Source organism: Hyperolius riggenbachi, chromosome 8 (genome assembly GCF_040937935.1).
Source record: "Hyperolius riggenbachi isolate aHypRig1 chromosome 8, aHypRig1.pri, whole genome shotgun sequence".
Taxonomy (NCBI): domain Eukaryota; kingdom Metazoa; phylum Chordata; class Amphibia; order Anura; family Hyperoliidae; genus Hyperolius; species Hyperolius riggenbachi.
This window is the reverse complement of record NC_090653.1, coordinates 277,232,707-277,376,885: the sequence shown is the minus strand read 5'-3', so window position 1 is coordinate 277,376,885 and position 144,179 is coordinate 277,232,707. Positions and strand designations below refer to the sequence as shown.

The 144,179-nt window shown below is 47.1% G+C and overlaps 2 protein-coding genes across 5 annotated transcripts in view; one reads left to right on the top strand and one right to left on the bottom strand.

The window, feature by feature from the left end:
• Positions 1-66,299: 66,299 nt before the first annotated feature.
• Positions 66,300-131,722, bottom strand: NOXA1 (NADPH oxidase activator 1). Of its 4 annotated transcripts, none has more exons than XM_068248973.1 (17): positions 131,424-131,722; positions 125,029-125,466; positions 120,198-120,280; positions 117,752-117,860; positions 102,228-102,365; positions 98,558-98,665; positions 95,302-95,361; positions 93,792-93,829; positions 90,081-90,219; positions 89,862-89,921; positions 80,678-80,747; positions 79,987-80,042; positions 77,815-78,099; positions 75,476-75,660; positions 74,904-75,009; positions 70,233-70,356; positions 66,300-67,871 (listed from the first exon to the last, which is right to left on the bottom strand). In XM_068248973.1, exons 2-17 carry the CDS (start codon positions 125,200-125,202, stop codon positions 67,789-67,791), a joined length of 1,818 nt encoding a protein of 605 aa, XP_068105074.1. In that variant the 5' UTR covers positions 125,203-125,466; positions 131,424-131,722; the 3' UTR covers positions 66,300-67,788. The 4 variants fall into 4 exon arrangements, with proteins under 4 accessions (XP_068105074.1, XP_068105077.1, XP_068105078.1 ...); XM_068248976.1 differs by having other exon boundaries at positions 125,029-125,203; XM_068248977.1 differs by lacking the exon at positions 125,029-125,466.
• Positions 131,723-138,633: 6,911 nt separating this feature from the next.
• EXD3 (exonuclease 3'-5' domain containing 3) overlaps positions 138,634-144,179 on the top strand; it is a 470,687-nt gene continuing 465,141 nt past the window's right edge. The window contains exon 1 of the mRNA XM_068248968.1: positions 138,634-138,718. The gene's annotated coding sequence lies outside the window, so the exon portion shown is untranslated. The remainder of the gene's footprint in view (positions 138,719-144,179) is intronic.

Here is a 144,179-nt window from a genome sequence, read left to right as displayed (position 1 = left end):
CAAATCGGATAGTTGATTGGCCACCAAGTTGATAAATGGTATGTCCACATATAGTTGGGGAAAAAACCCTAAGTGCAGAGTAATTTTGCATGTTAATTTCCCCAAGGAAACCAAATCTGCAGAAGTGATGGTTAAGTAGATGCAAATAACTGAGTTGATGCAAACCATTATGCAAATGTATGCAGCTTGAAATTGAACCAATCAAATCCTGTTGAGGTAAAATTTGATTGGTTCATTTTCAAGCTGCATAAAAAAAATTGCATCAACTCGAAGTTATTTGCATCTACTTGACCATCACTAGCCCGCAGGCATCACAGACTTTTCTTCGCAGGCGTTTTGCAGCACCCTTTTTTGTTTCCACAGGAGCCAGTAATTGTATAGAGAAACGCAGGTGTTGTGCATAAAAGAAGTGCAAGTTGTATCTTTTAGATGCTACGTTGAATCACAGATGCCACCTTAATACTGTAGGGGGGGGGGGGGGGGGGGGTCGGGGGAAAATGAGTTGAAGTTATCCGGGGCTTCTAATGGTCCCCCGCAGACATCCTGTGCCCGCGCAGCCACTCCCCAATGCTCCGGCCCCGCCTCCTGTTCACTTCTAGAATTTCAGACTTTAAAGAGAATCTGTATTGTTAAAATCACACAAAAGTAAACATACCAGTGCGTTAGGGGACATCTCCTATTACCCTCTGTCACAATTTAGCCGCTCCTCGCCGCATTAAAAGTGGTTAAAAACAGTTTTGAAAAGTTTGTTTATAAACAAACAAAATGGCCACCAAAACAGGAAGTAGGTTGATGTACAGTATGTCCACACATAGAAAATACATCCATACACAAGCAGGCTGTATACAGCCTTCCTTTTGAATCTCAAGAGATCATTTGTGTGTTTCTTTCCCCCTGCATCTCTCATGCACTGAAGTTTCAGGCTGCTCGTTTCTTCCTGCAAACAGCTTTGCCCTTGTCTGTAACTCCTCAGTATGTGAAAGCCCAGCCAGCTCAGAGGACGATTTATCCAGCTTGTAAAAGATAAGAGAGAAGAGAGAAGCTGCTCTAATCTAAATAACACACAGGCAGTGTGCATAGAGGGGCCTGGAAGGGGAGTTCATAGCAGAACCACAACACTGAAGAACTTGGCAGCCTTCCAGACACAGGCTGACAAGTCTGACAAGAGAGAGATAAGTTGTTTTATTACAGAGACGGTGATAGTAGAACGTGCTGCAGTAAGCCAGAACACATTAGAATAGCTTTTGGAACTTGTAGGATGATAAAAAACAGGATGCAATTTTTGTTACGGAGTCTCTTTAAAGTCTGAAAACCACTGCGCCTGCATGGCTATGTCCTCACTCCAGCTGATGTCACCAGAAGCATACTGTGCAGTCGCAGACCATACTAGGCCTGCGCAGTATGTTCCTGGTGACATCAGCGGGATCGAGGACACGGCAACGCAGGCGCAGTGGTTTTCAGACTTTAAAGTCTGAAATTCCAGAAGTGAACCGGAGGCGGGGCTGGAGCATCAGTGAGTGACTGCGCCAACACAGGATGTCTGTGGGGGACCACTAGAAGCCCCAGGTAACTTCAACTCATTTCCCCTCAACCCCCCTACAGTATTCCTTTAAAACACAGCAGTACCGTAGACAATCATTGCATGCATTTCGCACGCAGTTTCTCAATGCGGCAAAACGCAGGAGTTTGTTGTTTGTTTCTTTTACAAGTGTGACACCTGCAAAAATAACAAAAAGTGCAGCCATTAAGCCTGGTACATACTTTCCATTATGATTGGCCAATTACTGACCAATTTTACCACCTCCATGTAGTGTGAGGTTTTTCCCTACACAATCTGCTCATAGTATTCGATATTTGTTGACCCTCATAGTACACGGAAGTGGTCCACATTGGTCAGCAATTGGCCAATCATGATTGAAAGTGTATACCCTGGCTTGAGAGTCTGGAGACTGAATAACGGCACCCAAGACTAACGTGATCACTCCACGTCTGCATTTTCATAGACAGGTTCTCCCCAGCGACAGAAATGACAGGGAAATGGCAGCATAAAGCGAGCCTCACCAAAATGCATTTTTATAATGTCATTGGCATGATACACAAAGCTTTTTCACCTTTTTTTATAATAAATATAACTAAGGTAAGAAAAGGGTACTTATTCGTTAGCCGGGCGCATCCACTAGGTGGCGACAAAACTCCACCAGAGTTACAACTTTCCCTACTATCCATGTCGGCCTGGAGGGGGAATAGTAATTAACGCCACCTGGTGGATACGCCCGGCTAACGGATAAGTACCAAGAAAAGTAACATTGAAATTAAGTTAATCAGGAACAACTTACTTTGAGGGCTCGATCACACTACAGGCTTTTTTGCCCTTTTTTCACGCACAGGCAATTTTTAAAATCACCCCCAAAACGCTGGTGTAATGAATGTCTATATGACGGTTCATATCAGTGCGGTTCATGCGCTCAGCAAAGCGGTACCTGGACCATTTTTTAGGTGATTTTGCCTCAACGGAAGGTATAGGCAAAACGCTCACAAAAACACTTTATGCAGCGATTGTGTTTTTAAGTCAAAGAGTTCATTTCCTGACTTGCGTCAGGGAGTGAAAAAACGCAATCGCTCTGAAAAAGCGCTTATTAAAGCGCTTTACAAAAACCACAGCGCCCACCCGAGCGCCAGGAGGTGAAAAAAAAAAACCCTCAAACACCAAACGCTAAAGCAAACAGAACGCAATGTGAACAAGCCCTTAGGGTCCATTCACACTTGAAAGCGCAAAACACATGCACTTACCGCCGGCGTTTAGCGTGAGTGTTTTTTCAGCTGAAAGAAAAAAAAAATCACTGAACACTGCGGCGATTTTTCCACGATCGCGTTTAGCGCTTCTATAGCACTGAAATGCGATCGCCAGGAAATCGCCTGAAAATGGTGCAGGCGACGCCTTTCGATTTGCGGCAATTAGCGCAAATCGCCCAAGTAAGAACGAGCCCATAGGGTTTAATTTCAAAAATATGAAATTACCAGCAAAACTTCAAGTGTGAATGGGCACTAAGGGCCCTTTTCCACTAGCAGTTGCTAGCGTTCACGCTGAACGCTAACGATTGCTGAGTAGCATAAGTGCAGGAAACCTCCGGCAATTGCGTTCACGATTTTGCTATGCACTGTACTGTATAGCAAAATTGCGGCAAAGATCGCTCCGTGGCGCGATCGCGTTTGACAAAATAAGAATCGCGGTAGTGGAAATTGCCTACCGCGATTCCCATGTTAATATGCAAACTGTAGCGATTTAAAAAAAAAAAAAAAAATCACTAGCGGTTTGTGATTTTGCAATTCAGCATCGCAAACGCCGCTAGTGCTTAGGGCCCTTTTCCACTAGCGGCGTTTGCGATGCTGAATAGCAAAATCACAAACCGCTAGTGATTTTTTCAAATATGGTTTGCATATTAACATGGGAATCGCGGTAAGCAATTTCCACTACCGCGATTCGGTTTTTTTTTTCAAACGCGATCGCGCCACGGAGCGATCTTTGCCGCAATTTTGCTATGCAGTACAGTGCATAGCAAAATCGTGAACGCAATCGCCGGAGGTTTCCTGCACTGCTAGCGACTAAAAGGGCCCTTTTCCACTAGCAGTCGCTAGAGTTCACGCTGAACGCTAGCGATTGCTGAACCGCAAAGCTAAAAAATTACTGTCGATTTCCCGACGTTTGCGGCCGCGATTTTGCTATGCTATGCAATGCATAGCAAAATCGCGGCAAATATCGCTCCGGGCCGCGATCGCGTTTCAGGCAAAAACGAATCGCTGTAGTGGAAATACCCTACCGCGATTCCTATGTTATTTAGCAAACCCTAGCGATTGCAAAATCGCTAGCAGTTTGCGATTCCGCTAGCGCAAACGCGCTAGTGGAAAAGGGCCCTTAGGGATTATTTTGCTTGTAAATGTGCTGAAAGGTTATTTCTATCAATTTATGAGAAGTTTTGTAAATAGAGCCTATTGTGCTGATACAAAATATGGGAGGACAAAAACTTATTCCTAAAGCTGACCTCAGAGAGCAAACTCTAATGCAGAGCACTGTGCCAGACTGCAATTAATTTATTACACTAAGCTACACACTGACCTGCTTACTGCTGCTGCTCTCTCCATTCATTTATTACACTAAGCTACACACTGACCTGCTTACTGCTGCTGCTCTCTCCATTCATTTATTACACTAAGCTACACACTGACCTGCTTACTGCTGCTGCTCTCTCCATTCATTTATTACACTAAGCTACACACTGACCTGCTTACTGCTGCTGCTCTCTCCATTCATTTATTACACTAAGCTACACACTGACCTGCTTGCTGCTGCTCTTTCCATTCTCTTCCATTGATCACACATCCATACAGCAGGAGAGCTCAGCACACGCGTGTCCCATTCAGCCAGCACTGACGCTGGGCGTGGCTTAGAGAAAACCACCCGCTAATCGCTTACTATTTCGCGCCACGCTGTCAGAGTTCTGTCCGGTTTCATTGCCCAGAGGCGCCGGACTGGAGCAGCCGGGGCAACAGCTCGCCGGGGATTATTCCGCCGAACCGCCCGGGGACGTTATTATCGGGGGACTCCACGTTAGAGGGACACTTCTGCGGGGGGCATAGAACGCTGTTTGAATTCCCCTCGCAAAATAGTGGGAGGGGCCAGCGCATCACGTGGTGGGACAGACTGTTCCCTATGAAAGGAGATTTGCTGTGAGTGATTACAGCACAGACAAAAATGAAACTGAAATCAATTATAAATCGAGAGACACATTTTAGTGTTGAATCAATAATTTATTGTTCCTTTTCTAGAGAATATTATTTTAAAGGGAAACTTATTATATTGATGTTTCCTTTTAAACAAGTCCAGTTGCTTGGCAGTCCTGCTGATCTCTGGCTGCAGTAGTGGCTGAATCACACACATGAAACAAGCATGCAGCTATTATCCAGCCTGACTTCAGTCAGAGCACCTGATCTGCATGTCTGTTCAGGGGCTGTGGCTAAAAGTATTAGAGACATAGGATCAGCAGGGGAGTCGGGCAACTGGTATTATTTTAAAAGGAATAATCCATATCCTTCTCCGTTTAGGTTCCCTTTTTAAATATTGCCTGCGTATTTAAAAGTTCCCATTTTGTGTTTAGGAAGGACTGTCAGTCTTTGGCAATCAGGTCCCTCTCAGGGAGAGTTCACACCATGCGTGTTCTGGTTTGCGTGGCGCACCGCTCATTGCGTATGTTATAACGCACACGTAAATTAAAAAACCTTGATAAACGTGCAGCTTCATCGCAGCAGGACTATCCACAAGGCTAATCCGTCCTTCACCACACTCCTCTGCTGCCTGCAGTCTCTACAATTCGGCTAGGTATACTCTACTAGTTGTCATGCAGTGCGCATGCACTGGTTGCACTCCCATTGCTGGTAGAGTTCTGCGCCTGCAGGTGCAGTATGTTCCCTGGGGGGAGAGCGCGCAGCCGGACTGGGCCGACTGGCCAAATTACGGAGACACAAGGGCAGCGGAGGAGGACAGCGAGGGAGTGTTCAGGCCGAAGGGGGCTGGAGGAAACCCCAGGTATGTGTATATATATATATATATATATATATATATATATATATATATTTTAAATTTCAGCCATCCCAGGTACACTTTACTTCAAAAATGTAACAACAGATTTTGATATATCTATACTGCAGCAATAAGTAGGTGCAGACACTGGTAACATTAGAACTCCAACAAAAAACAATTGTTTGTTTTTTGTCCAGGTACACTTTAACTGTCCCTCAGAGGGGCTCACAATCTAATCCCTCCCATACTCCTATGTATGTATCTTGTAAAGCAGTGTTTCTCAACATTGTATTGGTGTGTACCTCTTTTTAAAACCCTATACTCACCAAGTACCCCCTACTATAGTAAACATTACCACAAGTACCCCTTGACAAACAAATATCCATGTATATATGTATATATATATATATATATATATATACATATATATATATATATATATATATATATATATATATATATATATATATATAATCTCTTAGTACATAATAATTGGTTCTAAACCATTTCCAAGCATTTACTATTGCTTTTAATTAGCTAAAACACTGATATGGGGCTCTATTCATAAAAAAGATGTGGCGAAAAAACTCCTGGAGGGAAAATACCGCAGCGGTATTTTAGACTTCTGGGTGGTAATTCATAAAAATCTTGCCAGCTGCGATGCAAATGCGGAGATCTCCCGCTGAAGGCTGTCGGTAAGCTGTCGGAAGGCATGCGGAAACACTTCAGCCGGCAGAGTCCCTCCGTGCGCTGCTCTCTCTGGGAGGTCTGTCCCATTCACTTGTATGTAATCCGCAAAATCAAAGGAAGCGGTATTTCCCGTCCACATACCGCTTCCTCTAAACTTTATCAAGAAGTTTTGAATCAGGATGATACCATTTATTGGCTAACTTAGAGATGGATAAACAGTGAGCTTTCGACTTATAAAAAGCCTTCGTCGGACTGGTTCCTGACCAGAACTGAAAAACACAGCTTATATACACTGACATACAGAGGAGAAACATTCTTTAGCAAACCTAAATGTAATTAGATGCCTCAACTGTTACTGAGGAGGCTTTCCCAGGCATCCTATCTAAATTGATAAGATCAATAGAATCCTCAACATGACATAAAGCAGACTCTGGTGATGGGGAGACATCGTAAATTCCGAATTCAAATGGTAACAGGCCTGGTTACATGCACCATTAATTCCAAGCTTAAGAGAATTGTGGCATTTAAAGCCAGCACCTGAAAGCAAATAAAATGAATAGTGACAGTGAATTCCATCTTACACAGCATATGGCACAAAAATGAATGAAAAGATAGAAAAATTAAAAGAACTGTGGCATTTAAAACCCATCGTACCAGCACAAGAAGTTGGAGTCCTTGTTTAAACCATCTTGTACAGTTTTGAACCAATGTATAAACTTAGTTTCTTGTGTTAGTCTCATGTTTCCCGATTTGAAGCCCCCCATTAATACAGTGACGCGAAAATCGCTTAAACTGTGTCCAGGTAAACAAAAGTGTGTTGGTATTGGGAGATCAGTATAATTTGTAATATCCTTTTTCCTGCTGTTAATAGTGGATCTGTGGTGTGTCATGCGATCCCGCAGTGGTTGACTTGTTTCTCCCACATAAATTCCTTTGGGGCATTTTGCACACATGATCAGGTATACCACATTAGATGAGTCGCAGGAAAAGGTGCCTTGTACTTTGTATTCCTGTTGTGTACCTGGTATTAGTATCCTGTCAGTGGAATGGATGTATTCACAGGTCCCACATGTTTTCCCTCGGCAGGGGAATGTTCCATTCTGTTCTTGCCTATTTAAGGCACTCCTCACTATCATCTGCTTAAGATTGGGTGGCTGTCGGAACGCAAGGAGGGGAGGTTCAGGGAATATCTTTTTCAGTCTCTGATCCTTGTGTAGAACAGGATGAAGTTCTTTTGCAATCTTTCTTAAGATTTCCAAGCGTGGGTTGTAGGTTACTACCAGTGGGACACGGCTTTCTTCCTGGCTCTGCTTGTACTCCAGGAGCTGAGTCCTAGGGATGTTGTTAGCTTTCCTGATTTGGGTCTCAGCCATTAGAGGATTGTATCCCTGTTTTATGAAATTCTTCTTCAGGTAACCCAGGTGTTTGTCTTTGTCATCCTTGTCAGAACAGATCCGATTGCATCTTATTGCCTGGCTGTAAATTCTGGAATTCTTTATATGTTTGGGGTGGAAACTGTCATACCTGAGGTATGTGGTACGATCCGTCGGTTTGCGGTACATGGACGTTTGTAAGCTGTTCTCTCTGATGTATATGGTGGTGTCAAGAAAGTTAATCTCCTTGTGAGAGTAGCTCAATTTCAGTAGCTCTAAACTTTATGAATGGCCATTTTGTTACTTTTTTCTAGATAAATCTAGAAAAACACTGGAGAAGGCGGAAATTTCTCGCTCTGCTGGGGGATTGGAGATTTTCATGCGGGAACAGCTTTTATGAATGCCCACTTTGCTAAATGGACGGGAAAATCCGCTGTTTTGAGCGGAAAACTTGCGGTAACCTTTTATGAATAGAGCCCATGGTGTTGTGTCAATAAGATTTATTTTTTTAAAACTCTATATTTGTTATTCTTGGTTAACTATATCAAGCCCGAATACCCCCTGCAACCATCAGAAGTACCCCCTAGGATATGCATACCACACGTTGAGAACCTAGGTTGTAGAGCATGTATTACAGTTTAGGGCCAATTTAAAGGGAAGCCAATTCATTTATCTGTTTGTTTTTGGGATGTGGGAGGAAACCCTATCAGGGCAGATAGTGCCCTGGCTGGGATACAAACAGGGGACCTAGCGCTGCAAGGCGACAGTGCTAACCACTATGCCACCATGCTGCCCTTAGGGAACAATTGTCCAATCCACAGGCGTCCGAGCCATTAGGCAGCTATAAATTTTCGCCTAAGGCGACAGGAAGAGGCAAGGGCGCTTCTGCACTGAGTAGTGAGAGAAGAAATGCCTCTCAGCTGACTCAGGTGTCAGTTTACACAGCAGCAGCGGGGCTGACTGGACTTCAGCTCAATGATTCAAAGAACCACAGTAATGAATGAGTCAGTGAGAGAAGGCACTCATCCTAGTCAGGGATCCGAGGAGTACAGCATCATCAGCTCCTGAGTCCAACTCCTGAGAATTCAGTCCCTCTCTCTCTGCTACTGCTAAGATGTAGAGACTGTGTAGCAGCCAGGCATTGACTTCCCCCCAGGCCGCCTTTCATTCAATGATTTAGGGTTGGTCCTGTGTCTGCTGTATTCAGGTTTGTTGATGTAAGGCAATGTAAAATACTAGGCTAGCTGATAAAAGTGCAATTAGAGGGCAGGCTAGCTGGTAAATATACACAGCATGATGTAGAACTCGTCTGGAGGGTCAGTGGGAAAAAATCTGTCTGGTCTCTCTCCATTGTTATAATGACTGCATGTGCAGATAAGGTCTTAAACAGGTTGAAAAGTTTTGACAGTCCCTAGACTCCAGGAGGGCTGCTTGCTGACTTGTGTGAGAGACTGACAGGGACAGCAGTCCTATTACCAGCAACTAGTCTCTGTGTAATGTGGGACTGCAAAACAGATAAACTGCTCCATCTCAGGCTATTCTCAGTCTCACTCCACTCCTCCTATCTCTGTATGTGTATAGTGTATGTCTACTGTGTGCTGTGTACAGTGTGCTGTGTGTGTGTGTTGTGTGCAGTGTGTGTACTGTGTGTGTGTGTGTATGTTGTGTGCAGTGTGTGTACTGTGTGTGTGTGTGTGTGTGTGTGTGTGTGTGTGTGTGTGTGTGTGTGTGTGTGTGTGTGTGTGTGTGTGTGTGTGTGTGTGTGTGTACTGTGCGTGTCTAAAGTGTGTGTGTGTGTGTACTGTGTATAGTGTGTATGTTGTGTGCAGTGTGTGTACTGTGTGTGTGTGTATGTTGTGTGCAGTGTGTGTACTGTGTGTGTGTGTGTGTGTGTGTGTGTGTATAGTGTGTGTACTGTGCTGTGCATGTCTAGTGTGTGTGTGTGTGTACTGTGTATAGTGTTTATGTTGTGTGCAGTGTGTGTACTGTGTGTGTGTGTGTGTATGTTGTGTGTGTACTGTGTGTGTGTGTGTGTGTGTGTGTGTGTGTGTGTGTGTGTGTGTGTGTGTGTGTGTATAGTGTGTGTACTGTGCTGTGCATGTCTAGTGTGTGTGTGTGTGTGTGTACTGTGTATAGTGTGTATGTTGTGTGCAGTGTGTGTACTGTGTGTGTGTGTGTGTGTGTGTGTGTATAGTGTGTGTACTGTGCTGTGCATGTCTAGTGTGTGTGTGTGTGTGTACTGTGTATAGTGTGTATGTTGTGTGCAGTGTGTACACTGTGTGTGTGTGTGTATAGTGTGTGTGTGTGTACTGTGTGTGGTGTGTGTGAGTGTATGCCGCAATAAGTATATTTTATGGTGAAACGCTCTGCTGCATAACAACTATTTTCTGGTGAACCCATGCCGCAATAAGTACATTTTCTGGTGAAACGCTGCTGCATTATGATTTTCGGGGGTCTTGGGGGTGGGGTTCACCACAGGAGTGGTGTTCACCATGAGGGGTGCGGGGTATGGGACTGGGGGCAATCACGGGGGGGGGGGGGGGGGGGGGTTGCCACAGGATTTCTCGCCTGGAGTGACAAAATGGCTAGAGACGCCTCCAATCACAGCACCCTCTACAGCACAAAGCATTGTGATTGGCCAAATAGTGCAGGAATAGTTCTAATGGTCTAAATGAGTGACACTTCTCAAGTGACAGCTGACAGATAGTTTTCTGCTGTATGCTTCAATCAACACACCTGGTGTACACCTGTCTCCTCTCCTACAACAGGTGAAGTGCTCTGGAGCGCAGTGGACACACAGCACAGCAATATAAAAAGCAAGAAACCAATGAACCAGCCCTAATAATAGCTACTGGGTGATCAGTGGCAACAGCAAGAGACTGCACGGGGGACACAGAAAACCGGCCTAACTACCGCTATCCCTATCAGCAGCACAGCTCTCTCCCTACACTGCTTCACACAGCACACAGGAAGACTGTAAAATGGCTGCCGCGCTAGCGTTTTAGTAGGGGGGGATGGGTGTGGTCCAGCAGGGAGGGATAGCTGATTGACTGCCATGTGTCTGCTGACTCTGGGGTGAGGGATCAGATTTTAGCTCCATGATGATGTATGGGGGGTGAGTCGAACAAGCCATGTGTTTGCCGGCCAACGCGAATACATGTTATTCGCCAGGAATTTTCCTGCCGGCGAACAGGTTCAGCCATCTCTGCTAGTCACACTAATCTGCATTACCACAGCCCTCCCCCAGATCAGCAGCCGCAAACTAATTAGAAGCTGCTGTGCTGGAGGTGGGCCGCTCCAACGTAGGTAGAGGTTTCCAAAGAACTTTGGGAACGCAGTCACGCCCATGTTTCCAAATACAGGAGAACACCGCCACCTGAATCCCAATTATGGCGAATCAGGTAAGTATTTAACCCACCCTAATCCTGCACAATTGTCTTTCTATACTGGAGGTCGTTTTTAAAGAAACCAAAAAGCCCTATGAGGTGGTGTTCCCACTACAATGGAAAACAGACTTTTTTTTTTTGCCCGTTTTACAGCATCGAGAAAAACTCACTGTGAATGGATCATATTTTATAAACAGGATCCGTTGCCATTAGCGGATCACACTTTTTTCCGGGAGAGCACATGCGTTTATAGCCTATGGGTGGAACACAACTGCCCCGGGCTCCAACCTTCTCAGGGCTGGTGCGCACCAAGAGCGCTTCGAAAAGACCTTGGCTAATGTATTTGAATGGGATGGATCACACCAGAGCAATGTGATTTTTTTCTCCCAATTGCAGACGCGCGTCCTGCAGCATTTCTGCTGATTTCTGAGGCAATTCAGCCTCAATGTTAAAGAGAATCTGTATTGTTAAAATCGCACAAAAGTAAACATACCAGTGCGTTAGGGGACATCTCCTATTACCCTCTGTCACAATTTCGCCGCTCCCCGCCGCATTAAAAGTGGTTAAAAACAGTTTTAAAAAGTTTGTTTATAAACAAACAAAATGGCCACCAAAACAGGAAGTAGGTTGATGTACAGTATGTCCACACATAGAAAATACATTCATACACAAGCAGGCTGTATACACCCTTCCTTTTTAATCTCAAGAGATCATTTGTGTGCTTCTTTCCCCCTGCAGCTATCTTCCACTGAAGTGTCAGGCTGTTTCTTCCTGCAGAGTGCAGACAGCTCTGCCTGTATGTAATTCCTCAGTATGTGAAAGCCCAGCCAGCTCAGAGGAGGATTTATCCAGCTTGTAAAAGATAATAGAGCAGAGAGAAGCTGCACTAATCTAAATAACACACAGGCAGTGTGCAGAGAGGGGCCTGGAGGGGGGAGATGCATCACAGAACCACAACACTGAAGAACTTGGCAGCCTTCCAGACACAGGCTGACAAGTCTGACAAGAGAGAGATAAGTTGATTTATTACAGAGATGGTGATAGTAGAAAGTGCTGCAGTAAGCCAGAACACATTAGAATAGCTTTTGGAACTTGTAGGATGATAAAAAACAGGATGCAATTTTTGTTACGGAGTCTCTTTAAGTATAGGAAAGTGGAAAACCGCTCTGAAAAGCGCTAGAACAGAGCGATTTTCCAAGCGTTTTTGGTACAGAAGCTGTTCAGTTACAGTGTACAGTAACAAAATATAAAAAAGCTACACCAAAACGCTCCAAAAATCACTAGGCATATGCCTAGAATTACCTAGAAAAATCACTTCAAAAAGCGCTGAGTGTTTGCAATTACGCTAGAACTTTTTGGTGTGCACTGGCCCAAACATTGCTTGCAGCCCCTTTCCCTTCCATGCATGAGCATGGCTACACTGGCAGGTGCAAAGTACAGCCTGAAGAGTATCAAGGTGCTGCTTGTGCATGGCTTTTTCCTCTGTACACAAGCGGCTCCATGCTACTGCACAGTGCGGCTACGCTTGTACACGGACGGGAGCATGGCCACAAAGAAGAGGAGGCATACCTCCCAACATTTTGATATAAGAAGAGGAACATGTCACAGGAGCCCTAGTGGCTGACCGCACTTAGCCTTCTAAACGGTGCCAGCGCACAGATCGTGCGAACTCTGGTCGCAGTCAATGCGCAGGAACCGTTAAGAATTAGCCGCAGACAAACCAGCAGGGAGCCTGTGAGATACGGGTAATTACAACGTATACACGATTCCACGGTATCTGCCACCACCACTAGTATGGGCCAGTGGACCCGATTTACTGACTGACTGGTCCTGCGAATAAAACAGTTAAACACACGGTATTCTGTCTAGCCAACAACAAACAAACAGTAGCGGATCTTCAGAGACCCGGGATCAGTTCTGTGTGTGCTGATAAGCAGGGTAGCGGACAGTGAATGACTTGGAGAAAGTCGTTTATTCACGCAATATAAATAATTAATATATACAGACAATTATTAAAATCAACAATTATTAAAACAGTAATAGCCAGTATAAAAAATAAAAGAAGGGAGAAAAATACTTAGTTCCTGGAAAGATGTCCTTTAGTGGGAAAACTTGTAAAGTTCTTGGTTTCAATCAAAAATCAGAGTTCAGACCAGGTGGATGCCAGCATATCCTCAAGCTGGCACCGATGAGTTCAAGATGTTTTCAGGGTGGAGGACACTGAGTTTGGCTCCTCTGCCATTCTTATGCCCCTGATTCAGTAGGAGGGAGTGAGGGCGGGCCCACACACCCCCTTAGAACATGAGATGAGTCCTCCCCTTGTCCAGGGGGACCAGAAATCATGCCTTAACCATATATGGGCTCTATCTCACAGAACCGTACAGGTCAGGGCAGATTTACTAATATTTTCAGGTCTGCCTCGATTTACCCAGCTCCCTGATACCAGACATGAGGGGTGGGACCCCTGTGGTATCATCAGGGCACTTTCAAACTGCCTAACTGGCAGTCCTTACCGCAGAATGTTCTGAAACTTCCTCAGTACCAGCATCGGGACTCATGCTACACTTCCCCCACGTTTGGCGAAGCTGCCATCTCAGGAACCCCAGAAATATGACAGATCTGGGAAGTTATGGATTATGCTATGAGACTCAGGTTATCCAGGATGTGTTCTAGCTGCTAACAGCTGACTTCCCTTTGATCTTTACCAGAGAGCAAGGTGTCAAGACCTCCCGAGGATTCGTAGCCTGCCTGGCTGCACCTAGGCATCCTGATCACCCTTTGGTTAATTAACATCTACATGAGATCAGCTAGGTGTCACCTGGTTCCCAGAACAGAAAGGGGAATTGTGCCTTCCACAGAAATATGTCCAAGCTAATTAACACCTCCCCCCCCAGGCTTTCACTTCAGCTAAGACAGATCCCCCAGCTGTTCCTAGGCAGAGGGATACTACACATCAAATCTTGGTTCTATTGATCTAAAGCGCAATCGATGCAGGGAATCGAGTGCGATCGTTCTTTTCTTCACGGGCGGTTCCAGGACGCGCCTGCGGCCCCGCAACCGTCCGTGACAGCCCTCCCCCTTTTCTGCGGCTTAGCCACACATCCGCAAGATGTGTGGCGGCGCCGCTAACCTGGCTGACGGGCCTCGAGTTGCCGGTACGGCGGGAAAACCTATTGGAGCCTGTGGCTCGGTTCCCCTGGACCGGTCGCGGTCTGCTACCCTCAGGGTTGACCCGACATGGACCGTTCTGGACAGGGCGTTTGCGCCACTGCAGTCGGACGTGGTGTCTGCCGGGACTGCTGACAACGGGCAGTGGGTTGGTTAGGTCAACAGCCAGCCCACGCAGGGTTCCCCTGCTAAGTGGCTGTGGACCTAAGGGAACCCCGCGGGAATCCCTGGACCTTCCCAGCTCCTGACAGACGGCACATGCCCTGCAGTAGTTTGCTACATCCCTGTTCATCCGGGGCCAATAAAACTGGTTCCGAATACTGGCAAGTGTCTTGCGGACACCCGAGTGCCCTGTCAGAGGATTACCATGTGCGGATTTCAGCACATGTCCCCTGAACGCACTCGGGACCACAAGCCATTTGGTATTCGCGTGGGATCTACCTGTAGGGGGCTGTACAGACTCACTGTACAGTCTCCCACCTTCCCAGTACACCTTGAAAGCGGCCCCGTCTGCGAGGGGCTCAGCGGCTTGCTGCCTCAGCATCTCCAGGCTTGGGTCGCTTTGTAGTGCTGTGTGAGTACAGCGCTGTCAGTTTCAGCCAACTGGCTCATGTCACACGAGGCCAGCGGCTGAAAGGTCTCATCCCTGCGGTCAGAGGAGGGGGAGGAGGCCGGAACCCCCTCCACCTGTTCTGAGCTCGGGTTCTGAGCAGTGCAGCTGCGCGGTACTGCTAGCACAGGTACACTGTCAGAATGGCACAGACGGACATTACTCAAATCATCATTGCATGCAGTAATGACATTGACAGGTATAGACATTTTTTCATTACAGACAGATTGTACAGGAAACTCAGGTACAGTTACGGCATCATCACAACAGACAGTCTGTACCTCAAACTCAGGTGCCTTTGAAGCAGGCACTATTGAACCTGGTACCCTTGAACTGGGCACATTCAACCCACCTCCCCCTGGTGCTCCCCCAAGTGTATAAAGTACCTGGTGGGGGGTGGAGAGTCCGTCTCCTTCTGTGAGCGACAAGGCGGTCGTGGCAGGTTCATAGTAGGACACAAGCTTGCCCAAATCAGTCCCCAGCAACACAGGGACTGGGAGATCCTTCATAACCCCAACAACCCTTTCTTGGATTCCTCCTACTCCCCAATCCAGCTTCACTCTTGCGTGGGCTATGTGAAAAAGGGTGCCCTCTACTCCAGTAAGGGCAAGGGATCGGCTGGAGCTGATGCTCTCCTTTGGCACAAGGTGTGAGTGAACTAACGTGATGTCAGCTCCGGTGTCTCGAAATCCGGTGACAACTTTGCCGTTCACTCTAACAAGTTGCTGCTGGTCGGTTCGGTCGCGGATTTCCTTTCCGCGGGCAAACAGGACAAAATCTGATGATCCAGGCTGTGGTTCGCTGGCGGGTTGCCTCTGCTGTGGGTGAGGTACAGGTGATGCAGATGATCCAGGTGCTGGTGGTGTCTGTCTCCGCTCCGGACAGTCGAATTTCATGTGTCCGGGCTGGCGGCAGTAGTGACAGGTGCCCTCTCCAGGCGCTGCAGCCCTGGGTGCAGAAGCTGTGCTGGGTGGCCTCTGTGGCTGACGGCTCACAGGGGCAGGAGAGTCTGCCGAGGTATTGGGCTGACCTCCTCTCCAGCTGGATGGGACAGTTCTGCGGGTATCAGCCACCCGGGTAGTTGCAAAAGTCTCAGCAAGGTCTGCAGCGACAGTGGCTGAAGCCGGCCTGCGTTCTAACACAAACTGTCGTACATCAGCAGGGCAAATGTTCAGAAATTGTTCCAGGACTATCAAGTCCTCCAGGACATCATAAGACCCTTTGGTGAGGCCTCGAGTCCACTGGCGGAGTGTGGTGAGCAAGCTGCTGACCACATCTCGGTACGAATCAGAAGACTTTTTCTGCCAGGCCCTGAACTTTTTCCGATAGGCTTCTGGCGTCAGCTGGTACTTAGTAATGATAGCGTCTTTTATAGCAGCATAATCATTATCCTTCTCCGCAGGCAATTCTGCGAAGGCATCAAGCGCTTTGTAGCGCAGCAAAGGTGTCAGATGTCTGGCCCACTAGTCTTGGGACAGACGATACTGACGGCATGCTTTTTCAAAAGATCGCAGAAACAAGTCAATGTCTGTGTCTTTCTCAATATTAGCAAATTTAAATTTTGCACTTACGGGTGGTGCAGCTCCTTCAGCAGGGAGGCTGGGCGGTGAACTCCGGCTGGCCTGTTGCACTTTTGCCATGTTTAGCTCATGCTGTCGTTGGCGCTCCCGTTCTCGCTCAGCGGCATCCCTCTCCACGTGGCGTTCTGCAGCAGCAGCAGATTGGCGCTCCTCACGCATGTACTGCAGGTACTTGTCCAGGTCCGTCTCCATCAGCTGTCGTAATGCCTGCTGCATTATCGGATCAGTACAAACGGACAGTCCAGTACTGGCCAGTTCCGGGCGAGTACTTTCAGAAACTCGGGGATTGGGGTCCACACTGACATTCTCCTGCGTAACTGTTGATGCAGGGCCCTCAGGATGCACAACCTCTGTACGGTCAGGAGTCTCAGTCTCTGGTTCCCCTCGATTGTCAGATGGGCTGGTATCCACTTCAGCGGACACTCCCGGCTCCCGCAGTTGCTGAGTATCCCATTGAAACAATTCCGTTACCAGGTCCCCTTGTTTCTTGCGGCCGACATCAATGCCTCTCTCTTGGCAAAGATTTTGCAGGTCCGCCAGGCACATTTTCTTGTAGTTCCCGGACATTTCCACGCCAAATAAAATAAAACTTTTGGGGAGGGGTACTGGCTACACAGTCTCTCTGTATATATAAAAAATATATTGCCTTCCAGCTACACCAACGAATTAGTTTGTTTCTTGATAGCGCTAGCGCTATCTTAGATACTTTCAGCACAACACAGGTCCCAACCGCTGCCTAACACTGTCACAGGAGCCCTAGTGGCTGACCGCACTTAGCCTTCTAAACAGTGCCAGCGCACAGATCGTGCGAACTCTGGTCGCAGTCAATGCGCAGGAACCGTTAAGAATTAGCCGCAGACAACCCAGAAGGGAGCCTGTGAGACACGGGTAATTACAACGTACACACGATTCCACGGTATCTGCCACCACCACTGGTATGGGCCAGTGGACCCGATTTACTGACTGACTTGTCCTGCGAATAAAACAGTTAAACACACGGTATTCTGTCTAGCCAACAACAAACAGTAGCGTATCTTCAGAGACCCGGGATCAGTTCTGTGTGTGCTGATAAGCAGGGTAGCGGACAGTGAATGACTTGGAGAAAGTCGTTTATTCACGCAATATAAATAATTAATATATACAGACAATTATTAAAATCAACAATTATTAAAACAGTAATAGCCAGTATAAAAAATAAAAGAAGGGAGAAAAATACTTAGTTCCTGGAAAGATGTCCTTTAGTGGGAAAACTTGTAAAGTTCTTGGTTTCAATCAAAGTTCAGAGTTCAGACCAGGTGGATGCCAGCATATCCTCAAGCTGGCACCGATGAGTTCAAGATGTTTTCAGGGTGGAGGACACTGAGTTTGGCTCCTCTGCCATTCCTATGCCCCTGATTCAGTAGGAGGGAGTGAGGGCGGGCCCACACACCCCCTTAGAACATGAGATGAGTCCTCCCCTTGTCCTGGGGGACCAGAAATCATGCCTTAACCATATATGGGCTCTATCTCAACCGTACAGGTCAGGGCAGATTTACTAATATTTTCAGGTCTGCCTCGATTTACCCAGTGCCCTGATACCAGACATGAGGGGTGGGACCCCTGTGGTATCATCAGGGCACTTTCAAACTGCCTAACTGGCAGTCCTTACCGCAGAATGTTCTGAAACTTCCTCAGAACCAGCATCGGGACTCATGCTACACTTCCCCCACGTTTGGCGAAGCTGCCATCTCAGGAACCCCAGAAATATGACAGATCTGGGAAGTTATGGATTATGCTATGAGACTCAGGTTATCCAGGATGTGTTCTAGCTGCTAACAGCTGACTTCCCTTTGATCTTTACCAGAGAGCAAGGTGTCAAGACCTCCCGAGGATTCGTAGCCTGCCTGGCTGCACCTAGGCATCCTGATCACCCTTTGGTTAATTAACATCTACATGAGATCAGCTAGGTGTCACCTGGTTCCCAGAACAGAAAGGGGAATTGTGCCTTCCACAGGAATATGTCCAAGCTAATTAACACCTCCCCCCCAGGCTTTCACTTCAGCTAAGACAGATCCCCCAGCTGTTCCAAGGCAGAGGGATACTACACATCAAATCTTGGTTCTATTGATCTAAAGCGCAATCGATGCAGGGAATCGAGTGTGAACGTTCTTTTCTTCACGGGCGGTTCCAGGACGCGCCTGCGGCCCCGCAACCGTCCGTGACAGAACACTTTAAGACATGCCTCTCCCACACCTCTAATCACGCCCCCACCACACCCCCATCATGCCTATCACAAAGAATTCAGAACCAAAAGATGTAGTTTTATCATTCAAACCACGCTGGTCCTGTCTATCATCACTAGTTTTCCTACATTTTAACATATGAATACATATCATTTTAACCACTTCAGTACCAACAGTCCCTGGCCCTAAACTACTTAAAGACCGCTCCACGCCAAATGGCGTGGACGCGGCGGCAGCCCCAGGACCGCCTAACGCCTGGGGCGGAGTTTGCAGGGGATCACGTGCACCGATGCACGCGCATCCCCGCTTGAATGACTGAGCTCCACTCTGCCATCAGTCTCCCAGCGGAGATCGCTGCAAGGAGGCTTAGATCGCAGCGCCGTACAGCGCTGCGATCTGCAGCAGCGCTGTACTGTGGACAGTCTTGTGACACGGGTGTCCCCCTGACACCCACAGGAGTGATCGGCTGTCATAGGCTGAAGTCTATGACAGCCAATCACAGTGATAGGCTGGCGGGGGTAGGGAGGGCGGGGACATAGTTAAATAAATAAAAAATAGGTATTTTTATTAAAAAAATAAGACAAATATTTGTAAAACAAAAACACTGCACCACCAATCAGAGCCCACGATGAGAGAGCTCTGTTGGTGGGCAGAAGAGAGGGGGGGGGGGGGAAGGGGATCACTTGTGTACTAAGTTGTGCGACCCTACAGCGAGGCCTTAAAGCTGCAGTGCCTCAATTTGCGAAAAATGGCCTGGTCTTTAGGAGGGTTTAACACTGCGGTCCTCAAGTGGTTAAGGAACAGAGACTATTGGCACAAAAAAAACGGGGATCTCTGACATCACAGTGCAGGCATCCTCACTCTCGCCATTCGCATCGCTCACCCATCACTCAAGCCCACTTGCTCTGCCGTTGCTATAATTGCAGAGCTCTGTGAGCCAGTCAGAAGCCGCTTTGTATTGAATATTATGACCAGATTGTGTGATAAGAGGTGGTAAAACTGGTCAGTGATTGGCCAACCATAATTGAAAGTGTGTGCCAGGCTTTAGTTAGTCGCTTACCTCAATAGAAGGAAGATGATCCAGGGGCTTCTCTGATCTTCCTTCATTCCACTGGCGCTCACAAGGTTGTCCATGTACGAACGTGGCCACACTGAGCAGCTGTGAGTACGGCCCGTGCAGAAACTCAAAGCTGCTCATGCACAGAGGAAGAAGTAGTGCGCTAGAAGCTATGCGACCACGCAGGCGCGGGCTGCACTTCAATACAGATGAGAGTATCCAGAGGCTTCCCTCCCCCGAGCTATACTGTATATCTAGCTTAGAACTTTTAACTTTTATTTTCTTCCTCACAGGTATGCTTTAAAGAGACTCCGAGGAGTAGCTAAAAACAAAATCGGAAGTTACCTGGGGTTTTCTCCAGCCTGCCATAGGTAGGGAGGTCCCCCAGCGTCCGTTTGGCTCCTCTCCCGGTCCCTCCCCAGAAATCACGACCGGTGACACCGGGACCGAGTGTCGGACTGACACTTCCTGAACAATGACGCTCGTCGTCATCACGCCGGCCCCTGTGATGACGCATAGCGGCCAGCGTGATGACGACGTCAGTCATTGTTCAGGAAGTGTCAGCCCGACACTCGGCCCCAGTTTCACCAGTCGTGATTTCTGCGGAGGGACCGGGAGGAGCCAAAAGGACGTCGAAGGGCCTCCCAACCTATGGCAGGCTGGAGAAAACCCCAGTTAACTTCCGATTTTGTTTTTAGCTACTCCTCGGAGTCCTTTTAAATTGAAATGATAAAAATGGACTGCAAAGTGTGTCTAACTCTAAACCTTCATAAAAACAGACATTTGCTTCATAAACTCTAGTTCTCAGTAATGACCATCACATTTTGATCTGCAACTATCAATTGATCTCAGCACTGACAGTGGCTGGACAGTGTGCTTGTTAAGGGCTCCTCTGCCTTCGACGTGGGAGACCAGGGTTTGAAATTTGGCTAGGGTCAGTACCGATTTAGTAAAAAGTCCCCGGGCAAGACTTCCTAACACTGCAGAGTGTAACCTTGAGTGCTTTGAGTCCAACAGGAGAAAAGTGCTATACAAATGTTAGGATTGTGTTTAAAGGGATCCTTAACTGAAAGGGATATGGATGTTTCCTATTAAACAATACTAGTTGCTTGGAAGTCCTGCTGATCTCTTTGGCTGCAGTAGTGGCTGAATCACACACATGAAACAAGCATGCAGCTAATCCAGTCTGACTTCAGAGCACCTGATCTGCAGGCTTGTTGAGGGGCTGTGGATAAAAGTATTAGAAACACAGGAACAGCAGGAGAGTCAGACAACTGGTATTATTTTACAAGGAAAAATCCATATCCTTCTCAGTTTAGGTTCCCTTTAACCACTTCAGGACTGTCGTAGGCTTACACCCCTCTAGTGACCAGGCTATTCTTTACAATTTAGGCCACTGCACCTTTAAGGCCTCGATGCAGGGCTGTGCAATTCAGCACAAAAGTGATTTCCCCCCCCCCCTTTTCTGGCCACCAACAGAGCTTTCTGTTGGTGGGCTCTGATCCTTGCCAGCATGTTTTTTTTTATTATTGTCTTTTTATTTAAAATACATTTTCCTTTTTTTTTTAAATTATTTTTATATCCTTTCTCCCTCCCCCCACCAGCCAATCACAGAGATCGGCTGTCATAGGCATCAGCCCATGACAGCCAATCACTTCTGTGCCTCCGATGGGGACAGCCGTGTCACACAGCTGTCCCCAGTACAGCACTGGCGTAGATCGCAGTGCTGTACTGTGTAAATAGACAGCATCTCGCCGTCTAACAGTCTCCTAGCGCCGATCGCCACTGGGAGACCGATGACGGAGTGGAGCTCAGTCATTCAAGCGTAGATGCGTGCGCAATCTCCTGCAAAACCCCGCCCCAGGACTTCACGCCAATTGGCATTGAGCTGTCCTGGGGCTGCCACCACATTCACGCCAATAGGGGTGGAGTGATCGGCAATGACAATGTTGTGCAAACATGGCAACAACTACACAAGCTTGGTGTACAAAAATATGCCAAGTCTTCAGCATTCTTTCAGTTAGAGTAGGTTCACACTTGTAAAAACATATCTGTGGCTCCATTTTTGTCCCGGATCAAAAACACAGCCACAGATACCAATGTTAAAAATAGCAGCCATCTTCACTAAAAAAAAATGGATCTGTGGGCGTTCCAGAGGATCCGTGCTGAAAAACTGAACTGGTCCGGACTTCACGGACCCCGGATACACAGGGATAGCGGCAGGCAATTCAAAAACGGACCTCCCTCTACACAGACACAGAAACAGAGGAAGATCCGGATTGCCTACTGCCTGCTCCTCCCAGGTGTGTAGGCTGGAGGGGAAACAGCCAGGATGGGGAGTGGCAGGCACAGCGGCGGGGAGAGGGTCGCTCCCCCTCTTCCTGCTCCCCCTCCAGCTATTTGCGCAAATGTTAAATGTATGCAGCGAGCGGGGACGCTTACCTTCCTTCCTTCCTTCGCTTGCCGCATGACGTCCTACAATGCAACCCACTGAAGTATAGAGGGCGGCATTGCAGGAAGTCAAGTGGCGAGCGGTGGAACGCAAGGAAGGAAGGTAAGTGTCACAGGAGCCCTAGTGGCTGACCGCACTTAGCCTTCTAAACGGTGCCAGCGCACAGATCGTGCGAACTCTGGTCGCAGTCAATGCGCAGGAACCGTTAAGAATTAGCCGCAGACAACTCAGAAGGGAGCCTGTGAGACACGGGTGATTACAACTTCACCCACTGGTTCAGAGTAAACTGCCACCACCGCGGTTATCATGGGACCGTGGAGCCCACTAACTGACTGACTAGTCCTGCGAATAAAACGGTTAAACACACGGTATTCTGTCTAGCCAACAACAAACAAACAGTAGCGTATCTTCAGAGACCCGGGATCAGTTCTGTGTGTGCTGATAAGCAGGGTAGCGGACAGTGAATGACTTGGAGAAAGTCGTTTATTCACACAATATAAATAATTAATATATACAGACAATTATTAAAATCAACAATTATTAAAACAGTAATAGCCAGTATAAAAAATAAAAGAAGGGAGAAAAATACTTAGTTCCTGGAAAGATGTCCTTTTTGTGGGAAAAACAGAGTTCTGGGTTTCAATCAAAGTTCAGAGTTCAGACCAGGTGGATGCCAGCATATCCTCAAGCTGGCACCGATGAGTTCAAGATGTTTTCAGGGTGGAGGACACTGAGTTTGGGTCCTCTGCCATTCTTATGCCCCTGATTCAGTAGGAGGGAGTGAGGGCGGGGAGCCATACACCCCCTTAGAAGATGAGATGAGCCCTCCCCTTGTCCTGGGGACTAGAAATCATATCTACCCATATATGGGCTCTATCTCACAGAACCGTACAGGTCAGGGCAGATTTATTAACATTTTCAGGTCTGTCTCGATTTACCCAGCGCCCTGATACCAGACATGAGGGGTGGGACCCCTGTGGTATCATTAGGGCACTTTCAAACTGCCTAACTGGCAGTCCTTACCTCAGAATGTTCTGAAACTTCCTCAGAACCAGCACCGGGGCTCATGCTACACTTCCCCCACGTTTGGCGAAGCTGCCATCTCAGGAACCCCAGAAATATGACAGATCTGGGAAGTTATGGATATGCTATGAGACTCAGGTTATTCCCAGGCAAAGGCTCTTTGAAGTTTGGGGCAGCCAGCTAGGTGTCACCTCCCCTGCTGGGAGGGAGCCAGCGGGTCTGGTTTTCCCCCAACTAGATTGCTTCTGCCATGGTGCTTGTCACCTTATACCTGATGGATGGGCCATCAGCACAGCTTGAAGCCAGGGACTCTCCGGGGCAGATTAGGCTCAGGCTCATTAGCATATCAAAAGAGCCATCCAGCATTTGGGCTGGTGCTCTCTCTCTGCTGAGAAAAGACTGCAGACCTCCTACACAATCAACCCAGATTCTATCGATCTGAAGCGCAATCGATGCAGGGAATCGAGTGCGATCGCTTTTTCTTCACGGGCGGTTACAGGACGCGCCTGCGGCCCCGCAACCGTCCGTGACAGTAAGCTTCCCCGCTCACTCCATAATTCAACAATTGCGCAAATAGTTGGAGGGGGAGCGGGTACAGGGGGACCAAGGTGAGGGAGGGGGGGGGCTGACCCCACCTCCCCGCCACTGTGCTGCCTCCCTTCCTGGCAGCCCCCCACCCACGGCTAGGGATACGACTGCTCAGGGTCCCTTTAGATTTGCATTTTTGCAGTTTGTTGGGTCTTACAGAAAGATATACATTAATCCTATCTATGAATTTTTGTACTGAATACTTTTTGCATTAACAAAGAGATTGGATAACATTTTTTTGATTGCCATCTAAACAGATATCCTTTGGTCGTGCAGAAGATTGAGAACAATGTGGCAACACTACTAACATTAGAATTACTCCCAATCTTTTGCATTTACCAAGCACAAGATTGTCGGTAAGATGCAAATAATTCTGCCTCGCATGCAAGTTTCATGCAGATTGTTGTCAGCCTCGAATTGGGACAGTCAAAATAGTCGGGAGGTGCATTTGATTGGCTCAATACCAGCTGCATGCAATTTGCATTCAATGCAAACTAGAATTAGTATCTCGCTAACCACCTAGAGGCAGTGATGCTCAAATTCTATCTTGGGGATACCCGGATAGTTGCTATCTGGATATCTCCCAGTAACCCTGTCAATCTTACCTGTCTTCTTAGGTCCGTCCCTGGCGCCTCCCACAATGCGGTCCACGCGCATCACGTGACTAAACACTTCCTCCTTCAACCTGGAAGGAGGACGTGTTTGTAGTTACGTGACCGCCGCTTGGACCGCATCGTGGGAGGCACCAGGGACGGACCTAAGAAGACGTCAGACAGGTAATGTTATGATCGCTTCTGCAGCGTTTACTGCTGACTGCAGTGGTATTGCAAACCAAGCAGTTCTAATGTCATTACATGCATTTGCTTGCATAGTTTGGTTTGCACTTAAACTAGTTGCTGATTCCATCTGCAGTCGCTCTGAAGTTAATGACAGTTTAATATGCTTTTGTGTAAACAAACATTGTCTGCTGCAATGGAGGGGCAATTCCTTTCCTGCAGGCTGCATATCATTGTCTGCCTTTTCCTGCTATCAGCCTGTGATTAATTACCATTCACTTGTGTGGGAATCTGCAGGTCTGCTCCCATTGGATGACCTCAGTATAAAGAACTGCTTCCTGCAATGCCTCATGGGCTACCATAGTCTCAGATTCTGTCTGTTACTCTGCTCGTGCCCCACCTCGTTCCTAGTCCGTGTGGACTGCGCTGACTCCTGCGAAGGGGTCAGCGAGTCCTCCTAGTTCTGCTCTTGTTCTAGAAGTTGTTACTCTGCTTGTCTTGTGTCATATATTGGTTCATCGCCAATATATACGCATACTTGCACATTTTGTTATTTTCCTTGTATTCGTGTTACGTTGATACATCAGTGTCACTGATATATACGTACACGAACTGTTTATATCCTGTGTTCCGTTAGTCAGCGTTCCAGCACGTTTTGGTGGTTGCGCGTATCGTGATCACCCGTGCTGAGCTAGTTATCCTGTTCCTGGTCCTGTTTGTGGATTGCGTTCATCTCCGCGAGGAGATAACGAATCCTTCTGAGTCCTGTTCCCTGTATCGTTCCAGTCCTAAGTCAGTGTTCCTGCTTATGTCATATATCGGTTCATTGCTGATATATACATATGTTAGTCCGACGTTACAAATAGTTTCATTGATAGCTGTAATTGTAATACGCTAGGAAATCATACTTATTGTATATTTATCTGTGTTACGTTCATCTATCTTGATCCTGCTATTTCCTGACTATCCTGTCCTGTCTTGGTGAGGCACGCCATCGCTGCAAACGCATTGGCTACCTCATTCCAGTCTGTTTTATTGTGGACGCTTGCTGTCACTAAGTAGTGGCTAGTTAAGCAAGCGTTCATTCTGTCTACCTGTCCTGATCTCCTCAGTCCTGGTTTATGCGCTCAGCGCTACTTTGCGCTGAGACGTTATTACGAAAGTGTTGTTTGTGGCTGTTCGGATCTGCACCGACTCTATGCACCACAATCTCCTATTGGAGTCAGTCCTCTCCTCCACTAAACTGGGGATATCCTGATTCCTTGTGCTGGTGTGTGTACCTCCTTCACGTCAGCTTATGTATTGCATGCTGACTGTGGAGATTACACCTCCAAGCTTAACAGGTAAGATCGACACTCCCCCCCCCCCCCCCCCCCTCACAGGTTTACTGGGAGATATCCAGATAGCAACTATCCGGGTATCTCCCGGATCGGATTTGAGCATCACTACCTAGAGGCACACCAGACAGAACTGCCAACAACATTTCAGGACAGCAGCAAGCAGGCATGGGCTCACGAGTAGTTGTGTCCCTAAGGACTCAAATTCGTTATTCAAATGAGGCTTAATTGCCTCACTAGGCACACTTTCCTTCAAGCCGGTTGGAGGAAGTGCACGGTGGCTTGCAACGCGTCCAATAGGATGCGTGCAATCTGTTTGGAGCTCAGGGAGGATGACAGACTTATGGGTAACTAACCCCTTCTCATCCAGCTGCACACCTGAGGCAATTAAGCCTCATTTAAATCATGAATTCGAGCCCTTAGGGACTCATAACTATTTGTGAGCCCATGCCTGACGGTGAGGCAGCCGATTCGGCGTCACAAGGTCGATTCCAGAGAGATTTCATACGGAAATCTATCGGGAATTGGCCTGTGGTGTATCGGCAGCCAACAGACCATCCTCTTCAGATTCAATCAAAGAAAGATCTGTTTCTTGGGTCGATCTGCCCAACGAAAATACAAACAGCACCAGTAGCAAGGAAACTTAGGTCTGTGGATCAGCTTGACAAAGAGCAAAACAACCTATTCTATCCCAAGAACATAGAGTCCGATGTTTTACAAAAAATTATCAGATCTTGCTTGAAGGGGTGTTTAACAATGGAACCCCATTAGAATTACAAAGCTGGTTCTGAGGAGGAATAAATTGTTGGAATTGGGCTATTCACCAATGATATATAGTCATATGAAAATGTAGCCCACACACACAATCAGGCTATCCTGTACAATCACCACAGCATGAGAAAGGCTTGCTCAAGAACCTCTAGTAAGAGTAGAAAAATGTGTTTGGGACAAACCAGACATACATTTCATGTAGATCAACAACAGCACTTCACCACCATGAGGATACAGCAGCACAAGCGGACCACGGGCTAATTTTGCTATGGCAAACCAAAAAAGTTTGACACCTGTCATTTTGTGCAGATGAGGCACACAGCAGTGCAGGTCAGATGGTTTGTGGTCAATTTTGTCACCCCACTGAAGACAGGTGAAGATAAAGATGAGGTATTCCTGCAGTGAGAAGCTAGGAGGCTTAAGAAAAATGTAATGGTGTTCAGTGCCAGTTTAACCAGTAAACGACCGTGTCACGCCGATGGGCATGAACACGGCAGCAGCCCCAGGACCGCCTAACTCCAATTAGAGATGGCCGAAACAATTCGCCGGCGAACAGTGTTCTGCGAACATTGGCTGTCCGCTGTTTGCCTAGAACGCAATTTTTTTAAAAATAAATTTGCATTCGCATTTTTACCATAGACTTTAATGGAAGGCGAACGCACGCCGACTTTAACGGTTAATAAGCTAAGCCCCCTTACATGCTAGAAACACCAAATTTGCAGGTTATGTTAAGAAGAAAAGTGGAAGCAGGGGGGAAGGGGGGAATGTTTTTCTAAAAGACCTTATACTTATTGAGAAAATTGATTTTAAATTTAAGGAAAAAAGTATACTTTTAAATACGGTACATGACAGTTCGTTAATGAAACAAAACCCGCCGACTTTAGAGGTTAATAGCAAAGCCCCCTTACACGGTAGAAACACCAGTGTGGGAAATAAGAGGTGGGGCCCCCTACCCAGCATATTTAACCCCTTGTCACCTATGCAGGCTGGGATAGCCAGAATGGAGCCATGACCAACTAGGGCTTTGCACCCCGAGTTATACCAGCCCGCATGGTCCGTGGTATGGGGGGGGGGGGCTCCGGGGAAGAGGGGCAGCCAAGCTTCCCCCAACCGCCCCTCCCCCCCCCCCCCCCCCCGAGCCTTTAAGAAGGGGGCCCCCAGATGCCCACTCCCCTTCCAGGAGAAATTAGCCATTTCCATAAAGGGTTAAATGAATTAAAAACAACAAAAAAAGGTCCTTTATACATCTTAATTAACCAGAAATACTTACCTGTACGTTTAAGAAAATGTTCCCATGCCAATATCCTCTAACTTGAGACATTGATTGAAAATCACCGATGACCCTCCGCCACACACCGCTGGTCCCCCACGCAGCTCTAGCTATACTTAGTATAGCTAGAGCCAAAAGCATCTTTGAATTGAGGCTCCAAATTGATCCATTAATTGACCAATGGGCATCATAAGGACCTTGCCTCTTGTTCACACTGTTCTTCTTAACATTTACTGCAAATTTGGTACTTCTAGCACCTAAGGGAGCTTTGCTATTAACCACTTAAGTCGGCAGGCATTTAATTTTCCCACGGTCAGAAGGAGAACTTTAAAATTGATTTCTCAAAAACTATAAGGTCTTTTTGAAAAAAAAAAAAATCTCTTGTAGTCACTGTCCCCCTCCACATACCCTGCAAATTTGGTGTTTCTAGCACATAAGGGGGCTTTGCTATTAACCGCTAAAGTCCACAGCCATTTGCCTGCCATTAAAATCTATGGAACTTGCTGTGAATAGTCTTTTACGAAAATTCACGTTTAATGTTTGCGAACCCCCCCCCCCTCCCGGGAAGCAGGAGACAGAAAAGGGAGGGGGGGAATCACTTATGTGCTGATTAGTACGGCCCTGCAGCAAGGTCTTAAAGCTGTGCGCCGCGGCAAAAAGTGTGGAGGACTGAGGAGCGCGCAGCGACGAAGACTGGGGGGGGGGTGCGAAAAATGGGAGTGGCCATGACATTGTATGGGCGGAGCTAACGTAATGATGTAACAGCGAGGCATAAGAAAGCAGTGTTTACGCCATGATGTGGACAAACGAGACTTTGCATCATGGGTGTGCAGAAACTGTGTGATGCTAATAGTATACCGTAACCACAAAGCAGCAAACATAGCCATCTATGACCATTAAATAATAAATGCAGTAACGGTTACCCTGGACACCAGAAAATAAACGCAATAGGCAACATGTCAGCACAAAATAACCGCAATGCGGGCAACATGTCAGTATAAAATAAACGCAATGCGGGTAACATGTCAGTACAAAATAAACGCATTGCGGGCAAACATTTCACCAGAAAATTAATGCAATGCGAGCAAACATTTCCCCAGAAAAGAAACGCAATGCGGGCAAACATTTCACCGAAAAGAAACGCAATGCGGGCAAACATTTCACCAGAAAATTAACGCAATGCGGGCAAACATTTCCCCAGAAAAGAAACGCAATGCGGGCAAACATCTCCCCAGAAAATAAACGCAATGCGGGCAAACACTTCACCAGAAAAGAAACGCAATGCGGGCAAACACTTCACCAGAAAAGAAACGCAATGCAGGCAAACATTTCCCCAGAAAAGAAACGCAATGCAGGCAAACATTTCACTAGAAAGTAAACGCAATGCGGGCAAACATTTCACCAGAAAAGAAACGCAATGCAGGCAAACATTTCCCCAGAAAAGAAACGCAATGCGGGCAAACATCTCCCCAGAAAATAAACGCAATGCGGGCAAACATTTCACCAGAAAAGAAACGCAATGCGGGCAAACATTTCACCAGAAAAGAAACGCAATGCGGGCAAACATTTCACCAGAAAAGAAACGTAATGGTAGCACATTTCACCTGGAAAAGAAAGCATTTACTCACCTGGCAGAAGTCTCCGGCCTCTGGCGCGCTGCTCCCGGGACAACCTTCCACCTCCTGCAGTCTCCCGCGCTGACAGGCCTACGGCAAGATGGCGCCCGAAGCCCTGTACTGGAGACACAAATAGTCTCCAGTACAGGGCTTCGGCAGCCATCTTGCCGTAGCCCTGCTCGCCTGCCGGTGTCGGAACAGACACCGGAAGAAGGAGGCTGGAGCGGGGCTGCGGGCAATGAACTGGCACGGCGTCTATAGACGCCGCTGCCAGTTCATGAGGATAGAGTGGCCAGAGTCCCGAGGCTGGGACGTCCCGCTGCTGAAAGCGGGATGTTTCCCGGGACTTCATGCTGCCTGGGACAGCAGACCCCGAATCCGGGACGTGTCCTGGGCAATCCGGGACGTCTGGTCACTCTATGGTATGGGATCTGGCACAAAACGAATGGGGAGAGCTACAGGATGACAAGCAGACGATCTCACACTGCAGGAGGCATAGTTAGAGAAAAAATAATAATACTTTATCAAGGCATGTGCCAGTACAGTGCAGGGCAGCAGCAGAAGCCACAGCAGTCACTTTCCTGTAACAGGGCGACTGATGATGACCTCATGACACTGGGCTGCAAATCTCATTCTGTGGGCGTGAATGGGCATGTCTAACTCCAACTGTAACACCGCCCACAGAATCAGACTCTGCACCTCCCATGTAGTGAGAGCTGCAAAATGAAGGGAGAGATCTCTAAGATGGAGCCTGCCATTCTCTTTTATTCATAGTTGTATTGGACAAATATATCTACTTTTATATTGCCCTTCACAAGTGTTTTGTGTCTAACCATTCATTTCAAAGGGATAAGGAGGCTCAATTTAATGACTTTTTTTTGGTTCAGTTCCTCTTTAACCACTTTACCCCCGCGCGTACGGATTTCTCCACCCCTTTTTCCATCCTTTCACCCCCAGGGACGGAGAAATCCGTACTCTGCGCACTCCCGCTGCTGTCCGCGCTCCCGCTCGTAAACACGCCGCCCGCCGCTAGTAAACACGCCGCCGCCCGCTCGCCCAGAGATCAACGAATGGGAAAATCCATTCCCGTTCGTTGATCTAAGCCCCGCAATGATCCGCTGCCGCTCGGCTGAGCAGCGCGATCATTGTGAAAAAATAACAAAGTCCCAGCCTCTTTCTACTTCCTGCAAGCGTCCGGAAGGACGCTTGCAGGTCGCATGAAACAAATTGGTAATGTTGCCATCTTGTGGCCAAATAGTAAAACTACACCCTAACCATTTTTTACACACAAATAAACTTGTTTTACACAAAAAATTAACTCCTTACCTCCCACACTCCCCAATTTTTTTGTTTTGTAATTAAAAAAAAAAAAAATTTACAATTTAAAAAAAATACATAAATAGTTACCTTAGGGACTGAACTTTTTAAATATTTATGTCAAGAGGGTATAACACTGTTACTTTATAAACTATGGGCTTGTAATTAGGGATGGACGCAAAACTGAAAAAAATGCACCTTTATTTCCAAATAAAATATTGGCGCCAAACATTGTGATAAAGGCCGAAAACTGAAAAATAATAATTTTTTCCCCACATTTTTTCCTATTTTCCCATTAAAACACATTTAGAATAAAATTATTCTTGGCATAATGTCTCACCTAAAGAAAGCCTAATTGGTGGCGAAAAAAACAAGATATAGTTCATTTCATTGCGATAAGTAATGATAAAATTATAGACGAATGAATGGAAGGAGCGCTGAAAGGTGAAAATTGCTCTGGTGGTCAGGGGGTAAAACCCCTCAGTTGGGAAGTGGTTAACTGCGTTTTAAGCAAGTGCTTCTGTCTGGCATTCGCTTTTACAGTTTGGTTTACAAGTTATCAAATAACAGGGATATTTTATCTACATCACATGCAAATCATGCCAGTTTCGTGTGTTTTTTCTGTCCTCGCACATCTGCAGAGATTTGATATAGCATCTTTTTCATAATACCTGACTTGCAAATCAAGCACTGACGTTCTAGGAACTTTAGTTAAAGGTAAGCTGAGCAGTGTACATTATGGAAGCCGCCATCTTGATCTCCTTGAAATATCTGACCTGTCCCAGGGGTTGGGTCTGTCACTGGTATGTCCCTGCCCTGGGGACTAGGTTGTCACTTAAAGAGGAAAGAGGAACTGTAAGGAAAATAACATAATGAATAAAACTGCTTTTTTTCTTACAGTATTTGTAGATTATTTAGTAAGTGTTTGTCCGTTTAGATTCTGAAATTTCTCACTGGTGGGGACATCTTTAGCTCTGGCAGGAGATCTGTACGGAATGTTCACTTACTGAGAGTTCTATGCACAGAGGAAGATAATGCTCGCTTGGCAGTTGGAAAAAACATAATTTCCCACAATGCCACGAGGTTCACTGACAACAAACTGTCAGGGCCATGGTCATGACATCACACTGTTTTTGGGGTTTCACCACAATATCTGCCACACAGACCCCCCCTGGTGATCTATTTGAGAAAAGGTGTCGAGTTCTCATGGGAAAGCTGGTATCAGCTACTGATTGGGATGAATTTAAATCCTTGGTTAAAGTTCCTCTTGAAGGTCTGTCATTGTGAACCTGTGAATGGGGTTCAGTGGTCTTTCGCTGGTATCTGATCTGTCAGTGGAAAGCTATGAACGTACATCTCTTGTTGCCATGTCAGTTTCCACATCAGGGAAACTGCCTCTTTAAGAAAGTCTAAGGCTAGGTTCCCATTACACTGGATGCACAATGGAGAGTTCACACTATATCCTGAGTGGATATACTTTGCACCATTGTGTGTCGTCAACATGTTCCCATTACTTTTGTTTCTGTAATGCTGTTGACTATGGCTTTCAGGTCCTGTGCTGCTGCTGCCACCATTCCAGTGCATGTGACGGTCAGTATATGGGACGGTCCGTATATAGATCGGTCGGTATATAAATCGGAGTCTCGACAGAAGTAGGATCCCATTGTAATGCAATGAGAATCCTGCCTAGCAACAGTGATTAGTGTCATAAGTCCACCACTCAGTGAACTGAAGCAGGAAATGTTGGCGCCCACTAGCGGCGTAAGTTTGGACACTGACATAGACGAACCAATGAAATAGTACTGGGGGGAAATTTGGACACCCATTTCAGTGGGCGCCTATGGCGGTTTTTTCCTTCATGAAGATTGGTGGGGCGATTAGCGGTGGGGGGTGGTTAAAGTTATGCATCACATAGGGTGTTTGTGGTTAGAGTTAGGTGCCAGGTAGGGGGTTGGGGGGGGGGGGGTTAGAGTTGGGTTAGGTTTAGCTATAGTAGAATATTGGTATTTAATACTCCTGGGCACCCCATTTTCCGGGCACCCTTTCATTATGTAGGCCAGTGAACAAATGAGAATTCTCCCTGATGCTGAGCAGGATTCTCATTGGATTATGCAATCCAAGGGGAGTCTGATGCTTCTTCTGAGACTCTGATCTATACACCGGCCGTGTGTCCCCTGCCGTGAAGTGATGGTGGAAGCAGCGGTGCAGGACACAAGATAAACGAAGACAACGAAGATAGACGAGTAGCGCAGGATTTTATGCGGAGGCCAGCCTAGCCAGAATGGACACTGTTCGGTCTTATAGACTTGCATTGATTCCATCAGCATTCACTTCATCTGCGGCTGGGGAAAATTGCGCAGGTTTCAAATTTGCGTTCCGATTACCACAAACAAAAGTGTTAAAGGGTCGATGAACATGTCCGTTTCGCCGATGCTGAAATGGAATTTTTTTTTCGGCTTTTGGGAACAGGGCACACATGTAAAGAAGACACTTGGAAAAAAGGGTGTAATGGATTGCCGCTAGAAGAATATCTGTAAAATGACTTTTAATATTGTACTACTTAACTCCAATAGTAATACAATAATGGCAAAAATTACCAATATTTTATGTCTTAATCTAACCCTATTCTCACACAGAACCCTCCCTCTAGCAATACCTAACCCGAAGACCTCTCTCTAGGGATATCTAACCCGAAGACCTCCAACAAGCGATGTCTAACCCTAGACCTCCCTCTACCGATGCCAAACCTCCCTCTACTGATGCCTAACCCCAAGACCTCCCTCTATTGATGCCTAACCCCAAGACCTCCCTCTAGGGCAGGCATGGGCAAACTTGGCCCTCCAACTGTTAAGGAACTACAAGTCCCACAATGCATTGCAGGAGTCTGACAGCCACAGTAATGACTCATAAATGCAAATGCATTGTGGGACTTGTAGTTCCGTAACAGCTGGAGGGCCGAGTTTGCCCATGCCTGCTCTAGGGATATTTAACCCGAAGACCTCCATCAAGCGATGTCTAGCCCTAGACCTACCTCTACTGATGCCTAACCCCAAGACCTCCCTCTACTGATGCCTAACCCTAAGACCTCCCTCTAATGATTCCTAACCCTAAGACCTCCCTCTACCAATGCCTAACCCTAAGACCTTCCTCTACTGATGCCTAACCCTAAGATCTCCCTATACCCATGCCTAACCCTAAGACCTCCCTCTACCGATGCCTAACCTTAAGACCTCCCTCTGTTGATGCCCAACCCTAAGACCTCACTCTACCAATGCCTAACCATAAGATCACCCTCTACCAATGCCAAACCCTAAGACCTCCCGCTAGCGATGCCTAACCCGAAGACCTCTCTCTGTTGATGCATAACCCTAAGACCTCCCTCTACTGATGCCAAACCCTAAGACCTCTCTCTACCAATACCAAACCCTAGACCTCCCTCTAATGATGCCTAACTCCAAGACCTTCCTCTACTGATGCCTAACCCTAAGACCTCCATCTAGCGATGCCTAACTCAAAGACCTCCCTCTACTGATACCTAACCCCAAGACCTCCCTCTACTGATGCCTAACACTTAACCCGATTCCCCCCCCCCCCCCCCAAATCTTAACTTGCCCCCACCGCAAGGCTGCTATTTGCAGCAAAAAACTACATTTGGGCACCGTGGCATAATGCAGAGTGCCCAAAATTCCCTTCTTTGCCGCAAATTGCAGCTTTGATAATAGTGCCTGTAGTGGTTTTCTTTTTGCCATAAGGGCTCCTGCACCCTTTTTTCTGTTTCGGGAACACAGGCCTAAAACTGCATAAACACATACAGCAACGATTGTTTGTTTTACAGTGGATCATAAAATGTGTGACATTACCGACTTTATTTAAAGAAGAACGACTTGTGTGCTTGTATCCAGAAATGGCGTCAGATGTTAACTAGCGATCGTGTACACGCCAAAGATAGATCAATTATTACTTTAGTAACTTTTGTTTTGGCACATGTTGACCCATAAAAGAACGATTATTATTTGCCGACAGTTGTACGCAGGCAATACTAGAATCGATCATCATCGCCAGAGTTGATCCATCAAAACTGATCTCTTGTTTTGGAAGACATTTGTCTGTGGTCGTTTAGTTTACACATTGTTGATGCCTTTATTTAACATATAATTGGACGAGGGCCCAGTGGTGCTCAGATGTAAGTCGTGATCATGAATTGCCGTGATTTCACAACCATATTTTTGCTATCCGCCTCTGGTATTCGTTGCCGTGGATCAATTTTCAATCAGTAAAATCCGCTTCGGCAGATCGTGAATGTGAACATCCGATTGCATTCATGCTCGTGAAAACGGTGCAGGAGCCGTGGTTAGGTCGTGATTAGCGGAAGTAGGCGGAAGTGACTTTCCGGGGCCAATAAGAGGCCCCCAGCCAGTGGCGTAGGGATCGCCATAGCTGGCATAGTGATTGCTATGGGGCCCTTGGGGCCCGAAGCCATGAGGGGGCCCTTCAGTTCTAGCTGCGTGTGTATTTCTTTCTCCTTAAGTGCAGCCACTAGGCTGCAATTTCCATATGTGAAAAATCACAAAGATAGAGAGGCAGGCAGATGGGTGAAAAGGGACTATTTCACCTTCCGCCTCTCTGAGATCCCTGCTCCCAGCCGGCAATTAGTTTATAGTTCCGGCTGGGAACAGAATAGCACTCTGCACAGGACGTGGCTCCGCCCCCTCCCCTCCACAGCAGAGTCTGGATGGAGGTGCAGAGGGGAATGCTGTGTGGGGAAGTTTGTTTAATAAAAGAAACCCCGCCACCCACAGGCATAGGAGGAAGCTGCCCAGCCCTGAGGAGAAAGCTGCAGCAGCCTGCGTGGTTTAAATCAACTGGTAGAGGCTAGAGATGGGAAGTTCGGATCTTTTCAATGATACGGATGATTCGAATTGGATCATTGAAAAGATCCGGATCTTTGATCCGAATATCGGATCATTTTACTAGGGAAACATTCGGGAGTGAAATGTCTAGCAGGACAGGACTTTCCCTGCGGTGGACAGAGAGGGGGAGGGAGGTGGACACACAGAGAAGGGGAGAAGATGGGCAGAGGACAGGGAGTGGACAGAGAAGGGAGGAGGGACGAGCAGAGAGCAGAAATGTTTGTTTGCACACAATACCCACATGCTGCAATCATATGCTTTACATATATTTCACCTATATGTTCATCTGTATACTTTGAATGCAAACGTCGCACAGTGAAAGAAAGCATTCCCAGAAGTGAAGTGCAGCTATTTAGAGCAGTGCAGGAGGATCATATTGCACAGCAATCACAGTGCCTGCCCTAGCCCAGTACGCTGTCTACAAAGTTACTGAGCTGTGCCAAAAGTTTCCAATTTGTTCACTGTGCACAACTACGGAACAGACAGCCTATAATGGGCAGCACGTTATAGCCAGTATGTGTGCTCTACACATATCTGGCAGTGGCACCGATGTCCCCTCTCTCTCATCTACCTGTCCCTGCAAGGCTGGCTTCCCTCCAACAGAGCTATCCATCTCTGCTCTGCTTCCAGGACCCCGCTGCCCGCTGAGAGGGGGCGTGCCGCTTCTGGCCCCGCCCCCTTTGTGATCCGAATCACTCATTTTGATGATTCGAATGATTCGACTCACAAAAGAGATTCGAATCAAAGATCCGAATCGTTCATGATCCGGACAACACTAGTAGAGGCATGTTTCTGCTCCAGCAGGTCCACCTCCTCCATAGACTGCCACTGCCTGCAGGTAATCTGATATCTCCCTCCCTCTGGCTCTCTCGTTTCTTTCTGACCCTTTTCCTTCTGTCAGCTTGTTCTGCACACACTACTCTTCCCCCCTCCACTCTGTGCTTGCCTGCCCTGTCTCCCCCTCCCTGCAGTGTCCTGTGTCCCCCTCCCTGCGGTGTCCTGTCTCCCCCTCCCTGCGGTGTCCTGTGTCCCCCTCCCTGCGGTGTCCTAGGTCCCCCTCCCTGCGGTGTCCTGGGTCCCCCTCCCTGCGGTGTCCTAGGTCCCCCTCCCTGCGGTGTCCTGGGTCCCCCTCCCTGCGGTGTCCTGTTGTCCCCTCCCTGCAGTGTCCCCCTCCCATCAGTGTCCTGTGTCCCCCTCCCATCAGTGTCCTGTGTCCCCCTCCCATCAGTGTCCTGTGTCCCCCTCCCTGCGGTGTCCTGTGTCTCCCTCCTTGCGGTGTCCTGTGTCTCCCTCCTTGCGGTGTCCTGTGGTGTCCTGTGTCTCCCTCCTTGCGGTGTCCTGTGTCTCCCTCCCTGCGGTGTCCTGTCGCCCCCTCCCACCAGTGTCCTGTTGCCCCCTCCCTGCGGTGTCCTGTGTCCCCCTCCCTGCAGTGTCCTGTTGTCCCCTCCCTGCAGTGTCCCCCTCCCATCAGTGTCCTGTGTCCCCCTTCCATCAGTGTCCTGTGTCCCCCTTCCATCAGTGTCCTGTGTCCCCCTCCTTGCGGTGTCCTGTGTCTCCCTCCTTGCGGTGTCCTGTGTCTCCCTCCTTGCGATGTCCTGTGGTGTCCTGTGTCTCCCTCCTTGCTGTGTCCTGTGTCTCCCTTCCTGCGGTGTCCTGTCGCCCCCTCCCATCAGTGTCCTGTGTCTCCCTCCCATCAGTGTCCTGTGTCTCTCTCCCTGCGGTGTCCTGTCGCCCCCTCCCATCAGTGTCCTGTTGCCCCCTCCCATCGGTGTCCTGTGTCTCCCTCCCTGCGGTGTCCTGTCACCCCCTCCCTGCGGTGTCCTGTGTCCCCCTCTCCCTGCGGTGTCCTGTGTCCCCCCTCCCTGTGGTGTCCTGTGTCCCCCCTCCCTGCGGTGTCCTGTGTCCCCCCCCACCCTGCGGTGTCCTGTGTCCCCCCCCTCCCTGCGGTGTATGTGTCCCCCCCTCCCTGCGGTGTCCTGTGCCCGCCCCTCCCTGCGGTGTCCTGTGTCCCCCAGCACCCTGCGGTGTCCTGTGTCCCCCCTCCCTGCGGTGTCCTGTGTCCCCCCCCTCCCTGCGGTGTCCTGTGTCCCCCCCCCTCCCTGCGGTGTCCTGTGTCCCCCCTCCCTGCGGTGTCCTGTGTCCCCCCTCCCTGCAGTGTCCTGTTTCCCCCCCTCCCTGCGGTGTTCTGTGTCCCGTGTCCCCCCCCCCTCCCTGCGGTGTCCCCCCTCCCTGCGGTTTCCTGTGTCCCCCCCTCCCTGTGGTGTCCTGTTCCCCCCCCCCCTGCCTGCGGTGTCCTGTGTCCCCCGCCCCCTGCCTGCGGTGTCCTGTGTCCCCCGCCCCCTGCCTGCGGTGTCCTGTGTCCCCCCCTGCCTGCGGTGTCCTGTGTCCCCCGCCTGCGGTGTCCTGTGTCCCCCCCTGCCTGCTGCGTCCCCCCCTGCCTGCGGTGTCCTGTGTCCCTCTGCCTGCAGTGTCCTGTGTCCCTCTCCCAGGAGTGTCCTTTCTCCCCCTCCCTGCAGTGTCCTGACTTTCAAAGTAATGCCCATGTTTCCCAATGGCTCAGTTCACGCTGTATGCCTTTTAAAGAGACTCGGAGATGAGTGTTCCTGCTGTTTTTTTTTACTTACCCAGGGCTTCCTCCAGCCCCATAAGAATGGATGTGTCCCTCGCCGTCCTCCTCAGTGCCTCCGTTCAGCCACAATCTTCCCGGGTAAGCGGCTTAGTGATGTCAGCAGTGGACAGCGTAGAAGGCCGCGGTTGATGTCACTGAGTCGACTGCGGCTGAACGGAGGAGCTGAGGAAGACGGCGAGGGACGTGTCCATGCCTATGGAGCTGGAGGAAGCCCCGGGTAAGTAAGAAGTAAAAGCAGTTGACTCAGCTCTGAGTCTCTTACCACTTAAGGACCAGGGCTGTTATTGCAGATCTGCGCTGCGTGGGCTCTCCAGCCCGCATCGCAGATCCTGTGCACGGCAGGGCGATCAGACTTCCCCCCTTATTTCCCCACTAGGGGGATGACCTGCTGGGGGGGTCTGATTGCCGCCGCTCCGTGTGGTTGAGCGGGGGAGGGGCTCTTCAAAGCCCCCTCCGCAGCGTTTTTGGCGCTCCCTCCTTCCCCTTACCTCCCTCTCCCTCATTCAGCTGCGCAGGACGGATATCCGTCCTGCGCATTGTAGGATAGGCTTCAGCCTATCAAATGACGGAGATCCCCGGCCAATCAGACGCCGGTGAACGCCGATCTGCCTTACGGCGCTGCTGCGCAGCAGCGCCGTATTGATGTAAACAGCAGGGATTTCTTCCCCGCGTGTTTACATTAGGCGTGCGAGCCGCGATCAGCGGCACGCACACTGTTCATGGAGACAGTTTCCATGAACTGACATGGAAATGCCGCTCAAACGAGCGGCCGTTTCGATGTAATAACCACTTAAACCCTCCGCCGCCTATCGGCGTTAGGCGGTCCTTAATTGAAAGATTTTTCATAATGCACTGCAATGGAAAAGAAAAACTGATTAAAGGGAACCTTAACTTAGAGGGATATAAATGTTTCCTTTTAAACAATACTAGTTGCTTGGCAGTCCTGCTGTTCTGTTTGGCTGCAGTAGTGGCTGAATCACACCTGAAACAAGCATGCAGCAATCCAGTCTGACTTCAGTCAGAGCACCGTATCTGCTGCATGCTTGTTCAGGGGCTGTGGCTAAAAGTATTAGAGACACAGGATCAGCAAGAGAGTCGGGCAACTGGTATTATTTTAAATGGAAAAATCCATATCCTTCTCAGTTTAGGTTCCCCTTTAGTGTAAATGGGGCCTTAGTCTTGTGTGCGCCTCTTCTCTCTGCCCTGCTGCCACTGTGAGTGTAGTAGTAGGTAGTTATAGTATAATATGCACACTAAGGTACCTTATAATCTTTTTAAGGGGGGGGGGGGGCAACCAAAACTTTGCTATGGGGCCCCAGGGTTTCTAGCTATGCCCCTGCCCAGCCCTAGCAACCAATCATAGGAGGGGAGGCTATGCCCTCCCCTCCTGTATATAAAGCGGCGGCTATTACAAAGCTCCGTCCTTGCTAGATTCTGTGGCACTGAGAGAACATCTCCAGGCAATATTGCAGAAAGCAAGAGCGTTTTTTGTGTCAAAACCTCAGCGTTTTCACTCATTACATTACTCTGATACTGTACTTGTTAGTTGTATTTAGCTAGCTAGCCAGTGAGTTGTAGTCGGTGTAGTCATAGTAGTGACTAGTCAGAGAGTGTACTGATTAGTGTGTTTAGTGCAGGCAGGCAGGTTCAGACTGCACTGCTTACTTGTATTCAGCTCATTAGCCAGTCATACACTTCAGTTACTACTTACAGACAGTCACACTGCCAGTGCTGTTCATCAGTGATGCTCGGATACCCCTTTTTATTATTCGAGTTAGGTCGAATTCGAATAGTAAATTATTCGAGTACGGTCGAATATTCAAGTCGAATATTTTTTACTATTCGATTCGACCTCGGAATTCGAGCTCACTATTCGAGTCGGTATTCGTGCTCATTATTCGAGCTGACTATTCAAATTGGCCTTAAATAGCTTCCAACACTTGTTTTGGGGGTGAATGATGCAAGAAACATCTTTTTTTCCAAGTAACAACAGCAAGTGATTATGTGGGGATGTTCCTTTAAAAAAAAAAAAGTTGGAAAGAGAAGTTGTGTCCAAAATTCTGTTCAGTCGTCGTCGTCGTCCTCCTCCTCCTCCTCCATCTCCTCCTCCTCCATCTCCTCCTCCTCCTCCTCCTCTATCTCCTCCTCCTCTATCTCCTCCTCCTCCTCCTCTATCTCCTCCTCCTCCTCCTATATCTCCTCCTCCTCCTCCTCCTATATCTTCTTCTCCCTCTTTTTCTATATCTTCTTCTCCTTCTTTTTCTATATCTTCTTCTCCTTCTTTTTCTATATCTTCTTCTCCTTCTTCTTCACTTCTTTCTCTTCTATATTTTTTTTTTAAAGAAATGCAGCTATTTTTGAGCGTAATAAATAGCTGGTGGCGCATGGTGGAAGCGCCATTGTATGTGCTCCCTGGCAGTGGAAACACACAGACAGCAGGAGGTAAATTCAGCAGCAGCAGGAGGAGGATGATTGTGTGGCAGCAGGCAGTCAATGAGGCAGGCAGCGAGACATAATAGGCTGTGGTACCTAGCGGTGGTACCAGGCCGTAAATACACAGCATGAGGTTCCAGACAGCGGTCGTGAAGCCCACATCATGTCCAATACACAACTGGGACAACACAGTTTTCAACCCGGACACCTCTAAAAATAACATCACAAAGTATTAAAAAGTATATATATATATTTTTTAAAGAAATGCAGCTATTTTTGAGTGTAATAAATAGCTGGTGGCACATGGTGGAAGCGCCATTGTATGTGCTCCCTGGCAGTGGAAACACACAGACAGCAGGAGGTAAATTCAGCAGCAGCAGCAGGAGGAGGATGATTGTGTGGCAGCAGGCAGTCAATAAGGCAGGCAGCGAGACATAATAGGCTGTGGTACATAGCGGTGGCACCAGCCCATAAATACACAACAGGAGGTCCCAGACAGCGGTCATGCAGCCCACATCGTGTCCAATACACAACTTGGACAACACAGTTTTCAACCCAGGCACCTCAGAAAAATTAAACCTTTTTTTTTATTATTGGATTATTTTTTTTATTTTTTTTAAGGCAAATTAAACAGATAGCTATTGTTGGACGTAATAGCTGGTAGCAGAGTGGCAGCAGAAGGTAAATCTGTGTACCCTGGCAGTGGGAAACACAGACCGACAGCAGCAGCAGCAGGAGGAATGGAGGAGTAGTGTGAGTGTGGCAGCAGGTAGGCAGCGTGACATAATAGCCCTGGTACCTGGCGGTGATACCAGGGCTGTAAATAAACACAACAGGAGGTCCCAGATAGCGGTCGTGCAGCCCACATCGTGTCCAATACACAACTGGGACAACACAGTTTTCAACCCGGGCACCTCAGAAAAATTAAACCTTTTTTTTATTGTTTTTTTTTTTTTTTTTTTTTAAGGCAAATTAAACAGATAGCTATTGTTGGACGTAATAGCTGGTGGCAGAGTGGCAGCAGAAGGTACATCTGTGTACCCTGGCAGTGGGAAACACAGACAGACAGCAGAAGGGCAGTACACAGCAGCCCACTGTAGGTGTAAAATGTGTTGCTACAGTCGACGTAATAGTCAAACTGAACCAGGCTGGCTTAGTGAGCAGGAGCCAGGAGGTGGTAAAGGGTGGTAAGGCATATTAACGATTGTTCCGGCAGCCAGTTCATGTACCCCTCTCGCCGACAACAGGGGCCAGGAACTCGCCTTCCACCCACGCCTGGTTCATCTTGAGAAACGTCAGTCTGTCCACAGACTTGTGAGACAGACGTGAGCGTTTCTAAGTGACCACGCCACCAGCTGCACTGAAGCAGCGCTCGGACAGCACGCTGGAAGGGGGACAGGACAGCACTTCCAGGGCGTACTGCGCCAGCTCGCTCCAGATCTCCAGGCGCTTGACCCAATACTCCATGGAATCAACAGGGGCATCGCTGTCAAGCCCGCTGTAGGACCCCATGTAGTCAGCCACCATGCAGGTCAGGCACTGGCTGTGACCGGAGGAGGATGCTGCTGCATGCACCTCCTCTCTAGTCACTGCTGGAGCCTCTACAGTCCTGTAGAGCTCGTTGCTGAGAGACAGCAGGTCTGTGGGGCGCTTGCTGCTGGATGCAGGCACCTGCTGCTGCCTCTGTGCTGGCTGGACAGTGGGGGTGGAAGGCTGGGGGAAGGCTTCCTCCAAGCGCTCAACAAGGGCCTGCTGCAAGCTCCTTATTTGTTGCGCTGGGTCTCCTCCTGCAGGAGGCAGGAACTGGCTCAACTTCCCCTTGAGGAGCGGGTCCAACATCATGCTGATCCAGATGTCCTCCCTCTGCTTCATCTGGATCACCCTGGGGTCCCTGCGCAGGCACCTCAGCATGTGCGCTGCCATTGGGAAGAGGCGGGCCACGTGTGCTGGCACATCGACGGCAGTGCTGTCCTCATCCTCCTCCTCTGCTGCCTCATCCTCTCTCCACCCCCGCACCAACTCAGCTGCACTGTGCTGATCCCCCTCATCAGCAGCCAGGTCAGGGACCTCCACCAAGTCCTCCTCCTCCTCCCCCTCAGAGGTGGACTGTGCAGCTGCATGCCGCTCCTGCTGGGCCAAGGCTGCCGCTCCCTGTTCCAGCAAAGCATCGAGGGCCCTGTTCAGCAGACAAACCAGGGGCACCCACTCGCACACCATAGCATGGTCCCTGCTCACCATGTTGGTGGCCTGCAGAAAGGGAGCCAGCACTAAGCACACCTGCTGCATGTGCCCCCAGTCGTCATCGGGGATGATGGATGGGATGTTAGTGGTCTTGTCCCTTTTCTGAGCGGCGGACACAGTGGCCAGGGCAAGGTACTGGTTGACAGCGTGCTTCTGTTCAACCAGACGCTCCAACATCGCCAGGGTGGAGTTCCAGCGAGTTGGAATGTCAAGGATCAGCCGATGGCGTGGCAGCTCCAGCTCCTTTTGCACGTCTTCCAGGCTCGCAGAGGCTGCAGGCGAGCGCCGGAAGTGACGCACAACATTCCTTGCCGTTTCCAGCAGTTCGCCCATCCCCTGGTAGGTGCGCAAGAACTTCTGCACCACCAGGTTCAGCACGTGGGCAAGACAGGGGATGTGGGTCAGGTTTCCCCTGTCGATTGCGGCAACCAGATTGGCCCCATTGTCGGCCACCACCTCTCCGACTCTGAGGCCTCTGGGGGTCAGCCAAATCCTCTCCTGCTCCTGGAGTTTGGCCAACACATGGGTTGCCGTCAGTTTGGTCTTCCCTAGGCTGACCAACTGCAGCAGCGCTTAGCAGTGGCGTGGCTTCACGCTGCTGCTGAGGCGGGGGGGTTGGCCAGGTGTGTCGGAGGATGGCAGAGGATCGGAGGAACCTGCTGCAGTTCCCCTGACCCTGCGGGGTGGCACCACCCACTGTGTTGCTGCTGCTGCTGTGCCCGCTGCTGCTCTCCCATCCTCACCCCCTTCCACCAAGCTGACCCAGTGGACAGTGAAGGACAGGTAGCGGCCTGTTCCGAAGCGGCTGCTCCAGGAGTCCATGGAGACGTGGACCCTTTCACCAACCGCGTGCTCCAGCCCTCGCTCCACATTGGCCATCACAAAGCGGTGCAGTGCAGGCATGACCTGGCGGGCGAAGAAGTGTCTGCTGGGGAGCTGCCAGTCTGGGGCTGCACAAGCAAGCAGCGCATGCATGTCGCTCCCCTCCTGCACGAGCGTGTACGGCAGGAGTTGGGAGCACATGGCCCGTGCCAGCAAGCTGTTCAGCTGCCGCACGCGACGGCTGCTGGGAGGCAGAGCCCTAACCACCCCCTGGAAGGACTCGCTCAAAAGGCTCTGGCGTTGCCTTTTGCTAGCACGGGAATCAGCAGAGACAGCAGAGGAGGCCACTGAGGACTGGCTGCCAGAACAGGCCTCAGTGTCGGTGGCAGGAGTTGCAGAGGGGGGAGGAGCAGTGCGTTTCCGCACTCCTGCTGGTGGTGCTGGAGGAGCAGGAGGGCGGGTGGCTGCTGTTGCTGCTGCTGCTGAAGGCTGTGCAGTGCTGGGTGTGGTGCCACTGCCAGCACCAGATGCCTTCAGCCTCTTGAACTCCTCATGCTGGTGGTAATGTTTAGCAGCAAGATGGTTGATAAGAGAGCTGGTGCTGAACTTTAAGGGGTCTGCGCCTCTGCTCAACTTCCGCTGACAGTGGTTGCAAGTGGCGTACTTGCTGTGAACTGTGGGCATGGTGAAAAATTGTCAGATTGGTGACGTGAAAAACCCCCTACGGACTGGAGCCGCTGCTGCCTGTCTCCCTGTGGTGGTTGGGGGGGGGGGGGGGGGGGGCTTGGGTGCGGCTGGTGGTGGTACTGGCAGATGCTGCTGCTGCTGCTGCTGAGCCTGAGACACCAGCAGGCTGTGGGACCTGCCTACTGCTGCCAATGCTTGCAATGATGCGCCTCCTTGCAAGGCTCACAAGCACATCCTCCTCCTCAGAGCTGCTGATGATGACATCCCCAGGAGCTGGTGGCACCCAGTCTGTCTGTCACCCTGTCATCATCATCATCATCCTCCCCCTCCTGAAACATGTCCTGCTGGGATGATGACCCCCCCCAAACTCCTCTCCTGATGCATGGATGGGCTGCTTGACTGTCGCCACAGTCTTGCTGTCCAATCCCTCCTCCCCCAAAGTGCCCATCAGCATCTCCTCCTCAAAATCGCCAACAACAGCAGACAATTCACTCATGATGCCTGGGGTCAAAAGACTGCTGAATGACAGGTCGCCAACTGACGGTGAACTGGCCTCCTCCCCAGGCCCTGCTGGGTGGCTGCTGCGAACAGGGGTGGTGGTGGTGGTGAGGGTGGAGGCCTCGGATGCAGAGCTGATGGCTGGCTGCTCATCCTTCGTCATCAGTTGCATCACAGTGGCTGCATCCTTTTCCTCAATGGGATGTTTCCGACCCGGCTGAAGGAAAATAGGAGCAGGTACTACACGCTGCTGCTGTGTCTCTGCAGCGTGTGTTGCAGATGCTCCTGCTGGGCGCCCAAGGCGTCCACGGCTAGTGGCTATAGGCGGAATGTTAGCCACTGACGCAGCTGCTGCTGCTGCGGAACTGTGCATGGTGGCGCGGCTTGCCACAATGCTGCTCCCTCTCCTCCTGATTCCATTGCTGCCCTTCCCCTTGCCCAAACCGTGCTGGCTGCCACTTCCAGACATCTTAGATGTTTTTGGCGTAAACAAAAAAGTTTTTTAAAAGGGCGGGTGAAAAAGTGGGGTACTTTAATGGAGTGGGTTGGTGGGTGAGGTGCACTAATCACTAAGTGATTAGATCGCTAAGTGATTACTAGTACAGTACAAATACAAAATACAATAATCAGTAATCAGTAAGTGTGAACAGTGAACAGTGAGTGTGTCCCCTAGTACACTAGTACAACTAGAAAATACAAAAATCAGTAGTAATCAGATTCAGTAGAAGGAAATAGAGTGTGTGTACACTACAGACAGTGCACGCACACACACACGCAGAAGCTAGCCTATGAACAGTGACTGAGTGTCCCTAGTACAGTAAGTACAACTAGAAAATACAATAATCAGTAGTAATCAGATGATTCAGTAGAAGGGAATAGAGTGTGTACTGTGTACACTACAGACAGTGCACGCACACACACACGCAGGAGCTATGAACAGTGACAGTGAGTGTCCCTAGTACAGTATAACTACAAAATACAATAATCACTCAGTAGTAAAGGACAAGACAGGGTAGAATACACAGCACAAACACTGGTATAGATGAGAAATAAACTAACAGAGGACAGGAGGACAGCTGCCCACACAGGCAAGGCCCTGAGGCCGAAAGCTCTAAGCTTGCCTGCAGAAGCAGCTGTCTCTATGTAACACACAAGCTACTAACTAAAATACAATGTCTATCTAACTAACAACAATATAGGTGTATATAGGAGGTGTATGTGAGCAAAAACGCTAGGTGATTGACCACAACAGAGCACTTGCTAAGCCAAAGCACAAAGGAGCAGATCTCTCTCTGTACAAGTCAAGCAAGGACGGAAAAACCTAACATGGCCGCCGCTATTTATAGGGTAGGGGCTGGCCAGGGTCCCCCTCTGTGATTGGCTGCCATCAGAGGGCCTGGGAGCCCTCTGATTGGCTCTAAGGACATCAATCTGGGCTATGACGCTATTCGAGCTCGGTATTCGAGCTCGAATAGCGCTGTTTGCTCGAATAGCGCGAATAGTGAGTGGGCTATTCGAGTTCACTCGAATAGCCCATTCGAATAGCTGCAGCTATTCGAGCTCGAATATCGAGCTCGAATATTCGAGCTACTCGAATATTCGAGCTCTGCTGAGCATCCCTGCTGTTCATTCACTAAGTTTCATGAGTGACATTGTACTGCTCACTGGTATTACTCAGCTCATTTGGCAGTGATACCCTTCAGTTACGTTGTACTGTGCTCACTGCTCACTTGTATTATTCAGTTCATTTGGCAGTGATACCCTTCAGTTATGTTGTACTGTGCTCACTGGTATTATTTAGTTCATTTGGCAGTGATACCCTTCAGTTATGTTGTACTGTGCTCACTGGTATTATTCAGATCATTAGCCAGTGATTCCCTTCAGTTACGTTGTACTGCTCACTGCTCTCTGGTATTATTCAGCTCATTTGGCAGTGATTCCCTTCAAGGGAGGGTTCACGCAAACAAAAAAAATACAAATCCACTTACCTGGGGCTTCCTCCAGCCCGTAGCAGGCAGGACGGGCCCTCGACGCCGCTCCGCAGGCTCCCGGTCTTCTCCCGTGGCTCACCTGACCTGGCCAGGGCCCTATGGGGGGGGGGGGATTTATTTTTTTTTGCAGGGGGGCCTGGGGATTTCTAGGTACGCCCTTGTTCATTAGCCAGTGATTCATTAGCAACATGTCTGGCAGGGTTCGTGGGGGTGTAAGAAGAGGGAGTTCCATTGCCTCAGCCAGTTCTGGGACTTTTCCACGGCCAGAGAGAGGACGCCCAGCTGTATCGGGTCATGGTGCAGAAGAAAGGGCAGCACAGCCTGGGCCAAGTCAGCCGATGCCGTTATCCCAATATTTTAAAGTTTCTGGTCCCCGTGTGGTGGTTGAGCAAATGGAACCTGACGTTTTGAGGGACATCATGACTGCATCCCAGACCTCTGCTGTGAGCAGCACTCCAAGCAGCAGCAGCCTACGCCCCACGCTTGCTGTGACATCCACCCCAGCAGCCAGTGGTCAGCAGCCCTCCCAGGACGACAGCGTTCTGTTCCTCAGTCCGGCATCTGGGAACATACTGATGGATGAAGCTCAGGACATACTGGGAAACGGATTTGGAGGAGATTGAGCTTGGGCCAGAATCACAACTCTTATTGGACAATGTTGATGAAGAGGGGTCTGTGTCTGGGGATGTAGGGGCGGAAGATGAGGTGGGGGAGTCAGATGAAGAGCTTCATCCTGATGATGACGATGATGATGATGACGTTGTGGACCATACATATGTGCAGCCTGAGTCCACGGAAGAATGCTTGGAGCAGGATGATGAGTCGCCTAGGCCTAGGCAAGGATATCGCCATATGTCAGGCAGGGGCAGGTGCAGCAGTGGGCGTGGAGGAAGTAGACAGGACACTGCTTCAGCCAGCACCACCACCATGCAACCCCCAAGGACAGAGATTGCTGCTGCACCCTCTGCTAGCGGTAGCGTCCAAAGCCACAGTAAATTGAAGTCCCCGGTATGGAACTTTTTTCAAGTGTCAAGCCAGGACAAAACATATGCGTTCTGTAACTTGTGCAGGAAAAAATTGAGCCGTGGGAAAAACGTGTCCAAGATAGGGACCTCATCCCTCCAGGGCCACCTGAAGAGCTGCCACTGCCATCAGTATGCTGAGTTCAAGAGGATGCAGGCACTGCAAGCAGGGGGTGCTGAGAGCACAAGGCCCACCACCACAGCAGCATCATCCCTCCCTCAGGGTCGTGAATCCCCTGCCGCAGTAGCACGCAAGCGCTATTCCACCTCCAGTGCTCCCTCAGCTACTCATGACACAGATATTGAGGCTGGCAGCCAGTCCTCATCATTGTCCTCCTCAGTTTCCCCTGCAGCACAGCGTGATTAGACCCTGCTGAGCGACAACTTTCAGGGTCTGGCCAAGGCTCTGCCTCCGAACAACAGGCGCATCCATAAATTAAATGGCTTGCTGGCCTGGGCACTGGCATCACAGCTCCTTCCCTACTCCCTGGTGCAGGAGGGGAGTGATATGCGGACGCTGCTCCAATTTGGCATCCCCGAGTGGCAAATCCCCAGCCGCCACTATTTTTCCAGGAACGCCATCCCAGCACTCCACAAGTTTGTGGTGGAAAACGTGGCGCGTTCGCTCGACTACTCTGTGGGCGAGTGAGTCCACGTCACCATGAACTCGTGGAGTAGCCGATTTAGGACAGGTCACTACCTGTCCTTTATGGCGCACTGGGTGACACTGGTGGAAGGGAGGGAAGACCACAGCGCAGCAGCCCAGTTAGTGGTGCCACCACGCGGGATCAGGGGGGATGCAGCAGGCTCCTCTCATCCCACTCCCTCCACACCTGGCAAGCAAGCCCGCCTCGGCAGCAGCAGCACCAAGCCTCGGCACTGCCAAGCGCTGCTGAAATTAGTGACCCTGGGGAAGGAAAAAGTTACGGCCGCCAACGTCCTGGCCACCCTCAGGAAGCAGGAGCGGAGGTGGCTGACCCCCAGAGGCCTGGAAGTGGGGTATGTGGTGGCCGATAACGGGGAAACCTCCAGCACATCACCTGCTTGGCCCACGTGCTGAATCTTGTGGTGCAGCGCTTCCTGTGCCCGGGAGGTGGTACGGTTTTTCTGCCGCTCAGCCACTGCTCTGCACTCCTGTCCTCCTTACAGCAGAAATATGGCAAGCCACACCACCTGATAATTGATATGCCAACTCACTGGAATTCAACTCTGGCCATGTTGGAGCGGCTGTGTCAGCACAGGCTGGCTGTTAGGGTCTACATGTTAGACCCAAGTGTCCCCAGCAACCAGCAAGTCCCATCATCACTGCTTCCTGGAGGCAACCAAGATGGTCAGCGTGGAGCGGGCCTCCGTGTGTCAGTGGGTGCCCCTGGTTTGCCTGCTGGATCGGGCAATGTGCAATTTGGTGGAACAGGGGGCGGCAGCCCTGAGGCAGCAGGATCAGGAGCAGATGGCAGCACAGTCCAGCTCACAGGAGGGCTCACAGGTAATGGAGGAGGTGGAGGAGTTGGAGGTCCCTAACCTGAATGCTGAGGAGGAGAAGCAGAGCGCCGCTGGTGTTGTATGGGGATGGCGGCTTGGGGAGGAGGACACGGCACAGGAAGAGGACAGGCATGTGATATGGGACAATGACGACGATAAGATGTTCTTGCCAATGCCCAGTTGTTCCCTATGGCTGTGCACATGTTGCGCTGCTTTCACAGGGACCCCCGGGTGATCCAGATGCGTTCAACACGAGGACATCTGGATCACCTTGATGCTGGGCCCACGTCTGAAGGGGAAGCTGGGAGAGTTAATGACGCCATCCACCACCTAGCAACGCACAAGGGAGTTGCAGGGGGCCCTTGTGCGCAGACTACTGGAAGCATTCCCCCAGCCTTCCACCCCCACTGTAACTGCTCTGCCAACCCAGCAACAGGTGCTTGACCACGTTGGCGTGGTCACAGAGAAGCGCTCTTCCACGCCTCTGTGGACAAACTCACCTTCCTGAAAATCAACCAGGCTTGGGTGGAAGGTGAGTTCCTGGCCCCTATTTTCGGACACAGCGGGGCATGAAGTGGCTGCTGCAGTTTGTTAACCATGCCTGTCTTTGCAAAGAAAGTTACAACCAGCCTACCTTGGTTCATTTTTTGGCTGTGGTACTACCAGTGAGTTGCCATGGTCCTTCTGTGCTGCCAAACTGACCGTCCGCTTTGTCCTCTTGACTCAGTCACTACTACACTCTGCATTCACACTGACCGGGTCAACGGACGCATTTAATTTTTTGGGCAGCACTATTACACTGTGGTACTACTACCAGTGAGTTGCCATGGTTCTTCTGTGCTGCCAAACTGACCATCCGCTTTGTCCTCCCGACTCAGTCACTACTACACTCTGCATTCACACTGACCGGGTCAACGGACGCATTTAATTTTTTGGGCAGCACTATTACACTGTGGTACTACCAGTGAGTTGCCATGGTCCTTCTGTGCTACCGCACTGACCGGCCGCTTTGTCCTCCTGACTCAGTCGCTACTAAAGTCTGCGTTCACACTGCCCAGGTCCACTGACAACTCTGCTGTCATGTCATTGCTAATCGCTGCAAAAAAAATAAAATATAAAAACCTCTCTGGGCCTTTTTGGCGTCAGCCACACCTCCTCCTCCAGTGGTACCATCACCGCCAAGTGCCATTGGGACTCACCGTCACCTCTGTGATTGCTTAACGTGTATTTCCCTGTTTAAAACCACTTATTACTAATTAATAGCCCAATTTAAAGTGTTGATTTCACTTTAAAATCCATTTTCTCAAAAACAAAAAATTATTTTTGGAATTCTTTATGTTGAAGTTGTAGCCCCTTATCACCTTGATAATCCATGCAATATGGGGGATTGTAGCATGTATGGGTGCTTTGCTATTAACATTAAAAGAAAATCTGGATCCGGTCGTGGATCTGGCCGTGGATCCGGCCGTGGTTGCGTCATTCACGACCGAAAATCCACGTCGTAGCGTGGACGCGTATCACAATACGGAACCAATCACGCCGGAGGCAGATTTTTTTCTTTGCCAACGGCCATGGTTGCCGAATTCGTGGATCGGGACATCCAAGCACCACTGCGAGGGCCAACACACCTTCAATGAACAAATTGTGTAGTTAAGCTCTTATACTACTTGGAGGTGGTAACATTTGCCTTAAAACCACCAGGAAAGCTATGTCTAGTGGTCCTCCTCCCTAACCATACCATTCCATGGTGTTTAGTGGACCACCTCCCTCCTTCATACAGTTCCCTGTTGTTTAGTGCCCCCCCCCCCCCATACAGTTCCCTTCTCCAGGATCTTGCTGCTGCTAGAGTTCCCACCTGTCTTCTGCAGCATCGTCCACTCTCTGCCTCCCTGATCTGAGAATCAGAAAGTAGACAGTACTGCAGAAAACAAGCTAGATCTCTAGCACCTGGTTCCTGGAGGAGGTGAGTGTAGGGCTGGTTCTAGACTGTTTGCTGCCTGAGGGAAATTTGTAAGGTTGGCGCCTCCCCACCCCCACTTTGGAATAATCAAACCCAACAATTTGCACTGCACGTCGTAGCCATGATGCAACCAAGAAAAAACACCCTCAGTATAGATATCCAAGCATAGTTTCCCCCAGTATAGTTTGCCAGGCATAAATACCCCCAGTATAGGTAGCTAAGCATAGGTGTCCCCATTATAGGTAGCCAGACATAGGTGCCCCCATTTTTGGTTGCCAGGCAAATGTGCCCCTAGTGTAGGTAGCCAAGCATAGATGCCCCCAGTAAAGGTAGCCTATCTACCCCTTTTTACCCACCCCCCGGCTGTCGCTCCTTCACCTCAGCGAATCCATATTTCCTCGGGCCGTGCTGGTGCGGGGGCAGTATTTCCGCCTTCAGACCAGCAGTGAGCAGGGACACCATTGTTTCTTCACAGAGGCTTTATACTACTAGGCATACACAGTATGGCCACGCTCGTACATGGATGGGAGCATGGCCATGACAGTATATCCTTCAAGCCCCTGTTGGATATGTTTAGGGGGGTCTCAGCACTGGATTGGTGGGGTGAAAGAGGATGTCTGAAGCCTCTGAACTATCTAGAGGCTTACCACTACTGAGGTATCTTTTACTTTTTTTTTCAATTTACAGGTTCACTTTAAATTCTCAAATCTTGTATGTTACATCTCCATGATAGATTTGTATTCTATGTTATTGAGAATGCAGCATCAGCAGGTACTCCAAACAGTAGGCTGTAATGCCAAATTCCTTATGTAGGGCAGGAACAGGACAAGATGATTTGGCAAACCCCCCCTCACACACACACACACACAGCAGAGTCCGCTCAAAACTAAATGGTCAAGTTTTCATTGACTTGGCCTTCAAGAGTTCATGAAATGTCTTATTAAGCTTATTGTTGCCCATTATAAAGATGATGGGGCAGAGGACATCTCTGACAGCAAAACCAAAGCATGAAATATATCGATAGAGCTCCCCAATGTTTAGAAGAAACCAATACAACCCAGATATAAAATTAACTATGCAGATTGCCAAGAGAGAGAGAATGGTCCGAGCAGCTTGGATATGAGTCTCGATGCTTGGAGCCCTGAAGCCTTCAGAACCGTTCCTCATCCTCTTCATGTGATTAAACAAGGAAGTCACAACCATCAGGGATGAAGAAGACAGAATCATGAAGGACACTGAAAATACCAAACAATAAATCTCAATTAAACGTATGTGAGACCTATACATTGGTAAAAAGCCATTCTGATGTTCATAAGACAAAGTGTTATTATTTGGAGAAGTTTTTGTAATGTCCCAGGTGGAGGACAAGCTCAATATCAAGGATCCAATTGGGGTTAAAATAAGAATCCATTTCAAGGCCTTGGGAAAAAAATGTTGTAGGAAGATGTAACATTTCAGCTTGACATTCACAATTTTCAGACAAAAATGCACACAGAGCCATGTGGAAAACCAAATACTGCAGGACTGGAGGACCAAGTAGAGCACCAAGAGGACAAAAGTAGCTGTATGTGTCGACCAACCGCCCAATAAGGTGACAGACTCACAAAGGTTTAAGAGTTGCTGCAAAATATCGCAGAGAGTGATGATAGTAATGAGATGGTCACTTGTCTGAAGCATTTTTGAATTTGCTATGTCGAGTATATTTATAAGGAGTATGAATACATTGCCTGGTGTAGACAACAGCATAGCAACCAAGTCAACCGAGAATGTGAAAGCAAAATGTCCGGACAACATTTTGTTTGAAGGATTCCCAGTAATCTTTGACTAAAGCTTTTAAGCCGGTGCTTTTATCTGAGGCTCTGCAGTTTGGATTATACGATATCGACTCTGTAACATGATGATTATATTTTTATCCACAACGCATGCAAAACATTCCAGTTTTTATGATTTTTTTTCCATCTATAAGCATATGCAGAGATTTGAGTGTGTTTTCAGAGGACAGGCCTACGTTTGCAAATGATGTTCTGACATTCTAGAAACTCGTAAGAAAGGAAACCTGAACTGAGCGCAATGTAAAAACCGCCCTCTTTATTCACATTTATCTTGTTGTCATGTTGATACGCTGGATTCAGTACTGTCTGAAAAACAAACACGCTGGAACAAACATGGAATTATGATTTGAGTCAGAACAGCTGATCTGCAGACTTGTGCTAAGTCAGTTTATCTTATTCGGAAATCCACTAAAGGCCCGTGCACACTCTTGATTGATGTTGCATGATGGGGATCAGGATCCGATCCTTCGGGTGACATCGCTGGGTGAGTGATGCAAACAAATGTATTCGCTGATGCTTGAGAAAGTTGATCCACCCAGTGGATTGCTTGAAAGCTGGCAGTCGTGGGCCACTGTACACACGCTGGATTATCAGTTGAAGAGGTCATTATCAGCTAACTTTAATCTAGCGTGTATACCAAGCTGAAGTCCTTAAAGTGTACCTAAGATGCCAGGGGGATGGGGGATTTACACACCTAGTGCTTCCTCCAGCCCCCTCCAGGCCGATTTTTCCATCGCCGTCCACCTTGGCCTCCTGTACGGTGACCAGACGTCCCAGATTGCCCGGGACGCGTCCCGCATTCGGGGTCCGCTGTCCCAGGCAGCATGAGGTCCCGGGAAACGTCCCACTTTCAGCAGCGGGACGTCCCGGCCTCGGGACTCTGGTCACTCTCTCCGCATGAACTGGCAGCGGCGTCTATAGACGCCGTGCCAGTTCATTGCCCGCAGCCCCGCTCCAGCCTCCTCTTCCGGTGTCTGTTCCGACACCGTCAGGCGAGCAGGGCTACGGAAAGATGGCTGCCGAAGCCCTGTACTGGAGACCTATTTGTGTCTCCAGTACAGGGCTTCGGGCGCCATCTTGCCGTAGCCCTGTCAGCGCGGGAGCTATGCAGGGAGAAGGTGGTCCCGGGAGCAGCGCGCAAGAGGCCGGAGACTTCTGCCAGGTAAGTAAATGCTTTTTTTCCAGGTGAACTTTGCATTGCGTTTCTTGTCTGGTGAAATGTTTGCCCGCAGTGCATTTCTTTTCTGGGGAAATGTTTGCCCTCAGTGCGTTTCTTTTCTGGGGAAATGTTTGCCCGCAGTGCGTTTCTTTTCTGGGGAAATGTTTGCCCGCAGTGCGTTTCTTTTCTGGTGAAATGTTTGCCCGCAGTGCGTTTCTTTTCTGGTGAAATGTTTGCCCGCATTGCGTTTACTTTCTAGTGAAATGTTTGCCCGTGTTGCGTTTCTTTTCTGGTGAAATGTTTGCCCGTGTTGCGTTTCTTTTCTGGTGAAATGTTTGCCCGCATTGCGTTTCTTTTCTGGGGAAATGTTTGCCCGCATTGCGTTTCTTTTCTGGGGAAATGTTTGCCCGCATTGCAGTAATTTTCTGGGGGAATGTTTGCCTGCATTGCAGTAATTTTCTGGTGAAATGTTTGCCCGTGTTGCATTAATTTTCCGGTGAAATGTTTGCCCGCATTGCGTTTATTTTGTACTGACATGTTTGCCCGCATTGCGTTTATTTTGTACTGACATGTTGCCCGCATTGCATTTATTTTGTACCGACATGTTTGCCCGCATTGCATTTATTTTGTACTGACATGTTTGCCCGCATTGCGTTTATTTTGTACTGACATGTTTGCCCGCATTGCGTTTATTTTGTACTGACATGTTGCCCGCATTGCATTTATTTTATACTGACATGTTGCCCGCATTGCGTTTATTTTGTGCTGACATGTTGCCCATTGCGTTTATTTTCTGGTGTCCGGGGTAACTGCTACTGCATTTATTATTTAATGGTCATAGATGGCTGTGTTTGCTGCTTTGTGGTTACGGTATACTATTAGCATCACACAGTTTCTGCACACCCATGATGCAAAGTCTCGTTTGTCCACATCATGGCGTAAACACTGCTTTCTTATGCCTTGCTGTTACATCATTACGTTAGCTCCGCCCATACAATGTCATGGCCACGCCCATTTTTCATCGATGCACGCTTCTCAGTCCTCCCCACTTTTCGCCCGCGCCCCCCCTCCCTGTCCCAGGTTGGACCCACAAAAATCTGGTCACTCTACCTCCTGGATCTTCTGAAACTGGGAGGCGTAGACCAGTTACCCCAGCAGAGGCAGCATCTAGGGGGCCTATCTGCCCCCCCCCCCCCTCGCCCCACCGTCTGTGTGTTTGCTTCCAGGACGCACAATTTTGCACCAACAGGTAGGTAATAATCGCTGATGGGTACGAGGAGGCCTACACTCGGCACCCCTGTTGAGATGCAATGTATTTTGCGTGGGCCAACTCCTACAGGAATAGCCGGGAGGTGGCTTTAAATCCTGCATGTTCTGGTAGGCGAATGCAATATGCAAACGCTTTGCCATTTTAATTAGTCAATAGACTTGAGGCAGCCAGTATATATGTCAGGTGATGACTGGTCAGAGCACACATCTCTTTCTCTTGTGCAACATGCATCTTCTGAAATTGACACAGGAAAATCCTCCAGTTGAGGCCAGTCCACGCAGGCGCAGTCCGGCCGCACGTGTGCTCCCCATCGCGCTCCTGCATCTGCACAATAGCACTGCACAGATTACGGAGCCAATTTCAGAAGTTCAAGGAGGCAGTGGATTATAGTGAGGGAGCGATCGACCTGGCGGGGGATAGAGGAAGCCCCAGGTATGAACAGTGGGATGCGAAAGTTTGGGCAACCTTGTTAATCGTCATGATTTTCCTGTATAAATCGTTGGTTGTTACGATAGAAAATGTCAGTTAAATATATCATATAGGAGACACACACAGTGATATTTGAGAAGTGAAATAAAGTTTATTAGATTTACAGAAAGTGCGCAATAATTGTTTAGATAAAATTAGACAGGTGCATACATTTGGGAACTGTTATTTTATTGATTCCAAAACCTTTTAGAACTAATTATTGGAACTCAAATTGGCTAGGTAAGCTCAGTGACGCCTGACCTACATTCACAGGTGAATCCAATTATGAGAAAGAGTATTTAAGGGGGTCAATTGTAAGTTTCCCTCTTTTAATTTTCTCTGAAAAGTAGCAACATGGGGGTCTCAAAACAACTCTCAAATGACCTGAAGACAAAGATTGTTCACCATCAGGGTTTAGGGGAAGGATACAGAAAGCTGTCTCAGAGATTTCAGCTGTCTATTTCCACGGTTAGCAACATATTGAAGAACTGGAAGACCACAGGTTCAGTTAAAGTTAAGGCTCGAAGTGGCAGACCAAGAAAAATCTCAGATAAACAGAAGCGACGAATGGTGAGAACAGTCAGAGTCAACCCACACACCAGCACCAAAGACCTACAACATCATCTTGCTGCAGATGGAGTCACTGTGCATCGTTCAACCATTCGGCGCACGTTACACAAGGAGATGCTGTATGCAAGAGTGATGGAGAGGAAGCCTTTTCTCGACCCACAGCACAAACAGAGCCGCTTGAGGTATGCTAAAGCACATTTGGACAAGCCAGCTTCATTTTGCAATAAGGTGCTATGGACTGATAAAACTAAAACTGAGTTATCTGGGCATAACAAGGGGCGTTATGCATGGAGGAAAAAGAACACAGCATTCCAAGAAAAAACACCTGCTACCTACAGTAAAATATGATGGTGGTTCCATCATGCTGTGGGGCTGTATGGCCAGTGCAGGGACTGGGAATCTTAGGAATCAGTGACAAAGCTGAAGCTGCGCCGGGGCTGGATCTTTCAACAAGACAACAACCCTTAACACTGCTCAAAATCCACTAAGGCATTTATGCAGAGGAACAAGTACTGCATTCTAGAATGTCCATCTCAGTCCCCAGACCTGACTATAATTGAAAATCTGTGGTGTGAGTTAAAGAGAGCTGTCCATGCTCAGAAGCCATCAAACCTGAATGAACTAGAGATGTTTTGTATGGAGGAATGGTCCAAAATACCTTCAACCAGAATCCAGACCCTCACTGGAACCTACAGGAAGCGTTTAGAGGCTGTAATTTTTGCAAAAGGAGGATCTACTAAATATTGATTTCATTTCTTTTTTGTGGTGCCCAAATTTATGCACCCGCCTAATTTTGTTTAAACAATTATTGCACATTTACTGTAAATCCAATAAACTTAATTTCACTTCGCAAATATCACTGTGTGTGTCTCCTATATGATATATTTAACTGACATTTTTTATCATAACAACCGATTTATACAGGAAAATCATGATGATTAACAAGGTTTCCCAAACTTTCACATCCCACTGTATATTTCCCTCCCCCAGGCCATCTCAGGTTCACTTTAAAGAGAACCTGAACTGAAAATGAAAAGTCTAAATAAACATACACACGTTATACTTACCTCCTATGTAGTCCCCTCGTCAATCCCTTTCTCCTCTCCTGCATCCTGTTTGTCCAATGTGATCCTTCATATTGTCCATCCTCCATATTGAAACCGGCCATTACCCCATAACAGCTTCCTTGTCAGCACACTGTTAAACTGTAATATCGCCCACTTGAGTCATAGGGTAACATGGGCATTACCTTGCACATTCAGTTGTAACTGTCAGCAGCTGATGTATAACTGTCAGCAACTGGTATATTTCCGTTCTGACAAAATATTGTCAGAACTGGAAAGGAGGAAAACGGTGAGCTTCTGAGAGGAACTGATGGCGAGGTAAGTATGTAATATTCATTTGCAGCTACATCATGTGTTTATTTTAAATAATATTACTCAGTTCAGGTTCCCTTTAAATCTCTTAAAGTAAATCTTTATTACAGATGTGCCTAAAGAGGACCTCCATGCAGAAAATAAAAATTGGTCAGTGCTGCTGTAATGAAACGTTATATTTACCTGCAAAGTCTCGTCCCACAAAGCCGTCCCGAAGACCCTGCATCAATCCACTTCTGGCGCCTGGCCCCGCCTCCCCTCTCTCCTCCGAGAAAAATGCCAAGCTATTTACTGCAGAATAACGCAGGGGCCAGGCGCCGGAAGTGGAGTGATGCGGGGTCTTCGGGATGGCTTAGTGGGACGAGACTCCGGAGGTAAATACAACGTTTCATTACAGCAGCGCTGACTGATATTTATTTTCTGCATGGAGGTCCTTTTTAGTAAAGCTTTGTACACATGCTAGACTGTTCTCAGCAGCAGGGCCGGCGCTACCATAGAGGCAAAGGAGGCAGCTGCCCCAGGGCCCCAGAGCTTGTAGGGGCCCCCAGTGGCTACAAGAGGGAAAAAAAATTTTCAAATCGGCCTTATAGTTTTTGAGAAAATCGATTTTAAAGTTTCAAAGGGAAAAAAATACACATTTAAAAACCCGCCGACTTTAATGGTTAATAGCAAATCCACCTTAAATGCTAGAAACCCTAAATTTGCAGGATATGTTAAGGAGATCATTAGGAATAAGAGGAAAAAACATTTTTTCAAAAAGACCTTATAGTTTTTGAGAAAATCGATTTTAAAGTTTCGAAGGAAAAAAAGTATACTTTTAAATGCTGTAAATGTCACTTTTAGTAGCAAACCTAACGGTAGTGTAATTTTACATGCATCAAATGAAAGCGCAATAAATTTCCGGGGTTTCCAGGGGGTCTATACGCAGCCGCAGCGCTTTGGCCAGGGATCGCTATACAGCCGCAATATGGCTGTATGAAGATCCCTGGCATTTTTTCCTATTTTCCCAATTTTTTTTTTATGTTTAGAGTGTGGGAATTTTAAAAAAAAAATTATGTGGGGTCCCCCCTCCTGAAACTTTTTAACCCCTTGTCCCCCATGCAGGCTGGGATAGCCAGAATGTGGAGCTCCGACCGATTGGGACTTCACACCCTGACTATACCAGCTGCATAAAAGGTCCCCTAATGCCGATTTTTGTTCCGGGGTATATGTTGGGGGGGGGGGGGGGGGCAGGTTTATTTTGCCCTGGGGCCCCATTGTTGCTTAAACCGACCCTGCTCAGCAGATACTTGTACAACAAACTGGAAAAACTTTCTCCACAGGCCAAACCTTGTGTTTAGAGATTGTATTGAATGATCACGGCTCATTACATGCAGAAGTGTGCAATCATCATTCAATACACTTTTGAAACGTAAGTTCCGTCCCATGTAGTACTTTTGTCGTAATGGTGAGAGGGCTTTGAGAAGATGAAGGTACACCACTGCTTCAAACTATTCTCCATGTGGCCACTAGGTGGCAGTGCTACATTGGTAAATATGGGAGCACACTGTAGGAGAAATTCTAAGCGAATTCAGAATCACTTCTTGACTAATGGGATACTAATAAGATTTTTGGACTAGGTAACTTAAAGGGGTTCTGTTTGGGGTTTCTGAGAAGAAAAACAGACCCTTACCTTGGGCTTCTATCAGCCCCGTGCAGCGGTAATGTCCCACTCCGTCCTCCTCCCATCTGCCGTTCTCCGCCGCCGGCCCCGGTCTAAGCGGCATGGGATCCAACTGCGGCTGCGCTAGAGTGGCCGCGCACACGCTCGCTTCCGCCTGCGTCATTGGAAGCTTACTGCGCAAGCGCAGTACAAGGCTCCGTTGTACTGCGCCTGCGCAGTAAGCCTCAGATGACGCGAGCGGAGGCACGGCAACGCGCATTATTCGTCTGTGTGACAGACAAATAATAGCCCGGTGCCGGCTGCGGGGAACGGCAGATGGGAGCAGGACGGCGTGGGACATTACCGCTGCAGGGGGCTGATAGAAGCCCCAGGTAAGTGGCAGTTTTTCTCCTCAGGAACCCCCACAGAACCCCTTTAAAAGGACTCTGGTAAAAAGTGAAGGTGGTGGGCAGGGGGGCTTATTCAAATACTTACCGCCTCTCCTGTTCCCCTCCGTCACTCACCATTCCACTCCGCTCAGTTCCATTCTCCCTAGCAACTCCACACCTGCACTTACTGCACTGTGCATGCGCAATATGTCCATTCTGGTCTCCTGTGGTCGCGCAGAGTGATGTCACAGGACAGGGAGCGTGCCTGCTACCCCCCATGTCAACAATCAGTGCACACGTCTGGATGCAGGAGCAAGCAAGCTCCTGTCCTGTGACATCACTGCATGGCCACAGGAGAGCAGAATGGACATACTGCGCACAAGTGGCACAATATGTCTGGGTTTGGAGTCACCTATGTCGCCGAGAAGAACGGGACTGACCCGGGAAGTACAGCGAGTAGCGGAGGGAAAGCGAGGCGCGGTAAGTATTTGACATGTCCCACCTACCCACTTTACCTTCACTTTTTTCCAGAGCCAAAAAAGGGAACCAAAGTTGACAGTAATATGGAGGCTGCCATTTCATTTTAAACAATACCAGTTACATGGCAGTCCTCCTGGTCCTGGGTCTCTAATACTTTTAGCCTCAGACCCTGAACAAGCATATGCAGATCAGGTACTCTGACTCAGCTGACTCAGGTTTTACTTGATTAGCCATATGCTTGTTCCAGGGTTTTGACACCACGTATGCCAGAAGATCAACAGGGCTGCCAGTCAACTGGCATTGTTTACAAGAAAATAAATATGGCAGCCTCCATACTCCTCTCACCTCAGGTTCTCTTTAAAGAGTCTCTGAAGCGAGTCTCAATTCTCTTTTTTAACCTATATTAATGTTAAGCCTCATAAGCACAGCTAAACCGCCGCTAGCCCGCAGCAAAACGAGGGGTTAATACATTCCAAAACTCCTCTCCTGTGTCGGGGAGCGCTTCCTGATTGAGGTGGAGCTACAGCCATAAGCTCTGCCTCAAGCGCGTCAATCACCGCTGATCGCCGCCTCTCCCCCGTCCCTCTCATCTGCCTTCACAGAGACGGGCGGGGAGAGGCGGAGATCCGCGCGGCGATTGACGTGTAAGGAGGCAGAGCTGCAGCTCATAGCTCTGCCTCCAGGAAGTGCAAAATCCACGACCAAGAAAGTCATGGATTTTGCTGGGGGTATTTGGGGGGTATTAACCCCTCGTTTTGCCGCGGGATAGCGGCTGTTTAGCTGTGCTTATGGGGCTTAACATTAATACAGGTTAGAAAAGAGAATTGAGACTCGCTTTTTCTTTTGGAATTGCATTGCATGGTCTCTGACATGGATTCCTTTCTGGAATAAAAAAAGTTTGCTTTCTTAAAACCGACTGGAATGCAATGATGTGTCAGCTTGTTAATTTGTACAGAGCCATAATAATCCAACATGCATACAGACTGTTTCGGACTGTTTGATCCTCATCAGTGCATGGCATGGATTAATTTGGCTCTATGGAGTAGGGCTTGTAACACCGAGAGGTACAAACTAACCAGCAAGCTCATGGTGACCCAGAACTCATTGGAGTGTGTAAGGGACTACAATGGTCCTAAAAGCCCCCTTACTAAGATGCTAAGAAAAACAAAACTTTGCTTTCTTAAAACAGAAAGAATTTGCGATAATTCAGGTTGGAGTGAGCTTGAGATGTCTCCCAGAGCATCACTGCTGAATATATGCAAATTAACCATTGTACCCTTAGACGCTAAACACACCTCCAGAACCGCTGGAATGCAATGATGTGTCAGCTTGTTAAGGCCTCCTTTCCACAAACTGTTGAGCTGTGTACTCAGCAAGCGGTTACCAGGTAGAAGTAAGCAGTTATCATGCAGCAACAAACAGTTACTAGGTAGCAATGAGCAGTTGAGAGAGTTTGAGAGGCATTTCACTGCCTATCAGCCATGGGCGTCCGCACGTTAGGCAAAATAGGGCATTTGCCTCTCCCTGGCCGCCAGCTGCCCCCCCCTGGCCGTCCACTACTAACATTTATTAAAGTTCCCGTTTGTTCGCCTATTCTCCCCACGGTGCTCGAACAGCTCCCTTACTACAGTCTCCTTCCGCCCCGTGGCCAATAGCTCTTCACCACCTCTCCGCCCCTTCCTTATAGCATAAGCATAGTATCCACAGAGCATGTGGATCTGCCACTGGCCCGCCTTTACCCCGCCCCCACCAGCCAGAGACTAGAGATGCGAAGTTCGGATCTTTTCAATGATCCAGATGATTCGAATCGGATCATTGAAAAGATCCGGATCTTTGATCCGAATCTCGGATCATTTTACAAGGGAAGCATTCGGGGTGAAATGACTAGCAGGACAGGAGAAGGGGAGGGGGTGGGGTGGACACACAGAGAAGGGGAGAAGATGGACAGAGGGCAGGAAGTGGACAGAGAAGGGAAGAGGGACGAGCAGAGAGCAGAAATGTTTGTTTGCACGCAATACCCACATGCTGCAATCATATGCTTTACATGTATTTCACCTATATGTTCATCTGTATACTCCCAACTCCCATTCCCCAAAGCATTCCCAGAAGTGAAGTGCAGCTGTTTAGTGCCGAGTGCAGGAGGATCATATTGCCCTGCAATCACAGTGCCTGCCCTGTCCTAGCCCAGCATGCTGCCTGTAACGTTACTGAGCTGTGCCAAAAGTTTCCAATGTGTTCACCGTGCACAACTACGGAACAGACAGCCTATAATGAGCAGCACATTTTAGCCAGTATGTGTGCTCTACACATATCTGGCAGTGGCACCGATGTCCCCTCTCTCTCATCTACCTGTCCCTGCAAGGCTGGCTCCCCTACAACAGAGCGATCCATCTCTGCTTTGCTTCCAGGAACCCGCTGCCCGCTGAGAGGGGGCGTGTCGCTCCTGGCCCCGCCCCCTTTGCAATACGAATCACTCATTTTGATGATTCGGATGATTCGACTCACAAAATAGATTCGGATCAAAGATCCGAATCATTCATGATCCGGACAACACTACCAGAGACGTTTGAGTCTCTAGGGTGCTGCTACTATGCGTCCCCCTGACAATGGGGACGCATGGCAGAGGGGAGGGTAAGCTGCGTGGGGGGACTGGAATCAGCGCAGAGGAGAAAGGACAAGTCTCCTGACAGGCAGCTGTTCCTTGTGTGAGCTGCTCAGAGTTGTGTATATCAGCATGTAGCATGTGAACAGTACGATGCTGATATACACAGTTCTGAGCTGCTCACAGTGCACCGCTGCCTTATCAGGAGACTCACACATTCCCTGCTCTAATCAGCGCTGCTGCCAAGAGATCAGGAGATCATCACTCCTGATAAAAACAGAGACTGACCACCTGCTGTAGAGGAAAAGCAGCAATGAATAGCAGCATACATGCTGACAGTGTGGGGGGAAGGTTGAGGGGAGATAAACAAGGGCACACTAAAGCTACATACACACGGGGCACAATTGTCCCCCGTTGCATGGCTACAAGAGACCAGGGAGCGACAGCTTCAGCATGTAGTGTTGTTGGTGGTATAGTGGTTAAGTCAGATACCTACCACACAGTGAGACCTGAGTTCAATTCCCAGCCACGGTATGTAAGCTGACATTTGAAATACTACAAATCCTTAAGCACGCTACTTTTTCTCTTGGGTATATCACAATGGTACATGCTAGGCTAGCTTCAGCATGTAGTGTTGTTGGTGGTATAGTGGTTAAGTCAGTTACCTACCACACACTCAGACCTGGGTTCAATTCCCAGCCACAGTATGTAAGCTGGCTTTTGAAATACTACAATTTCCTGGAAGATGAGACCGAGGAGGGTGAAAGTTAGGAGGGAAAAAAGGACTAAGTTAACCAGTTCACCCCCAAGGGTTTTTATCCTAACGGACCAGAGCAATTTTCAGTTGTCAGTGCTCCTCCCTTTTATTCCCTAATAACTTTATTACTACTTATCACAAGAAAATGATCTATACCTCGTTTTTTTCGCCACCAATTAGGCTTTCTGTGGATAGTACATTTTGCTAAGAATTGTTTTTATTCTAAATGCGTTTTAATGAGAAAAACAGAAAAAAAATAAAAAAAATCATTATTTCTCAGTTTTCAACCATTATAGTTTTAAAATTAAACATTCTCCTGTGGATAAAACAAACACGTTTTATTTGCCAAGTTGTCACGATTATTAAACAGTTTAAATGATGTCCCTATCACAATGTATGGCGACAGTATATTATTTTTAAATATAAGTGTTATTTTTCTGTTGTGTTTTTTTTATTCTGGCCATAATTACAAGCCCCTATGTAATAAATTAAAATTAATTTCCCCCCATAAAATATAAATTAACAAAGCTGAGTCCCTAAGGCAACTATTTATTTATTTTTTTTAGCTGATTTTTTTTTTTACAAGTGTTTTTTTTTTTTTTGGGGGGGGGGGGGGAGGGCTGGAAGTGTAATTTTATTAAGATCTGTATGTACTTGAAAATAAATGTATTTTGTAGGTGTAATATACTTTTTGGCCACAAGATGGCACTAGTGAACACTCATAGGAAATGTTCACTTTTTTTTTTTTCTTCACTTTATTTAATTGTTACATTTCCTGTTATTGTGAATGGACGTAGCCGCTGTTCGCGGTCACGTCCATTCACTCCAGGCACTGCGATTGGGTAGAGGACCGTTTGGTCCTCTTCCCCAATCACCCAGCACGGAAGCCCTATGGAAACAGCGGCGGTAGTGGCGCACACACGGCGGTAGCATCGGCGGGAACGCGGGACGTATTAAAACGTCATGTTGCTGTTAATAGCGGTAAGCATGACGTTTTAATACGTTAGGATGTCAGTAAATGGTTAATAGGGACTATGGGCTACCATATAGGATAAACAAGGTTACTTTAGCGATTTTTTTCAATTTTTCCGACGGAATCCGGAATTCTGCGGAATTTCGTACAAATCCGGTGGAATTTTCATAGCGACCGAATTTAACACCGACGGGATCCGTGATTTCCGGCGGAACGGAATTTGCTGTTTCCGATCATCCCTAATTGAATGACTAACTGCATAGGTGTGCAGAGCCTAATTATAGGCAGGATACATCCTGCATTCAAAAAAGTGTACCAAATTAACATTAATGGAGAATGTTAGCTTCCAAAAACAGTTTGCATGCAGAGTGTTCCGTACTGGACCCTTCCACCACAATGAGGTCATCTTTCTGGAAGGGACCCTAACCTCTAACGAATTACCAGACAAGCATAGTGTGAACCTGGGAGCAGCCGGTCATAAAATGATTTTTAGATGCGTGTAGCAGAACATTATTATAAATTCATTATGTATAATAAAAAATGTACTAAACAATCTCCTTTTGCAAAAGAAAAGGTAATACTCATCGTACCAAATCAGAAATCCTCATAAACCTCTCAGCAACCTCTTATAGCCTGCTCGCTACCCCACCCTGCAAGCGAGTCTGAAGTCACCCTGCCTACAACAAACTAATAGCAGTGGTAGGATATTTTTGCCGGCAATGACCTGTCACTGCTCCGGAGAAGATACCGATGATGAAACACAGGTGTTGAACATTAAGGCTCAATTCTCTCTGACACAGAGGTGCCAAGCGCGGATTGGACCATTAGCTGTCTGATACTCCGCTTGTTTAATGCCTGATGAAGCGGGATTGTGCCCGTGAAACGCGTTGCGATTTTGTTCTTGGAGTATGTGAATAAATTGTCTTTATCTCAAGCGACAGCATCGTGTCTATTTGTGAGTGGCCGGTCCACCGCCGCCACCCGAATATTTTAAACATTTTAGCATATTTTATCCTTTTGGCGCCTCTGTACATCTACTTGCATAGATATCCACCCTTGGTGGAAGGGTGATACACCCTCCTTTCCTTCTTCAGAGAGCGACATCTTAATCCTGAGTGGGGACAGGTCTAATCTCCTCACCTGCGTATACAGTGGTTGCCTGAGTGGTAACCCATGTTTGTGAGTATAATACTTACGTAACATTATTCCTCCTTCTTCCAATACATACTACACCATATCGGGCTCTCGGTTTCTCTATTTTATTTTACAATTCTCTCTGACGCTAATGTCAGAAGTGATATATAAGAATATGTTTATTAAGAAAAAGAAGATATAAAATTGCAGTGCAAGTATATAATCTATAGTCCTTACATAATAACATGACATTTTCGTTTCAGTCTGCGCCTGGTATGATTTTCTAAATCTGTCAAAAAACTCAGTGGATTCTTGGCAATGTTACCCTGTTGTAAAAGAGTCCTCAAAATTATTGGATCCGAGATAAACTTTTACTCATTGCATAATTGTGTTCCTTTCATATAGTTTATAGGGCTTTCCTCAAGCCAAATACTTTTTTTGTTTTGTTTTAATACTCTAATTCCCTATAAACTAAACAAGCCACACCCACAGCTCCTCCAGAGTGCCTTGGCACTCAGTCCCAGGTAGCAAGGGCTTATGGGAGCTCAGTCTGGGCAGGAGGAGGAGGAGGTTACTAGCCAGAGATTTCAGAGGCAGAGGGGAGGAGGGAGGAGGAGGGGGGAGTGAAATTTTCCACAGGCTGAGGGCTGGAGATACAGATCAGCTTGCCTGCGTGTAATGTGACAAACAGAACATGGGTGCCCTCATTGTATCACAGCAATAAATAATCATAAACTTTGAAGCTGGTTGCAGATAGATTTTTTGTGTAAACTATCTAAACTTTAGATAAGATATATAGACAAGTTACTTGTTATAGTTACTTTTTCATCTCGGATCCGCTTTAACTCTCTGCTTGTGTCATCTGCAATCTGCTTTCCCAGAAGCGTGCACAAAACAGGAAGTCAAATTTCAGACATCCCCTGTATTACTGCATCGAGCCCTTCAATGCTTGTGCCATATGTGCTCTGCTCTCCCGGAAGTGTGCACAAAAACAGGAAGTCAAATTTCAGGCATCCCCTGCACTACTGCATCGAGCCCTTCTATGCTTGTGTCAGCTACTGTATGCTCTGCTACAAGAAGAGTTCACAAAACAGGATGTAACATTTCAGGCACTACTGCTTCTATGCTTGTGTCAGCTGTGCTCTGCTACCAGAAGAGTTCACAAAACAGGAAGTAACATTTCAGGCACTACTGCATTGAGCCCTTCATCATGTATGGCCAGCGAAGAAGCTCATTATAAAATAATAATCAAAATCTTGAAATCCACAGCAGTCATAGTGTTAGTTACTCCCTCTTAGCGCCCCCTGTCTGGCACTTATTACAGTGGCTTGTATCACTACCGTCAATGCAGAAGCAGATACGTTTCTGCAATCAGGCATCTGTCATCCTTGCAATGTATACCATCAGTCTGCTAGGAATGGTTTCTCCACTGAAATCAGTCTGCTGGGAATTGTATCTCTTGAAAGTGGAGGGACAGTATAAATCTGTACAGAATTCCTGATCAGCGTTGCAGTTCTCAGACATAATACTTTTAGTTAGGAATCACCACTGTCTATATGTATTGTGGCGATAATCTCAGGAATGGTCATTCGCAACTTCCTGCTGGTTGACCACATGTTGATATATGTTCCACCAAATGCCCGATTGGCGTCACTCACTGAGTCTTGTCACAAAACACTTGGGAAATATCCCAATGCTTCCATGGCAGTGACCTTCCAACCACTCTTCATTTACTGGGAATGAAAAAAATAAAAAAAAATAAAATAAACCACAGATGTTTAACCAAACAGATTTAGCATTGCACAGTTTCTACGACAAACGACACACACCCCTGCCACACTGCTAATCATGCCCCTGCCATACTTCTAGCCACACCCCTACCATACCTCAACCACACCTCCAGTCACTCCCCTACAACTCCAGTCATGTCTCCATCACAATTCCAGCCACACCCCTGACATGCATCTATTCACACTACCATCACCTTCAGCTGTAACAACACCTCCAGTCATGCCACGCCTTCACTCACACCCTTACCACACCTCCATGTCTCATGTCTCCATCTTAATTCCAGCCACGTCCCTGACACACCTCCATTCATACTACCACCACACCAGATGTCACACCACCCCAAGTCATGCCACACCTTCCCTCATGCCCTTCCAGTCTCATCCCCACCCCCTTTCCAGTCACATGGGCCAGTGTTTCTCAACATTGTTACAGCGAGTACCTCTTTATGAAAGATTGTGGAGTACCCCCTATTGTGGACAGATACATGCAAAAAGGGCAACTGGAAGATTGGGTGTCCATAATAGTAGAATATAAATACATTTAATCAATATTCTACTAGCCGATATTATGGCAAATAAATTACAATAGTAAAATATTGGTAAATGGTACAGATATTTTATTACAGCTAAACCTAACCATATTCTCCCACAGTACCCTCCCTCTGCCTATGCCCAACCCTAACCCCACCCCACTCAACAGTGCCTAACCTTAACTACCCCCCCCCCCCCCTGCTAATGCCTAACCCTAACCACCCCCCTCCAATGTCTAACGCTAACCCCCTGATGCCTAACCCTAACCACCCCCCGCCATTGGCTAACTATTACCACCCCCTCCCCCCGACATAACCCCTACCCCATGCCTAAACCTATGGCCCCCTCCTCACGGGCATCAAACCTTAACTGCCCCAACGTAAAACAAAAAAGCTAATTATAGTTTACAGCAAAGAGCACCAAAATTTCCTGCCATAACCGATGTCTGTATGGGTGTCTATAGTGGCCCCAGAAACGTCCATGGCTCTCTGTTGCCCAGAGAGCCACAGATGTGGACATCATCTCCAGTGCCCCTTTGACACAAAAATGTGTTAGGCATACTCCATATTTGTATATACATGCAGCATTGGACAGTGGGATCCCCCCAACTACACACTGCCATGCCCCCATCTGATTCAGGCCCCCGTCTCCAGAGCAGCTGTATTGTGTAATGAAGAATACAACTGGTCCAGTCTGTATCCTTTACAATTCAAACCCCTTACTATGAATTTACGGAAAGCTACATTCGACGATTGTCCAAACTTTTCAGGAACCCCAACTATGGCCCAGTGAGAGTTCTCATCACTTAACAAAATGTTTTTAATAATAATTTTGCATTACTATTTTCGCATAGTAGTAATTTCACAGAGAAATTCACAATTAAGATGCAAAACCGTGATGCAAAATACCAAACTTTTGCATGATTAATTTTGCACATAATCGTTAGTATGATGTGTAGTTTCTCCTGGCCATAGACTGCAATGTATTTGAACAGAAATATGTTTTCTTGTGCCCATAGACTTCATTAGTACAAAAATGTGTCTTAATTTTCTATAACCTACCATAAAAAATGACCATATATACACATGGATAAGCCCTTCCCCGCATACACCACACCCATGACTTTTGGCATGAAAAAAGGCCAAAAGCTATGACCCGCCAATTGGCCAACCCCTCTCCCCCGCCCCCCCCCCCCCATTGTGCCGCTGCCGTCGCACTCCCCCCCCCTCCCATATAGAGCACACAGTAGAGTGTCCCGGCGGATGCAGAGGGCACCACAGAGCAAGCTGCGGAAGATACAGTTACCTGCCTGACTCCGTCTTGCTTCCTTGAGTGTCCTATGCAACTTCTGAACCTGCCAGTAGAGCTCCAGGCTCACTGTCATGTGACTACAGTGAGTCTGGGGCTCTTGTGGCCACTTTGGAAAGCTGTCTGGAACACTAGAGGATGGAGAGTGGAGCGAGGACAGGTAGCCATATCTTCTGCATATGGGGGCTGCCGCACACATCATCCCCGATATATCCCCTGCAGATACACCACATCCCCCACCCCCACAGACACACACATCACTTTACACCCAAAATTTGGATGTTTAAAAAGTCGGCCTATCTGCTGTTATATACGGTAAAATTATGAGAAATCAAGATTATCCACGAAATCATAACTATGCAAAATTTCACAAAAGTGAGGATCGGTTATGTTTTTTAATGTTCTCCAGAGTACAGTACTTTAGAACTATAGGCTGGTAAAAGCATAAGGAAGAGAACCAATCACCTTCAGAGAGGATGTCTATGAAGTCATCCTGGTTAAAGGCTAGATCTTCTGGACCCTCTGCCGGGTACTGGTGGATGGCTTTCACGTGATACAAGATGGTTCTTCCAACACACTTACCCATGTCCTGTAGGTACACAATTACAGATATTACAGGATAAAGACAACAATATACAAGATTATTAGAAGATGCCTGTAACTATTCAAATGAAATATTAAACATTCAGTTGAAAGTCCAGCTCTAGTCATTCTCAGCATGATGTCAGACGCGTGGGTGAAATAAAGGTGCACAGAAAAAGGGGTGCAGCTGGATAACAAATTGGCACAGCTAGATAAAGAAATCTCTTTAACCAAAAAGTTTGTTTTCAAAGTGGGCGCCAAGTGAAAACAAAAACATGTAAAAGATAAGTGCCATTTTAAAACAGACAACAAATCAAAACAAAAAGATATTTACTTTAAAAACCATGACATAATTCAAGAATACAGCTTAACCTAACCCAACTCTCACACAGAACCCTCCCCTGGTGGTGCCTAATCCTAAGACCACCCTTCCTGGTGCCTAACCCTAACCTCCCCATGGTTGTGCCTGCGTAACCCTAAGACTCCCCCTGGTGATGCCAAACCCTAACCCCCCTGCCCCCACCCCCCGCACAAACACCCTTACAAACATAGAAACGATAACATATTACATACCGTAAAATCTGTACATGCAATCGAAATAATATGACAAAAACTCCAACGTTGTAAGTTTCTACAACGATAACATATTTCAAAAATTTTAATGTTCTAATGTTGAAAATGATATTTATCACGCGTCCTTTTCTCTGCTTTGGGCGATGTATTACCAATAAATGCATTAGAGTCTATGTTGGCACCCAAGTCATCCACTAGCCGGCGCCCTTTTTTCCTACTACCTGTCTGGCACTGCATTGACCTGAAGAAGTGGGAAATACCAATGAAATGCATGATTACAAAAGCATTCAATAAATGTATATATTTTTCCATTATCCAAAGTCCTTTATTCAGTTAAAGAGGAACTTTAGTGAAAATAAATCCTACGGAGAAAAACGCTTTACAAATGTTATTTGTTTTTGTATTTTTCACAAAATTCATTTATAGATTATTTAGTCAGTGCCCACTGTAAAATATTCCCTCTCCCTGATTTACATTCTGCAATGTATCACTGGTGGTGACATCTTTAGTTCTGCCAGGTGATCTGTACGTTCATTACTAAGAGTTTTATGCACAGAGGGATATATAGCTTGCTTGGCAGTTGGAAAAAGCTGTGATTTCCCACAATGCTACAAACAGCAAACTGTCAAGACCATGGTCATGACATCACGCTGTGGGAGGGGTGAAACCATCCTGCAAACATGGCTATTCAGTATCTGTACAAAATATTTAATCTGTGTAATCATATCTTTGATTTGTGATTCTATGAAATCAGCTCTGAAACAGTTAATTGCTAAATCGTTTGTATAGTTTGCTGTTTGCAGTTTTCCCTCCTACATCTAGGTGGAGAATTCCTCTCACCAATAGGAGAACAGCTTTAAAGAAAGTCTGTAGTGAAAAAAAACTCCCCTGGGAGGTATTTACCTCAGGTGGGGGAAGCCTCTGGATCCTATTGAGACTTCACCCGTCCTCCTCGGTCCCACGGCGGTGGCAAAAATCCTCCCGGAGCGGCGGCGATGTCAATATTTACCTCTCGGCTCCAGCGCAGGCGCAGTATTCGCTCTTCCCACGGAGATAGGCAAAAATAGCCAATCTCCGTCTCCTGCTCCTGCGCAGTAGAGCGGACCCGACGAAGATCTGCTATTTTCGCCTATCTCCGTCAGAAGAGCCGCAACAGCGCCCCTGCTGGAGCCTGGAAAGGTATATATTGAACAGGCTGTCGGATTTGTCGCTTGTGCATTCCGGGGGCTGCAGCGAGAGCGCCGTGGGACACAGGAGGACGGGGGAAGCCTCCATAGGGTCCAGAGGCTTCCCCCTACTGAGGTGAGTACCCCCCAGGGGGAACTTTTTTTCAGTACAGGTTTTCTTTAATACTGTGGAGATTTTGCAGCCAATGAGAGAACGAACTGATAGAGCTCTGAAGAGAGAGCTTTACTGCTGAGCTATCTGGAGGTGAAATCCTTTCTTCACTGGCACCAGTGACTGCATCCCTTCTGAAGAGGAATGTGACAGACTGTGGCAGATTACTTCACATGGCTGCTTCATTCTGTTTCATCTGAAGGAACTGTAAGCAAGCTACTGACCGGCTGATAGTGAATCCAGTTTATTGGTATGTTTATCTGCCTGCATAGCAGCTTCTGCAGATTCCAGCTTTGAGAGAGTCATTCCTGTTGGATTGTGAGTTTCACATGACTAACTGTTCAAGATTTCTTTGCAAGCTTTCGTAACTTTAAGTTTCTTCTTCAAGCATGTTTTTATAACTGCAACAGAACCATACCAACCGGTACGGTTGGTTCGGATCCAGTTCTGAAACTTGCCTGAAGAAGAAACATAAAGTTTCAAAAGCTTGCAAAGAAATCTTGTACAGTTAGTCATTAAAGGTATAACCTAAACAACCTTTATTGTTATGTCTTCGGATTCTCTCCATGACTAATACCGGACCACACACAACTGACTTTTACATGGTCAGACCTCCCAGGGTCTTATACTACTCAGTTCCAGTTACGACTAGAGACAAAAACTGTCATATTGGCCTAACAATCTGCTCTGAGGTGTCAAGGCCTATCAAAAGAGGATCATTCATATACAGCATATCCAGGGTTGGATTTAAGTCAAGGCCACCAAAGCCATGGCTTAGGGCACCACAGGAGCAAGGGCACCAAAGCAGAAGGCTAAACTGGTGCAGCATTTGCAAGCTTCCAAATGCTGCAATGCAGGGAGATCAGGCGAGCGGCTGACCGCAGTACTCTGCTGCTAGCCGCCTGTGCAGCAGCCACCTTGTTCTCTGTGCACAATTGCATTGGGTGACTGTGGACTTGGGCAGCTTTGGAGACAGAAAGAGGAAGCTTCTGCACTGGAGAGAAGCAGAGAAACGATTGACACTGATGGCTGCTGCGGTGTGAAGGTGAGCTGGCTACCTGTACTGACAGGGGGGTGAAAAAAGGAGGGATTAAGGGAGTCAACTGGCTGCCTATACTGGAGGGAAGGGTCATCTTGCTATCTATACTGAAGGGGGGGAAGGCTGGTGACAGTGGCCTTGTGCATTAAAGAGTACAAATCCGGTCCCTGAGTATATCTAATAATCCAGCTTGTGTTATATTCCTCCATCTTAACTCTCCTGAGTGAAGCTCATTGTGGATTACAAATACTGTTTTATATATGAGCCCCAACTCCTGGCCTGCTACTTAGAGCAGGGGTCAGGCACCTTTTTGGCTGTGAGAGCCATAAACGCCACATATTTTAAAATGTAATTCCGTGAGAGCCCTACAGTATGTTTCAAACTGGGACAGTAGGGCTCACGTCTCTGTTGCCATGGTGATATGTATACAGTTGATCCTCCGGGCAGCGGAAGTGTCAGACGCGTCTTCAGCTTCTCTTGGGTTTCAGCAACATCAGCAATTTCCCTAAGAGCCAGACAGGAGAAATACCGACTAACAGCTTGTACAATTAGCTAGCTGACTTGGGGGTTGATTCACTTTGTAGGACGAGTCAAGTGGCAGGCAGCCTCTTGGGCCAATAAAAGTGCGGGGAACTCATCCTACAATGTCACTGGACCTGACGTGGTCCGGAGTGGGACAATTGTAGCAGCTGTTAGTTTTGGGGTAGTGTGAGTAAGTTAGCAGTGCATGCTACAGCAGTACCGTGCCTACTTTGAAAATGTTACTTGTGCTGCCGCACTAAGCTGTGCTGCTTGATCAGTGTACCTTAGTGAATCAACCCCTACTGATTTGTTTGTGAGCCATATGTAGCCATCAAAAGAGCCACATCTGCCTCCCGAGCCATCGGTTCCCCACCCCTCACTTAGATTAACATTGACCAATGTTTAGGGAAATTAGCTTAAATGTTTATCTGAGTAAGTTTGATTATAGCAGACCGTTTATACATTTGTCACTTATTGATTTTCTCTAGATTTTCTGGTGCTTCTTTGGGCCAAACCTTTTCCAGAGACTTTGGAGATGTCATTCTCTATTGCATTCCTTTGCAAGCAACTGTTGGTATTCCATTATTGCCATAACTGTGAGATCAGATGCTATCACCTATCTGTTAGAACATATTGCTAGAAGGTAAATTGTTAATTGTATCTATATTACTGGGTCTCTGGATCCAATAAAATTGCTTAGCATTATACTGCTGGCTTATGTGTATCTTTGGAGGTTGTGGCTATTGCTGGCAGCCGAATTACATTGTTTTTAAAGTAATTTGGGCTCTCTCTTTTGACAGTACCCAAATTACTGTATCAGCTACTAATTGGGATGAAGTTCAATCCTTGGTTAAACTTCCTCTTTAATTAAGCAAGTTTTACCTACCTAGGCCTAGGCACTTGCTTCCTTCCTACATAGCTTTATGACCTCTAGCAGGTGGACCACCAGGCTATCGGGGTCACTTAAAAGAGACAAGGAAGGGGCGTGAGCACTAAGGGGGACCATCAAAGCTTTTCCTGGTGGCCCCAGAATAATTAGTTATGCCCCTGATTAACAGATATTTACTGAATAAACCGTTTACCTTACAGCACAGCATGAGTTTCTTGTTTTTGACCTTTTCCCACAATCCTTTAAGGTCTTCATCCTCCCGGACTGGGGTTACCTGCTTCGCCTCGGAATCCCTGTAACTGATTAATAGTCATTATTCAGAACTGCAGTCCTGGTAATTAGTATGCATTTTATACAGTGCTGACACAATTTCCACAATAAACTGAACAATTCATGTCTTTAAAGCTGACTATAAACTGCAATCAAATCACAGATTTAACCAATTGGAACGATCAAAAGTTAAATTGTGATCATTTGTGATCTGAATCTACTTGCTCCATCTTATTCTCTGAGGAGAAACGATCAAAGAAAACTATGGTTCAGGCCTGAAGGTGGAAAAATGCATTTGGTTTGAATCAATTACTCTGCTGAATAATCAGATTTTTGAAAGGAACCTGAACAAAGACTAAATGTAAGAATTGGCCAAACTGAGGAGGGTTCTTTATTGCCTCAATAACATTGGTGGCCCCTCAGCTTAGCTGGCTGTTCCACCAACTTTGTGATCACTCTCTCCATATGGTTTTTCCAGTGTCTTCACGACCTCACCTCAGTTGGAGGTTCATCTGCTCCCCTTGTTGCTTCATTTTCTCCCGGAGAAGGTTCTGTAGTTTGCTGTACGTGATGTCCTTCCTCACTGTCAGGTCTACAGTGAACTCCGTGTGCACTTGTAGTGTTATAATGTTGTCCTCTTCTCGTTCAGGCTCTGTCCGGCAGATCAGATCTCTTCTGTCCTAGAGAAGGAAGAGACGACATGATCATAAGGCCTAGTAAACAGAGTCTGATCATCTGAATCATCGGATTGTCTGAGGAATCGGAAGTGAATTATTCTATGAACCAAATCAGAGCAAACAACTGAGGTTTTGATTGGTTAAACACTGGACATGCCGGAACATAGTGATTGGTTCAGAACTGGTTGCACAGTTAATGAGCACGCAAATTATGTACTATGACAGGAGCCTACAGGAACTTGCTTGGGGACAAGATGGCTTGTAAGAGCCATTGCATGTGTGTGTACATTAGTATAGCTTTCACATCCAATCGTTTTCCAATACGTAAATTGATTGGAACGATACACCCACATACTAGCCATGAGGGGCAGGCAGAAGTATAAAATGCCCAGTTTAAAATCCAACAGCAAAAACATTTTCTATTTTGCTTTTGTGTAATGTGGAAGAGTAGTGGAACCATTTATTGGGGGTTTTATGCGTTCTGCGTCCCCACAAGTACCTAACTTTTTGTACAATTTTGATACACACTTGAAGATGCACTTAAAAGAGGAACTGTAGTGAAAATTACATAATGGATATATTTTTTACAATATTCATTTATACATTATTTACTCCGTGTTTGCCGTTAGTAAATCTTTCCTCTCCCTGATTTACATTGTGAAATGTATCACTGGTGGTGACATCTTTAGTCCTGCCAGGTGATCTGTACAGAATGTTCGTTACTGAGAATTATATACACAGAGGGAGATACTGCTTGCTTTACAGTTGTGAACAGCTTTTATTTCCCACAATGCATCAAGGTTCACAGAAACGCATGACCATGGTCATGACATCACACTATAGGAGGGGTTTTACCACAATGGCCTTAATTCACTAAGGGCTGTTCAGTAAAATAATATATGTCGGTAAAATACAGCATTCAGTATTTTATACTTGTTTCCCGAATTCACTAAGATGTGGTAGTAGTTCGGTAATCTACCGAACAAACATCCTTCAATTCACTAAGCCCTGCTCGGTAAGACTCACCAGCTGTGGACTGAACTCAATCCTAGGTGCACAATACAGACGCATCGCTAGGCAGCAGCCAATTACGTTCTCTCTCTACGGAGAGGGGAGGAGTGGCTTCCGACAAAAGGGTAAATAGGGAGAACAATGTACTTGACTGCGCATTATTGTTTCAAGATCCAGCATGCCAGATCAGATGCGGAAACCGTACAGCAGGCACATCCACATCACATCGTTCACATACCATTTCCATCCACTGCATTGGCTTTGCCACCCATTCACTGTTGCCCCAAATCCAATTGGAGACCAGAAGAAGCATGGGCTCTCTATTGAATTGTAAATAATCAATGTCAATCCTACCTAGCAACAGGGATGATTCTCATTTATCCACCATGAACCAGTGAGAATTTCCCTGTTGCAACAGGATTCCCATTGATCTTTGGCAAACCAATGGGTTGTCCCATGCATTTTCTGGTTTCCTATCCCCTGCAGTGGACCGAACGGCAGCAGAACCAAATCCACAGGACTGGTGAGCATTCTCCTTGCAGCGACTAGCCTAGTGAGAACGGACCCTGTCCCTTCCCATAAGCTTCCATTGGGTCTGATTCATGGCACATTTGCAATATAGTTGCAAAAAAATTAAGCAGGTCAGGACTTTGCAGTACAGTCTGTGCATGTTAAGTTTGCGTTCCAATTTATGGTGTGAAAGCATCCTGTTAACATAGAATGTGTTCATCATCCGATTTTGCGTTTTCCTATGTTTCAGAAATCACTGCTTTTTTTTTCTGTAGTGTTTAATGGGCCTTAGGGACCTCAGGGGACAGCAGTACACGTGCTACATTCTTGGCCAAGACTATTCCAACCAGCGGCCACAGCCAAGAACAGTCTAGTGTGTCCAAGAGGCTTTACTTGAGGGTATTGCAGAAAATGGTTGATCATCTTCCCATTTGGGACAGAGAGGGCAATAATGCTCAGACAATTGTTCTAACCCTTCCTCAATATTTGGATAAGTCAGAATTTAAACCAGTCCACTCATGATCCATGATGGTATCCTTGGGGGTTAATGGAGATACCTCAGTGGTTCAAGCCCAGAGAGTCTATTATTTTTTAGGGCAGCATTATAAGAGGAGCAGTCATGAAGCTTTTACTTACTTTTGTGACCTGTTTGGTCTGCGGTGAGCTCTGGAGACTCACAACATTCTCTATCCTTAAAGGGGGGCTTTGCGGAAAATCTCTCATCATCACCACTATCTCCGGTATAGAAGAGGTTGTCGTATCTACCAAATGATGTGGTCTACAAGATTGTGTCTCCTCGGCTGGTCTGGGATGGACCGTTACATTTGCAAATCGATCCTCTCTGATTGAGAAAGACGAATCCACCACATGGTGTTCTCTGGAAGAGTCCTCAATGTCCAAGACAGGTTCCTCCCTCCTCACCTTATGGAAATAGAAACGCACATGGTTGAGTATCTCTTAGGGCCTTTAGATGGAATTCCAACATGGGTAATAAAAAAATATACTATGTAACCATGAACAAACCTATTCTCAAACGCTTGCATCAAACTTAAGATGGCAATGCTGTATTCTGGAGCATTTTGTAGTGGTTACCTTTTTTTGGTCCACTATATATCATAATTGCCATTCCTTTAAACCAGAAGGTAGGGATGGTCGGAATGCCAATTTCCGATTCCGCGGTAAATCCGTATTCCATCATGTACCAATTACCAATTCCGCTTTCCGCTACCAATTTCCGCATTCCGATGTGGAATTTCCGCCGAAAAACGCGGAAATTCCGCCCGACTTTAACATCAATTTTCTCAAAAACTAGAAGGTCTTTTTGAAAACTTTTTTTTTGCATCTTGTTTAGAAGATTCTGTTTAACCTCCTTGCCGGTCTAAAAAATCCGGCAAGGAGGCAGCGCCGCACTTTTTTTTTTTTTTTTTAAATCATGTAGCGAGCCAAGGGCTCGCTACATGATAGCCGCTAAGCGGCGGCATCCCCCCACCCACTCCGATTGCCTTCGGCGATCAGAGTATGCAGGGAATCCCGTTGAGAACGGGATTTCCTGCAGGGCTTCCCCGGTCGCCATGGCGACCGGGCGGGATGACGTCACCGATGTCATAGACGTCGTGACGTCAGAGGGAACTCCGATCCGCCCCTTAGCGCTGCCTGGCACTGATTGGCCAGGCTGCGCAGGGGTCTGGGGCGGGGGGGGGGGGGGCGGCTCGGCGCGGCGAATCGGCGGCGAGCGGCGGCGATCGCGACCTACACACAGCTAGCAAAGTGCTAGCTGCGTGTAGGGAAAAAAAATTATGCAAATCGGCCCAGCGGGGCCTGAGATATCCTCCTGCGCAGGTTACCCCGAGCTGAGCTCGGGATAACCGGCAAGGAGGTTAATAAACTCTGAAAATTTGGTGTTTCTAGGACTTACGGGGGCTTTGCTATTAACCACTAAAGTCGGCGGATTTTTACTGTAATGTAAAATGCAGAAAAGAGGCAGATGCAGGTTTTCTGCATTTTACATTACAGTAAAAATCCACCGACTTTAGTGGTTAATAGCAAAGCCCCCTTAAGTCCTAGAAACACCAAATTTTCAGGGTTTATTAAACAGAATCTTGTGAACAAGAGTGAACAAGAACAAGAGTGAACAAAAGAAAAAAGTTTTTCAAAAAAACCTTATAGTTTTTGAGAAAATCGATGTTAAACTCGGGTGGAATTTCCGGCGGAAATTTCCGCGATTTCCAGCGGAAATCCGCCTACGGCACTTGCATTACCGATTTCCGCATTCCGATGCAGAAATGCAATTTCCGATCGGAATTTCAGAAATTGCATTTCCGCGGAATCCGAATGAGCATCCCTACCAGAAGGTAGCCACTTGTGATCACTTTCCCTTGTTTAAAAAGTATTGCCCACAATGCATCACTTCAGCACATTGGGAGTACCAGTGCAATTCAGAAACCCAGGGATGCCTTACTTTGTCCACCAGAAAGGGACTTATCTACCAACTTCCTGGCCGTACTTCTGATTTCTTAGATTACTTCTCTGCATGGCCCCTCTTGTTCATATCCTCAAAATCACCCATGATGATGGTAGGGATTTCAAACATTCCTGTTGACACTAACAATACTGTTGCCACTAAACTTCTGTCACTCACCTCTTCTTATGGCCTGTCTCAGGGGTACACTGCTCCAACTCACACTGATGGCCATACCCTTGAAAATTTGAGCCCCAGACTTTAAATCCGTGCAGAATTGGATCCATGTTTTTGTCTTTCTTAGTATCACACAATAAATATAATATCGCATTTAGGATAAATGTTGGTACCTCTGGTGGGTTACCGGCAGGTCGTGGTGGGACATTTGAAGCTGGTACTGCATTACCTGTAATAAATAAACCAGGAGAGCTGTTACAAATTTTACACCAGGAAATTTGGTTGCTGGTAAAGTTTAGGAACTGCCATAGGCACCCAGGTTATTAGCAGCTATATCCATAAATGTACCTTGTGCCTGCTATTTGTAGCCACAGTTTATCTAGTGGGCGGCCCTGGCGCCTGATAGTTAATTTAGCACCTTCAGTGCCCATAGTTCCGCTATTAATGTAGGTGCATATCCAATACATATCGTATTTTATGGTGAAGGTGGCATGAATATCGTGTAGTTTCCAGTGGGTGAAGTTGGTTGGTTGGCGTTAGGCATGGGAGGGGAGTCGGTCTGAGGTCGAATAGGGTTAAGTTTAGAGTTAAATATTGGTGGATTCTGCGGCAGGGAGGGATCAGCTAAGGTTAGGCATCAGTAGAGGGAGAGCTCGTGTGAGAATAGGGTTAGGTTTAGTGATAATAAAATATTGGCAAAATGTATCGGAATTACCACTGCCCAATAGTAGAATGTCTGTAATTTTACCGATATTCTACCAGCGGCTATCTCCAGTACCGAAGTTTCCACGGTGCCCATTTTCCATGTACGTATTTTTCCCCCAGTCTGAGAAAAGGGAAGAAGTTCCTCTATGCACGGCTCACCTGCTGGCTTGACGTTGGGCCGGGCAGGAGGCATCTTTGCTGGTGGAAGTGGAATTCCATTGTTCATCTTCTGTAGAAACAAGAAATGGAAACATGAGGGACTGTAGAAATCCTATCAGAATACAGCCTGGGTACTCAATTTCCTCAATCAACAGGTTACGGCATTACCAAATAATATTTCATTCTATAGCACTACTACGGTAACTGGGCATGTTTCGCCAACTTTTATAACCAGTTCCTGAGTATGTCAGGGTTTGGTGTACATGTGGGTATCTGCTATACATTTACAATTTATACAGTTTATATTTTACTTTTTTAGAGTGCCTCCTACTATAGTTGGACATCTCACTCCTCGTCGAGGTGAGTTTATTGGCTCTTTATGGGCCCTCCCAGAACAAATGATCCTTTTACCCTGGAGAGCAGCCAACATCCAGCAGATATCTTGCAGATCTGAGTGGACACAGGGTCGGTTTCCCATTTCAATGAAGTGGTTGCCTTCTTGGCGATAATTAGGGTTTATGAGTACCTAATGCCTGGTGCACAGCTTTGTCTGTCAGATCGACGGGTTGAATCGATAATTTCCATCAGGTCTGAGCTGATTTCGAATCATTTCATTTTTATGAATGATTTTCTGATCAGACCTGTCGGAAATTATTGATTCCACCCATCGATCTGATGGGAAATTGCATGGTGTGCACCAGGCATATCACCTTGCCTGCTACAGTATTGGGTAGAGATGTGCACAAATGTTGCATAATTGCAATTTCGCATCTTCATTCGCAAATACAATGCAAAACTGCAAAGTGAAATTTTATAGAAATGCAAATATAAAAGTACAAATTTCACAAAGATAGAAAAGAAGAACACAGTCATAGATGTCTTCTGGAATTGTTACAGCAGCTCAGCAATAAACATTGAGTGGATATATCCAACTGGTAGCGACTGTAACTGTATTTATAAATTTTATATATCGTAGCTTATAGTTATATATATTTACAGTGGCATTGTTCGGATAAAAAAAGTGGTGCATCATGTTGTGGGGCTGTGAGGCCAGTGCAGGGACTGGGAATCTTGTCAAAGTTGAGGGATGCATGGATTCCACTCAGTATCAGCAGATTCTGGAGACCAATGTCCAGGAATCAGTGACAAAGCTGAAGCTGCGCCGGGGCTGGATCTTTCAACAAGACAACAACCCTAAACACTGCTCAAAATCCACTAAGGCATTCATGCAGAGGAACAAGTACAACGTTCCGGAATGGCCATCTCGGTCCCCAGACCTGAATATAATTGAAAATCTATGGTGTGAGTTAAAGAGAGCTGTCCATGATCGGAAGTCATCAAACCTGAATGAATTAGAGATGTTTTGTAAAGAGGAATGGTCTGAAATACCTTTAACCAGAATCCAGACTCTCATTGGAACCTACAGGAAGCGTTTAGAGCAGGGGTCTCAAACTCGCGGCCCGCGGGCCATTTGCGGCCCTCGATACAATATTTTTTGGCCCTCGCTGGCAAAAGCTTCCTTATAGTTCGCTTCAGAGCTCCCAAGTAATCCGCCGCATCCCCGCCGCTAAACGAGGGCTGCAGAGCCCCCAAATCACCCGGGGGGCAATCCGCTGGCATTTCCTGGAAGGGGCAGAGCTTTCAGCTTCAGCTCTGCCCCTCCTGATGTCAATCGCCGCACGGATCGCAGCCTCTTCCCGCCCCTCTCTGTGAAGGAAGAGTGAGAGGGGCGGGCAGAGGCGGCGATGCGCTGCGATTGTGAAATTCCTTATGCGGCCCAGCCTCATCCTGACTTTGCCTCCTGCGGCCCCCAGGTAAATTGGGTTTGAGGCCCCTGGTTTAGAGGCTGTAATTTCTGCAAAAGGAGGATCTACTAAATATTGATTTCTTTTCTTTTTGTGGTGCCCAAATTTATGCACCTGCCTAATTTTATTTAAACAATTATTGTGCACTTTCTGTAAATCCAATAAACGTCATTTCACTTCTCAAATATCACTGTGTGTCTCTCCTATATGATATATTTAACTGACATTTTTTTATCGTAACAACCAAAATCATGACGATTAACAACGTTGCCCAAACTTTCGCATCCCACTGTATGAACTGATGTTGAAAAAAAAACATTACATTGAATCTAGGTATTGATTCCCCCCAATCATGCCCAGAGGAGAACTCCCAGCAGCAGCCATTCAGTCACGCTGTGCCCGAAGAACATCTTTGTGCACCAGACAGTGAAGCATACTCAGCAGTGTTGCCAACCTTTCACGTTATTTTTTTACTGACAAATACCTAAAAATTTACTGACAAAAGATTTTTTTTTACTGACAAACACCCTGCGCGGCGTGCCAAAAAATGGGCGTGGCCACGCAACAGAATGTGGGCGTGGTCATGGGTGGGGCCAAATATACATGATTTTAATATTGCTGTGAAAGGTCTGCCAGGGAAGTTTGAGCTCTGCCATAGTGTTTCCCCCTCTTCCCCCAAAATACATGTAATCTTCCAGCATTTCACCAAAAATCCACGTAATCTGGCAGAGGTTCTTCCAAAATACAGATAATCTGACAGCAGTGGTTCCCCAAAAATAGGTAGCCCCAGGTCTATAGGTGTCCCCAGAATAGGTGGCCAGGGGTATAGATGTCCCCAGAACAGGTAGCCAGGGGGAGAGATGTCCCCAGAACAGGTAGCCAGGGGTAGAGATGTCCCCAGAACAGGTAGCCAGGGGTATATGTGCCCAGTATATGTAGGCAGGGGTACAGGGCCGGTTCTAGACGGGCACATATGAGGGGGCAGTCAAATGGGTAGGGGGCAACATGTTCGAGGAAATTTGCGGCGACTAAAGTGGGCATGGCAAGTAAATGCACATAATGAGAGACAGCGTTTCACCAGTAAATGCACATAAGAGACAGCCTTTCACCAGTAAATGCACGTAATGACAGACAGCTTTTCACCAGTAAATGCACATAAGAGACCGCCTTTCACCAGTAAATGCACGTAATGACAGACAGCTTTTCACCAGTGAATGCATGTAATGAGAGACAGCTTTTCACCAGTAAATGCACGTAATGAGAGACAGCTTTTCACCAGTAAATGCACGTAATGAGAGACAGCTTTTCACCAGTAAATGCATGTAATGAGAGATAGCTTTTCACCAGTAAATAAACATAAGAGACAGCTTTTCACCAGTAAATGCACATAATAAGAGACAGCTTTGCACCAGTAAATGCACATATTAAGAGACAGCATTTCACCAGTAAATGCACATAATAAGAGACAGCTTTTCACCAGTAAATGCACATAATAAGAGACAGCTTTTCACCAGTAAATGCACATAATAAGAGACAGCTTTTCACCAGTAAATGCACATAATAAGAGACAGCTTTTCACCAGTAAATGCACATAAGAGACAGCTTTTCACCAGTAAATGCACATAGTGGCAAACAGCCAGTGTCCTCAGTATATGTAGCCAGCAGATATATGTGCCCAGCATATGTAGCCAGAGGTACAGTACATGCAGGGCCGGCCCTAGACTTTTTGCCGCCTGAGGCAAATTTTGAAAAGATTATTGCTGCCGGGGCGCCGGGGGGGGGCGCCGCCGAGCTGGAGGGTTAGCGGGCAGGACGGGGGTATTGGGCCTAGCGGCGGGGAGGGGGTCGGACCCCCCCCTCCCTCGCCTGGGTCCCCCGTCCTCCGCTCCCCTCCAGCATTAAATAGATCAGAAGCGCTACTCGTAAGAGGCAGTGGGCGGGGAGGACTCACCTCTTCCTTGCTCGATCCAGCGTGCGCTCCACTGACGTCACTTCCTGCAACGCCGTCCACTTACAATACAGTGGGCGGCGTTGCAGGAAGTGACGTCAGTGGAGCGCACGCTGGATCGAGGAAGAGGTGAGTCCTCCCCGCCCACTGCCTCTTACGAGTAGCGCTTCTGATCTATTTAAGGCTGGAGGGGAGCGGAGGACGGGGGACCCAGGCGAGGGAGGGGGGGTCCGACCCCCCTCCCCGCCGCTAGGCCCAATACCCCCGTCCTGCCCGCTACCCCTCCAGCTCGGCGGCCGGCTCCCCGCACCCACCGACGGGCGGATGCCGCCCCTAGAAATGTGCCGCCTGAGGCAAAAGTTTCACCCCGCCTCATGAGCGGGCCGGCCCTGAGTACATGTTGCATACAATGCCACTTTGGGCTCAGAAGAACCATATAACAGTCATACAGTATTCTTGTACTTTATGCTAATTAATCTTTTTAAACTTGTTTAAATTATGCACTCATTATCCTTTGTCATTTCGCAGAGCAGCTGGAGGTAAACTTTCTCTCCCTACTCCTGGAAAGGACAGACCTGATCCTATTGAGTGGATGGCTCAAGGGAGCCTCAATAGGTTATATCTGAAATTACCGTGCATCATGAATTCCACTAGTCAGCTAGTACATGCATTTGGGCAATATGCTTCTTCAACATGAAACGCCTTAGATCTGTATACTTGGCCTGAGTAAGCATATAACAAATAACAGCCTGAGCATTCATCTTTAAAACCTAATAACAAACAAAAAGAAAAGGAAATCTTAAGTATCAGTCCATATTGTTTCTGTGAGTTAGTGAGTTAGTTCCCTATCCAGGAATAATAATCATTTATTAATTGTCAAGTACTCTTCTTTTAGGTTTATGATCTTAATTTTTGTATTTTATTTAATGTTTATATTATATATTAAAATTATTCATAAAGAAAATATATTACAAATTTGCTTCGCAAGCAGGCTTTGAACCCACAACTTCATGCATCGCAAACCTCACACTTACCACTACACCACATTCTTACTTATGCATACTTTGCTTTTTCTTTTAACTCTGCATGGTATGGTAGTTAGACAGTATATATTTATGTTCCTTATTTAGCGCCATCTAGTGGTCAAAAACGATATCTAAAGTTAACACGTGCGTCACCGCACTAACAAAACGATAAATGTACTCGTCACCGCGACATTTTTTAACCAATAAAACGATAAATATCGTTTTATAATACAAATAAATGAGGCGCCGTTTTTATCCCGGGGGCACTGTGAGCCATTTTTAACTGATCCGGGGCCCAGAGGTTTTGGGGGCTCCTCCACCGCCCTCTCCCCAATGGCAAGTGAAGCCAATTAGCAAAGAAACCTCCCCATTCACTGACCGAAACCATGTGCAGGAGCGTGTGTAACTATTTCCTGCTTCCAGAAGCTGCTTCACAGCAGAACACTCCCTGCTGCCATTCACCGGCTCCCGATCCGTGGGGTTCGGGGACACAGGGGGCCCCAGGCTTGATTTTTGTAGGGGGGCCCTATAAAGTCTAGTTACGACCCTGCACCTAGCGGTGCTTTTATTAATTACCATGATCCAGGGGCGTAACTAAAAATCACGGGGGGCCTGCAAAACTTTCATGGTGCCCCCTAATGTTCATACCCTTTCCCTTGCCAACCCCTGGTGGCCGTCACAGCCTGGGGGCCCAACTTAAAGGCTCATAAAACAAGTGTTGACATCATAATCTTCACACCCATAACAAGTGTAGCCACAAAAACACCTGATCTGATGGATGGACCCCTTTATCGAAGGGAATGAAGTAGTAGTTGGGGCCCCCTAACAGCTCTGAGCCCCCGTGCAGCCACAGAGGCTACTCCCCTCTAGTTTCGCCCCAGACATGATCCCCAGATAAATCTTTGATGTATAATATAATATCATTACTTTTAGGGGTTCTGTGGAGTCCTGCAATAAGCAAAATAATGTGCGCTCCCGCTCGCGTCTCCGGGAGCTTATTGCGCAGGTGCAGTATGAGGTTGTCTTGTACTGCGCCTGCGCAGTAAGCTCCCAGAGACGCGAGTGGGACTCACGACACTTGTTATTAGACCGAGGCCGACGGCGGGGAAGTTAGGGCCGGCCTTAGGTTTCACAGCGCCCTGAGCAAAACCTGAATTTTGTGCCCCCCTTCATCCTCTTCGCGCATGCGTACACACACACACACACACGCCCATGATTCCTTTTCTCCTCAGATATCTCCTAGGACAGTGGCTCCCAACCTTTTTTGACGTTGTTACACATCACGCCAAATGCTCAGATCTCTGTGACACGTCACATATATATATAATAGAAAAAATACTATTAATAACCACAAATGGATGGAAAGAGTGCATTATTAGACGCTCTGGACTATAAGACGCACCTAGTTTTAGAGGACAGAAACCAAGGGAAAAAAAAAATATACTAAACCTGGTGCGTCCATGGTGCAGGGACATCTTATAGACCTTCTCCCCCCCCCCAATTATTATGTCTCTTTTGTGTCCTCCTTGTACCTCTTCTGCCCCATATATCATCTTCTGTCCCCGTGTCCTCTGTGCTCCTGTTTCCTGTGCCCCCCTGTGCCAAGTGTCTCCCTGTGCCCATGTCTGTGTCCAGTATCCCACAGTGTCCAGTCAGGGCCGGCCCTAGACTTTTTGCCGCCTGAGGCAAATTTTTAAAAAGTTGTCACCGCCGCCCCTCCCCCCCCCCTCCTCGGGGGGGGGGGGGCGCTCTGGGGGGCCGCCGAGCTGGAGGGGTAGCTGGCAGGACGGGGGTATTGGGCCAGCGGCGGGGAGGGGGGTCGGACCCCCCCTCCCTCGCCTGGGTCCCCCGTCCTCCGCTCCCCTCCAGCCTAAATAGAAGCAGCCGTATGTGTAAGAGGCACGGGCGGGGAGGACACTCACCTCTTCCCAGCATGCGTTCCACTGACGTCACTTCCTGCTGCAGGAAGTCATGTCAGTGGAGCGCACGCTGGAGCGAGGAGGAGGTGAGTGTCTCCCCGCCCGTGCCTCTTACACATACGGCTGCTTCTATTTAGGCTGGAGGGGAGCGGAGGACGGGGGACCCAGGCGAGGGAGGGGGGGGTCCGACCCCCCTCCCCGCCGCTGGCCCAATACCCCCGTCCTGCCAGCTACCCCTCCAGCTCGGCGGGCCGGCTCCCCGCACCCACGGACGGGCGGGTGCCGCCCCTGAAAATTTGCCGCCTGAGGCAAAAGTTTCACCCCGCCTCATGAGCGGGCCGGCCCTGTGTCCAGTGTTCTCCTGTGCCTTTTGCCCAGTGTCCCCTTGTGTCCCACCATGTCCAGTGTAGAGTATCCCACTGTGTCCAGTGGTGCTGTCCTCTGGCTGGTCTGCATGAACGAAAGGTGTGCTGTGCCTGCAGTCCCGAAAGAGCAGCCTTGCATCTGCGGAGGGCAAGGAGGAAGCTGATCGGTGCCCACTGCCGCCCACATGGCAGGAGGAGGGTCCTCTGGACTAAGTTGTCGGTGGTGAGGTGAGAGGGCTAGCGGCGTGCTGGTGTGGTCCTCTGGCCGGTCTGCACGAACGAATGTGGTAGCTGGATGGCTGCGTTGTCTCTGGCTGCTATGCTGAAGGTATGCTGAGCCTGGTGTCCTGTGAAGCAGCCATTTGTATTTGCGGCATGTGGGTGGGCGAAGGAGCAGCTGATCGGCACGCTTCGCCATCCATTGCAAGTGTTTCCAGGATCTTTAGCAGTGGATTGAACGGGAAGTGAATCAGACTAGAGACGCTGCACCAGACGCCATTGCACTCACTCTATAGCAGGGACTGATGATTGGCCCCAATGGCGGAGCTCTGATCCCGCCCGCTAACCGGCGGCTCCTATTAGGAACTGAACGGGGCAGTGGGCGGCTATGATTGGCGGTCTGGGGCAGCGCCCCCCACCTGATTCGTTGATCCATCCATCAGTTTCAGCATTGGACTTTATTTACATAGCGGGGACAGCGGGAGGGACAGGGATTAAGTAGACTGAGGGGGCAGAGGACTGGGACAGCGATTACTGGAGGGCGGCCGAGGGTAGACCAGTGTAAAAATTTTAGTATTCGGACTATAAGACGCACCTACTTTTCCCCCCCACTTTTGGGGGAGAAAAAGTGCGTCTTATAGTCCGAAAAATACGGTACTTAAAAATGAAGGCTAGAACCTTTCAGGAATATTAATAAAAACAATCAATGGGACAGTTAGCCAGCCCCCCCCCCCCCCCCCATACACACACACACACCATTTAGAATGACAAAGAAAGACAATTTGCACCACACGTTACAGCCGCAGTGCCCCCCCCCAAAAAAAATAAATAAACGCCCTCAGACTCAGTATAGGTAGGTATATATACACACAATTGATCCCTACAGAAGTTATTAAAATATAACTTTTATTTGTTCCTTATTAAAAACTTATTTCAATTTTTAGTGACTATGCTCTTAAAACCTAATCTGGGTTGTTTGCTTTTTACTTGCTACATATAATTAATAAACCCTCCACCAATCCGACATGTTTCAACTCCTTACATGGAGTCGTCGTCAGGGAAAATACAGTGCTTAGTGCAAAGAGTTGCTAGTGCATATAGGAAGAAAAATCATTACAAATACATTTCATTAAAGAAAACAAAAAAATGAGAGCATATAGTGCTCTCCAGCTCTGTCAGCATTCAATGCTGACAGAGCTGGAAAGCACTATATGCTCTCATTTTTTAAGGGTTTTAAGAGCATAGTCACTAAAAATTGCAAAGTGGTGCAAATGTTCGATACAATATTTTGATCCAATCTTGTGGGTGTCTATGCATTAATAAAATGAAAACAAATATGAAATAAGTTTTTAATAAGGAACAAATAAAAGTTATATTTTAATAACTTCTGTGAGGATCAATTGTGTGTATAAATTAAAATCAGGTTTGTGTATTGTGAAATCAGTATAGGTAGGTAGCCAGGTATAGGTGCCATAGTATAGGATCTCATGTGTAGATGCCCTCAATATAGGTAGCCAAGCATAGGTGCCCCCAGTACAGGAAGTCAGTTGAAGGTCTCCACCCCCCCCCCCCCCCCCCATAGGTAGCTAGGCGTAGGTGCCTCCAGTATAGGTAGCCAGGTGTTGGTGCTCTCAGTAAAGGTAGCCAGCTATAGGTGCCCCCAGTATAAGAAATCAGGTGTAGGTGCCCTCAGTATAGGTAACCAGCTATAGGCGCCCCCTTGGAAGGCCGGCTATGCGGGGAACGAGTGATCGGAGGAGGACGGCGCGGGACATGACAGCTACAGGGGGCTGATAGAAGCCCCAGGTAAGTGTCTGTTTTTGTTTATTGCAGGACTCCACAGAACCCCTTTAAATCATGATGTCCGTACTTTAAAATCTTCACATCAGTATGAGGTCATTACCGTTATGTCTGCTTTGGGCGCGTTGACTGGTTCCAGGAAACTGGTGGGGATGAGAATTTTCTGCAAGTGAAAGTAAAGAATGCCAATGAGTGGAAATACCATACAGATGCAGCCAGGACGGGGTAAATGATTGGTCTTAGGAAAGGGGAGGCGTGGTCTGCTGCTCTTACATTTGGGAAACAAAAAAAATCACCAACAAACATTGCTCAAGACGCTTACCTGACCGTCATGAATGGCCGTAGCCCAGTCGCCATCTTTGTTCAGGACGTACAGGATGTTGTTAGCCTTCACGGTCACTCCCCCGGTGGTTTCTGGGTAATAATGGACTAATACGCGGTGATAGCCGGCATCCCGACCTCTGTGAAGGTCACACAGCGTTACTCTGAAATACTACAGGCTATTTTGAACGATAATGTTTAGAATTATAATTTTTTTATTTTTAATTTTTTTAGATTTCATTTCTTAACACTTAACTACTTTTGCCTCCTGGACGTACTAGCTACGTCCAGGAGGCCATGTGCGTGTGCTCCCGCGGGCGATCACACGCATGCACGCGTGCTCCCGGCCCGCGGTTCGTTAGCCAGGCAATCAGTGAATCGGGCTATGGTGCCCAATCACTGATTCCTCTCCCCCGCAGAAAAAGCGACAGCTTCTCTCGGAAGCTTCGCTTTTTCTGGCTCTAGCGTCCCCATGCGTCCCTCTAAGCGTATGTTTTATGCTTAGAGTGACGTCATGTAAACAAACTCATGGCTGACATCTTGTGGCCAAAAAGTAAAACTACAATCAAATGTAAAAAAAAATAAAAATCAACACATATTTACTGAAAAAAATTACTGTTTACATCCCACCCTCCTAAAAATACCCAAATAGAATGTTTAATATAAAAACAAAACAGAAAAAAACCTTTACAATTAAAAACAAACAAACATGTAAATATTTACCTAAGGGTATAAACTTTTTAAATATCAATGTAAAGATTAAATATTTCTATTTTTTTTATTTTATTTTAAACTTGTAAATAGTGATGGATGCAAAAAGGAAAAAAATGCACCTTTATTTCCAAATAAAATATTTTTGCCATACATTGTGATAGGGGCATAATTTAAACGGTGTATTAACCGGGACAAATGGGCAAATACAATACGTGAGTTTTAATTATTGAGACATGTATTATTTTAAAACTATAATGGCTGAAAACTGAGAAATAATGAATTTTTTCTTATTCTTCCTGTTAAAATGCATTTACAGTAAAGTGGCTCTTAGCAAAATGTACCACCCAAAGAAAGCCTAATTGGTGGCGGAAAAAACAAGATATAGATCAGTTCATTGTGATAAGTAGTGATAAAGTTATAGGCTAATGAATGGGAGGTGAACATTGCTCTGATGCATAAAGTGAAAACGACTGAAAGCTGAAGTAGTTAAAGGACTACTGTAGTGGGGTAGGGGGAAAATGAGCTGAACTTACCTGGGGCTACTAATGGTCCCCACAGGTTGTCCTGTGCCCTCGTAGCCACTCACCGATGCTCCAGTCCCCTGCCTCCGGGGTGTGTATGTGCGCGTGTATGGTGTAGTGTGTGTGTGTGTATAGTGTGCACGTGTATAGTGTGTGTGTGCTGTGTATAGTGTGCTGTGCATAGTGTGTGTGTACTCTGTGTGTGTAGTGTGCGTGCGTGTGTATAGTGTGTGTGTGTACTGTGCGTGTGTATAGTGCGTGTGTATTTAGTGTGTACTGTGTGTGTACGTGTGTGTAGTGTGTGTGTGTGTGTGTGTGTACTGTGGGTGTGTATAGTGTGTGTATAGTGTGTGTGTGTGTGTGTGCGTGTGTATTGTGTGTGTGTGTGTACTGTGCGTGTGTATAGTGTGTGTATAGTGTGCATGTGTATAGTGTGTGTGTGTACTGTGTGTGTGTGTGTGTGTATTGTGTGTGTGTATAGTGTGTAGTGTGTGGGCGTGTATAGTGTGTGTGTGTGTGTATAGTGTATTGTGTGTGTGTGTATAGTGTGTGTGCATGTGTACTGTGCGTGTATAGTGTGTGTGTACTGTGTGCGTGTGTATAGTGTTTATGTGCGTGTGTATTGTGTGTGTGTGTGCATGTGTGTATAGTGTGTGTGTACTGTGTGCGTGTGTATAGTGTGTGTGTGCGCGTTTGTATAGTGTGTGTGGTGTGTGTGAGTGCATGCCGCAATAAGTATATTTTCTGGTGAAACGCTCTGCTGCATTACAACTATTTTCTGGTGAACCCATGATGTAATACGTGTATTTTCTGATTTTCTGGTGAAACGCTGCTGCATTATGATTATTTTCAGGGGTTTTGGGGGTGGGGTTCACCACAGGGGTGGGGGGTGTGGGGCTGAAGGGCAATCACGGGGGGGGGGGGGGCGCCACAGGATTTCTTGCCTGGAGTGACAAAATGGCTAGAGGCGCCCCTGGGTACATGCCTCCAGTATAGGTTAGATAGGTAGGTGCCCGCAGTATAGGTTAGATAGGTAGGTGCCCGCAGTATAGGTTAGATAGATAGGTGCCCGCAGTAAAGGTTAGATAGGTAGGTGCCCCCCAAGTATAGGTTAGATAGGTAGGTGCCCTGAGTATAGGTCAGATAGGTAGGTACCCCCATATAGGTTAGATAGGTAGGTGCCCCCAGTATAGGTTAGATAGGTAGGTTCCCGCAGTATAGATTAGATAGGTACATGCCTTCAGTATAGGTTAAGTAGGTAGCTTCTCGCTGTATAGGTTAGGTAGGTAGGTGCCCCCAGTATAGGTTAGATAGGTAGGTCCCCGCAGTGTAGGTTAGATAGTTAGGCTCCCCCAGTATAGGTTAGATAGGTAGGCTCCACCAGTATAGGCTAGCTAGGTAGGTGCCCCCAGTATAGATTAGATAGGTAGGTACCCCAGTATAGGTTTAATAGGTAGATGCCCCGCAGCGGTGGGGGGGGAGCGGGCATAATAGTTACAACTCACCTTCCGCCGCCGATCCCCTGCAGCCTCTATCTCCTTCCTCTCCCAGCGTCTGTCGCCTTGGTAACAGCGCCCCTTGTGATGACATGCGGTCATGTCATCTCAGGGAGGTGCTGTTACCAACCAATGGACGCCTGGGAGAGAGGAAGGAGATAGAGGCTGTGGGGATCGGCGGCGGAAGGTGAGTTGTAACTACAATACCCGCTCCCCACTCCGCTGCGCACCCCATCCCTGCCTCTCAATCGCGCCAGGGGCAGCCCCCTACTGACCTCGAGCCCTCGGTCCATGCCTGAGTGCCCTAATGGTCAGTCCATCCCTGCAAGCACTATATAGACCCACGTCTCAGCTATAGTCAAGCATAAAGAATGGTTCAATGAAATGAGGAAGAAGGGACACCCGGGGCAGCATGTGAGTGAGCGGCTTCTGGCGGGTGGGGAAAACACAACGTGCTTCAGGGTAACTGAACACACACTAGACTTTATGCCAAGACAGCACAAAACAACCATCTCAACCCAAATTTGTCGAACGTGTGTAGGCAGGGCCGAGGCAGAGGAGAGAGAGGCTCCAGCCTCAGGGCGCAGTGTAGAAGGGGCGCACAACTCATTTAGCTATCACTCCTCTATTGTGTTTAAAGCAGAGAGAAATAAGAAAAGGGGATACATGGCAGTGACTGCAAGCCAGATAACCGGGGGTGTTGGGGGTCCTGGGGCACCTCTTAGTCTAATAGCAATCTGTGTATGACGGCTGGGGTGGGAGGGATGGAGGGGCGCACTTTGGTGTCTCAGCCTTGGGTGCTGGAGGACCTTGTCCCGGCTCTGTGTGTAGGAGTCATTAGTCTGTTAATGGGTTTGAGCAAGCCCTGGAATTTTAACACTTTCCTGTATTTCAACCTTTTTATAGAAATATATACCATTTATAAATGTACGTTTTAATCTTTTATAAATCCAAGCGTGGATAAACCAGACATGGACTTACGGCATGGCTTCCCGACACGGCTCATAAAATCCCGGTTTCTGCAGAGAAAGAAAATTAAAGCTAAATAAAAAAGAGAGAGAGAGCAGGCTAGTATATAGCAAAGTATCTAACAAGGCATCCAAACTGAATACTTAAAAAAAATAATGACAATGGAATACAAAGAGAGAGACAGGACAGACATACAGAGAGACTTAGCTTCTATAAAGGTAGGCCAAAATAATATTTAAAAGGAAGGTTCAGGGACGATAAAAAAAAATAAAAAAATCCAAATCCACTTACCTGGGGCTTCCTCCAGCCCGTGGCAGGCAGGAGGTGCCCTCGGCGCCTCTCCGCAGGCTTCCGGTGGCCGACCCGACCTGGCCAGGCCGGCGGCCAGGTCGGGCTTCTTCTGCGCTCCATTCTGCGTTTCACGCCGGCGCGCTGACATCATCGGCGTCCTCAGGGCTGTACTGCGCAGGCTCAGTAGTTCTTTAACAGTTTCACAGCATCAGAACTTTGTTTTTCTTACCTAAGCCTCATTTTTAGTTGCACAGAAGAAAACTGCCCGGGCATTTTTCCCTGATGCTGTGCAAAGCATGATGGGATTTCTGATGTTGTTCTCATTCTGCTCTTTTAGTGCAAATTGTTTTTTTTAATTTTTTTTTATTTGAGATTTGAAGCCTAGTGCGCACAGCTGGGAGGGGTGATCAGGACACAAAATAGTTGGAACTGTGTCTCATGCTCCCTGTCACTGCGTTTCAACCAAAAAGATGGCTGCCCCATGAAATCACAAACATTTGCCTGTTCTTTTAAAACAGGGTGGGTAAGAGATTATATTACCTATCTATTTTAATTAACATAACTAATGTAACTTAAACACAGTATGTTTGTTTAGGCTGAAGTTCCGCTTTAATGGTAAAAAGCATGTGACAACACGTTTCGTGGCACCACACCACTTCCTCAGATCAGTGCTAACTAAATTAGTGTGATAAAGGCTAAAGGCGCCTATCATTGTGCAGGCTACAACTGATCACCATAGTTGTACAAAGCACTGACCACCACCACATATAAATAATAAAAAAAAAGTCCATTCATAAATAATCTCATTGTTAAATATGGAAGACAGAGAACTTCTGAGAGAAGTGATCCATTCAGTTGTAGCCAAAAAAAATGAAAGTAATGGGCACAAAAATGGCGTAAGGATAAGGGAAAGATATCCCCAGATTGACCTACATGTATTGTGGATATTACACTACTTCATCAGGAACGGTATGCTAAACATTTGCACTTTCACACAGGTTTCCTATCCCACAGAAGTCACCTTGGTGAGTAACTGTACGTTAATCATGCTATATTGACCTTTGGTCTTTTACATATATACTATGTATGTATAGGGGTGTGGTGGGGGCGTGGTCACAGGTGTGGCAGGGGCGTGACTTAAAGATGTCCCTCATTTTATCTCAGAAAATTGGGATGGATCATAGTGGTGTAGAAAGGATAATCAATCAAAATAAATGCTGAATTAGCTGACCTGGGGACGCAGAGGCTCAAATCCACTGAACTGATCATTTGGCACCACAGACGAGATGACCTAAGACATGAAAGAAAAAAATTACTGAATAAGACCTTAAAGTAAACCAAAGACGAAGCACCCTCATGTATTTTACCATATATATCAGTGGGAACATTAGATAAAACACCTACCCTGCTCTCTGCTTCATCCTTCACTGCTCAGCCTGCTTGTTAACAGCCCTGATAAAATCCCCAACTGAGCATTTTTAAACCATACCAGTTGCCTAGCAGCGATGCGGATCTATTTGGCTTCAGTAGCGTATGAATAACACCAGAACAAGCATGCAGCTAGTCTTGTCAGATCTGACAATAACGTCAGAAACACCCGATCTGCTGCATGCTTGTTCAGGGACAATGGCTAAAAGTATTAGAGGCAGCAGTGTCGGACAGGGAGCTAGAAAAGCTGAGGAAATCCAGTTGCTGGTCAAGCAGCAGTAATCTGGTGTTGCTGCTCACTCACAGTGAAGACTTCTACTGCAGATTTCTACTGGGAGTGATAACACAGGGTTTCTGCTGCTTGTTGAGCAGGTGGATTTCCTGTTTTTCCACCTCCCAGTCCGACACTGAGAGGCAGAGGATCAGCAGGCTAGCCAGGCAACTGATATTGCTGAAAAGGAAATAAATATGGCAGCCTCCATATCCCTCTTACTTCAGTTGTCCTTTAAAGAGGAACTCCAGTGAAAATAATGTAATAAAAAAGTGCTTCATTTTTACAATAATTATGTATAAACGATTTAGTCAGTGTTTGCCCATTGTAAAATCTTTTAAATCCCTGATTTACATTCTGACATTTATTACATGGTGGAATTTCTACTGCTGGCAGCTGATGTAGCTGCTGCATGGTTTTTGGCAGTTGGAAACAGCTGTAAACAGCTATTTCCCACAATGCAACAAGGTTCACAGACAGAAAACTGCCAGGAGTACCACGGTCCTCAGAGTTTCTTGTAGGAGGGGTTTCACCTCAATATCAGTCATACAGCGCCCCCTGATGGTCTGTTTGTGAAAAGAATAGATTTATCATGTAAAAGGGGATATCAGCAACTGATTGGGATAAAGTTCAATTCTTGGTCGGAGTTTCTCTTTAAAGGAACCGTTACAGCCCTAGTGCGACTTGTAGAAAGTGTATATTGTGTGGAATGCTGTATACTATAATGCCCAATGCATACAGTATTGGGCATCGCACATCAACCAACTGTGCATGATTACTTTTACTTTGTTTTTGTTTTTACCTCAAAGAGCAACTATAGTGAAAATGATGAATAAAATTGCTTATTTTAATTTTTTTCACAATATTAATTTATAAATTAGCCAGAGTTTTCATCACCCTGATTTACATTCTGAAATGTATCACAGGTTTCGACATCTTTACTGCTGGCAGGTGCATCATTGTGGAATGTTTGTGTTCTGGATGTACCGAAGACAGTAGAAAAAAAAACAACTGGTTTCCAAGAATGCTCAGGGACTAGAATTCCGCATAGCTCCACAGCCTAAGGCCAGTGATCTACAAACTTGGCTCTCCAGCTGTTAAGGGAACTACAAGTCCCACAATGCATGACTGTGGCTGTCAGACTCCTGCAATGCCTTGTGGGACTTGTAGTTTTTTAACAGCTGGAGAGCCAAGTTTGCAGATCACTGGCCTAGGCTAATCACCGCTGGGAAGGCGGGGCTACATACTAATATACAGCAATATATAGATATAGGAAGTGCTTCTGATGCTGAAACCAGTATAGCATAATAGTGGGTATCCTGAATAATTTACTGCGTTCCACTAAATGTCACTAGAGTGTCTCTAACTGTTGGCTGGTTGAGTTTGAAATGCTATTGTGCTTCTTAAAGGGGTTCTGTGGGGGGAACCTGAGGATAAAAACCACCACTTACCTGGGGCTTCTATCTGCCCCATGTAGCAGTAATGTCCCGCGCCGTCCTCCTCCGATCCGCTGTTTCCCGCCGCCGACCCCGGTGTAGAGCGGCACGATGTCCAACTGCGGCTGCGCGGACGTGGCCTGCTCTCTCCTGCCCACGTCATCGGAAGCTAAGAAAACTTTATACTGCACCTGCACAGTAAGCTTCCGAGGACGCGAACGGCAGCGCACATTATTCGGCTATGTCAGACGAATAATGCCCGGGGCCGGCGGCGGGGAAAGGCAGATCGGAAGAGGACGGCGCGGGACATTACTGCTACAGGGGGCTGATAGAAGCCCCAGGTAAGTGGCGGTTTTTATCCTCAGGCACCCCCACAGAACCCCTTTAAATTATTATTATTATTATTATTTAGTATTCATATAGCTCCGACATATTACGCAGCGCTGTACAGTGTATATATATATATATATATATATATATATATATATATATATATATATATATATATATATTGTCTTGTCACTAACTGTCCCTCAAAGGAGCTCACAATCTAATCCCTACCATTGCCATATGTCTATATTATGTAGTGTAAGTACTGTAGTCTAGGGCCAATTTTAGAGGGAGCCAATTAACTTATCCGTATGTTTTTGGAATGTGGGAGGAAACCGGAGTGCCCGGAGGAAACCCACGCAGACACAGAGAGAACATACAAACTCTTTGCAGATAGTGCCCTGGCTGGGATTCGAACCAGGGACCCAGCGCTTCAAGGCGAGAGAGCTAACCACTACGCCACCGTGCTGCCCATTTAAAATAATTAATTAATAAATAAATAAATAAATAATTTTGTATTAAAGAGGACCTGAACTCTTGCACAGAGCAGAAGGAAAACAGAGAGAAATGCACCCTGTATGTATTTAGAGAGTTTAGCCTATCTAATTCCCCTCATCTGTGACTAATCACAAGTGTAATTTGATCCCTCAGCTGTGTAAGCTGACTGACATGGCACAGAGGCTAATTTGATGGCACAGCTTGTTCATAATATGTCTGCTTCCATGAAAGCAGGAAGTAGACACACTGCAGAGTTATTGCAGGATTTGTACCAGCTGTAACAAAGAAATGCTTTTCTATAAAGTTTTTACGCTGGTGCGTATCTTTTAGAGCAGAGAGGAGGTTCTGAGTTCAGGTCCGCTTTAAATCCATTGGATTTGTTGACATGAACACACATCTGTGCGTCACCTAATGCCCAGTACCGTGGGGCGTGCTCCTTAAACCAAACCATCCAGTTATTGCCACACAGAGTGACTGTTGACACTGATACAGTGAGTCACCTGTGAGCGAGATTATCCAGTTACCTTTGGTTTACCCAAGAAGTCTTTGGCATCTAATTGCTCCACTTCTTGCTTTCGAGGCCTGAAAAATTCCCCATTTGGAACGTGCAGCGGCTGCAGGAGGTCATGTCGCTGCAGGAAGAACAAACGCAAAGGATTGTGGGAAAAAACACATTTAGCTCTCCCCTGATTTCCCCATCATGGTTACACAGTGAACTATTCATATCTCTGATATTTAGACTCATATCTCTAATATTTACATTCATATCTCTGATATTTACATTCATATCTCTGATATTTACATTCATATCTCTCATATTTAGACTCATATCTCTCATATTTAAGGTAGCCATACACTGGTCAATTTGCCATCAGATTCGACCAACAGATAGATCCCTCTCTGATCGAATCTGATCAGAGAGGGATCGTATGGCTGCCTTTACTGCAAACAGATTGTGAACCGATTTCAGCCTGAAACCGTTCACAATCTGTTGTGGTGGTGGTGCTGCTGCCGCCGTCGCTCCCCCCCCCCCCCCCCTGCATACATTACCTGCTCCGCCGGCACGACTCCAGTCCCTAGGTCTCCGCTGTCTTCTCCGCTCTGGTCTCCAGGTCCAGCATGCTTTACTTCTTCCTGCCCGGCAGGAAGTTTAAACAGTAGAGCGCCCTCTACTGTTTAAACTTCCTGCCGGGCAGGAGGAACTGAAGCATGCCGGAGACCAGCGCGGAAACGGAGCAGCGGTGACCGGGGGTAGTCGTGCCGGCGGAGCAGGTAATGTATTGCCGCTCTATTGCGTCGGTCGTCGGGCACTCGAACGCCGCTAGCGACGCGCTCCCTACCCGCGGGCGATCGACGGTAATTTTCCGCACGGAGCGATCGACGGGATCGGACGAAATGGATCGAAATTCGGCGTGTAGCACGAACGATTAGCAGCAGATTCGATCCCAGTGATCGAATCTGCTGTCAAAACGGCGGCAAATCGGGCCAGTGTATGGCCAGCTTTAGACTCATATCTCTGATATTTACACAAAATAAAAACAAACAAACAGATAACCTGGGTAAATATATACAGTGAGATACAAGAGTTTGAGCAACCTTGTTAATCGTCATGATTTTCCTGTATAAATCGTTGGTTGTTACGATAAAAAATGTCAGTTAAATCTTACTATTGACCTTAGCTAGGTCTGTCATCGCGCACCTGCCGCACTCATGCGCACGCTCGCACGTCTGCCGCGCACGTCCGCCGCCGCACACAGACGCCCACCCCTTCCTCCCCTTCAATGTCTTGCATTTTATTAGGTAGGCAGAAAAATTAGGCAGGTGCATAAATTTGGGCACCACAAAAAAGAAATGAAATCAATATTTAGTAGATCCTCCTTTTGCAGAAATTAGAGCCTCTAAATGCTTCCTGTAGGTTCCAATGAGAGTCTGGATTCTGGTTGAAAGTATTTTGGACCATTCCCCTTTACAAAACATCTCTAGTTCATACAGGTTTGATGGCTTCTGAGCATGGACAGCTCTCTTTAACTCACACCACAGATTTTCAACTATATTCAGGTCTGAGGACTGAGATGGCCATTGAAGAACGTTATACTTGTTCCTCTGCATAAATGCCTTAGTGGATTTTGAGCAGTGTTTAGGGTCGTTGTCTTGTTGAAAGATCCAGCCCCGGCGCAGCTTCAGCTTTGTCACTGATTCCTGGACATTGGTCTCCAGAATCTGCTGATACTGAGTGGAATCCATGCGTCCCTCAACTTTGACAAGATTCCCAGTCCCTGCACTGGCCACACAGCCCCACAACATGATGGAACCACCACCATATTTTACTGTAGGCAGCAGGCGTTTTTCTTGGAATGCTGTGTTGTTTTTCCTCCATGCATAACGCCCAAATAACTCAATTTTAGTTTTATCAGACCACAGCACCTTATTCCAAAAGGAAGCTGGCTTGTCCAAATGTGCTTTAGCATACCTCAAGTGTTTCTGTTTGTGCTGTGGGCGGAGAAAAGTCTTCCTCTGCATCACTCTCGCATACAGCATCTTCTTGTGTAAAGTGCGCTGAATGGTTGAACGATGCACAGTGACTCCATCTACAGCAAGATGATGTTGTAGGTCTTTAATGCTGGTCTGTGGGTTGACTCTGACTGTTCTCACCATTCGTTGCTTCTGTTTATCCGAGATTTTTCTTGGTCTGCCACGTCGAGCCTTAAGTTAAACTGAGCCTGTGGTCTTCCATTTCTTCAATATGTTCCTAACTGTGGAAACAGACAGCTGAAATCTCTGAGACAGCTTTCTGTATCCTTACCCTAAACCATGATGGTGAACAATGTTTGTCTTCAGGTCATTTGAGAGTTGTTTTTTATAGACCCCCATGTTGCAACTCTTCAGAGAAAATTAAAAGAGGAGGGACACTTACAATTAACCCCCTTAAATACTCTTTCTCATAACTAGATTCACCTGTGAATGTAGGTCAGGGGTCGCTGAGCTTACCAAGCCAATTTGAGTTCCACAAATTAGTTCTAAAGGTTTTGGAATCAATAAAATGACAATAGTGCCCACATTTATGCACCTGCCTAATTTTGTTTAAACAAGTATTGCACACTTGTGTAAATCCAATAAACTTCATTTCACTTCTCAAATATCACTGTGTGTGTCTCCTATATGATATATTTAACTGACATTTTTTATCGTAACAACCAACGATTTATACAGGAAAATCATGATGATTAACAAGGTTAATCCTATACTGCTACCTATACTGAGGACAACCTTATTACATATACTGGAACAACTATGCTACCTATACTGGAGGCACCTATACCTGGCATTACCTGCCATGGCGCGCTTAGTATGTCGTACTCGCTCCTTTCGTGTGTGTGTGTGTGTGTAGTGTGTGTGTGTGTGTGTGTGTGTGTGTGTGTAGTGTGTGTGTGTGTGTGTGTGTGTGTGTAGCGTAGTGTAGTGTGTGTGTGCATATGCGTGCGCGTGAGTGTGTGTGTAGTGTGTGTAGTGTGTGTGTGTGTGTGCATATGCGTGCGCGTGAGTGTGTGTGTAGTGTGTGTGTGTGTAGTGTAGTGCGTGCGTGTGTGGTGTAGTGTAGTGTGTGCGTGTGAGTGTGTGTGTAGTGTGTGTGTAGTGTGTGTGTGTGTGTGTGTGTGTAGTGTAGTGTGTGTGTAGTGTGTGAGTGTGTGTGTAGTGTAGTGCGTGCGTGCGTGTGTGTGTGTGTGGTGTAGTGTAGTGTAGTGTAGTGTGTGCGTGTGAGTGTGTGTGTGTGTGTGTGTAGTGTGTGCGTGTGAGTGCGTGTGTGTGTAGTGTGTGTGTGTGTGTGTGTGTGTGTGTGTAGTGTAGTGTGTGTGTGTGTGTGTGTGTGTGTAGTGTGTGCGTGTGAGTGTGTGTGTGTGTGTGTAGTGTGTGCGTGTGAGTGTGTGTGTGTGTGTGTGTGTGTGTGTGTGTGTGTGTGTGTGTGTGTGTGTGTGTGTGTGTAGTGTGTGTGGGGGGGTGTCTTATAATACCCAGCACTGGGTGTCGAATGCTCTAAGTACGCCAACTTCAGCGTTGCTTAAGGCACATTTACAGCAGGAATCTAACTGGTTATCTTCAATGAAATACTTACACTTGGTATTTTAACAAATCCTCCCAAATCAGATGTTATCATTAAAAATAAAAAACCAAAAAAAGACAAGAATAAAGCCTCACCTGGACCTGTTCCAGAGCGGAGTCTAGTTTGCCACTTTTGGTTTCATTGGGCAGGAATCTGATGGCCTTTATGAGCGTTTCCTGTGCGGAGTCCCACCTCCCCAGGTGGCAGAGTGCAGCGGCTGTGTTGTACAGAATCTGCCAGATACACAAAACATTTACCATAAAGCTGCCACTTTGTGTCCAATGAAGACACAATCAGCAATAATATCTGAATAGAAACTTTGTAGCCGGCATGTCCCTCACAGCAGCGGAGCGCACTCAGTCACTGGCCCGGGGTCCTCGTGAGGTCGGCCTCTGTACTGGCGGGGACCCCGGGCAGACAGCTGGGACTGCAGCTGCTGCGAGGGACATGGCGGCTGCAAAAGGCTGGAGGAAGCCACAGGTAAGTAAATGTCATTTTCTTTTTATCTCCCTGGATATTCCCTTTAAATCAAATCTCAAAACATAAAAAATCCAAGGAAAAAAAAAATCCTGTAAGGGAATATAATACTCACCTATCTCTTTCAGTGGATCTCATCCAACATGAAAAAGAGCCACTTGACTATGACTTTCCCACCTCTGTTTTATACCCAATGCAGCAATGACTGACTACTTCATTAAGCAGCAGGGAAGCACTGTGGCAGCTCTGGGATTGTGGCAGGCACTGCACTACTCTCTTTACATCTCCTCTCTGTGATAGGCTGACTCAGTGGCATGGGTAGAAGCAGAGTACCCTTCTGGGACATGCTGGCTCAGTGGCAGGGGTAGAAGCAGAGTACCCTTCTGGGACAGGCTGACTCAGTGGCAGGGGTAGAAGCAGAGTACCCTTCTGGGACAGGCTGGTTCAGTGGCATAGGTAGAAGCAAAGTACCCTTCTGGGACAGGCTGGCTCAGTGGTATAGGTAGAAGCAGAGTACCCTTCTGGGGCAGGCTGGCTTAGTGGCAGGGGTAGAAGCAGAGTACCCTTCTGGGACATGCTGGCTCAGTGGCAGGGGTAGAAGCAGAGTACCCTTCTGGGACATGCTGGCTCAGTGGCAGGGGTAGAAGCAGAGTACCCTTCTGGGACATGCTGGCTCAGTGGCAGGGGTAGAAGCAGAGTACCCTTCTGGGACATGCTGGCTCAGTGGCACGGGTGGAAGCAGAGTACCCTTCTGGGACAGGCTGGCTCAGTGGCAGGGGTAGAAGCAGAGTAGCCTTCTGGGACAGGCTGGCTCAGTGGCAGGGGTAGAAGCAGAGTACCCTTCTGGGACAGGCTGGCTCAGTGGCAGGGGTAGAAAGCAGAGTACCCTTCTGGGACATGCTGGCTCAGTGGCAGGGGTAGAAAGCAGAGTACCCTTCTGGGACAGGCTGGCTCAGTGGCAGGGGTAGAAAGCAGAGTACCCTTCTGGGACATGCTGGCTCAGTGGCAGGGGTGGAAGCAGAGTACCCTTCTGGGACATGCTGGCTCAGTGGCAGGGGTGGAAGCAGAGTACCCTTCTGGGACATGCTGGCTCAGTGGCAGGGGTGGAAGCAGAGTAGCCTTCTGGGACATGCTGGCTCAGTGGCAGGGGTGGAAGCAGAGTACCCTTCTGGGACATGCTGGCTCAGTGGCAGGGGTAGAAGCAGAGTACCCTTCTGGGACATGCTGGCTCAGTGGCAGGGGTAGAAGCAGAGTACCCTTCTGGGACATGCTGGCTCAGTGGCAGGGGTAGAAGCAGAGTACCCTTCTGGGACATGCTGGCTCAGTGGCAGGGGTAGAAGCAGAGTACCCTTCTGGGACATGCTGGCTCAGTGGCAGGGGTGGAAGCAGAGTACCCTTCTGGGACATGCTGGCTCACTGGCAGGGGTAGAAGCAGAGTACCCTTCTGGGACAGGCTGGCTCAGTGGCAGGGGTAGAAAGCAGAGTACCCTTCTGGGACAGGCTGGCTTAGTGGCAGGGGTAGAAGCAGAGTACCCTTCTGGGACAGGCTGGCTCAGTGGTATAGGTAGAAGCAGAGTACCCTTCTGGGACAGGCTGGCTCAGTGGCAGGGGTAGAAGCAGAGTACCCTTCTGGGACAGGCTGGCTCAGTGGCAGGGGTAGAAAGCAGAGTACCCTTCTGGGACATGCTGGCTCAGTGGCAGGGGTAGAAGCAGAGTACCCTTCTGGGACATGCTGGCTCAGTGGCAGGGGTAGAAAGCAGAGTACCCTTCTGGGACAGGCTGGCTTAGTGGCAGGGGTAGAAGCAGAGTACCCTTCTGGGACAGGCTGGCTCAGTGGCAGGGGTAGAAGCAGAGTACCCTTCTGGGACAGACTGGCTCAGTGGCAGGGGTAGAAGCATAGTACCCTTCTGGGACAGGCTGGCTCAGTGGTATAGGTAGAAGCAGAGTACCCTTCTGGGACATGCTGGCTCAGTGGCAGGGGTAGAAAGCAGAGTACCCTTCTGGGACAGGCTGGCTCAGTGGCAGGGGTAGAAGCAGAGTAGCCTTCTGGGACAGGCTGGCTCAGTGGCAGGGGTAGAAGCAGAGTACCCTTCTGGGACAGGCTGGCTCAGTGGCACAGGTAGAAGCAGAGTACCCTTCTGGGACAGGCTGGCTCAGTGACACAGGTAGAAGCAGAGTACCCTTCTGTGACAGGCTGGCTCAGTGGCACAGGTGGAAGCAGAGTACCCCTCTGGGACATGCTGGCTCAGTGGCAGCTGGGGTTGGCAGATGAAAGGCAAAAAGGGTGCCAGCATGGGTGAGGGTGACAGGTGGGGGGGGGGGGGGGGGGGGGGCAGGGAGGACAGCGGGAACTCGCGGCACTGCATCCGCATAGGCGGATGCGCTCTCAGCTATACTTAGTATAGCTGAGAGCTGCGGCGGGGAGTGATGTGTGTGGCGGTGGCCGGCAGGAGTTCTTCAATCAAGTCGTTACTTAAGAAGATCGCAAGATAGAGGATATTGGCATGGGACCTTTTCCCGAGGATATGGGCGTGGGAACATTTTTTTAAAGGTACAGGTGTTTCAAGTTAATTAAAGATAATAAAATACTTTTTTCTTTCTTGTGTTTTTATTTCATTTAAACCTTTGTGGAAATGGGTAAGGGGTACTTTGTACCCCTATACTCATTTCTCCAGGGAGGGGGGCAGGCATCTGGGGGTCCCCTTCTTAAAGGAGACTCCCAGATGCCATCATGACTGCCCCCCCTGCAGGGAGTTATCGCCCCACCTCCTCATGGCGGGGCACCGGTGGTGGGGAAGAGCCCCTTGTCCATGGATTGGACAAGGGCTCTGGTGGGGGGAGGCTTGGCCGCCCCTCCCCCCCAGAGCCCCCCCATACCATGGACCATGCGGGCTGGTATAGCTCAGAGTGTGAAGCCCCAGTCGGCCGGGGCTCCGCATTCTGGATATCCCAGCCTGCATGGGAGACAAGGGGCTAAATAGGCGGGGGACCCCATGTTTTTTTTTTTTATTTTATTTTATTTCCCACTATCTGAACATAAAAAAAATAAAAAAAAATTAACATTTTTTTTTTAAATATTGTTTCCCACTATCTTTTTAACATATCCTGCAAATTTGGTGTTGCTAGGATTTAAGGGGACTTTGCTATTAACTGCTAGTCGGCGGGAATTGTTTCACTAAGAACTGGTGCTGCATTTAAATGTATACTATTTTCCTTTGAAATTTTAAAATCGATTTTATTTCCCGAAAAGTGACTTTTCCATCGATTGCAGATCTCGTGCATTGGTCTTGAAGTGCTTGTGAGGTGCAATGCATGATTCCAATATACTCATAACTGTTTGACCCCCTGTATCATTGATGGCCACCTTTTGAGAGCCTTGTCTGACAATCTGCAGTTTAACCACTTCAGAACCAAATGAATTTTCACATATCAGCACTGCTCCCATTCATTCGCCAATAACTTTATTACTACTAATCACACCTAAATGATCTATATATTGTTTTTTTTCAGAACAAATTAGGCTTTTAGTGTGCGATCATTTTGCTTAGTAATTACCTTATTTTCAATGCATTTTAAAGGGAAAAGTTGAGGAAAAAAAACTGGAAAAAACACTATTTCTCCATTTACATCCATTATAACTTTACAATAAACATTGCTAACTATAAGTTAAACCCACTAATTTTATTTGCTTATTCATCCTGGTTATAACAACATTTAGATTATATTCTTAGCCAGGGGTCTAGTCCTGGGAAAAAAGGGTGAGTGGACTCACCCCAAAAACCTCTGCGTCGCGCGCCAAAAAAACAGGCGTGGTCAAGCATAGTGTGGGCGTGGTCATGGGTGGGGCCAAATATACATGACCTTAGCAGTTGTAGCAGCACTTCTTCGCAGTGGGAGGGACGAGTACTTAATAGGTTGCATGGAAGCTGTTACAGGAAACTAACATCCTCCTCCAGTGGTAGACAGGTCATGTGTATGCTCGGTGTGTATTCGACTCCACAAGTGGGGCTTGCAGTCTTTTGCAGGTAGGCACTTGCCTGTTTTTAAGTAGCGCTGTTCATTTCCTTGCTATGTACTAATTTATTTCGTTTTTGGTCAGCTGCTCCCACTTAACAGCCATGCTTTTGGTGTATATGCAGAGCTTGTGTTTGGGTTCAAGGTGCGTTTGTAGTTTCTGGGGGGGCTCAGCGCACCTCTGATTGGAGGCCATTCGGAGGCGGCCTGGTGTTGCGCTGATCCACCTTTTGCGCAATTTTAAATTTTTGATTTTATTTGATTAGCCGCACCCAGGCTATGCATATACATAGGTTAGGATTTAGTTAGTGTTAGGCCCCTCCCATGGAGGATCGACTTCTTCGCAGTGGGAGGGACGAGTACTTAATAGATTGCATGCAAGCTGTTACAGGAAACTAACATCCTCCTCCAGTGGTAGACAGGTCATGTGTATGCTCGGTGTGTATTCGACCCCACAAGTGGGGCTTGCACTCTTTTGCAGGTAGGCACTTGCCTGTTTTTAAGTAGTGCTGTTCATTTCCTTGCTATGTATAAAAGATCTACCAGGGGAAGTTTGAGCTCTGCCGTAGTGTATCCCCAAAAAATAGATGTAATCTGACAACATTTCACCAAAAATACACGTAATCTGGCAGAGGTTCCTCCAAAATAAAGATAATATGGCAGTGGTTCCCCCAAAATAGACAATCTGGCAGCAGCAGATCCCCCAACATACACAATCCGGAAGCAGTTCTCCAAAATACGCGAAACCTGGAGGTGGATCACCCAAAATACACGTAACACCCAAAATACATGTAATCTGGCAGCAGTGGTCCCCCAACATACACAATCTGGCAGCGGTTCCCCAAAATACACATAATCTGGCATCAGCGGTTCCCCAAAAATACAGATCTGGCAGCAGTTCCCCCAAAATAGGTACCCCTAGTATAGCTAGCCAGGTCTATAGGTGTCCCCAGTATAAGCAGTCGTGTATAGTTGTCCCCAGAATAGGTGGCCAGATGTAGAGATGTCACCAGAATAGGTAGCTAGGTGTATAGATATTCCCAGAATAGGTGGCCAGGTATATAGATATTCCCAGAATAGGTGGCCAGGTGTATAGACGTCCCCAGAATAGGTAGCCAGGTCTATAGGTGTCTCCAGTATAGCCAGGTGTCCCCAGTATATGTAACCAGGTGTTCAGGTGTCCCCATTATAGCCAGGAGTATAGGTGTCCGCAGTATATGTAGTCAGGTGTATAGGTGTCCCCAGTATATGTAGCCAGGTGTATAGGTGTCCCCAGTATATGTAGCCAGGTGTATAGGTGTCCCCAGTATATGTAGCCAGGTGTATAGGTGTCCCCAGTATATGTAACCAGGTGTTCAGGTGTCCCCAGTATAGCCAGGTGTATAGGTGTCCGCAGTATATGTAGTCAGGTGTATAGATGTCCCCAGTATATGTAGCCAGGTGTACAGGTGTCCCCAGTATATGTAACCCGGTGTTCAGGTGTCCCCAGTATAGCCAGGTGTATAGGTGTCCGCAGTATATGTAGTCAGGTGTATAGGTGTCCCCAGTATATGTAGCCAGGTGTATAGGTGTCCCCAGTATATGTAGCGAGGTGTATAGGTGTCCCCAGTATATGTAGCCAGGTGTATAGGTGTCCCCAGTATACGTAGCCAGGTGTATAGGTATCCCCAGTATAGCCAGTCTATAGGCGTCTCCAGAATAGGTAGCCAGGTGTCCCCCCAGCAGGAGGGGAGCAGTGCAGAGAAGGAGAGCTGTGGGGACAGCGGGGAAGGGGGGCCGTCTCCCCCTCCTTTCCTCACCTTGGGGCTCCCCTTCATGGCTCTCCCCTCCAGAACATTTGCGGCAGTGGCTGGCAGCGGGCATCAGTGGGCGGGACTTTCTTCCTCCAAGTCAAGTCTAGTCAAGACCAGAGCAGCGGCACGCACAGCTTCAACTCGCCGGAACAGGAAAAGTCCCGCCCACTGATGCCCGCTGCCAGCCACCGCCGCAAATGTTCTGGAGGGGAAAGCCATGAAGGGGAGCCCCAAAGTGAGGGAAGGAGGGGGGGAGATGTCCGCCCTTCCCCACTGCTCTGCCCAACAACGCTTCTCTCCACTGCGCTGCTCCCCCACATATGCAAGGGTGGAGGACGTCCACTCTCCAAAAAAAAGTAGGTGGACGTTGTCCACCCGCGTTCACGCAGGACTCGACCCCTGTTCCTAGCACAATGTATGGTGACAATATTGTATTTGAAAATAAAGGTGTCTTTTTGTATTTGTTTTCTCATTGTACACTATTGATGATTATAAGACCTTATTTGGAAAAATAATAGTAATATACCCTCATGGCATACATATTTAAAAAGCCAAGTTTCTAAGGTAACGATATATGTTGTTTCTTTCATATTCTGTCACTTTGTTTTCATTTTACAAGTCTTTTATTTTGGTACAGCATATGCAAAAATGCAATTGCCTTAGATTTAGTTTGCGACTAAAAAGAATACACAAGACATGGGCCTCAACCCCAAAACTTTCTCAACTCTATTCTACTACTTATCATGGTTAAAATGTTACTACATATGTCTCTTGTAGTTTTGCTAAAAGTTTCCCAAATCTGATCATAATTTAGAAATGGACTTTTTTATGTTGGATTGAGTTTGTCCGTACCTATTTTTTAGGTGATGTGTGCAGGCTTGGATTTACCTCACAGGAGCCTATAGGCACCGATGTCCTGGCCAGTGGCGTAGCATTAGGGGTTGCAGAGGTAGTGACCGCATCGAGGCCCTTGGGTCAGAGGTGCCCCGAGGGGCCCTCCCTCAAGCACTATATTAGTTCTCTATAGGCCCTGTGCTGGTAATAATCACTTCTATAGATGCTTTAAATAGTAGTAATCATTAACAAACTGTTAACCATCCCCTAATTGCACCTCCGACACTGTGTGGAAATCCTTGGCAGGTTTTGGTGCGCTGAATCAATTGTTATGTATAAAGTGCTTGGGGGCCCCATTGTAAAACTTGCACCGGGACCCATAGCTCCTTAGCTATACCACTGGTCCTGGCACATTAGAGTTCGCCCTCCTTGAACCTACGGACCCCCTGCCGAACTGCACCGCAAGTGAGCTGGCTGTCTCAGCTGTCACTTCTCCCTTACTTCCCTTGCCTGTCATAGGCAGCTACAGGTGTCCCTTAGTATTAGGTAGCTAGAGGTACCCTCAGTATTAAGTAGCTAGAGGTGCCCCAACTGAAGGGAGATCTCATCAGTGGAATGCTGAGAGCTGGGTGAGTAACCTCTCATTTACCCTATTATCAGGACTCTGCATAGGGAGGGAGGGAGGGAGGAAGAAGCTCATGGAGGGAAGTGAGCCGCCTTTCCATCATCAAGTGCCTGTAGGCACGTGCCTACAGTGCCTTATGGTAAATCCGGCCCTGGATGTGTGTCCATCCAAGTTTTAAGACACACCAAAATGTATTCTACAACTTGTCTCAGTTAAAAATGATTTTTATTTGATTATTACTTTAATTTAGTAACAAACTGATGGTGCACTCTTCACAAATACACTGGACCTTTATAAACATCCAGTTGTCATTAAGTGGTTAAGGCTGGGTTCATCTTTGCATTTTCTGTAAAAGCAGGAGAGCAACGCAAAGTAACGCTGCACGTTTTTCGCCTGTTGCATCGAATACAGTGAAGCATACAGTCAATTAAAAGTATGCATCACTGTAACTGTTAATAGACGCATTGCGGTGTGGTAACAGACTTCATGCAGTGCATTACAATACCACACGCTGTTATACTGCAACGCACCTGCCACACTGTGAGTGTTGCACACAGGGGAGTAACTAGAGAGGAAGAGCCCCAGAGCTGTGCCCCCCCCCTCCCCCCTACTACTAACCTTCCCTTCCTCCACTACAGGGGACCATACTTCATATTAGCGTAGTATGGATACAAAGGTGCCAAAAGGATAAATGTATGTAAAAAGTTTACCTATTTCCTGTCCAAATGACATGAAAATAAGTCTCTGCACTCTACTCCCTTCAAAATCCTAGATAACACTGTTTATTTATCTCTGAGCTGATAACAATGCTGCACAGTTGTAAAGGAATGACAGCACTCCCCTCTCCTCTCTCCTCCTCCCAGGGAACTCAATGGTAGGGTTTATTAGTAAACAAGTGTAAAGTAAACATTCCAGGAGCAGACAAATGTAACAAGACAGTAGGGTATATACATTGTGTTACTAATACATATTGAAACAAATGAACTGCTTAAATAAATAGAAGGGATAGACAAATAAAATGTGTGGGTTTAATGTACAATAGAGCTGTTTACACTAAAGCTATAATGTATCAAAGTGGATAAATTGTGTATTTTTTCCTTTTGAAATGCACTGAAAATAAGGTCATTACTAAAAACAAATATCAGCCACAAAAAGCCTAATTTGTCTTGAAAAAAAAAAAACCCAATACATAGATTGTAAGCCTTAGCAGGGCCTCCCCCCTCCTTTAATGTGTCCTTCTTAACCACTTGAGGACCACAGTCTTTCTACCCCTTAAGGACCAGGCACTTTTTTTCCATTCAGACCACTGCAGCTTTCACGGTTTATTGCTCGCTCATACAACCTACCACCTAAATGAATTTTGGCTCCTTTTCTTGTCACTAATAAAGCTTTCTTTTGGTGCTATTTGATTGCTCCTGCGATTTTTACTTTTTATTATATTCATCAAAAAAGACATGAATTTTGGCAAAAAAAATGATTTTTTTAACTTTCTGTGCTGACATTTTTTCAAATAAAGTAAAATTTCTGTATACATGCAGCGCGAAAAATGTGGACAAACATGTTTTTGATTAAAAAAAACCCATTCAGTGTATATTTATTGGTTTGGGTAAAAGTTATAGCGTTTACAAACTATGGTGCAAAAAGTGAATTTTCCCATTTTCAAGCATCTATGACTTTTCTGACCCCCTGTCATGTTTCATGAGGGGCTAGAATTCCAGGATAGTATAAATACCCCCCAAATGACCCCATTTTGGAAAGAAGACATCCCAAAGTATTCACTGAGAGGCATAGTGAGTTCATAGAAGATATTATTTTTTGTCACAAGTAAGCGGAAAATGACACTTTGTGACAAAAAAAAAAAAAAAAAAAAAGTTTCCATTTCTGCTAACTTGCGACAAAAAAAATGAAATCTGCCACGGACTCACCATGCCCCTCTCTGAATACCTTGAAGTGTCTACTTTCCAAAATGGGGTCATTTGTGGGGTGTGTTTACTGTCCTGACATTTTGGGGGGTGCTAAATTGTAAGCACCCCTGTAAAGCCTAAAGGTGCTCATTGGACTTTGGACCCCTTAGCGCAGTTAGGCTGCAAAAAAGTGCCACACATGTGGTATTGCCATACTCAGTAGAAGTACTATAATGTGTTTTGGGGTGTATTTTTACACATACCCATGCTGGGTGGGAGAAATCTCTCTGTAAATGACAATGTTTTCATTTTTTTTACACACAATTGTCCATTTACAGAGTTATTCCTCCCACCCAGCATGGGTATGTGTAAAAATACACCACAAAACACATTATACTACTTCTCCTGAGTACGGCGATACCACATGTGTGGCACTTTTTTGCACCCTAACTGCGCTAAAGGGCCCAAAGTCCAATGAGTACCTTTAGGATTTCACAGGTCATTTTGCGACATTTGGTTTCAAGACTACTCCTCATGGTTTAGGGCCCCTAAAATGCCAGGGCAGTATAGGAACCCCACAAATGACCCCATTTTAGACAGAAGACACCCCAAGGTATTCCGTTAGGAGTATGGTGAGTTCATAGAAGATTTTATTTTTTGTCACAAGTTAGCGGAACATGACACTTTGTGAAAAAAAACAATTAAAATCAATTTCCGCTAACTTGTGACAAAAAAATAAAAACTTCTATGAACTCACCATACTCCTAACGGAATACCTTTGGGTGTCTTCTTTCTAAAATGGGGTCATTTGTGGGGTTCCTATACTGCCCTGGCATTTTAGGGGCCCTAAACCATGAGGAGTAGTCTGGAAATCAAATTCCGCAAAATGACCTGTGAAATCCTAAAGGTACTCATTGGACTTTGGGCCCTTTAGCGCAGTTAGGGTGCAAAAAAGTGCCACACATGTGGTATCGCCGTACTCGGGAGAAGTAGTACAATGTGTTTTGGGGTGTATTTTTACACATACCCATGCTGGGCGGGAGAAATAACTCTGTAAATGGACAATTGTGTGTAAAAAAATCAAAAGATTGTCATTTACAGAGGTATTTCTCCCACCCAGCATGGGTATGTGTAAAAATACACCCCAAAACACATTATACTACTTCTCCCGAGTACGGCAATACCACATGTGTGGCACTTTTTTGCACCCTAACTGCGCTAAAGGGCCCAAAGTCCAATGAGTACCTTTAGGATTTTACAGGTCATTTTTGTTTCAAGACTACTCCTCACGGTTTAGGGCCCCTAAAATGCCAGGGCAGTATAGGAACCCCACTAATGACCCCATTTTACAAAGAAGACACCCCAAGGTATTCCGTTAGGAGTATGGTGAGTTCATAGAAGATTTTATTTTTTGCCACAAGTTAGCGGAAATTGATTTGAATTGTTTTTCTTCACAAAGTGTCATATTCCGCTAACTTGTGACAAAAAAAAAAATCTTCTATGAACTCACCATACTCCTAACGGAATACCTTTGGGTGTCTCCTTTCTAGAATGGGGTCATTTGTGGGGTTCCTATACTGCCCTGGCATTTTAGGGGCCCTAAACCGTGAGGAGTAGTCTTGAAACCAAATGTCGCAAAATGACCTGTGAAATCCTAAAGGTACTCATTGGACTTTGGGCCCCTTAGCGCACTTAGGGTGTAAAAAAGTGCCACACATGTGGTACCGCCGTACTCAGGAGAAGTAGTATAATGTGTTTTGTGGTGTATTTTTACACATACACATATCTCTGTACATGACAATTGTTTGATTTTTTTTACACACAATTGTCCATTTACAGAGAGATTTCTCCCACCCAGCATGGGTATGTGTAAAAATACACCCCAAAACACATTATACTACTTCTCCTGAGTACGGCGATACCACGTGTGACACTTTTTTTGCAGCCTAGGTGCGCTAAGGGGCCCAACGTCCTATTCACAGGTCATTTTGAGGCATTTGTTTTCTAGACTACTCCTCACGGTTTAGGGCCCCTAAAATGCCAGGGCAGTATAGGAACCCCACAAGTGACTCCATTTTAGAAAGAAGACACCCCAAGGTATTCCGTTAGGTGTATGGCGAGGTCATAGAAGATTTTATTTTTAGTCACAAGTTAGTGAAAAATGACACTTTGTGAAAAAAACCCAATAAAAATCAATTTCCGCTAACTTTTGACAAAAAATAAAATCTTCTATGAACTCGTCATACACCTAACAGAATACCTTGGGGTGTCTTTTTTCTAAAATGGGGTCACTTGTGGGGTTCCTATACCGCCCTGGCATTTTACGGGCCCAAAACCGTGAGTAGTCTGGAAACCAAATGTCTCAAAATGACTGTTCAGGGGTATAAGCATCTGCAAATTTTTATGACAGGTGGTCTATGAGGGGCCGAATTTTGTGGAACCGGTCATAAGCAGGGTGTCCTTTTAGATGACCGGTTGTATTGGGCCTGATCTGATGGATAGGAGTGCTAGGGGGGTGACAGGAGGTGATTGATGGGTGTCTCAGGGGGTGATTAGAGGGGAAAATAGATGCACTCAATGCACTGGGGAGGTGATCGGAAGGGGGTCTGAGGGGGATCTGAGGGTTTGGCCGAGTGATCAGGAGCCCACACGGGGCAAATTAGGACCTGATCTGATGGGTAGGTGTGCTAGGGGGTGACAGGTGGTGACAGGAGGTGATTGATGGGTGTCTCAAGGTGTGATTAGTGGGGGGAATAGATGCAAGTAATGCAATGGCGAGGTGATCAGGGCTGGGGTCTGTGGGTGTGGGCGGGTGATTGGATGCCCTAGGGGCAGATGGGGGTCTAATCTGATGGGTAGCAGTGACAGGGGGTGATTGATGGGTAATTAGTGGGTGTTTAGAGGAGAGAACAGATGCAATGCACTTGGGAGGTGATCTGACTGCGGGTCTGCAGGCGATCGGATGGTGTGGGTGGGTGATCAGATTGCCCGCAAGGGGCAGGTTAGGGACTGATTGATGGGTGGCAGTGACAGGGGGTGATTGATGGATGGCAGTGACAGGGGCTGATTGATGGGTGGCAGTGACAGGGGGTGACAGGGGGTGATTGATGGGTGATAGGTGATTGGCAGGTGATTGACAGGTGATCAGTGGGTTATTACAGGGAAGTACAGATGTAATTAATGCACTGGCGAATTGATAAGGGGGGGTCAGAGGGCAATCTGAGCGTGTGGGCGGGTGATTGGGTGCCCGCAAGGGGCAGATTAGGGTCTGATCTGATAGGTAACAGTGACAGGTGGTGATAGGGGGTGATTGATGGGTAATTAGTGGGTGTTTAGAGGAGAGAATAGATGTAAACAATGGATTTGGGAGGTGATCTGATGTCGGATCTGCGGGCGATCTATTGGTGTGGGTGGGTGATCAGATTGCCCGCAAGGGGCAGGTTAGGGGCTGATTGATGGGTGGCAGTGACAGGGGGTGATTGATGGGTGATAGGTGATTGGCAGGTGATTGACAGGTGATCAGTGGGTTATTACAGGAAAGAACAGATGTAATTAATGCACTGGCGAATTGATAAGGGGGGGGTCAGAGGGCAATCTGAGCGTGTTGGCGGGTGATTGGGTGCCCGCAAGGGGCAGATTAGGGTCTGATCTGATAGGTAAAAGTGACAGGTGGTGATAGGGGGTGATTGATGGGTAATTAGTCGGTGTTTAGAGGAGAGAATAGATGTAAACAATGGATTTGGGAGGTGATCTGATGTCGGATCTGCGGGCGATCTATTGGTGTGGGTGGGTGATCAGATTGCCCGCAAGGGGCAGGTTAGGGGCTGATTGTTGGGTGGCAGTGACACGGGGTGATTGATGGGTGATTGATGGATGATTGATGGGTGATTGACAGGTGATTGACATGTTATCAGGGGGGATAGATGCATACAGTACACAGGGGGGGGGGTCTGGGGGGGGTCCTGGGGAGAATCTGAGGGGTGGGGGGGGTGATCAGGAGGGGGCAGGGGGGGGGGATAAAAAAAAATTAGCGTTGACAGATAGTGACAGGGAGTGATTGATGGGTTATTAGGGGGGTGATTGGGTGCAAACAGGGGTCTGGGGGGTGGGCAGGGGGGGGGTCTGAGGGGTGCTGTGGGCGATCAGTGGGCGGGGGGGGGCAGATCAGTGTGTTTGGGTGCAGACTAGGGTGGCTGCAGCCTGCCCTGGTGGTCCCTCGGACACTGGGACCACCAGGGCAGGAGGCAGCCTGTATAATACACTTTGTATACATTACAAAGTGTATTATACACTTTGTAGCGGCGATCGCGGGGTTAACATCCCGCCGGCGCTTCCGTATGGCCGGCGGGATGTTACGGCGGGTGGGCGGAGCCAGTTGCCAGGGGAAGCGCGCGTCATCAATGATGCGATCGCTCCCCCGGCGTAGCAAAAGGACGCACCGCCTTAAGGCGTATTGCGGTCCTTAGGGGATCCACTTTGCCGCCGCCCATGGGCTGTGGGCGGTCGGCAAGTGGTTAATTTTGCTACCCCAGTAATGACACCCTTCTCATGGACTAACTCGGACTTAATTTGCTGGGTCTCTGTAAAACGTATTTTATACCCTGATTGCATGTATAACCTTGTGCTATGTTGTATAACCGTTTGCTACCGCTCTGTCGGTCACCCCTTGTTACAATGTACAATGTATATATCCCTATTTATTGTCCAGTGCTGCGTAATATGTTGGCGCTTTATAAATACAATAAATAATAATAATAATAATCATTTAGTTGTGATAATTACTGTATTGATAAAGTTATTGCCAAAGTAATCAGAGCTGAACTGTGAAAATGACCAGGGTATAGAAGTGATTAAAGAGGATCTGTAACGTCAAAAGATCCCCTGGGGGGTACTCACCTCGGGTGGGGGAAGCCTCCGGATCCTAATGAGGCTTCCCACGCCGTCCTCCGTCCCTCAGGGGTCTTGCTGCAGCCCTTTCGAGAAAAATGACATCAATATTTACCTTCCTGGCTCCTGCGCAGGCGCTCTGACGGCTGTCGGCTCCGAACTACACGGAAATACCCGATCGCCGTCGGGTCTGCTCTACTACACAGGCACAAGTTTCCGGCGCCTGCGCAGTAGAGCGGACCCGACTGAGATCGGGTATTTCCGTGTAGTTCGGAGCCGAGAGCAGCCACAGCGCCCCCGCTGGAGCCAGCAAAGGTAAATATTGAACTGACAGTCGGCTCTGTCGCCGGCTGTTCGGAGGGCTGCAGCGAGACCCCCGTGGGACAGAGGACGGCGTGGGAAGCCTCATTAGGATCCGGAGGCTTCCCCCACCTGAGGTGAGTACTCCCCAGGGGATCTTTTTGATGTTACAGAGTCTCTTTAAAGCATGAGGAGGCAGTGGTGGACTTACCTCCTCCAAGCAGACACAAAAATTGCCAATGTGTTTGGCAAATAGAACAAGTTTATTTACATGCTGGGGGACAATGCAACACATTTCGCAGGTTTGATCCCACTTCATCAAGCAATAACAACAGAGCAGGGGCGTAGCAATAGGGGTTGCAGAGGTTGCGACCGCATCGGGGCCCTTGGGCCAGATGGGCCCCAAAGGGCCCTCCCTCAACTACAGTATTAGCTCTCTATTGGTCCTGTGCTCATAATAGTCACTTCTATAGATACTTTGAATAGTGGTAATCATTAACAAACTGTTCCCCATCCCCTTGTTGCACCTCTGACACTGTAGTTGCCATTGGCAGGTTTTGGTGCGCCGTATAAATTGTTATGTATAGAATGCTTGGGGGGCCCCATTGTAAAACTTGCATCTGGGCCCACAGCTTCTTAGCTACGCCACTGCAACAGAGTAATAGCATATGTGGTCAGTAGAAGAGCCAGACACCTTTGAGGGACACTTTATGACAGGGACACTTTAGAGTACTACAACATGTATCAGGTGCACAGATGTATGACCACAGCAGGTCACTTCCTACCTCCCAAGCATAGAGCAAGTGGCGCAGTCCTAGTTGCTTGTAATCGATAACGCTGTTGTTCCGCAGCTGTGCCAGGGCCAGGTGGCAATCACTCAGCGCCTTCTCATACCTGGCGGGGAGACGGGTCACAGGAGAGGCAGTTATGTCTCCATACAGGAGGAATGTACAGTGTCAGTGATCACAGGAGAAGCGGTTATGTCTCCATACAGGAGGAATGTACAGTGTCAGTGGTCACAGGAGAAGCGGTTATGTCTCCATACAGGAGGAATGTACAGTGTCAGTGATCACAGGAGAGGCGGTTATGTCTCCATACAGGAGGATTGTACAGTGTCAGTGGTCACAAGAGAAGCGGTTATGTCTCCATACAGGAGGAATGTACAGTGTCAGTGATCACAGGAGAGGCAGTTATGTCTCCATACAGGAGGAATGTACAGTGTCAGTGATCACAGGAGAAGCGGTTATGTCTCCATACAGGAGGAATGTACAGTGTCAGTGGTCACAGGAGAAGCGGTTATGTCTCCATACAGGAGGAATGTACAGTGTCAGTGATCACAGGAGAAGTGGTTATGTCTCCTTACAGGAGGAATGTACAGTGTCAGTGGTCACAGGAGAAGCGGTTATGTCTCCATACAGGAGGAATGTACAGTGTCAGTGGTCACAGGAGAAGCGGTTATGTCTCCATACAGGAGGAATGTACAGTGTCAGTGATCACAGGAGAAGCGGTTATGTCTCCATACAGGAGGAATGTACAGTGTCAGTGATCACAGGAGAAGCGGTTATGTCTCCATAAAGGAGGAATGTACAGTGTCAGTGATCACAGGAGAAGTGGTTATGTCTCCTTACAGGAGGAATGTACAGTGTCAGTGGTCACAGGAGAAGCGGTTATGTCTCCATACAGGAGGAATTCCGAAATATAGAGGAAGGCATTCAGCTACTGCTTCCTCTTCCCTCCTCTTTACAGTACTGTACAGTCAGTGTAATATCCCAAATCTCCCCCACCCCCCATCTAGTATCAGTATAGTGTTCCTAATAAAGGGAGGCCCTACCTAGTATTAGTATAGTGTACCCAATAAAGGGAGGCCCTACCTAGTATTAGTATAGTGTTCCTAATAAAGGGAGACCCTACCCAGCATTAGTAAAGTGTTCCTAATAAAGGGAGGCCCTACCTAGTATTAGTATAGTGTTCCTAATAAAGGGGGGCCCTACCCAGTATTAGTATAGTGTTCCTAATAAAGGGAGACCCTACCCAGCATTAGTAAAGTGTTCCTAATAAAGGGAGGCCCTACCTAGTATTAGTATAGTGTTCCTAATAAAGGGAGACCCTACCCAGCATTAGTATAGTGTTCCTAATAAAGGGAGGCCCTACCCAGCATTAGTATAGTGTTCCTAATAAAGGGAGGCCTTACCCAGTATTAGTATGGTGTTCCTTATAAAGGGAGGCCTTACCCAGTATTAGTATGGTGCTCCTAATAAAGGGAGGCCCTACCTAGTATTAGTATAGTGTTCCTAATAAAGGGAGGCCCTACCTAGTATTAGTATAGTGTTCCTAATAAAGGGAGGCCCTACCCAGTATTAGTATAGTGTTCCTAATAAAGGGAGGCCTTACCCAGTATTAGTATGGTGTTCCTAATAAAGGGAGGCCTTACCCAGTATTAGTATGGTGCTCCTAATAAAGGGAGGCCCTACCTAGTATTAGTATAGTGTTCCTAATAAAGGGAGGCCCTACCCAGTATTAGTATAGTGTTCCTAATAAAGGGAGGCCTTACCCAGTATTAGTATGGTGCTCCTAATAAAGGGAGGCCTTACCCAGTATTAGTATGGTGCTTCTAATAAAGGGAGGCCTTGCCCATTATTAGTATAGTGTTCCTAATAAAGGGAGGCCCTACCCAGTATTAGTATAGTGTTCCTAATAAAGGGAGGCCTTACCCAGTATTAGTATGGTGCTCCTAATAAAGGGAGGCCCTGCCCGTTATTAGTATAGTGTTCCTAATAAAGGGAGGCCCTACCCAGTATTAGTATAGTGTTCCTAATAAAGGGGGGCCCTACCCAGTATTAGTATAGTGTTCCTAATAAAGGGAGACCCTACCTGGTATTAGTACAGTGTTCCTAATAAAGGGGGGCCCTACCCAGTATTAGTATAGTGTTCCTAATAAAGGGAGACCCTACCTGGTATTAGTACAGTGTTCCTAATAAAGGGGGGCCCTACCCAGTATTAGTATAGTGTTCCTAATAAAGGGGGGCCCTACCCAGTATTAGTATAGTATTCCTAATAAAGGGAGGCCCTGCCCAATATTAGTATAGTGTTCCTAATAAAGGGAGACCCTGCCCAATATTAGTATAGTGTTCCTAATAATAGGAGACCCTACCCAGTATTAGTATAGTGTTCCTAAATAAATGCTCAGTTCACATTACAGAGGGCAGGCAGAACATACAGTTTATGACTTACCTGCCCAGCTTGAAGTTTACATAACCTCTCTGGAAATATCCCACAGCCATGCAGGGGTCCTTGCTGAGAGCCTGGTTATAGGTCTGCAGAGAGAAAAGCTTATGAAATACATTTGTAGAATACAGTGGATTGGTTTTACAGAATCTACACATCAGCAAAGCTTTGAGGGATCTTGTACTGGATTTAAGTATATCAAATAATCGGGCTGCCTATGGCATAGCAGATTTGATCACAGTGACAAATTTGCCAGATATTGAAAATATAAAGTAGTGTATGGCCTCTTTTAGACTGCATTCTGATCTAATCCACTATCCTTTATTAACCCTAACTAGGTCCTGTTATGACCCAGGTGGCATATTGTAACCCCCTGACTAGCATACAATGTGCCTGTTCCCTCAGTTATGATATTATCGAGGCACACAGAGTATACTTTGTGGTAGATCAATATCTCGCGGATGTCAGCGGTTTACCAGTTCTAGTACCTGGTACCAGTAGATGCCAGACAATATTTCAGCAGAAATCTTATCTAATATTGATCGGTCAGTAGCTGTATATTGCACGTTCCTCTCCCACAAATCATCTCTTCCGCTAGCATTCAATGGGTTAAAGGAACACTATAGCGTGAAAAGTAAGCAGATAAAAATCTGACAGAATCAGGGGCGTAACAATAGATCCTGCACTGGAAACCATATTAGACTCATATCTCTGCTACTAATGTTCTATTTCTTAGCTGTACTACCCATACAAATCCTTATATCATAACTTTATTTTAACTTCAGATTCCCTTTAATTGGATAATTGTGAATCATCAACATTTATGAGGACGCATACTTTCCAAAAAGGCACCTGTCTAAAACAGAGCAAGAAAGCGTCAGTAGAATATCAGTACATTTTCCGATATTCTACTACTTCATTCAAATGGTAAAATATCAGTAATATTTTACTATAATATAAGCCAGCTTTTCCCTACTCTCACACAGAACCCTCCCCTGAGGGTGCACTTAAAGAGGAACTCCAGTGAAAATAATGTAATAAAGAAAAAGTGCTTCATTTTTACAATAATTATGTATAAATGATTTAGTCAGTGTTTGCCCATTGTAAAATCTTTCCTCTCCCTGATTCACATTCTGACATTTATCACATGGTGACATTTTTACTGCTGGGCTGGCAGGTGATGTCAGTGGAAGGAGATGCTGCTTGCTTTTTTGGCAGTTGGAAACAGCTGTAAACAGCTACTTCCCACAATGGAGCAAGGTTCACAGACAGGAAACTGCCAGGAGTACGTACTCAGAGTTTCTTGTGAGAGGGGTTTCACCACAATATCAGTCATACAGCGCCCCCTGATGGTCTGTTTGTGAAAAGGAATAGATTTCTCATGGGAAAGGGGGTATCAGCTACTGATTGGGATAAAGTTCAATTCTTGGTCACGGTTTCTCTTCAACACCCCCCTCCCCTGTTCCTAAACCTCTACCTTCCATCCCCCTCCCACACCTAACCTTAACCCCCCCCCCCCCCAAGCAGGATCTTCCACCACGGAACCTAGGCAGGTGCCTGGGGCTTAGTGCATGTCAAGGGGCCCACCAGTCACCTTCTCTGACCTCTCTCCACTTCAGCTTACCAAAAGGACCACAAGGGGGCTCCAAATCTAACACCTTGCTGAGGGCCCCCTTACATCTTATTCCATCTCTTTCCCCTCCCTGCTCCCTTTTAAAACGCTTCCTGTTTGGAAGGGCGCACACTATAGTGACGGGTGCAGAGGCTGCTGTGCAAACTGCGGATACAAACAGGACGCCGCCTCTACCCTTTTCAGCAGAGGCGTAGCTAGTGTTTTCAGTGCCTGGGGACAAAGACAGTTTGTGCGCCCCACCTGGATGAAATGGGTGTGGCCATGCATCAGCATGTGGGCATGCTGATGGGTGGAGTCAAATGTCGAAAGGCTGTTCAGATAGCCAAATGTGTTCCCCTATAGATAGCCAAATGTGCCCCTCTATAGATAGCCAAATGTGCTCCCCTATAGATAGCCAAATGTGCTCCCCTATAGATAGCCAAATGTGCTCCCCTATAGATAGCCAAATGTGCTCCCCTATAGATAGCCAAATGTGCTCCCCTATAGATAGCCAAATGTGCCCCTCTATAGATAGCCAAATGTGCCCCCCTATAGATAGCCAAATGTGCTCCCTATAGATAGCCAAATGTGCTCCCCTATAGAGAGCCAAATGTGCTTCCCTATAGATAGCCAAATGTGCTCCCTATAGATAGCCAAATTTGCTCCCCTATAGAGAGCCAAATGTGCTTCCCTATAGATAGCCAAATGTGCTCCCCTATAGATAGCCAAATGTGCCCCCCTATAGAGAGCCAAATGTGCTTCCCTATAGATAGCCAAATGTGCTCCCCTATAGATACCCAAATGTGCTCCCCTATAGATAGCCAAATGTGCCCCCCTATAGATAGCCAAATGTGCTCCTCTATAGATAGCCAAATGTGCCCCCCTATAGATAGCCAAATGTGCTCCCCTATAGATAGCCAAATGTGCTCCCCTATAGATAGCCAAATGTGCCCCCTATAGATAGCCAAATGTGCCCCCTATAGATAGCTACATGTGCTCCCCTATAGATAGCCAAATGTGCCCCTCTATAGATAGCCAAATGTGCCCCCCCTATAGATAGCCAAATGTGCTCCCTATAGATAGCCAAATGTGCTCCCCTATAGAGAGCCAAATGTGCTTCCCTATAGATAGCCAAATGTGCTCCCCTATAGAGAGACAAATGTGCTTCCCTATAGATAGCCAAATGTGCTCCCCTATAGATAGCCAAATGTGCCCCCCTATAGAGAGCCAAATGTGCTTCCCTATAGATAGCCAAATGTGCTCCCCTATAGATACCCAAATGTGCTCCCCTATAGATAGCCAAATGTGCCCCCCTATAGATAGCCAACTGTGCTCCTCTATAGATAGCCAAATGTGCCCCCCTATAGATAGCCAAATGTGCTCCCCTATAGATAGCCAAATGTGCTCCCCTATAGATAGCCAAATGTGCCCCCTATAGATAGCCAAATGTGCCCCCTATAGATAGCCAAATGTGCCCCCCCTATAGATAGCCAAATGTGCCCCCTATAGATAGCCAAATGTGCTCCCCTATAGATAGCCAAATGTGCTCCCCTATAGATAGCCAAATGTGCTCCCCTATAGATAGCCAAATGTGCCCCCTATAGATAGCCAAAGGTGCTCCCCTATAGATAGCCAAAGGTGCTCCCCTATAGATAGCCAAAGGTGCTCCCCTATAGATAGCCAAAGGTGCTCCCCTATAGATAGCCAAATGTGCTCCCCTATAGATAGCCAAATGTGCCCCCCTATAGATAGCCAAATGTGTTCCCCTATAGATAGCCAAATGTGCTCCCCTATAGATAGCCAAATGTGCTCCCATATAGATAGCCAAATGTGCTCCCCTATAGATAGCCAAATGTGCTCCCCTATAGATAGCCAAATGTACTCCCCTATAGATAGCCAAATGTGCCCTCCTATAGATAGCCAAATGTGCCCCCCCCTATAGATAGCCAAATGTGTCCCCCTATAGATAGCCAAATGTGCCCCCTATAGATAGCCAAATGTGCTTCCCTATAGATAGCCAAATGTGCTCCCCTATAGATAGCCAAATGTGCTCCCCTATAGATAGCCAAATGTGTTCCCCATAGATAGCCAAATGTGCTCCCCTATAGATAGCCAAATGTGCTCCCCTATAGATAGCCAAATGTGCCCCCCTATAGATAGACAAATGCGCCCCCCCTATAGATAGCCAAATGTGCTCCCCTATAGATAGCCAAATGTGCCCCCCCATAGATAGCCCAATGTGCTCCCCTATAGATAGCCAAATGTGCTCCCCTATAGATAGCCAAATGTGCCCCCCCCTATAGATAGCCAAATGTTCCCCCCTATAGAGAGCCAAATGTGCTTCCCTATAGATAGCCAAATGTGCTCCCCTATAGATACCCAAATGTGCTCCCCTATAGATAGCCAAATGTGCCCCCTATAGATAGCCAAATGTGCTCCCCTATAGATAGCCAAATGTGCTCCCCTATAGATAGCCAAATGTACTCCCCTATAGATAGCCAAATGTGCCCCCCTATAGATAGCCAAATGTGCCCCCCCTATAGATAGCCAAATGTGTCCCCCTATAGATAGCCAAATGTGCCCCCTATAGATAGCCAAATGTGCTTCCCTATAGATAGCCAAATGTGCTCCCCTATAGATAGCCAAATGTGCTCCCATATAGATAGCCAAATGTGTTCCCCTATAGATAGCCAAATGTGCCCCCCCTATAGATAGCCAAATGTGTGCCCCTATAGATAGCCAAATGTGCTCCCCTATAGATAGCCAAATGTGTTCCCCTTCCAACATTTAGATAGTGAGGTGTGCCCCCCATTAAATAGCCAGATGTGCCCCTCTTTAGATAGACCCGTGATCTGCAAACTTGGCTTAAGAGACTACAAGTACCACAATGCATTGCAGGAGTCTGACAGCCACAGTCATGATTCATAAAGGGAAATGCATTGTGGGACTTGTAGTTCCTTGACAGCTGGAGAGCCAAGTTTGCAGATCACTGAGATTGCCAGATGTGCCCCGCTTTTTCTGCTGCTGTTAACGTTTCTGCGCTCCTCTGCAGAGGGAGGGAGAGGAGCAGGGGCACTACAGGCAGCTAGCGAGCCGCCCTCTCACACATGTGGGGGTGCAGCAGCCTTGCTGAGCGCCCTAACAGTGCTGCGCCCAGGGACATGTGTTCCCCCTTGCCCATCCATAGCTACTCCTCAGCTGCTCTGCATAGGGAAGCCTCCTTACCTGCAAGGCGCTCTCCAGGTCGCCCCTCAGGTTGTGGATGCCTCCGATGTTGAACCATATCTTGGAGGTGGGCTCCTCAATGCTCAGGAAGTTCTGCAGAGCAACGTTCAGGTCCCCTCTCTCTGCTGCCAGGACCCCTTCATGCCAGTGTTTCACCAGGTCCTTGTAGGGCATCCTGCAGAGAACGGAGGGAGACGGGCAGAGAGAGAGAGAGGGAGAGAGAGAATCCACCTGCAGCAGCTGTAAGGGCAGATCTGGCGGCTATCAGGAAGTGTGAGACTTCTTTGTCTCTTCTGAAGTCCGCTTTCATTCCACACTCCAGAACTAATAATAACAGGGCGGGCAGCTAGCTCTTTAAATTCCAGGCTTGCGTTGCGGTGATGCAACCCTCACCTACGTGATCACCGCGCTGGAACACATTCCTGGTGGCTGGGCTTCCTGATATGACATAAAAAAAGTGACTAATCCATCAGCGAACAACAAGGATGGCCAAGAAACTGGCTGCTTCCTTATGTTTTGAGGTACTACAAGACCCAGCATGCCCTGGTAGAGTCATCATCCCAATACTTCTTTCTTCCAGGGAAACCACTAAACCCAGCATATCCTGCCGTCATTGTCCTAATACTGGTTTGTCCAACTGCGGAGGAACCACAAGCACCAGCATGTCCTGCTAGAGTCATTGTGGCTAAACCACAAATATCTTCCCACATTACAATTTCTCTCTCTTTAAATGACTTAAAGGGATACTTAAGGCTGAAAAAAAAATGACTTTTACTCACCCGAGGCTCCCCTTAGCCTCCTGCAGCTGAACGGTGCCCTCGCCGTGTCCCTCCGATACACCTGGACTCGCAGGCGGCCACTTCCGGTTTGGCCATCACCGGCCAACAGGCTGGTAACGCGGCTGATTACCCGCGTTCCCGGCCGCAATAGCATTATAGAGGGCGCTATTGCGACCGGGGTATGTGGATAATCAGCCGCGTTCCCAGCCTGTCGGCCGGTGACGGTCAAACCGGAAGTGGTCGCCGGCGAGTCCAAGTGTATCGGAGGGACACGGCGAGGGCTCCGTTCACCTGCAGGAGGCTGAGGGGAGCCTCGGTTGAGTAAAAGTCATTTTTTTTTCAGCCTTAAGTATCCCTTTAAGGTGGCCACTAATGGTCCAATTTGTAGCGAAAAAAATCGTTCAAGCGATCAGAAATTCTGATCGGATTGGTTGTAAACAATCTCCATTGGTGGCCACAATCGATTATGAACGAGTGAAAAAAATGTTGTCCGAATGAATTTTCGTCTAATCAAAATTTGGATTTTCTTGTTGGTTGTGATAGATAGGAAGCAAAGATTGGTTCGTTGATGGTGTAGTGAACAATGTATTACAATACTTCACTTCCGATCAGAATTTCTGATCGCTCGAACGATTTTTCGCTAGAAATTGGACCGTTAGTGGCCAGCTTTAGGCTGCTTTCACAGTGGGACGTTACAGGCGCATGTTAGAGCAGCCTGTAACGCACCCCCAACTGACAGCAATGATAAATGAATGGGCTATTCACAGTGCACACGTTGCGTTAGAGTATAACGCAGCATGGTAAATGAAAGTGCAGCGTGCTGTGCGTTATACTCGTATGTGGCTGCGTTCAGATGTTTGCACATGCTCAGTACTGTTTTTTTTTTTTTTTTTTTAAATTTGACCCATGCGCTGTTTTTGTTCGATAGTATGCGTCAAAAAGTATGCATCACGTACGCATGAAGAGACGCAAAACGCGGCTCTATATAACGTCCAACTTCAAAGCTAACATGCGTTGCATTGGGGGCACGTCATGCGACCTTAATGTCGCATCTAATGCAGCGTCTTAAAGAAAGAGCCCTTAAAGGATACATGAAAGAAAAAACAAAAATCTACTTGCCTGGGGCTTCCTCCAGCCCCTTGGTGCCGTCCTGTGCCCTCACCGCAGCTCCGCTCCCTGCCACCGGTGGCCCGGGGTCCCCTCTGGTGCGCGATTCCTACTGCGCCTGCGCAGTACAGTCCGGATGACGTCAGCAGTCAGCACGACTCCGAGAGCCGCTCACTGAGGCACAGTAGATGCCGACCAGGTGAGGTCGGCATCTGCACCGGAGGGGACCTGGAGCCACCGGAGCTGCGGCGAAGGCACAGGACGGCTGCCAGGGGCTGGAGGAAGCCCCGGGTGAGTAGAGTTTTGGTTTTTTTTTTCCTCCTTGGACCTCCCCTTTAACTCACGGTTTATCTCTCCTTATTTACCTCATGCATTAGCTCTCCTTGCAGTTAAAGTGGACCTGAACTCAGAACTTCCTCTCTGCTCTAAAAGATATGCAACAGCATAACAACCTTTAAAGAAAAACATTTTTTTCCTTGCAGCTGATACAAATCCTGCAATAAATATGCAGTTTATCTACTTCCTGCTTACATGGAAACAAACAGGGTTACAGTGCACCCGAGGTGAGAGTGATATGGAGGCTGCCATATTAATTTCCTTTTAAACAATACCAGTTGCCTGGCTGTCCTGCTGATATATTTGGCCGCAGTAGTGTCTGAATCACACCAGAAACAAGCATGCAGCTAATCTTGTCAGTTCTGACAATAATGTCAGAAACACCTGATCTGCTGCATGCTTGTGCCGGGACTATGGCTGAAAGTATTAGAGGCAGAGGATCAGCAGGACAACCAGGCAACTGGTAATGCTTAGAATGGAAATAAATATGGCAGCCTCCATATCCCTCTCACCTCCAGTTCACTTTAACATCCTGTGTCTAAAAATTAGCTGCTCTGCCTGGCAGAAGAGATTCCTGAGCTGACACAGCTGAGAGATCAAATTACAACTTGTGATTAGTCACAGATGAGGGGGAATTAGACAGGATACACTCTCTAAATACATACAGGGGGCATTTCTCTAGGTTTTCCATATGTCCTGTGCAAGAGTTCAGATCCACTTTAAGTTGAAAAATAAGTAAGTTTTCTGAATAAACCCCATTGCCCTAAAGCCCCATCTATACCATACAATTTTTTGGGCGATTCGATTAATTGATTCGATTCAATCCGACATGTCCGATCTGGATTCGATTCGATTCATTTTGCCATTGCAGAACAATGGCAAAATGAATCAAATCGAATCCCGATCGGACATGTTGGATCGAATCGAATCAACTAATCGAATCGAATTGTATCGCCCAAAAAATTGTATGGTGTAGATGGGGCTTAATACTGCGTTCTCCACCTAGAGGAGCTAGAAGACCCAGCATGTCCTGCATTGGGGCCAATTCACAAAGATGACTTACCTTTCCCCTCATCTACTGTATAAGGAGAGCTAATGTATGAGAAAAACAAATGAGCGATAATTCATGAGAAACAGATATGAGTTGAGTCTGTTAACGTGGACCTGAACTTTTGCACATAACAAGGATTTCATAGAGAAATGCACCCTGTATGTATTTAGAGAGTTTAGCCTAATTCCCCCTCATGGCACTGCAGTTCACTGGCAGGGCCTTTATTTTGCTGATTGCACTGCAGAACTATTTTATGGCCTCAATTCACTAAGCTTATCTCCTGTCTACGTTTCTACAGTTATCACCATGGTGACGAGGCATGTAGTATCCAGGAAACATTTTACCTCAGGCAAACCTAAAGTTAACTCTTCTGTCTTTACGTTAACTCTTCAATCCTTAAAATAACTCCAGAATTGCAAAGTTAAAGACAGGCTGTTAATTATATAGGCCTCAATTCACTAAGCTTAAAGGGATACTGTAGGGGGGTCGGGGGAAAATGAGCTGAACTTACCCGGGGCTTCTAATGGTCCCCCGCAGACATCCTGTGCCTACGCAGCCACTCACCGATGCTCCGGCCCCGCCTCCAGTTCACTTCTGGAATTTCTGACTTTAAAGTCAGAAAACCACTGCGCCTGCGTTGCGCGTGTCCTCGCTCCCGCCGATGTCACCAGGAGTGTATAGCAGAAGCCCAGTATGGTCTGTGTCTGCGCAGTATGCTCCTGGTGCAATCAGCGGGATCGAGGACATGGCAACGCAGGCGGAGTGGTTTTCTGACTTTAAAGTCAGAAATTCCAGAAGTGAACCGGAGGCGGGGCCGGAGCATCAGGGAGTGGCTGCGCCAACACAGGATGTCTGCGGGGGACCATTAGAAGCCCCGGGTAAGTTCAGCTCATTTTCCCCCGACCCCCTACAGTATCCCTTTAACTCCTGTCTTTAATAACTCTTCTGAGCTGTTTTACAGTTATCACCATGGTGATACAATTGTGATAACTGTAAAACAGCTCAGAAGAGTTATTAAAGACAGGAGTTAACCTTAGTGAATTGAGGCCATTAATATTGTGTGTGAAAATAACTACAGAGGAGGTAACTTAAAGAGAACCTGAACTGAAAATAAAAAGTCAAAATAACCATACACAGGTCATACTTACCTCCTGTGTAGTCTACTCCAATCTCTTTCTCCTCTCCTGCATCCCATTTGTCCACTGTGATCAATGGAATTCTCCATCCTCCATTTTAAAAATGGCCATTACCCCCTAACAGTTTGCTGGTCAGCACACTGTTAAACTGTAATATCGGCCACTTGAGCCATAGGGACTCAATGACATTACCTTGCACATTCAGTTGTAACTGACAGCTGCTGATATATAACTGACAGCAACTGGTATATTTCAGTTCTGACAAAATATTGTCAGAACTGGAAGGGATTACTGTAAGAAGAAAATGGTGAGCTTCTGAGAGGAACTGACGGTGAGGTTAGTATGTAATATTCATTTGCAGTTACGTCATGTGTTTATTTTAAATAATTTTCCTAGCTTCAGGTTCCCTTTAACTACAGAGGAGGTAACTTAAAGAGGAACTCCAGTGAAAATAATGTAATAAAAAAAAAATGCTTCATTTTTACAATAATTATGTTTAAATGATTTAGTCAGTGTTTGCCCACTGTAAAATCTTTTAAATCCCTGATTTATATTTTGACATTTATCACATGGTGACGATTTATTGCTGGCAAGTGATGTAGCTGCTGTATGCTGTTTTGGCAGTTGGAAACAGCTGTAAACAGCTATTTCCCACAATGCAGCAAGGTTCACAGACAGGAAACTGCCAGAAGTACCTCGGTACTCAGAGCTTCTTGTGGGAGGGGTTTCACCACAATATCAGTCATACAGCGCCCCCTGATGGTCTGTTTGTGAAAATGAATAGATTTCTCATGTAAAAGGGGGTATCAGCTACTGATTGGGATAAAGTTCAATTCTTGGTCGGAGTTTCTCTTTAACCTATTTTGGTTCCTGGACGTAGTTTCTACGTCCAGGAACCATGCGCGCTACCGCGCGCTCCCGCGGCCGATCGCGCGCGTGCGCGCGCACACCCGGCCGCGGATTCGGTAGCCAGGGAATCAATGTATCGGGTTACGGTGCCCGATCATTGATTCCTCTCCCCCCCTGAAAAAGCGACAGCTTCTCTCGGAAGCTGCGCCTTTTCTGGCCGTTCCCTTCCCGATGAGTCACTGTAAGCGTATGTTACGCTTAGAGTGACGTCATGTAAACAAACTCATGGCCGCCATCTTGTGGCCAAAAAGTAATACTACACCTGTAAAAAAAAAAATTTAAAATTAACACACATTTACATTATAAATCTATTGTTTACCTCCCACCCTCCCAAAACTACCCAAATAAAATGTTTACTATAAAAAAAAAAAACCATTACAATAAAAAAAAACAACATGTAAATATTTACCTAAGGGTCTAAACTTTTTAAATATCAATGTAAAGATGAAATATTTCTATATTTTTTTTATTTTAAACTTGTAAATAGTGATAGATGCAAAACGGAAAAAATGCACCTTTATTTCCAAATAAAATATTGTCGCCATACATTGTGATAGGGACATAATTTTAACGGTGTAATAACCGGGACATATGGGCAAATACAATACGTGAGTTTTAATTATGGAGGCATGTACCGTATATACTCGAATACAAGTCGACCTCGTATATAAGTCGACCACAATATTTGACCCTCTTAATCTGGTATTTTTTTAATATCTCAAATACAAGTCTACCCAGCAAAGTCGTGGTCAAGTCCAAACCTTCTATCAGTATAGTAAGTGATACATAAAGTTAACAATGGGCATGTATAAGGCAAGATACATGGAGCATCCCTGCATGATCTCCATGCATGTTCCCCACACTGTGTTAATACACAACATTAACAGCAGCAGTAGTGTTGGAAACATGCTTGCAGATCATAAGATGTTAATTGCTTCAAACAAGCACCAGCACACTGTACAGGAGCTGACAGGGAAGATAAGCCCAGTCCCGCACTTCAAAGCAACAATATAAAAAAAAAAAAACAGTTTCCAGCCTGAGTGCTCAGGGCTGTGTAAACAGCTCTGTCAACTTTACCATTCAGATGCAGGGTGGGTCAGTGTCAGCTGTCAGTGAATTCCCCAGTGTGGATGCAGCTTAAACTCCCAGGCACCGCGGAACACACGCTGGCTTCAGCTCCCATCCAGCGTGTCCCATCGCTCTGATCCCCTCCTTCACTTGCTCATTCGTCACTATGCAGGGCAGCCCAGCCTGTGTGTAGTGGAGGGGAGCTGCAGGCACCAGCGAGGACAGTGATCTGTGGCCAGAACAGACGGAGGATTTACGAGCAGCCAGCGGGGGTTAGAGCAGTAAGGAGGCACACATTATAACAGGACTTTGAGCACCTCCTTCCCCCCCCCCCCCCCCCCCCCCCCGTCGGCTGTTTAGCACCACGTGCTGTCAGAGCGGGGGTTAGTCCATTTTGCTGCTTGCAGGGGGGAGCGGCATTATGGTGACCCAGGCATCTGAGTAAAGCAGGGACACACAATCTGGCTGGACAGCAGCACTAGGGTGGCAGAATGGAGCAAATGCAGAGTAGAGGGGACACTTGATACTCAGCTACAAGTCAGAAATTTAGGTCTGATGTGAGTATAAGTCGACCCCCTTACTTCACAAAAGTAGATCAGACCTAAATTTCTCGACTTATAGTCGAGTATATACGGATTATTTTAAAACTATAATGGCTGAAAACTGAGAAATAATGAATCTTTTCCGTTTTTTCTTATTCTTCCTGTTAAAATGCATTTACAGTAAAGTGGCTCTTAGCAAAATGTACCCCCCAAAGAAAGCCTAATTGGTGGCGGAAAAAACAAGATATAGATCAATGCATTGTGATAAGTAGTGATAAAGTTATAGGCTAATGAATGGGAGGTGAACATTTCTCACGTGAAAACGACGGAACCTGAATGGGTTAAGGAATGAAGAGATAAGATAACTCTCTCACTGTGTGGAGGTAAGTTTTCTCTTGCCTTATTATCTCCAACATGATCTTAGTGAATTGAGGCCATTGGCTTCAATTCATCAAAGGCTCTTCAATAAAAAAAAAAAAACCCAAGTCCTTAAAATACCGCATTCAGTATTTTAGACTTTTGTGTGCTAATTCATCAAAATTTTCACGGGTGCGGTAGAAGTTCAGTAATTTACCGAAGCCTATTGCCGGTAACAGCAAAAGAGTGTGTGCAGAGACAGCATTACACTAGTAAGAGGCATCCCGACATCCCTTTAGATGTACATTTTTTTATACTGTTTGTTATACTGCCTCTGTTTGCTTTGTATCTGTCTATTAATCTTTCTTAACATTTTATCTAGTTGCCACAGCTTAGATGAACTTCCAGAAGACATTACACATGCCATTCTTAGGTGATTTCCACACTAGCTCCTCCGCATCATCAAACAGGAACCTAAGTGGTTAAACTGCCAAAGGGAGGCAGGGGAAACCACTTTTGTTCCGTGTTTTCTCTGCTCGCTGCCTGGGGGTAGAAAAAGCTAGACCGGCTGGAGAAGCCTGCCAGTCCTTCAGGAGGCAGGGGCTGTTTCTATTGGCTCCCTATTCCTGTCAATCATGGGAATATCCACACCGAAGGCATTCAAGGCTGGTTTCCGACAGAGGAAAGCTGCCGGTGGTGATCAAACAAGTTACAGACAGTGCTGCCCGGATACCCCTTTTCAAAATCCGAATTGAATTTGGATCCGGATACCCAGAAATGCAATCCAAATCGGATATCCGAGTTTGAACTTTTAGAATCCGAATTGGATATCCGAACCCAGTATCCGAGATATCCGCCCGGATTCGGATATCCGGATAGAAAACCAAGAAGTGGCCTTTAAATTGCTTTTAAAATGTTTTTTAGGGTAAATGAGGCATGTAGCATCATGTTTTTTAAAGGGAAACACAAATTGATGATGTGGGGACTTAAAATCCCCCCCCCCCCCCAAAAAAAAGGCTGTCAATAAACATCAGGCCTAGGTTCCAGACAGCGGTCGTGCAGCCCACATTGTGTCCAAAGTCCAACCACACATCTGGGACATGGCAGTTTTTAGCCCAAACACCTCCAAAAAATGACACAGCAATTGTGTTTTGGGTTAAATATAGGTGGTATCAGCACAGCAGCAGTGGCCTGTGGCACCTTGGCGGTGGGAGCTGCACAGGCAACAGGAGCAGGGCAATGCAGCAGCAGCAGGTGTAACGTCTGCCAGGAGGATGCCGGACGTGGCACTTGGCAGTGGTACATGGCACTTGGCACGTGTCACTTGGCACGTGCCAAGTGCCGCGTGATACATGCCAAGTGCCAGATGCCACCTGCCATGTGCCACCTGCCACGTGCTATGTGCTGAGTGACAGTCAGACAGCAGAGGAGACTAGTGCATACTAACTGTCACACTGGCACTGCTCAGCAGCACAGCAGTTCTGTAGTAAGCTAACACAGTAGTACTACTACTCTAACAACTAACTAGCACTGACTGCAGTACTACAGTACTAACTACACAATAACACAGTAATCCTATTCCCTAACCTATACTGTAGCTAAGGCTAATAGCAGAGTGTTAAGTTAATTTTCATGGCAAAGAAGGACTGTAGTAGACTGTACAGTGCTTCCGATTTGTACCGGTAAATAAAGTTAATTATACTTACCAGGAGTCCCGATGTCCACTGCTGCGTCCGATTGTGCTGCCTGGAAATTTACACTGCCCCGCATGCATGCACAGTACAATCCTGTACTGCAAGATTTCCTATTATTTTATGCTTTGGGCGATATCTCCACAGCCATGCCTCCTACACTCCCCAAATTTTGAGGGACTCCCCCCAAACTACTTTTGTGCCAAATTGCAGGCCCCAAAACCTGCCAGTTCCTGAGATACATCAAACAAACCTATATCGGGAACCTGCGGGGTTTGGGGGCTGCAATTTGGCACAGAGGTAATTTGAAGGGTCCCCTCCATTCCCTCAAAATTTGGGGATTGTAGGAGGCATGGCTGCGGAGATATGTGATTTAATTTGTTTAAATTTACCACTGAGCATGCATATAACTCGGAAGGCAGCTTCTGTCAGCATGATCGGACACAGCACCGGTTCCAGTCCGTAGCTCCGCCCTCTAGCTGAAGAGGTCATAGGTGCGTCTCTAGAACCAATCAGAGAAGTGACTGTAACCTATTCTTTTAGGGGGCAGGGCTACGGCCAGACATCGGAAAACGCAGTAAGTATAACTAACTTTATTGAAAAAACAAAAGGTTCAGTGCCCAAATCACTGCAAAATCGCTATGAAAAGTGATTTGCAGTGCTTTAATACTTTGCACTGAGCACAAAAGCAACCAGAATACTGCATGTTCTGCGATTGCGATTTTTCTATTTGCAATTGCGCTAGTTGGTTCAACACCATTATAATACATTGGCAAATCGTTTTATGGAGTCGGCGATCCAAAATCTCTGCCAAATTTGCTCTAGTGGACGCCAGCCCTTAGGGCTAGTTCAAAGTGCTCAGTTGCATTGCAGGAAAATTCTGCATGTCAACTCACTGTCCACACAATCCTATGGGCCTGTTCACAGTACTGCCTTGTAACTGATCGCATTATTCTAACTCGCTGCAGGCAGTTGAACTGAGCAGTTCAGCCTCTGGTCTGAACGAGGTCTTACAGTAGTATTACAATAAAATTCCACAAAGTAGTTACAAAAGCAACAACACATGTGCTTCCTTCAAGGTATAATAAGCGAGGGCTACCTATTATTCCACCTATTGCGAGTGGTGCGATGGCCCTGGGCAGTTTCGGATACTGTGGGATCCTTTGTCAAGCACCGATATTAGCAGAAAGAAAATGGCGTGGTGGCTCTGCAAAGGGCGTTCTGCCCAACATGAGTGCTTGACAAAGGGTCCCACAGGATCCAAAATATCTATGGCCATTGCATCAATTGCAATAACTAGAATATATGTGACATTTATTATATAGTAGTCAGGAAGCCCGTTACATAGGGCTCTGCCATTGAGCGAGCAATGTCCATATTCATTCCTCCAAACTTTTTGAGATGAGAAAGAGGGACACTTAAGCCACGCCTCCGTCACACCCCTAGTCATGAATACCATAAAGATTTCATAAGAAAAATATGTTGTTTTATAACTCAAACCACACTGCTCCTTTCTATTCTGGTTCATTTTTCTTCATATTAACATTTGAAAATTAGAAATATATAAATTTAAAGGATGGGAATAAAGTTTAGAGTCAATCAAACACATTTTTATTTTTAGTAGAGAAATAAAAAATATTTGAGTATTCAAAATACAGTATAATTTATTTCAACCATGTATATAATCAGCATTGCCATAGACCACATACATTTAAAATCACTTAGGCTGGTTTCACAGTGGGACGTTACAGGCGCACGTTAGAGCAGCCTGTAACGCAGCCCACCGCACAGTAATGAAAAATCAATGGGGCTGTTCACAGTGCCCACGTTGCGTTACATTGTAACGCTGCGTCACAAGACAAAGTACTGCATGCAGTACTTTAGACGCGGCTGAGCCGCGTTAGACTGCTTGCACATGCTCAGTAATCTTGTGGAGGAGCGGAGAGCGGCCAGGCACATGGCTAATTAATATGCACTGCACGTTGTGACGTGCAGTGTTTACTTCCTGGAGCGGCCGCTCTGTGCGGCGATTGGCCGGCGGGACCACGTGATGCCGCATGCGCACAAGAGTGCGCATCACTGACGCCAGAGTGAGCTGCACAACGCGGCTCACTCTGATGTCCAGATCCAGCACCACCAGGCGTTCCGTTAGGGGGACGTTATGCGACCTTAACGCCCCCTCTAACGCAACGTCCTGGTGTGAAATTAGCCTTAAAAATCCCCTATCCATAGACCAATGAACACAACCTTAGCAATGGGCATAATTGTATAGGTGCACCTATATACTCATATCCGGATAATTTTTTTCTTCAGGCCCCTTTGCTATATTGTATCTGTACTATGATACAATATAGCATGTACTATGATACTGTAAGAAGATATACTTGTTAATCTTCAATCCTCCTGCGTGCAAACTTAAGCACACCTCTGCATAGTTAGTGCATACACTGATCGACTGATCCATGTAGAGAGTGATCCATGTAGAGAGTGATATAGCCTGAACAGGCACACCTACGCCCGTATGCAAGGTCATGCACACCGCTCTTCTGGAAGCGTGAGTACCGGTTGTCCGGAGTTTGCAGTAATGCCTACTTCTGCGCCGCTGAGGCAGTAACCGCTGACAGTGCTTTCTGAGCAGGGCAAAAACGTGGATGATAATACCGCTTTGGCTGTTGCATGGCTGTGAGGGTTTTGCATATACACTAACGTGCATGTAATGAGGGTGTATGCACTAACTATGCAGAGGTGTGCTTAAGTTTGCACGCAGGAGGATTGAAGATTAACAAGTATATCTACAGATGGATGTCAATCCATAGTACAGATACAATATAGCAAAGGGGCCTGAAGAAAAAAAAAAAAAAATTATCCGGATATGAGTATATAGGTGCACCTATACAATTATGCCCATTGCTAAGGTTGTGTTCATTGGTCTATGGATAGGGGATTTTTAAGTGATTTTAAATGTATGTGGTCTATGGCAATGCTGTTTATATACATGGTTGACAGTGGCGTAGCTAAGGAGCTGTGGGCCCCGATGCAAGTCTTACAATGGGGCCCCTCAAGCACTCTATACATAACAATTGATACGGCGCACCAAAACCTGCCAATGGTAACTACAGTGTCAGAGGTGCAAGAAGGGGATGGGGAACAGTTTGTTAATGATTACAACTATTCAAAGCTATCTATAGAAGTGATTATTATGAGCACAGGACCAATAGAGAGCTAATACTGTAGTTGAGGGAGGGCCCTTCGGGGCCCCTCTGGCCCAAGGGCCCCGATGCGGTAGCTACCCGCTGCACCCCCTATTGCTACGCCCCTGATGGTTGAAATAAATTATACTGTATTTTGAATACTCAGGCTCCCTGTCATATGGAATATTAAGAGTAGTATAGGTGAGACAGAGTGATTATCATTACATAGAGGTAGATATCCTACAATATTGCGGTTATGGTGTGTTAAATAGAAATATTTACATAGAAAAAGGGACAAAGTCCTGAAAGAGGAACAAATGAGGAGGAAAGAGGGTCAGAGGGACAGTTGGAAGCTATGCATATCCGCATGTAGGCCCACAACCATGCACATGCTGAACAGCACCCCTGCGGTACATGGCTGCATACCTCCCAACTTTTTGAGATCAGAAAGAGGGCCACTTAAGCCACGCCTCTGCCACATCCTGGATCATGCCTCCAGCACACCCCTCCGCACACACCATATAGATTTCATAGGAAATGTATGTTATTATAATTCAAACCACACTGGTCCGTTCTATCCTGGTTCATTTTCCTTCATATTACCATTTGAAAATTAGAAATATATCAATTTAAAAGATGGGAATAAAGTTTAGAGCCAATTAAATATATTTTTCAGTAGAGAAATACATATATTTTTCATAGAAAGAGGGACAAACTCCTGAAATTGGGACACTTAAGCCACACCCCTGCCACACTCCTGATCATGCCCCCGCCACTCCCCTAGTCACGCATACCATAAAGATTTCATAAGAAAAAATATGTTGTTTTATAATTCCACACTGGTCTTTTCTATCCTGGTTCATTTTCCTTCATATTAACAATTTAAAATTAGTAATATATCAATTTAAAGGATGGGAATAAAGTTTAGATTCCATCAAACACATTTTTTAGTAGCGAAATATATATATTTACATAGAAAGAAGGACAAAGTGCTGAAAGAGGGACAAATGAGGATGAAAGAGGGACAGGGCTCCCAAAGAGGGACAGGACTCTCAAAGAGGGACTGTCACTCCAAAAGAGGGACAGTTGGGAGCTATGCATGGCTGCTTGCCAGACTGCCAGTTGCCACAACTGACATGGACACAGTTCCAGGAGGACACAGCAACAGGGATTATTATTATTATATAGGATGAAGTGAAGCATGTGCCATGACTGATGCATCTGTGTAGCTGAACTGCAGGCGTGGCATTTGGATTTATTATTATTATTATTATTGCAAAAAAAAAAAATCCCTGCTGGAAACTGAAACTCCCGAGCAGCAGAGGGGATGTCAGGCAGCCCAGTGTGGACGCAGCCGCACGTGTTGCCACTTCCGTGAACGCGCGGTGTGCGTTGTCATGGAAACCGTCCAGCAGGCCGAGCGGTTTCACTCTGCTGTCAGTCCCCCGTCCATATATGTCCGTGCGGCGCAGAGTAGGGGAAGGAAGGTTCCGGGTGAGGAGGCGTGTGCGCAGTCAGGAGAGGTAGGTGGCTCTCAGCGGTGTGTGGAGGATGGAGTGTAGGCCTGGGATATACTGAGGTCTTTATGGCCGGTGGGGAGTTCTGGTAAATGATGTATGATGGAATTGGGCAGATCTATAGACCTGGAGGCACTTCCTGGTCTCCTCAGCCAGGGGGAGGGGGATATTAGAGGTTGCTCTTCCCTTCTCATGTACACAGTGATGGTTCTGAGTTCAGCAGAGACAGGCTGACACCCCCTAGCCTCTCCTAGGGCTGCTGTGATAGTGCCTGAAATATGGAGGCTGTATGTCTGGAGAGCATTGTAGAACTCAGTGTAACTGAAACTCCCATCTCCTCCAAAAGCTTATCACTTGTAGATTACATGGTATCCTCTATAATAAAACCCCTGTGTGTGCCTGACTCTGTGTAGCTGGGTCTGTGCTTTTTGCTACTGTGCATGTGCGCAGCACGGACCCAGACAGCTGTTGAGACAGAAGGATGGGGACAGAGCCGGGTGTATGTGTGCACGGACGGACGGACGCGCGCGCGCATGAGCAGTGGGTGCATGTGCGGCACTTTTAAAAAAACAGACCTAGAGCCTGTTTTAAAATGGGCTTGGGTCTACTAGTCCTATATAATAAAACCCCTGTGTCCCTGCATCCTGTCCCTGTGTTCTTGCTTCCAGACATGACAGATTGCTGTCTGTGAACCTCATGGGAAACAACAACAGCTTTTTCCAACTGCCAAGAAAGCAATATCTCCATGTGTGCATATACTTTGGAAAGCGGTGGAGGATGGGCGAGCGGGATGCGTCTCCTGAACTGACTGTAAAGCTTCCATATGAACGATAAACATTTTTTTTCCCAGAGGCAGGCAGATACACCTTGTGGCACAGGAGGGAGTAGTATTCTCACTTCCTGTCTTCTGTGACCCCTGTCTATGTGGGTTTCCTCCCACATCCCAAAAACATACAGATAAGTTTATTGGCTTTCCCCCAAATTGACCCTAGACTACGATACATACACTACAAAATACATACACCGACGTATAACTACGGTAGTGATTAGATTGTGAGCTCCTCTGAGGGACAGTTAAGTGACAAGACAATATACTCTGCACAGCGCTGCAGAAGATGTCGGCACTATATAAGTACTAAATAAAATAAAAGTAAGGGAGAGGCTTATTCCTAATTAAAGTACTCCTGTATCGCGTAATTTTACTACCTGTTAAAAGTAACACCACAGCATAACTCGCCTACTGCCTTTGCTGTCTTTTCTGCCCTGTCTGCTCTTTTGTTCCCCCGCTGCCTCCTCTCATACCTGCTGGCATCTTCACTGCGATGGCGCTTACCTGAAAGTAACCTAAAAGTGCTTCTGGGTCAGGGCCATGGCACCGGTGACACAGGTATAGGTCTAAAATTATGGCAGTACAAGGTTTTTAGGGAGGATGACTGCCATTTCCTCCCTGCCCATATTCGACATTCTAGTAAGTCCAAGGTTTGGGCTGACCAGAGTGAGTTACACAGAGGACACGACTGAAAAGATGGTGCTGTGACATATGTCACAGCACCATTAACAAAATGGCACCTTTATTATCCCACTCACTTCAGGGGTACTTTACCGGCCACAATTGGAGAATGTGAATCGGGTAAAATGGGCGCACTGCTCTACCAATGTAATTTTCTACTATGGCGGTGCTGAACAGTTAACTTGGGCACCGAAGTTAGAGTATAGTACTCGAACACCGCCTATTTGGCACAGCAGTAATAGGCGCTCGGCTATATTGAAGAGTGCCGGGGGGTAAGTTATCAGAGGATTGGCAATAGTGTTGATTGTGCATGGTAATCACACCATGCACAATCCCGTGTTACTGGTATAAGGGGGCGAGAGCGGTGCATTGGCGGGGGAGAGCGGCCGGGTCGACGGGAGAAGAGCGAATACATCGGCAGGGGAGAGCGGGCAGAAACTACTCCTTCATTCAGCCACACGCGGCTACAATCTACTTCCTCCCAGGGGTTGGTAACGGTGCCCCCTGTGATGACATAGCCGCATGTCATCACAGGTGGCGCTGTTATTAAAGTGATGACGCCTGGGAGGATCAAGATAGACGCCATGTGTGGCTGGCTGAAGAAGGCAGGTGAGTAGGTTCTGCCCGCTCTCTCCCGCCGCTGCACTGGAGGCAGCTATATCTATACTGGAGGAAGTTACTATACCTATACTGGGGAAAACATACTAGCTACCTTAGTTGGAGGCACCTATACTGGGGGTAACTATACTAGCTACCTACACTGGAGGCACCTATACTGGGGGTAACTATACTAGCTACCTACACTGGAGGCACCTGTACCTATACTGGGGGAACATACTAGCTACCTTAGTTGGAGGCTCCTATACCTATACTGGGGGTAACTGTATTACCTACCTACACTGGAGGCACCTATACCTATACTGGGGGAACTATACTAGCTACCTACACTGGAGGCACCTATAACTACTGGGGGCAACTATACCTATCTATATACAGGGAGTGCAGAATTATTAGGCAAGTGGTATTTTTGAGGAATAATTTTATTATTGAGCAACAACCATGTTCTCAATGAACCCAAAAAACTCATTAATATCAAAGCTGAATTGTAATGGATTGCGGAGACACCGCCGCACGGTCTGGCAGCGGGACGGCTGTCTCCGCGTTCAGACCGGCGGTTTCCGCACAGCAGCATGCGTCTGGTTTGTCTGAGCCTAGTAGTGCACACAGATGGAGAGCTACGCGCGCGCTGGGAGGCAGGACCTTTATGCCAGTAGGAGCGGGGTCAGCTGATCAGGACGATCAGCTGATCCCAGCGCAGTGGGTGATTGGCTGACTGGTGCTGGGCGGCGCTGAGAAGCACTGCGCTATATATACATCTTACCTGTCAGTTGCTGGTTGTCTGCCGTTGCGAATACTTACGTGTGAGCACTCAGACCAGTCAGATCCCACAGTGTGTTAGAACCAGGAGGACCTGGGAATTCACACTTAGCCAGATTACGCTTGTGTTATATGTTAGACCAGTTCCAGGGTGTTGTGACCAAGGACCTCACACCCCAGCTTAGGGATAGTGTGTCATTGCTGCATTATACTTTAGACCAGTTCCAGGGTGTTGTGACCAAGGACATCACACCAGGGCTGTGGAGTCGGTCCAAAAATCCACCGACTCTGACTCCAACTCCTCAGTTTAGGATTCCACCGACTCCGACTCCACGACTCCGTCTCCTCTAATTTGCATATTACAATTTTGTTGATTAAAAGTATGTAACATGAAATTCGTCTCTTAACTGCCAACGCTTAGGAATTTTACAAGACAACTGAAGTGAGAAGGATATGTAGACTACTATATTTATTCCCTTTAGACTAAAACTAGTCCTTGGTAAGAGTACTTGTAAAAGGTACAAACCGGAACAAAGAACATCTATCAGGTCCTAGGCAGTGTAAGTGTGGGTACATGTAAGAATGATGTGCAGGTACTCTGCAGGGGAATGAGGAGATTGTAAACAGACAACACCTCTGTGTTCAATGTGCACAGCATTCTCAGTGGATTCCCTGCCGCTCTGTGGGGAGTGCATATGTAGAGTATAGTACTACTGTGTAACAAAGTAAACCTGAGACAGATGAAATTAAAGTTTTATACATACCTGGGGCTTCCTCCAGCCGCCTTCAGGATAATCAGTCCCTCGTTGTCCTCCTCCGCCACCTGGATCTTCTGCTATGAGTCCAGGTACTTGAGCCAGTCAGGCGTAGTGCGCATGCACACACTCCGCCGCCAGGAGCATACTACACCTGTGCAGCACTATTGCGCAGGTGCAGAATGTTCCTGGCTGTGGGAGCGGCATGCGGCCGGACAGCGCTGACTGGCTGAATTACCAGGACTCATAGCAGAAGATCCGGGTGGTGGAGGACAGCGAGGGACTGATTAGCCTGAAGGGGGCTGGAGGAAGCCCCAGGTATGTATAAAACTTTACTTTTCATCCGTCTCAGTTACCCTTTAATTTGTAGTCACCAAACCAAATTTTAACAACATATCAAATTATTTGATTTCATCAGCAAAGGGAGTGCATACATTTGCATAAATCAGCATCAATGCAGAATTATTTCCATCTCGTTGACCATCTCTATTAGTGACACAGCTACACATCAGGCTTTATTCTTACAGCATAGATGTTATTTAGTATATATAAGAGATACCTGTGTACACATCATATATACAGTCACAATCAGATATGTATATCTGACCTTAAAAATACGGGGACTGCTTTATTGAAGCAGCACAAGTAACTAATTTTGATTGGTTTATTTCATTTTTGTGGACTAAGCACAGCTATTACTGTATATATACATTATTTTTAATGACTATTATCTGAGAAATAGAACATTTTATCATATTTTTTATTTTAATTAGTTACAAATTCATTAGGAGTCGGAGTCGGTGCATTTTTTCCCGACTCCGACTCCGACTCCAGGCACCCAAAATTGCCCGACTCCACGACTCCGACTCCACGACTCCGACTCCACAGCCCTGCATCACACCCAAGTTTAGGGATACTGTGTCATTGCTGTGTTATACTCTAGACTAGTTCCCGGGTGTCGAGACCAAGGACCTCACACCCCAAGCTAGAACTCTGTTATATTTATATGTTATGACTATTTGCTCTGTCGACCTTTCTCTTGCCTTCTGATTCGGTACCTCTGCATATCTGCCTACCTGTTGCCAGACCCTGCCTGTACTGGTTACCGAATCAGTCTTCTGTCTCTGTACCTCATCTGCTCGTGTGTTGCCGATAGGGCTGCACGGTTTTTCGGTTCCAAACCGAAACCGCGGTTCGTGCCAAGACGGTCTGGTGATCGTCAGTATCCTCGGTTTTCACTGAGTGCTCGCCCGCTGCCTGCACGCATGTCTGGCCTGCCTTCCGCTGTGCGCCGATTGGCCAGAGCCGCCAGAAGCAGTGAATATGTATTGTGGTTAATGAGCGGGGGGGCGGGTCCACTCGAGCGAGCGGCACACAGCTTTACCAATCGCTGTACAGCTCCACCTACCGCTGCCGTCATTCCATCACTATCCACTCTCTCGAGTGGACCCGCCCTCCCCGCTCATTAACCACAATACATATTCACTGCTTCTGGCGGCTCTGGCCAATCGGCGCACAGCGGTGCAGCCAGACGAGCGTGCGGGCAGCGGGCGGGCACTCTGAAAACTGCAGATAGTGACGATAACTATATCGTCTTCACGTGAACCGCCCCCCGCTGCCCTCACATGAACCGCCCCCGCTGCCCGGCTCTTAAAAAGGAACACCAGTGAACACTGCTGACAGTAGCTGCTGCATGGTTTTTGACAGTTGGTAACAGCTATTTCCCACAAAGCAGCAAGGTTCACAGACAGCAAACTGCCAAGAGTACGTTCTTTTCTTGTTCTTGTGGGAGGGGTTTCACCACAATATCAGCCATATAGAGTCC

Bases quoted from the DNA above. Each gene is read 5' to 3' on its own strand.
- NOXA1 (XM_068248973.1), bottom strand. From the start codon at position 125,202: ATGCCCTACAAGGACCTGGTGAAACACTGGCATGAAGGGGTCCTGGCA. The intron at 102,366-117,751 runs GTAGGAAGTGAC...TGTATCTGGCAG, and splicing joins ACTTGCTCTATGCTTGGGAG to ATTCTGTACAACACAGCCGC. The intron at 80,043-80,677 runs GTGAGCCGTGCA...TATTTATTACAG, and splicing joins GCCCAACGTCAAGCCAGCAG to GTAATGCAGTACCAGCTTCA.